The following is a 141,449-nucleotide window of genomic DNA, read 5'->3' as shown; positions in this document are numbered from 1 at the left end:
AATAGCCAGAGAATGGAAAATGGGCAAGTGGACTACGGAGAAGTCTAAATTATGACACGATCTGGTCCATGGGGGCCAAAGGAGGCATTTTTGAAAATTGAGTTATTGTAATTATTACATTCTATATACAATAGGCTATCATTTACTGAAAACACCAAAGGTTTAGCATACTTGGTTGTAAAGTTATGAAGTTTTTTGATGTCTATTTTCTTATGTATTTTATTGTATTTTTCTCCATATTTTGACCTTTATCTCAGTTTCAAATTTGCCGCCTTTGGCCCCCATGGACCAGATCGTGTCACAATTACGACATTCTCATTTACCTCATAACTCAATTGATATTTGCGCTATTCCGCTATTATCAACTTGGCTTAATGACATAATTATGCAATTATGACATTTTCACTTTACCTCGAAACTTAAGTGATACATGTATAGATAATTGCGCTATGCCGCTATTTTCGAAAAGTGCTATTATCGCTATTATTAGCATCTTTTTTAGACTTGGAAGGAAATCACTATGGGAAAATGGCTTTAACACATAATTAATGCGCAATTATGACATTTTCACCTCACAACTCAAGTGATAATTGCGCTATTCCGCTATTATTGCACAATCTCCGACCCAGCAGTTCATACTTTCTTACTTGCCAGCGGGGCTGTTCTATTAGTGGCCCACTTGCAGCATGCTGTTCTCGAAACATTTGCGGGAACATTTGGGCTGCTGCATGTATGTTCTTTAAAAAATCCAATTATCTCCAACCGCATACGAAAATCCAATGATCTGGAAACTTTTAAGTGATCTCAATACATAAAAAGTCCAACCCAGGAGTTCACAGTGTGTTCGGCATTTTGTGCACACGTTCTTCTCAATTTTCAATCAGTTCATATTTTGAACTTTGTCGACCTTTTTTTTATTTTGACTTCGCAATAATATGTAAACATGATCTGGTCACAAGATGAAGCCATTCATGAATATTGTAACGGCGATCCAAGGACCCCGTATTTTTTTAAGCTTTTCTATTTCGTATTTTTAGTTGGTTTGTTTCCACCTTCGCGATTAATTTCCCTGCCAAATTTCAGCTCACCTTTTAATTAAATATCTCATTCAAAGTCCCCTATCCTTTATTTTTCCATTTTAGTAGTATTTTTGCCTTCAGAACTCAAATTAAAACTATATAAATTCTTCCAATGTCCCGCTATGAAGATCGCCATTTTTGTTATGCACACCGCGAGGATACTGCCAGCTGAAACGAAACTCCCAGTAGACCTAAAATATTGAAAAGCTTCCTGCATTATTCCATGATTACCGTCGGCAGCGTTCAGCATATTTTGATTAGTTTATCTTTTATTTCACCCTTTATTTTAGATTTGCATTATGCGTGGTTGCTTTGTAGGCGCGTCGCGGGGACTCAAAACATGCGTACGCGTAGCTATCGCCACAAATCGCGCGACCCAAATTTGCTTGCGCGATTGAGGAAAGAATACGCGGACGGACGGTAATGTTTGGAACATGCAGGAAAAGATTCTAAAACAATTCACTTTTTGCTTTGGGACCAAAGGAGATAGTCGCATTTTATTACATACGGAGAATTCAACTTGGTTTGACCATCGGATCGATAATTTAGGTATGATCGGTTAATTTTTAATTAACCTAAACCCCTTGGTGGAAATTCCCACCAAGGTGGTCATTTTGCTATTTAAAATGGCAAAATGAATTATTTTTATCTTTACCGGTGATCGGATCGTCATCTCGTATTTTTGAAACTGATTTGCTAATTGATAATAATTAACTCAACTTTCGGCTTGATCGTCGCCGGCGATTGGCTGTTTATGATGATCACAATTTTTAAGCTTCCATAAAATACGAGATGAAATGCCATCACCGGTAGTATTATTTTTTATGTCCATTCCTATGCTTAGATTTTGCATCCATGATATATTATTAATGTAAAATAGGTCTTTTAATGAACATGCATGCAATTAACATTGCCGTATTTTTGTGTTAGAAACTCCGTCAGATGACCTTCGGCCAAGTTTGTATTGCATGCATGCTGAAGGTGAAAGCACCTATATTTAATCACTTTAAGGTGATGATTCCCAAAAATTCTTAGTTTCAAAATTATATTCTAAAATGTGCACTTTGGATTCATTCCCATTTTGTAGGACTATGGATTCGCGTTTGGACTTTTATATTTTGGATTCCAACTTTGGATAAATTTAGATTCATTCCCAATTGGTAAATAGATTTCTGATTATCGGCATTAAAAAGTAGGCCTGGATTTTCGGCAAGAAATCACTTTTAATTTGCTGTAAAATTTAGTTCCAAATTTCTGTGAGTACAGAAATTTCTTTGTATATTTTAAACCCTTGGGATTTATGTAAAGGAGTAATTCTTGTATTTTATTGCCACTCTTCTCAGTCACAATTCAAGACTTTCTTAAACAAGAAATTCCCTTAAAAAGGAGCCTGGGTTGAAATCCTGATTAAATATTTATAGGCTCAACTTCTCCATTTATATTTCATGTCACACTCTCATCAATATTTGTATTTACCATTTTTAAATATATTCTCCTTATAATATAACAAATCTACGACAATCAAACTTCAATTTGTATTTCAGTTGTCATTTTATTTTACCATTTCAAAGTCTCAGTCTGAATTATTGTTTATTAATATATGAAATGAATGATGATGATTTTGAGGTCGAAGTTTTCCATCATTTCATTTACCGTTTCATACGTAAATGGTTGATTTTATATGAGAGATTGCGACTTCGACATCCAATCATCATCACGCATGGATGATCTTCCCTGTTCCCAATTTATAGGCCTTTCTTTCATGACGTCCTTATCATTTTATTTGATCATTAGAAATATGTCCTTTTATTTGCTCTTCAGTTTAGATATTAAATAGTCCTTCAGAGTCTTTATTCTCCATCTTCATATTATGATATGTGCAGCGCCTCGTGAGGCTCAAGCGTCATCCTTGCAATGGTGTCAGGAGTGGGATACTTTTTCTCTTTTATTAGGAAAATAACCCTGTCAAGTGATGAATAGCGAAGAGGGAGCACGTTCCCTGAGTTCCGGAAGACTCATCGGCAGCCGAAAAGACCATGCACCTGTAGAAAATGAGAATAAAAGAGACGAATTAGAAAGCGAATTAACAGAGAGTCAAAATAACAGTGACACTCAGGTAATTGGGGCTAATGACTGTGTAATTGAGACTTCGTTCGGATCGTCAAGTGGTTCAGTCAGACCTAGACCCAGACCCCAAGGACTTCCACTTGTTGAAAATCACCCAGAAAATGATAACACCCTTTTTGTTGATGCAAATATGGAAAATGCCGGTGAAAATAAAGAACAAGTTGAAATGCATCAAGTGGTTAGAGAAATTGCCACAGTCCGAGAAAGCATGTCATCCATAATTCATGACATGCATGAAATCAAGGATTCAATTGCACAGCATAAGTTCTCAGTAAAACCACCCACCTATGATGGGACCACCACCTGGTCCGATTTTCTGATCCAATTTGAAATGGCCTGCAAACTCAACGATTGGAATTCTAATGAAAAATTGCTTTGGCTTGGTCATAGTCTTAAGGGGGTAGCCCTAGAAGTCCTTGGTTATGTTAATGAACAAACGCTTCAAAGTTTTGATGACTTGGTAAACGTCCTGACAGCACGATTTGGTGACCAGGGACAAGAAGATTTATTCCGAGTTTTGTTACGCAATCGGGCTCAGCAACCTGGAGAAACGTACCCACAATTGGCCCACGAATTTAGGCGATTGGTGAAACGCGCTCATCCTGCCGCTACGTATAAAATGCAAGAACGCATAGCTCAAGACTACTTCATTGATGCTATTACTTGTGCCAATGTGCGGGAATGGGTGTGTTTTAAGGAACCATCCTCCCTTGATGAAGCAGTGCGAATTGCAATTAAAGTGGAAGCCCCGGAAATTCCCTCAAAATTCATTCCACTACCAAAGCACAGGAGTCCGAGCCATTAACTCCAAATCTCTAGGGAAAACATCAATATTAGAGACCAACAAATTGCAAAAGACTCTGACAGATATCCAATCAGGAGAAAAAAAAAAAAAAAATCAAATGGTCAATAAGAAAAGAATGAGAAATGACCAAGACCAACGAGACAAGATAATTTGCTTCTGGTGTGATCAACCAGGGCACAAGAAGAAATTAATTGTCCTAGATTTGCCGAACAAGTCAGAGAGAAAATGAATATGGGAAATTCCCGAAACCAAGCCTTCAATAATGTCCCAAAGCTTAATCATTATCAGCGCGGTATTATCAGTTGAATTAGAACAGTTTAAATTTGGGCTAGAGTAAAGAAACCATGGAACACAAATAGCCATATATGAAAATCAACTCTGTTGATTTAGAATTAGAAAGATAGAAAATATGGTAGGAAAGAAGTTCACTTGCCCTTTAAATTTTATTCATTTTGTAAACTCCTTCTCAGAAATCCAAAGTGCACAAGCCCCATATACTCATGGATGTCAAAACCAAGTATTTTTTTTGGTCCTGAATCGCACAATGTGTATATTTGCAGTAAAAAGTAATACAAATGGTTCACATAGCTCAGGTTAAAAATATATCCAGAATAGAGGGATAATTTAGGCAGTTAAATTTAAAGGAGACTGCATATGGAAGTCCATTTTAGGCTATTCAGTATTTAAAATAAGGATACGATCCATAGAATGAGGTACAAAAAAAAATATGGATGTATATGGGGTGACTTGTTTTTGTTTGTTTTTTTGTTTATTTGTTTTTGACAATGTGTAGCATAAGCTATCTACCAGCGCTGGCCGCTGGGATATAAAACCGCTAATATTATTACCTGAGGAGTGTCACAGACGGCCGTTGTGGCAGCTCCCCAATGCCTGTAATAATAGGAGGCCAGTGTAATTGAGGCCAGAAAGAAAAATCACCGGGAAGTCAGGTAATACTATTAATGGCTAGGTTGCTGCAAAATGTTGTTAATCGGGTGCGCTATAATGCGAGAATTGTATTCAGAGACAAAAATCTGAAGGACATAGCAGAGCACTATTAAATGTTTTCAAAAATGTGATTAATCGGGTGCGCTATAATGCGAGAATTGTATCCAGAAAAAGTCTGGAGGACATAGCAGAGCACGTATGGTTTTAAAAATATGTTAATTGGATGCGTTATAATGCGAGAATTGTATTCAGACACAAAAATCTGGAGGACATAGCAGAGCACTATTAAATGTTTTTGGAAATGTGATTAATCGGGTGCGCTATAATGCGAGGACTGTATTCAGAAACGAAAAATTTGGAATACATAGCAGAGCACTTATGTTTTTAAAGATATGATTAATTGGGTACGTTATAATGCGAGGATTGTGTTCAGAGACATAGCAGAGTACTCATGATGTTGTCACGTAATTTATTTTTTTAGGTATATATCCAGAAAGCGAAGTATGGATATCTTAGGCCGTCCAGAATGTGGAAGTATGGACACATATTTTTTTAGGTATATATCCAGAAAGCGAAGTATGGATATCTTAGGCCATCCAGAATGTGATAGTATGGACACATATTTTTTAGGTATATATCCAGAAAGCGAAGTATGGATTATTAGGCCGTATTATCCAGGGAATGGATATACATTTTTTTGAGGAATAAATCCAGAGTATGGATTATTAGGCCGTATTATCCAGGGAATGGATATACATTTTTTTTGAGGAATAAATCCAGAGTATGGATTATTAGGCCGTATTATCCAGGGAATGGATATACATTTTTTTTTAGGAAAAATCCAGAGTATGGATTATTAGGCCGTATTATCCAGGGAATGGATATACATTTTTTTTTTAAATTATCCACAGTATGGATGGATGTTTTAGGTTCATTGCCTGTGAATGACAAAGGAAATTCAATTGATAAATATTGTGCATGAGAGATCATTTTATTAGTGGATTATTTCCATGTTTGGACTGTGGACCAAGGGAGAACTTTTGAGTCAAAATTATTGTTTTTATTTGTTTGATAAGAGCTATGTGAATTGTTTAGTATTACGAATTATCTGCAAAGTGCCTTTCATGCCCCTGTCCAAAAAAAAAAATAAATAAATAAAAAAAAATATGTAGCCCTAAACCCTATTTTTATTTCTGTTCTCATGTTGGTATACTTGCTACAAGGCATTACACGGATTGGTTGTAGATCCCTTGATCTCAGGACTGGTTGGTGCGACAGTGTCTTACCTGTGTCCCACATGGTTTCAGAATATGCACCTAGCATTTTTATTAAATGGTGCAAGATTTGACTCAGTCAATTGTCGCCATACAACTGAGTTGCATGAGCTACGGAACAGTTAAATCAATGAATATTTACAGTACTGGAAAGATCAACTGAATTTAAATAGTCAGTCATGCAATTGGTTGCACGAGAAATGGAATAGTTGATGTACAGTACGGTAGCAAAAAAAAAAATATATATATATTTTAAATTTGGACACCAAATAATTTCATAGCGCTTGATTTCAGCAAGGTGGTGATCCAGAGAGCCCAGTTCATGTAGCCCTGCCCTAGCATTTAGTAAGAATGAGGTAAATATTCTACTTACCTCTAGCCCCACATGTGCAGAGCCCTGCTGTGTACCCGAGCAGTATAGGAAGTCACTGTCCCCAGTGGCTAAGTACCCTAAAAAGAGAAAAAAGAGAAGATACTATTTACTGCACATGTTTCATGAAGTGAGAAAGCCCCCCAAAAAAAAAAAAAAAAAAAAATCCTGGCCCTCTCTTTTCTCACCATCCAGGTGAAAAGCCATTCATCGCTTTGGGCCTTGGGCAGTACAAGATTGCAATGACCAAGCACTCATCATGACGATGTTGGCCAATGACATCTCGCCATCCAGCGAAGAACCAGCCACCCATCAAGTGACGACAGATGGCTCTTTTGGTAGTGAGTTGGCAGCAAACTCAAGTCACCAAGTGAAACGCCAGACTACTACCACTACCAGTCACCGACTCGGGAGCGAAGCGACTGTCATCCAACCAGGTCCGGAATAGCCAGTAAAGGACAAACAAGCATCGAGGACAAGTCGTTTGATGACGAATCAACGGCAACTCAAGTTTACAGAGTTAGAGTGAAGCACCATACTACAACCAGTCACTGAATGTCATCCAAGTCCAGAATGACCAGTGGAGGACAAGCAAGCTGCAAAGGACAAGTCGTTAATGGTAACATTTTTTCAGCCTGTGATCAGCAGCAAGCAAAATTCTATCAGCAGCTTACTAGTCACCGACCGCCATCAAAGACAGAGTAGATGAAAGGATCAAGAAATCAAGGCAACTTTGCTGAATACGAGCATTTTTGAATTTTTCGTTTACTTTGATTTCAAAATGCTCCTAAAAATGACAAGTGACTCTGGTTTATTACATTTGATTTTAAAATCCTAATTAATGAGAACTTCAATCATTAATAAAATGTTTTGGTGAGATGTTTTCTTAGAAGCCATTTAATTCAAAGTTCTAAATTATCCAAATTCTTTGTAAATTGCAAAATAGTCAAAATTCAACAACAAGCTGTCTACTGGCCGAAGTTTTATTTCTTGTTTTAAAATTAAATGTTTATTGGAATGTTGTTGTACAAAAATGAGTAATGTTTTTTTATGTGCTAAACAGGTTTCAGAAATTTACGTGGAATTAATTTTAAATTGCATCCTTACCTTCACTATTTCATTGGCACTAGCCCTGCATGGTGCAATCTCAAAATTTAGATGGTGGTAAATTGTTGCATAGCATGTGAATTGTGATGTACCGCACAGTCGAATCTTCATGATCTTGGAATGGATTTAGACGATCACCTTTTTGACTTTTGTAGTCCCACATGTGTTGCAAAATAGATGCAACGTAGTTTGGATGTTGGTTTCCATGCTGCCATGTTCCCGTATTTATGCAAAGTTTATTAATTCACGATAGATTTAATGTTTAATTATTTTGGAAAGCCGGAAATATGTGAAATTGATTAGCGTTGATGTTTACCGTTGCGTTGACATTAATCACATGACGAATTACGAAGTGTTGCTAGATTTTTCTTGCAAACAAGAGATGTCTTAAAAAGGACAACGCAGTGATTAAAGGAAATAGGCCTATGAGCTCCTAAAATATTCAAACGAAATTATCTAGTGCAAGTTTAAGAAATTTTATGTACGCATGTCTTGAAATGTTTGTTTTGGTCAAATTGTAAAAGAAAAATGGGGAAAAGAAAGAGTTTTCTGCGCTAGAAATTTTAGAAATTTTTTTTGTATTCTCAAATGCAGGCAAAAATCAACGAAATTTAAAATATGACGACAAAATGACGTCACTACTTATGGGGCCCGATTCTTCTTTTTATTGTAATCAGCTGTTCATATGTAAACAAAGATCAGCTGATCGTGTCAACACTTTGTATCAACAATGCAAATATCAATATGGTGTTCATCTGAGTTCATTATATTGTCGTAAACATGTTAGAACATGTGCATATGATTATTATTTATGTCTTAATATGTTTTGTAGGACCATACTGAGGAGTTTCGCGGACGAAACAGTTTTTCTGAGCGGGGGGTGTTGTAACGGCGATCCAAGGACCCCGTATTTTTTTAAGCTTTTCTATTTCGTATTTTTAGTTGGTTTGTTTCCACCTTCGCGATTAATTTTCCTGCCAAATTTCAGCTCACCTTTTAATTAAATATCTCATTCAAAGTCCCCTATCCTTTATTTTTCCATTTTAGTAGTATTTTTGCCTTCAGAACTCAAATTAAAACTATATAAATTCTTCCAATGTCCCGCTATGAAGATCGCCATTTTGTTATGCACACCGCGAGGATACTGCCAGCTGAAACGAAACTCCCAGTAGACCTAAAATATTGAAAAGCTTCCTGCATTATTCCATGATTACCGTCGGCAGCGTTCAGCATATTTTGATTAGTTTATCTTTTTATTTCACCCTTTATTTTAGATTTGCTTTTGCGTGGTTGCTTTGTAGGCGCGTCGCGGGGACTCAAAAACATGCGTACGCGTAGCTATCGCCACAAATCGCGCGACCCAAATTTGCTTGCGCGATTGAGGAAAGAATACGCGGACGGACGGTAATGTTTGGAACATGCAGGAAAAGATTCTAGATAAAACAATTCACTTTTTGCTTTGGGACCAAAGGAGATAGTCGCATTTTATTACATACGGAGAATTCAACTTGGTTTGACCATCGGATCGATAATTTAGGTATGATCGGTTAATTTTTAATTAACCTAAACCCCTTGGTGGAAATTCCCACCAAGGTGGTCATTTTGCTATTTAAAATGGCAAAATGAATTATTTTTATCTTTACCGGTGATCGGATCGTCATCTCGTATTTTTGAAACTGATTTGCTAATTGATAATAATTAACTCAACTTTCGGCTTGATCGTCGCCGGCGATTGGCTGTTTATGATGATCACAATTTTTAAGCTTCCATAAAATACGAGATGAAATGCCATCACCGGTAGTATTATTTTTTATGTCCCTTCCTATGCTTAGATTTTGCATCCATGATATATTATTAATGTAAAATAGGTCTTTTAATGAACATGCATGCAATTAACATTGCCGTATTTTTGTGTTAGAAACTCCGTCAGATGACCTTCGGCCAAGTTTGTATTGCATGCATGCTGAAGGTGAAAGCACCTATATTTAATCACTTTAAGGTGATGATTCCCAAAAATTCTTAGTTTCAAAATTATATTCTAAAATGTGCACTTTGGATTCATTCCCATTTTGTAGGACTATGGATTCGCGTTTGGACTTTTATATTTTGGATTCCAACTTTGGATAAATTTAGATTCATTCCCAATTGGTAAATAGATTTCTGATTATCGGCATTAAAAAGTAGGCCTGGATTTTCGGCAAGAAATCACTTTTAATTTGCTGTAAAATTTAGTTCCAAATTTCTGTGAGTACAGAAATTTCTTTGTATATTTTAAACCCTTGGGATTTATGTAAAGGAGTAATTTTGTATTTTATTGCCACTCTTCTCAGTCACAATTCAAGACTTTCTTAAACAAGAAATTCCCTTAAAAAGGAGCCTGGGTTGAAATCCTGATTAAATATTTATAGGCTCAACTTCTCCATTTATATTTCATGTCACACTCTCATCAATATTTGTATTTACCATTTTTAAATATATACGCCTTATATAATATAACAAATCTACGACAATCAAACTTCAATTTGTATTTCAGTTGTCATTTTATTTTACCATTTCAAAGTCTCAGTCTGAATTATTGTTTATTAATATATGAAATGAATGATGATGATTTTGAGGTCGAAGTTTTCCAATCATTTCATTTACCGTTTCATACGTAAATGGTTGATTTTATATGAGAGATTGCGACTTCGACATCCAATCATCATCACGCATGGATGATCTTCCCTGTTCCCAATTTATAGGCCTTTCTTTCATGACGTCCTTATCATTTTATTTGATCATTAGAAATATGTCCTTTTATTTGCTCTTCAGTTTAGATATTAAATAGTCCTTCAGAGTCTTTATTCTCCATCTTCATATTATGATATGTGCAGCGCCCTCGTGAGGCTCGCGTCATCCTTGCAATATCAAGCGTGATTGTAGTCTAGAGTTCAACCAACGCAGCTCAACGCGGTACACAAATGAAATATAGGCATACCGTATGTCCCTTATATTGTTTGGCATATTTTGCTTTGATTTTGTATATAGCTTTTTGTGACCCAAAATACGACGTCCGAGCCGGATTTGCCATTGGGCCAGATACGGAACCAGGGCCACCAAACCTTTAAATTGCCCGGTGCATATTCCTTTTACGCCCGCAAAACACTACGTTTCGGGGATGGAAATATGGTAAAATTGCCAAAGTTATAATGCAGCTACTGTTCGTTTTCCTATACACAATTAATACACAGTGCTCTCACCATTGACGCGTGACCTCTCCAAATAGTGTATGTTAGAAGTATAGGATATTGCCTAGTTAACGTCACTGTGTGAAAAATAACCGGCCAATATTTAAAGTATTCTCTGAAATTCTAGAAAATATAGTTTTGTAACATGTCCTAAATTTTTAGCTAATTTAGGTGTTTGGAAATATTCGCACTTTTGTGTTTTAGGAAGGATATGTAAACGACAGATAACACCAAAAATATGAAGAAATTATTTCCAAACTGTGTTAAGTCAACATGGTCAACAACCATGATGTTTCTCATTTTCAAGAATGCTGGTTAACAATAAGCAGACTATTGTCTCATTTCGTGAACAAAGGCCCACATAGTATATTGTTACCTTGCGTTCGCTTTATAATCGGTTACCCAACTGAAACTATAATACCAGCTCATTGCTCAGGTAAAGCAGAAACGTGTGTATACTGTGGATTTAACCAGAGAAGATCTGATTTAATCAGTTGAGCTGTTTTCAATGAGTGTTATCTTGGTTTAATAGCTTTTAATGGGGTTTAAGTCCTGCAAAGGTCGTGGTGAATTATACTGTAGGCCTAGACATGACTGCATCATGTTACCCGCATTTGGGGCAACTTTGGTACATTACTTTGGACTACTAGGCCCACATTCCATGAAGCAAAAACATCAAAAAAATTGATCTTCGCTGTATACATGGTATATGGGGAAGTTGTTGTTTTTTGTGACGTTTTATCCCTTGCAAAATTAACCATGCACATCTTTGTTCACAAAGATTGATTTTAATTTTTCTGACAAAATGTAAAAATACTCATTTTTGGTCAAAAATACCGTACCAATTAGGCCTATTTCAATTTCGAGGAAATTGGACCTCAGAGACTTATTAGTTTCCAAATAACTTTGATTATTCTTTGATTCGTAGCAAATTGACACCAAATAATAAAATGATTAAAAACAATATGGCTCTTTGGAAAAAAAATTACCAACCGAAGTTACCGTATACCCCGCTGACCGAAGTTACCCCTTACGGACGGTATTGCACTGTTTACCCGCCCGGTGGGGGAACTCGCTAAAAAATGGGTGCCAGGATGTGCGGTCACATTGACCCCCATTTTTCAACTCCCTCTCACCCAATGACCCCCTTTTTTGTTTTCCTGTCACCAAGAGACCCCCTAGCTTTTTTCAAATATTTTGGGAACATTTCTGATAATCTCTCACTGAATGACCCCATTTTTCAAATTGTTCAAAATCAAACTTTGATGAATTTTTGAAAATTTTGTATCGACTTTTATATTTTGACCCAAAATTTTCCCCAGTCTCACTGAATGACCCCCTTTTTTGGTAAGATTTTCCCAAGTCTCAGGGAAAGACCCCCTCAAGTGTTTTGGGCCTTCTCACTGCGAAAGACCCCCCCCCTTTTTTCAGTGTCTATATAGGCTCTCACCGAAATAGGCCCCCAGTAGTTTCGAAGTGCTGTCCGCACATAGCCACTTCTAAAGTCGAGTGCCCCCCCCCCCAGGATCCTCCCAGGGTCGCGATTATTTTTTCGGATAGGCCCTAGGCCTACATCATAATTATTTGTAAATTTTGATTTTTGTCCGTTTTCAAGCTTTTCAGGCCATAGGCCTACCCACATTTTTCCAATGAGACCTCATCAGTAGGTTAGGCCTCTCACTTTGCCCCTCAAATAAAGGATCCAGTTCTAAAGCCTTACAGAACCGGCCCCAATCAGGGAGTGTAATCAATCAATCAATCAATCAATCAATCAATCAATCAATTTATGATACAATGAGTTACAATAAGGATGTATTTTATATTATTCAATCATTCTTTATTAATCACATCATAAAAAAAAAAATATAATGGAAAAAGCAACTATTTTTTATGAAAAACGTAATGCCTCGGTAGGCCTATTATTAGGCCTATTCTCCCAGCTTCTCCCCTCCACCCGGTACCCCCTGGTTTTTTTGGCCCCTGCTTCCCCTATTAGGCCCTGCAAATATCAGTAAAAGTAAAAACATGCTTTTTTTAGCATTTTTTTTTTTTTTTTAACTTGTTTTCTAGAGCTTCTCATTTATTTTTATGATCCGACACACAGACAGACAGACAGACAGACAGACAGACAGACAGACAAACAATTATAATACAGTGAGGGCGTGAATTTAATGATTATGATATCCCACAATTCATTATTCAAAATGGCCGCGCCCTGTAGGTGGAAAGGAAGCTCTTGATTAGTACAGGTTCAAATGTAGAAAATGATTGTTTTCGTTGGTTAATTCCCCCAAACACACCCGTCAATACATTGTAATGTTTGTTGTTCACTAAACGAAGCAATTTTGTGTTTATAAAGATGGCCATGGTTTATAAGAAAGCGTGAAAACTTCGTCCGAGATCCACGGTACGTCATTTTTTTCCTGTGTGTAAACAATTTCATGTAAGCTTAAGAAATTTATAATACTTATAGCTCAAATCTCTTCAAATGCTTTTACACCCCCCAATAGACCGTATGTGGAGTAGTCTAGTGATATAAAATTGGATCGATTGAGCCTATATTTATTGGTCCACCTTAGTCGACTAGCATGCTAGCTACTAGTACTAGTTCGCAACGCAAACTAAAAAACGGGCAAACTAAACAGACATCATTTATCGGTATGACAGTTTCGCTATAGGTGATGCAGAGCTACTACGGTATGGGTTCCCTGTACTAGGTCGAGCTAGTTAAATGAGTTTTAAGAATATTGGACGAGACGTCGTCGTCGACCCGTAGGCGTAGTTGAGTCCATTTTATTTTAAAACTCATAGCGACACCAATAAATACTGCTGGGTGTAAAGCATCCAATTTTATCATTATTATGTTTTGGATCCAATATTTTCACACACTTGGATTCATTAAAACATAATAATGGCATGCTAAGAATTGAACAGATACGGTCGCATGTCATAAGTTGGGTATGCTAAAAGGGTGGAGGGATTACACTTTTCTGCAAATTGCGATACAAATTTGATTGGCTTTCCGTAATCCCATATCCTATAGTAGTGGTTGATACCTCATTTTAAGCCTAATATTATACTCTTTCAGTCTACTGAAGCATATAATTATACATTATTCAGTAAAAAAATTACATCAGTTGAAATGAAAAATGCCAGGGGTGGAGGAGCAGGCGGATGTGGAGCAGGCGGATGCGGGAGTATCATGTGCAATAGGGCCTATGTGAAAATTCACATGTCAGCATGTCAAAACTACTGGTTACTTTTTCAAATCTAGGGAGGGTACTATGATGTATTGACAGCTTTGAGTGTTGAATTTGTACAACTAAAACAATTACTGACTACTTAAGGTGGTACTACACTCCCTGTGACTAATTTTGCATTTTTCTCAAAAAGTAACTACACACTGGTAACAAAAGTTATATGTATATTATAGGGCAAGGAATCCAATTACTTCACTGAAATTTCAGTGATTCAAGACAAGGGGTTCATTATGTTAAGAAATGAGGTACATTCTAGCGGTACCTCTTTTCTTATCATAAATAACGTACCACTTGTCTTGAGTCAATGAAATTCCAGTGTAGTAACTGGATTCCTTACCCCTATAATATACATAACTTTTTTTACCAGTGTGATATTATATTTTGAGAAAAATGCAAAAATAGTCACAAATTGATCAAGGTGTGTAGTACCACCTTAAAGGGTTATATGTTCCATTTTTTCATTTTTAATGAAATCCTAGTTGAATTTCAGTATTTTTAGCAATATGCTAATGTCCAAAAAATGTACATTTCTCTTCTTGATATTCATTTCCTCAATAATAGAATAACCATCTCGCTAATTACTCGTAAAAAGGTCATTGACCTTCACAATGTAATGAACATACGTACAATTATTTTAAATAGTTCATTTGAAGCATTAATGTATTGAGTGCATATCCTCCAAATATGATGACATTCTTGCATAAAATAAAAATTTTACAGTCATTTTTGTAATTGAGGTCCGATTTGAGAAAAATGCATTTGAAAATTGAGATTTACATAGACGCCTGTGTATTAATTAATTAGTAATTAAGCATTATCTCAAAAATTAAGCATGTGTTAAGGTTAAAAATGGTGTTAATTATTGGAGATTGTCAATATATACAACATATCAAAAAATACATTTTTTGTCATTTTTGACCATGTAATGGAAATTGTACCCAACTTATGACATGCGACCATTCATCTAATGTAAATCGTAATGATGTATGTTACTGATACTGACTTATCATGCTCGTTTTGCTCGAGAAGTCTAGCCAAGAATTTGCTCACCGATAGCTTCACATTCTAGGATAGAGACCATTGCATTCAAAATCTAGTCGGATTTGCTGAAGCATGACACTGTGTATTAAGCAATGGAAGTTCAGAAGTAAACACAGCCGATCACGACAGGCGATTGCATCAAAAATGTTGCTAAAATTACACTTCAGCAAAATTTTAGAAGTAAAATAGGCAAATCTTGCTTAAAAGATACAGTTGACTCATCGAAATAACTTTCATTCAAATTTCAACATTAACAAAATAAATAACTTCCGGTACAAAAACTATTGTTTGTAAATTCGAAGCTAGAGTTCTCGAGTAATGCTCATCATAACAGAGTAATTCTCGTCACTCGTCATGTTCGTGGCATGCATGGCATGGCATGCTTCCTTTAGGCCCTTCACAATTAATTCTTAGTTTCCTGTTTCATGGTTGAAAACCAGGGATGAGGCGACTTTTAATTATTAATTATTAATTATCTTTTATTTTCTTTATTTATAATAAGTGGTCGCAACCTACATCAAGCCATTTTGACAAGGAGCATGCATTTAATTATTTTACTAATATGTTTGATTTTATACATAAGTGATGGTACAATTAGGTTCTATGTTTATTCATCATTATAGATGATATGGTCAAAGTGAGAAAGTAGCAAATGGTAGTCACTAAAAGTTATTTTTAAAGAGAAAATCCAAAATATAAATAAAATAATTAAATATTTTGCAATTCTCTACTTTGGACGCGGGCGGGAAACAGGAAACTAAGAATCAATTGTAATTGGCCTTAGCCTGGGCATGCTAGGCTTTATTCATGCTATATCATGATATAGGTACAAAAGGCAAACCTTAAGGCTTATTAAGTTTAACACATTTCATGATTTGCTACTCAGTGGATCAGCCAAATTGGCCCAAACACAATACATATATTTTAAATAGAAAATAAAAAGTAAAGGACTCAATATATAATTTATTTTTGTGATGTGAGAATCGCACATGGACTTTTAGAGGGATTTAATATAAATAGCAGTTCCATATTGAAAAGCTGCTGTATCATTAGTTCCAGGAACTGTAACAAAGAATCTTTATTTTAAAAATAAAAGTTTACATTATGGCATTATTGGAAAGGCCCAGTAAATGTCAGTATGTTAAAGGATAGGACTGGAGGCATGCTGGCAGGTCTACTGTATCATGAGACCATGCACATTCCTGCGTTTGGCTTCAGAGGAGGCGTTGCAAAGTATCTACTCAAAGTCAAAGTTTGTTTTGCAAATGTTGGCTGAACATTTTTAATGAAAGTCAATCTTTGACAAGATGTACATGTACAACTTTGTTACTGAATTTTCAGTTTTTGCTTTCTGTACTCAAGGGCTTTAATTTGAAATAAATGTACATGGTTTGATGACAAATTTGGATTCGCTTTGGCTGACAAAATTGTTATATTTCAAAGCCCACACACACGTTCGTTTTTCTTAGTCAATGTCTTTTAATTTTAATTCATACTTTTTGTGTTTGTTTTTGTTTGTCCAGGTTTCAGGCGACAATGGCATCTCTTCGGCGCAGTTTGACTCGCTCAGCAATCCTTTGCTCCTTCAGGCCATTTCGTCACCTTTGTATTGTCATACTACTCTTTGTTGGTGGGCTCTTATATTACCACTTTTTTCTTCTGACCACACGCAATCATTTAGAGGACCCATCTTACTTAGGTGTAGACAAATGTCCAGCCTGTTATGGTACCAGTCTCTGCGAACAATTTGGAGAAGGTCATTTTGAATTTGAGTCCTATTCACGTCTCAGGTTTTTGGATTTTATCAACGTCAAAAATGTGTACTTTGGGCGATATTTGGACAAGCACCATGTGATACTGAAAAAACTTGCTCACAATACTGAATTAGCCTCTTTTGATAAGGAGCTCTGTTTAGAGGCTACTCAACAAGACACTTGTGAAGTTGCAAGGGATATCTACAAAACCAAATTTTCAGAGGTGCTAAGGACTGAAGTTTTCAATGGTAATCAGGTCGGTGGCCTATCAGACTTGGTGCGATGTCCATCACAGAGACTTTTACAGAAAATATGGAATGGATTCAAGGAGAGACAGTCGAGAGGGTTCATGGCGAGGGATAATAAAATGATGTTGATGACAACACTAGCTATTAACCCAGAACCTATTATATTAACTGTAAGTCATGTTGCCATTTGTCCCAAATTGTGTTTGTACACCTATTGGTTGAAACTGACGTTAAACCGATATTGCTTATTGGTCCAGATTCAGGGAATAGGTCCTGTTTAGAAAATTATGACAACAATGTAAAGAATACTCTTTAGTGCATGTTGTTGATGGAATGACAGAGTTCTGTGGCATATGCTCAGTAGGCTGAAACTGCAAATCGATATGTACATGTATTTAAACATTGAGAGCTTATGTGACTCTGTTTTTGACAGAAGCAGCATAGCCTGAGTCATCCTATTTAGGGAACAAGGGTGATGCAGGGCCTAGATTTTGTCTCCGATTGCGAGAATCAAAATCCATCATAGTTACTGCGCTTACTGTATGATACAAAGAGAGAAGTTGATTCTCGCAACTGAATCTTACAAGAATTATTACGAGAATCGATTCTGTGATTCTTGTCAGGCCCTGTGATGAAGCACTTATTAGCCTGATTGAGGTGCACTAGCCATTTGTTGACCAAATGTTCCAAATGGGACCATGTTCCTATGATAATATGCCACTGGTCGATTATATACAGGTCGATTTTAAATTGACCAGGTAGCATAAATTGATTGTTCATACCTTGTACAAAATATCCAAGTTCAGCAGCAGCTTTGATGTTGGTTACCAATTTACCAATGATATGATATTTTTAATGTTATTGTTTGAAATAATGTTATAATTGTGAATGACTTCAAATGAGAGTGTGCTCTTATGTTGCAGATATTTCCTAAATCTGAAGGCTGGCCTTTTCCTAGATATCGTGGTGCTTGTGGACGTTTTATTGTACAAGAGTATATTGGAAAAGATTTGGCATCGTATTATAAAGCAGATTGGGAGACAAGGTTGGACATTGCATACCAGGTAGGTTTTATTCATGTCATGTACTTGCTATGTACATTTAATTCCAGTCACTTGCAATAATGCTGGTTTCACACTTTCTGCCGCTTAGCGGTGTGATGCTTCATCATGTCGCTTGGACTTTTCTGCATCATGATTCTGAAAGCCAATGTTACTGTACCGCTCTGTGCTCATTGGCCAAAAATTGTACTATGTTCTCATATGTCAGAGTGGCACTGCTCCCGAGTTGACTTGAATTCAACTCCTAGCGATCTACCGCTTTGAGGTGGAGGGTTGGATATATTGGCTTGCCGCTAGTCACTGTTCTGGTGCGACTGCATAGTGAAGCAAAATCATTGTCACAGCAGCAAAGCCGCAAGCGTCAGGAAAGTATGAAAGTTGAAACCCGCATTATATAGAAGGCAGCAGCAGTGCATAATTCCACCACTGACTGTGTTGGTGGCCACCAGGCTTGGCCATACATTCATACTCTCCCTGGAGAAGATATTTCCGAAATCTTCCACAGGGGTAGTATCATAGATTTTAATTGGAAATGGAACATCTCATTTAGGCCGACCACAGGCTAGTGGCCAGGGCTTTGTGGTGGCGAAATTTTGTATTAGTTAAAATATATATGAAGTTAGTGAAGTTTATAGACATCTATTGATGATGATTTCTGTAAGAACTTGTATATGAACATTTGACCTTTGGAAATATTGCTGGAAAATCAGTTTCCATTTTAATTTTTTTTATTTCTTGTTTTAGGTGATGAAAATAGCTGAACAGTTTACATACAATGAGCAAGAATTTGGACTGTACATGACAGATGTTTCTTTTGATAACTTTGCTATCGATGAAGAAGGAAAAGTGTTTGTTGTTGATGCAGAAAATATCATAGTAGTAGACAGAAGACAGATTAAAGAAGGTGAGAAAAAAATGGTAGTAAGCAGTAGTTAACAGAAAATGTTAACAAAATAGAATGTTAAATTTCAGGGGTTGATGATGGGTTAAAGGAAAAAAATTGCTGAATTATAGGCTAATATTTTGTGCATCAGTTATATGTAAGGCATTGTGAAAAATCTTAACATTTTACCTTTGAAACTGATCAGAGGTCTAAAGCTATGGTACTAAAAAAGATTTTGTTTAGATTTTCACGATACCCGACATAACTGATGCAAAGATATTAACCAAATTGTAATGATTGTAACTTTTAAGATTTTATTCTGTGAAATTTGTTCACAACATTTATTTCGCTCTTCAAAAAATCGAACAGACTAAAAAGGACTTGGAAAAAAATTGCTTAATTATAGGCTAATATTTTGTGCATCAGTTATATGTAAGGCATTGTGAAAAATCTTAACATTTTACCTTTGAAACCGATCGGAGGTCTAAAGCTATGGTACTAAAAAAGATTTTGTTTAGATTTTCACGATACCCGACATAACTGATGCAAAGATATTAACCAAATTCGTAATGATTGTAACTTTTTAAGATTTTATTCTGTGAAATTTGTTCACAACGTATATTTCGCTCTTCAAAAAATTGACCAGACTAAAAAGGAATTGCCAATGACAGCAGCGTGAAATCATGCCATGTGCAAATACGGTAGTTGCACGCATGTGAAATGTTCCAGCACAAAGGATGAGAGCGTGCTGAAGTCATTGCACCGCCTAATTCCATAGAATGAATATCAATAATCTTCATGCCTGTATGTGTATATCATCTAATGAGCAATTTGATTGGGACGCACATAAATTATGGTGTGATATGCAGGAGATATGAATAAGCAAAGTTTACATGAATACAAGGTGTCCTATAAAAAGGTTACATATAAAAAATGAACTGCATTTTGCAATGATAAAACAAAACACTGTAATTTTTTCAGATATTATTTACTCATCCCTCTTGTATTTTTCTGCTAAGTTTCAACTCCGTATCTTAAAAGCAACTTAACTTATGAGCACAAGCAGATCTTTGTTTTCACATTTGTTCTAATTGCCTTTTTTCATGGTTGAACTTATTGTGCTAAAGAATCATATATTGACAAATTAAATATTGCATATCTTAGAGCTTTTTGACTCTTGGTGGCAACAAATAAAGGAAGATGATTATTAGAGAGGAACACTTACATAGATTATGTCATGGAAAGAATATTTATATTTGTTAACATTAACTTGGATTATTTTCAAAAATCTATACATGTAACCTTTTTTGGGACACCTGGTATAAGCAATCCAACTTGTCATTGTGTGTTATTTGTATCATGACAGATGCTGCTCCCATGTGGGATCAGAGACACCAGGCTTTCCATGATGAATGTCAAAAACATCCAGGATGTTTGACTTTCTCATCTGAAATACTTTGCAAAAGATATCACAGTGATCACAACTATTATGCAGTCTGCCATGGAATTCTAGGTAAGATGGAATTGAATGCTGGGTGTTTTCCCCTTGTTCCCCTGATGATTTATCATCAAAATAGTTCACATGAGGCCACAAATATATAATTCCAATCTTATGAACAAAAGTCCATCTTCTGTGTATGACTGTATGTGAATGATACGGTGCACAAGTGTGTATGTAATATAGGCAATATACAAATCTATCTCTATAAGTTCAATTAAAAAATTTGTATAATTTTTGTAAAATGTGTGTAAGAGTCCCAACGTCCCTAGTTAGGTGGTCATAATCAGAAAAAACATGTAAGGATTCAATGGGCCAGGACAGAGTCCCAAATAGCAGACAATATCTGTAGGGGTGTGTGAGCTTGTGTGTTGTAGGTAGCAAGCTATACAAGTGTACAAAAATATTTTACAAAATTATATTAAATAATTGAGAGGTTTCCTTTTAAGCAAGATGTTACGACTACAAGAGCACAGATTCTGTAACCTTATCAAAATCCCACTGAATTGGATTGCCATGATGGGGACCAAAACTGCGCTTCCAGAATCATGAGAATATTTTAATGACCGACATCTTTAATCTGTTTGAGGTTTGTGTATATAGCATGGGTTATTATTAGCCAATTACCTTGCATGACAAGCAGATGAAGTCACAAATATTTATGCCAAAAGTCCAAGTTTGCTTTGCATGTGACAAGGCACCTTATTTCCCCTCCAATCTCTCCTAATTTAACATAATGTATTATGATTATAGTAGAATTATGTGCATCTGAACTTTTCATTCTCATAGTTACACTATGTGGAGATAATGCAAAGCAATCTTACGACCATGAGTGGAATGTAGTAGTCAAATTGAAGTGACAATTGCAGGTTGACAATTTTAGTGTGCATTACTGAATCAAAATGTATTTCTTATCGCTATGATTATTTTTTATATCTTTAGGTGCAGATGATGATGACACAATTAGGCAACCAGGGGGTCTCTTACATGACATTCCATCCACATTGAACGAAAAAGAACAACTTGAGACATTACTACTCGAATGTAAGAAACCAAGCAAAGCATATGGTAGGTACGAGATAGCTGCTGAGTTACTCACATTACTTGCCAAACTATCAGGACATGAAACAGATGAGCAAAGGTGATGATATCCTATGGATACAGTTGTAACTATTTGGACAGAAGGAGAGGCCACTTTTCCAGAAATGTTCTGTTTTCAGGAAGTTGTAACCTTGATTTAATATCGGAAAAAGTACACTTTTTTGGATAATTTGCAGGCACTTTCAGATTTTTGACTACGTCAAGTGGCATTTCTGTTTTGTACATGTACTTTCTGCCAAATTTTATGGTACATGTATGTTCCAGTACCGTCCACATTTTTTGTGTATAAAATATTAGGGGTATCATCACTAATTATAATTAAGAGCTCCATTTTAATGTAAATGTCACAAAATATGTCTGTGTGAGTGATACATGTTTTCAGACTACATAAACCTAGTAAGTATATACATGTTTTATCAATTGACTTGGAACAAAAGAATCAAATGTGTCATCTCTACCACACAAATGTTTGTTTTAATGTAGTAATAGTTTAAGATACAAACCACCTTACCTGTTGCCCAATCTAATTGGTACTTTGTAAGTTGAAGCTGCATGTTGCTGTGTGGGCTGAACAAAAATAATGTGATGTGATCAAGCAAAATGAGTTATTTGGTGAGCAAAATCAAAATTCAGTTTTCAATTTTACTGTAGGTGCTGTTTTCAGAGCTTTATTTTTGATGAAAACCCCATCACTAATGGACCTATGGTTCCAGAGATATGTTCATGTATGTGTTGCTCATAACAATTTCATTTCACAACACACTCAATCTCAGTGACAAATAACTTACATTACAGTATTGACCGGCAGCGATACAGTGATTTCCTTTTAGATGGCAGCTCATGAGAAATAGTTAATGAATTTATTTGAGCATAAGTTGGGATGTGTGCATTGACATAAAAATGGAATTTCCAGTCAAACAAAGTTTATCTTAAGAAAGCTAATTATCAATTAAAACCCATTATAACCTCATAATGAATGTGATGAGGTACACTAAAAGTATAAGTTACTTAAGGTCAAGCTCCACTTGTGCCCCAAGATGGGTTCATATCAATTCGCCAGCGAAGTGTTACGTGTAATCCGATTATCACTAATTCACTATATCAACTGGATCACGCTTTTGAGTTCTGCACCATGATCAAAATGATTGCAACACAAAGTCTGTGGCATGTACTACCAATTCCAAAAGGTGCATGATCCAGTTACCAGGGAGTTATGTAACCACTTTGCTGGCGAATATGTAACGGAACAAATATAATTATCAGTGCTTGGCTCAATTTCAGGCATCATTTTGGGATAATAGAATAGCACAATTTGTTTTTCATGCAGAATATGTCCACAATAAAAATGTCTGATTATCATATGCCATAATCTGCATCAAAATCTGCCCTTTCTTTAAGATTGTTCCAGGATCAACAGGTCTTTACAAATATAACGAGCTTTCTACTTTCATTATACAGGGTACCCCTTCAGTGCAAGGCACTGCCATCTTGGGGGGGCCCTGAAACCATGAATCAGGGAATTTTATGACACAAATTACTGTTGTATATAGCATTTCTGCTACACTGTATTTGTTGTTTAATTTAAGACTAATTTGCCATTCCAATCTTGCATTTAACCCAAGGAGGTTATTCTAGGGACTCAATACTACACCATGTTCGCATGTCGCTCTTGAAGGGCAAAATTGTGTACCTCTGGGTTATTATTATTAATCTTGTTTTCAACTGAAGAATAAGTGTTCAATTTCAGGCCTTTAGATGGCGAAAAAAACCCGCTGTTTCTATAGGCCCGACCAATCCAGAAGGCCTGACCGACCCTACTTGAAAGGTCCGTCCACCCATAGAACAGGGGGTTTTTCTTTCATCGCTTTACTGACAGAGGTACACTAATTTGGTCCACATGCATGACAATCCAATATGGATTATGGAAACATGGGCACATCCCTCTACAATTCTACATCGTATCAAATTTTTATTTTCACATGATTTTCATGACATCAAGGCATTAACAGCTGTTATTACGATAATGCTGACAGATTGGCGCCTATAGTTTGATCAGCTCGTAATAGGTGGCAAATGTTAGGCTTTTACCACTACGCCGAAAAGTAGACCCACTTTAAGAGTTCTATTAGTTGACCTGTCTGGTCTATATTTTGTGTGTTAAAGAAAGTAGACAAAGTATAGGACTTGAATTAATAATTTGAATTAATAATTCGTAATGGTTCTGGCGAGATGTCGCAAGAAAATTTTCAAGATAAAATATTTTGATATTAATCCGCGATGTTATAAGGCCTGCCAATTACGAGCTGATCAAAGTATAGATAGCTGTTAACTTTTTCAGCTGGCCTGTTTCACAATTATATTAAAAGCAGTTGCTCAACTATTGAGACCAAATATGTGTTGATTGTAATGTGCAGTGTTATGTAAGCAAACCAGAGTATGTAAAAATAAAAACTTTAGCCTTAAAAGGACAATTGTGTTATATTCATAAATGTACACCAATCTTGTTTTGTTGTGAATTTTGTCGATATTTGTAAATGGTTGTATTATTGAAGCACCTCCTTCCTTGCACAAGTTGCATAGAATTGTTTCAGCCAGGTATGACTTGGTTCATTTCACATGATAAACAGCTGCATGTAGAGTTCAGCCTTGCCAGCTGTATGTAGCTTTATATGAACAAAATACTCTGAAAACGTCAGACGTTTGTGTAGATATTTGTACTCTTCTATGTACATATCGTTCTTTGTCATATCAAATCATTAATGTGTATGTGCCAATACGAAAAGTAAAAAACTTTATGTATGTTTTTTGTGGGTTTAAAACATGTCTAACAAGCACATTTGAGATGCCTTCAACATGGTGTACTTCTGGAGCAACTACTTTACTACCTCTTAACAGGTACTACCTCATAGGGCCAGACATTAATTGTTACCATCATTTATTTCATATGATCTTTGCCATCAATTCCGCTGTTCTCAGAAAAATAAAACAATAAATTAAAGACATTGTCAAATCCGATGGGGCTCAAACCATGTCTATCCCAGCAGGTAGAAGGGTTTTTTTTTTGTATAATACTTAAATCAATACCTTTATGGTATGAACCACTGTTACCACACACACATTCATACTGAGGACACATAGTGGCTTTACTCCAGGAGCACAACATGTTGAAAGAATCTCAAATAATTGTCTTAACATTGTACCCTGTGATATCTGGGTTTGTTAAAAATGCAAATAGAATATATAAATATATATATATATATAGATGAAATGTAGCCATGCAGAATGCATGCAGTGTGAATGTAACACTATATTTTGTGAATATTACACTATATATTGTCTTAAGCGTAGGCTGTACAGGGGGCTGTACACCCTTATTGCACTGATAGCTATCAGCAGCACAATTCATCTTTCACATGCTGGATGTGGGCCCCGGGCTGTATTTTTTGTTGTTGTAAACTAGTTATTCTGATCAGTGATTGTAGAAAATGTACTGACCAAAGTACACAAAATCAGCAAGCACTTCAAGGATCAAAATCTGTCACCACCTTAACAGGTACATGTACTTTTGACATTTTACAATCCTGCTTAGGTCTATAGGAGTGACTGTTTCACACTGCCATAGTTGCCCTCACAGGTAAAAAGGCACTATCTGCTTGGTTGGAGATACTGTGTTTTACGTGGGAGGGCAGACAATGTCTTTGTGTACCTGTTATCCTCTGATCAGCTCATAATAAGCGGGACTCATAACATCGTGGATTCATATAGAATGGCATACACACAACTAAGCGAGCACATACACACGAATTGCGTGTTGCGTGACTGACAGTTGCTTTTATGAATTTACGCAAGTATACGTTTGGGCTTTATTAACTCGCACTGTAGAAACCGAATAATTCGGGCCTATTACGAGCTGATCATAGTATAGACATTTATTTAAGTAAACTTGTGTCCACACTTTTCTGTCATCTGATATGGAACTAAATGTAAAATTTACTTATGTGTTGTTGTCTAGAGTTCCAATATGTTGGGGTATTCCAGTTGAAACCCATACACCCCCTATGGATGACATGGCCTTCTTAATACTCCACACGGAATGTGAAATAAAGTTGCCTAAGTGGGTGAATCCTTTTGAAATCCACTCTCCCTCTGTGGGAGATTAAGGTCATGGATTTCAACTGGAATAGCCCATTGACAAAAATAATAGGTGTTTGAAATTAATAAATTAAATAATCCGGTTTAATAGAAATAGGAAAATCAAAATGCTTGAGAAAATTACAGCATATTTTGAAGCTGATTTGTAGTTCTTATACTAGCTGTGTGTGATTGCCAGGTTTTCAGGAGTAATTCTTTCTGTAGTGACCAATTCATCACAAGTATCTACAGAATATTGTGGACTCTAGGAATGCAAGCCTGTAAATATTGTTACTTATGCAATGCATGGGTGTGGTTGTCTCATTCTTGGACTAGAGCTTGGATTTATATGAGTAAAAATGACAGTATAAACATTAAAGCCATATTGTAACATCTGCTAAGGAGGACGCCCTCAATATAGTTTTAAATTCTGTTTTTTTACCCGATTATAATGTACTTTGAATTAAACTAACATACCCTGCAAAGTCAAGACTTTAAGTGCTGTAGGTTTGTCAAAATATGTGATTTTGAATAAAGTGCAGGAACCGTTGTTTAATTATTACGATGGAAATATAAGTTGAACATGTATATGCGATGTTCATAACACAGTATGTACATGGCATGCGGGATGGCCATACACACAGCAAAGGACTGTGTCGTAGCGCGACCGACGAAATGACACGCATTGGCGATATCAGCACTGATAGTAAATTACAATTTTCTTTGCTTTACCTCAGTTGTTTGGCTTGAAATAAAAAGGGGACATATCTGACGGTAAAACCTAACATTTTTTTTATGGAAATGTCACAATATGACTTTAAGAATATGGCCAAATGTATGTAAACCCCTATTTAAGTGCCTATGGGAGTATGTGCAAGTATTGCATTCATTGTTTATATGCAGATTTAGATATAAATGTATTATTGTGAACATATGTCACATAGAACAGAAATTTGTATTGTAATGTAAATGAACTCACTTTATATTTAAAATAATTTGTGTGGAAGAAAAACTCTTAACAGCTCAAAAACAATAACAGTAAATTCTAATAGTTTTACATTAGAATGAAATTTCATCTGTGTCAGTAGTAAACACAATTTAGTAGTTTAAACCTTTGATCACCAAATATTTGCGTATCAATTTTGGGGTCAAGTGTCTGAAAGGGCGGTGACCCCTAAAACATGGGTTGCCAATCTGCTGATGAAAGTCGTCGAACTGTCCACTTAAAATTCCTGGGACGCATATTTTTATGTTGTGATCAAAGGTTTCAACTACTAATTTAGTTTTACATTTTTGTTTTGTTTTGTTTTGTTCTGTTTATAAAAATACTTTTTTTAAATGAGATAGAATGGCAAAGACTTGATGAATCAAATATGTGGGTCAAATATGGGCAAAAATGCTCATTTTTGGAGAAAATTCAAAAAGACCAAAAATTTAGCAATTATGAGGTGCAAAAGTTTCCTTAATTTCACTGTTAAGACCACCCTTAAGAAATTGAATTCGCTACTTGTGCCAAGTTTGTGATGAATTTTGTAAGAATACTCAAAATATCTGATTAACTTCCTTTTCCTACACATTGACCAAACACTGATATTGAAATTTATTCTCAGTTCGGTGTAAATAAAGGGTTAAAGCCATTGATATTACAGCATCCTACCGTCTTTCATATTTTTATAATTTTTATTAAATTGTAAAATCTGTTCGGTTTGGTGTTGGAATAGGGATTAATCAAGTTATACCAAGATGGAAATCATACAATATTAATATATTTTATTTTAATTAATTTATGTTTTCAAATTGTTGTTTTATAAAATAAATACTGTTTTGTGTATTAGTCAATCAGGTGACTAATAAAATTGAAAAGCACATGATTTGGTTGTCTTGTCTTGATTGAAAAATGTATCACAAAACTCTAAAAATGATAGTTGCTATAAGGAAAGGGTGAATGAAAGAATGACTACAAAGAGAAAATGAATGAAAAGAAAGAATGAACAGATAGAATGAATGAAATGAATGAATGATTGAAAAGTGAATGAATGAAAAGAAAGAATGAACGAAAGGGAAGAACAAAAGGGAAGAACGATTAAAAAGAATGATTGAAAGAAAAATTAAATAAATGGAACGAAATTTGAAAAAAAAAATGATTGAATAAAAAAAAGAATGAAAGAAAAGGAAAAACAATGATTGAAAAGAAAGAATGATTTAAATGAAAGAATGAATGAAAAAGAAAGAACGAAAACGCTACTTGTATTTACACGTGATGAGCTTGTACAGGGAGGAAAGCCTCGGTAACATATTTTCTATTTTGTCCTCGACTTGTGAAACACAACCACAAGTGTCAGGGGGTGTTATGTCATATCTTTACTGTTTCCATCATATTAAAAAAATACCTAGTATTATCATGTACGTCATTTTCTTTTTGTATGATGAATAATTTTTTATGGTAAGGCCTAAAAAATTGTTTGATTGGCGTAACATAAAAAAAATAGGGTAGGTCGGTCGGCATTAAAAAAAAAATTTTACACACATTTTTTAAAATGTGTGTTAAAATTTGAAAAAAAATTACAGCTTAAAAGCTGTAAATTTTTTTTTTGTTTTTTGACGAGTTGTCAGGCATAAGCCTTTATTATACATATTACGAAAACCACATATTATACATAATTATTTAAATCATTAAAAGCTGTAAATTGCGTGAATTATAATTTTGCAAAAATTTAAGAAAAAAAGTCTAGGGTCGGGCCTATTTCTAGGGTCGGTCGGGTTACGCTAATCAAACAAGTTTTTTAGGCCTAAGGGTATAAACTAAACTCTTAAACGATCTACTCATTTTTTAATAGAAACTTGTCAAATTTGACAGGGGGAGATTAATGAATAGCTGCCCTTTGAGGTTTCAATATTTGTGGTCCTGTTGTATAAAATTATGGACAAAATCTATCAATGGTAGCTAAGAGAGAAAAAGCTATAGACACTGATTGATGTTTATTGTAGCACAAAATAAACATTGTTAAAACGTTATGTAAAAGTCCATTTTGAATTATTCAAGGAATAAAAATATATCATTTGAAATCCGAACCTTCGAAAGCAAGTTCTTTGATTAATCATTTCTTTTATGTACTAAAAATTAATTGGAATCTTTTATGTACTACAAATATATAATTATAAATACTTTTATTGCAACACAATCATATGGTCAGAATGGACCACAAAAGATATATTACTTTATCAATTCAATTTTGTGGACACGAACAGAGAAGGAAAACGAACTGAAATCGACTCTAATTTAATTGTAGTTTACCAGTCAATAGATATAATTTTTGTTACTATAAATATGAAAGTATGAATATTACTTAAAAATTTAACAAAACGAATCATTATCATTCATGTTTATAAACATTGGTAACGTTTTTCGACAATTCCACGTGATCAACTCATTTTTATGTCGTGGGTGTGGTCAAAAACTTTTTTCAGTAGGCCATATAGTATAGTAACCCCCACAATGGGGGGCAGTTTGCCGGGCAGTTTGCAGACCTAAATGTGCACGAATTTGGCAAATTGATTTAAGTCTACACGAAAATAGTTCCCTCAACGTACTGCTGATCAAAATAATCAACTCACCACCATCCATGGTCAATGTAATATTGTTGTTCGCTGGCAGAAGTGTAATTGAAATCTTTATCATCAGGGCCTGCAATTTACGTATTATAAAGATCAAGTCTTCTAAATTGGACGGATCGCTATCGGTACGCAGAACGAATGAGTTGACTCGACTAGACAATCCTCGTAAAGTATTATGAAATATGGCCATATATCTAATCTATCTTCTCAGCATCTTCTTAGGAAAAACGCTCTTTGGATTAACAGGTAGGTGTTTATATGTCGTGTCGTTCGTTTTCATTAATTTGATAGAATTTAGATCGATTGCATTTTTTTGTACTTTTTCAGAATAGCACAAGCTATCTCCAGTAGATAGCAAATAAATTAGTGACAAATGGTGTTTCGTACCAGTGTCATGCAGATTGCTTAAAACCGTATTAAATGTACGATCTTTTTAAATTTCGTTAATTTGTTTCAAACTTGGTTCTTTGGCATATTTGGAATCATTTTAAGTTGTTGTGTTTGTCGCAATATCAGCATTAATTCCCCCATAGAGCTCCACAGTCAAGCGGTCAAGATAGCAAATGGGTTTCCTTCATTTTACTCCATTTACAATATCGGATAGCAACGTTTGCACAGTCGGAGACCGGAGAGGTCATCAGACACTCTAAATTGCATTCTGAATACGAGTCTGTCCTGATGATATCAAATAATTTTGATTTTTTTGAAATTATCGATATGATACCAATTAATTTTACGCAAATTACCGTATCAAAAATTGATATTGTTTATATTTTTGATATTTAACACAAATAACAGTCCACGAAGAAAACTTATAAATCTAATGATATGCACTTTAAAAGTGTATGTAGCTGGGAAGAAAAGTCGTCCATCATTGGAAAATGTTGACCCATCCTTGTTGAAGATATACATTTTTTTTTCCAAAAAGACCTTTTTAGGTCTTTGGGGGGAAAATATGTATATCTTCAATACGAAAGGTCAAAATTGTCAAATGATGGACAGCTTTTCATCCCAGCTACATACACTTTTAAGTAGGCCTACGTTATCATTACGTTTACTTCGAGGGCTGTTAAATGTCAAAAATATCAATTTTCTAATAGTTTGCCATAAAATTTGTATTATATCGCGAATTTCAACAACAAAAAAATATCATCGGGACATTTGATGTGTCTGATGAGCTCTCGTGTCCCACAACAATACTGTGCAAACGTTGCTAATCCCATCCGGTCCCTTAAAAAGGACATAAACCCTTTCTGACAATTGGTACTAATATATTTTTTATGATGTAAAAGATGGCAAAAAATAACAAATTGATTGAAATCGTGATGGTGTTAAAAACATTCTACACTCTAGCAGTAAATACTGTTTCAAATTATTTGATTTGCCCGTGGCCTTAACGTTTAAAATTGCAGATTGGTATATATTGTACAATGCGCCCTAGATTAAACACATTACAAGGCTGCGCTGTACTCCTCGTTTAATTCTTTAACAGGTTTTCAATAATGAACAGAAGTGCAGTTTCAATTCGGTTCCAATAATTTATTGCAAATTCAATTGTACACGTATCGCGAATTACCAATAACTTGATTTATTCATATTTACATTTACACAATTACGTCATGTAGTGATTTATTTATAACCCATGTGCACTATTGGCTCAATATTGGGTAAAATGTTGCGTGAAAATGCCCAAACAAAAAGAAAATTCCACCCCAAAAACCAACCCCAAAAGAAAATTTCACCCCTAGTATAACCCCGTCCTCAAATGATCAAATGTGCTGATAAATCGACTAATTTTTAAGTATCTCTCTTATATTTATATGCCTATATATTATATTATATTGAATGTGTCTGTTGGCATATTTCCATGCGTCTTAAAAATGTTAAATGTGCGTTTCTGGGCTCATGACAGGTGTTGCAGCTGGAAGTATTACCCAGCAGTATTTTGCACTCATATATTGAGATGAATAAAGCTGACATACAAGAGGAATGGTATGGGTTATATAAAAGAGATCCCAAGGCTTGATCTAAGGGGTGTAATCTCCGCCCCATGGACACGCCTTGGGAGGGGGAGAACGTCCAAAACTTTCGTTTTGATATATCATGATAAACTTTATTCGAATTAAAAACATAGAAGGATAAGTTTATTAGAGAACAAGGAGCATTTTGTTGTAATCTAGGGAGTCTATCCCTCAGAATCTCATAATTTGAAAAAAGAAGAGAAAAAGTGGCCTCCTCGTTTCCTCAAGAACAATGCTGATATTATTTCGCAGAAGAAGAAAAAAAAAACACCTTTCTCCCTCATGAATTCATGAAAATTCTCCAGACAAGACTGAACCAAAACATATGTAGCTAATCTCAGTTTGACTGATATCTAGTCAACATTTTAATTTGTTTATGTGTCTTTGTCGCATTAAAGGGCATATCTATTGCAAAAACAAGTTTAACTCCAAACTTCTCTAGGGAAAGATCAAATCTTACTGAAGTTTAACTCCATTCGAAGAGAATAATTATTACATTACAAGTTGACACTCGTTGCAACTTTTTATTCGTATATCTCCTGAAAAAAAGAGAAATTGTGTTTGTAAAATGCTGCCTCGTACACAAATGTACGGTCCTAGATCCTTCCCCCGTTCGAAGCAAAATTGATTTCCATGGCAGGAGACTGGTGACGTCACAGTAAATGAAGAGTCATGGATATGAGCTCTTTTGACATTCAGTCATGTGTATAATATGCGACCTTGTAGCACGAGAAATTGAGAAGGTTCGAACAAAAGGCCATTGAAATTGTTTATTTGCATAATAAATACAATATGGATATACATCACGGTAAAATTGGTCTAAAATAATTTTTTTTGTTTAGTCCAAATATTTCTCAACAACTTGATATACATATGAAGTGTAATATCACAATTTACTAATATATAAAGAAGAAACGGCTGATTTTATCCATATGTTTGAAAACCATTAAATTTGTAACACTTGATTAGACTTTTTTCTTAGAACAACAACAGTATACAATGGTATACGTTCTGTGCATTGAGAGCGTTTACAGTCCCTTCTCCATGTTCTCTCAAAGCAGGCACATCTCATTTCATGACGTCAATCTTTTTCTATAGGTCAAATCTGTCTCGTTCGAAGAAACTCACCGCTTAAGTTGGTTTTTGCGGAATATCAATAAACGTCTTATTTTCTCAAAAAAGGAGTCATTTTCATTGTCCTCATAATATTAGCTTGCCAATGATATGATGTTGTCCGAGCAATATAATTATATGACCTTAGTGGTACATTATTTTCCCGATTATTTTCACCCATTGTTAACATACCTTTCACTTCGCAAGATACACATATCATAATTAGATAGGGCATTGTAAACGGACCAAGGAACATGTGCGAGAACATCTTCAGAAATATGCATTGTTTGTAGATTATGTTGTTAGATATGGCTGAATCTAGGTTGCTTTACGAAATAACGGGTCATTGTTTTAAGCTAATTGATCGCAGTCACACTTCAAACAAGTGAAATATGCAATGATAATAATTAAAAGGATTTATAGATAATTATGATTTCAGACCTCAGTAATGCTGCAACGACTTAACTTAAGGTGGTACTACACCCCTTGATAAATTTGTGACTTTTTTTGCATTTTTCTCAAAAACTAATAAAACACTGGTAACAAAAGTTATGTATATTATAGGGGCAAGGAATCCAGTTACTACACTGAAATTTCAGTGACTCAAGACGAGTAGTTATTGATTTATTGATCCAATATTGGTTTCCCTCATTTTTGACTGTAACTCCACAACTGTTGTCTGTGCTGAAATAAAATTTTCAGTGCAGTAGTTGTAGTCCTTGCCCCTATAATATACATATCTTACTTGTCACCAATGCGCTTTAATTTGTGAGAAAAATGCAAAAATAGGCACAAAATTGGCCAGGGGTGTAGTACCACCTTAACACGTGTTCAATGGGAGCCGGCTCTACACCAGTATGAGAGGTGTATTGATTGGCCGGTGGGGCGGGGGGGGGGCAATCTGGCTAAGTATAGTTATTATTAGTCGCTTACATTGCAAGGCGTTGAGAGCACGGAAATGATAATGGAAAACCCGCCTGACCCAGGATTGGTGAAAGAATACTTACCATGAACATGAATTTATTGGAAGTGGAAAAGGCAAACTTTGGATACTTTCAGCTACTTTCGGAGGTTCCATGGTTTAATATATTGCATAGTCTACATTGTCACTCAGTACCAAGGGTCCAGTTCATTGGTTGCGAAATTTTGCAACGTCAGTGCGATTGTTTGATCTAGATGATGTAATTAAGATACGTTGTTTACTTGCTTGTATGGCGTTTAATGTAGACCAATTCTTTTGTACGATTCAGTTGATTTGACCTAAACTTTGGACATGTATGATAACCTCTAACTAATAAATGTCGACATAAACTTGTTGTTTTCTGCTCATGGATATCAATATGGTGTTTAATCTCAATCCTGCTTTCGAGGGATTCCTCGATACTCGTTCTCTGCTGTTATTTGCAGTTGTATTTCTTCTTCTTTTCTGGTGGACTCATACCCCAAGAAACTTGCCTCCTGGGCCAATCAACTGGCCATTTGTAGGAAGTTTCCCAACCTTTGCATGGCAATCCTACACATCTGGGTTTGGTCTCCATAAAATACTGACTTATTTCGGGAACAAATATGGAAAAATCTGTACTTTGAATACGTTTGGAAGTTATATGATTGTTATTTCTGATCACCAGCTCCTGAAAGAAGCACTGAACAATCCAAAAATCAACGATCGGTATGTCACCAACTTAACAGTGAAAGTTTTTGGTGTAAACACCATTACTAATGAACACTTCCATCTTTACCGTCGATTTGCAATGACCACATTTCGTCATTTTGGAGTCGGAAAGCAATCTTTTGAGAAAAAAGTTGCTACTGAAAGTGTGATCCTTAGAAAAGAGATTATTAAGTTGCAAGGTGAAAGCTCTACTCTCCATGGATTTCTCAACAACGCAACAGCAAACGTGATATGTTCCGTAGTATTTGGTCATCGCTATGATTACAATGACGACAGATTTAAACATCTGATGCATATAGCGAATCGTTATAACGACGCCTTAGGTGCAGGAGGATCAGAAAACCTTTTACCTATTTTAGCTTTACTTCCATCCGAAGCGAAACGTGAGATGAATGCTACTGAGGGGCCAATACGAGACTTTATAACCGGCATTGTAGAGGAACATCGTGGGAACTTCGATTCTGAACACATCGATGACTTTGTAGATGCGTACCTTCATGAGCAAGAGCAACAAGGCGATTCAATTACAGATGTGCGTTCGTTTCTTACTGACGATAACATGAGAGGCAATCTAACTACTTTGTTCATCGCAGGTGCCGATACTACATCAATTGTCATTTACTGGGGGATATTGTATCTGCTTACCAATCCAGACATTCAAAGTCGCGTACAGGTAGAGCTCGATTCTGTTGTAGGACGCAATCGCTTTCCCAGAATTTCTGACAAAGTAAATCTTCCTTACACTCGTGCCGTCATTCAAGAGGTGTTTCGAATCGCAAGTCCAGTGCCTCTTGCAGTTCTGCATAAGGTAAACGAAGACACCACAATTGGTCCTTACAATGTGCCGAAGGGTGCAATCGTTGTGCCTAATATTTGGGCCATACATCATGACAGTGAAGTGTGGAAAGACCCAGATGAATTCCGACCTGAGCGATTCATAAACAGTCGTAATAAGGTTCCCGAGGTCATTCCATTCAGTGTTGGTCGTCGAAGTTGTCCAGGTGAAGCTTTGGCGCAGGCCATGGTGTTCATATTCTTTACGCATCTTGTGCACCAATTCACATTTGTAACACCTGAAGGATCTTCGAAACCGTCCATGGAAGGAGAACTTGGAATCGTCTACAAACCAGCGACATTTATGGCGTGTGCCGTCGAACGTGATTTAGACTAAGAAAATGTTAATTGTTATCTTCATTGGCGTGATTAAGAATAAATATACAGGAAAGCCATTATTGTATTCGTCATCACTACATGCGCTCGGCGAATTGTGCAAGCACGTACTTCACGGTGCTATAGGGACGGTTTATAGTAAACAGTTATTCGGCATTATGCGGCAATCACGACGAATACCAGTAAACATTAAGTTGTATCAAGTATGATTATGGCAAAAGTGCTTACATGTTCCAAAATTGGATGCATGCACTGCAAAAACGTCGGTGTTAAAAGTAACACCGAGGGTGTTGATTTTAACACCGGGGTGGTGTTCTGAGAGGTCCACACTTTTCGGTGTTAATGAAACACTGCTAAGTGTCATTTTGACACTACGAAGTGTTATTTTGACACTGTATCCTGGTGTTAATTTGATCCTTTTTCCGGTGTTAATTTCCTTTTCAACACCGCTGGGTGTTGATTTGATCCTTTTGCCTGAATTTCTTATATTCAACACCACTGTGGTGTAAATTCAACACCACTGGGTGTTGATGAAACATATTTAACACTGCGGCGGTGTTCTGAGAGGTCCACACTCTTTGGTGTAGAAGTGACACTGGTACGGGTGTTGAAATTATCATCTTTAATCATTTTTAACATCTTAATCAATGAGCGTGAATTGTTTCTGTTGATTCTGTTGGTTTCCTCCCAAATAATAGATCACTTAGATCTACAAAAAAGTCCATCTAGTGCACATTTAAGATTTTGTATTGACACCACCGTGGTGTTAATCTAACAATCTAACACCGTAAACTAACACCAGAAGCTTCAACACCAGCTCGGTGTTGCATATTCAACACCGGAGGTTTTGCAGTGTGGTTATAATGTATATTACAAATTTTAGAAATTTGTTTCTTCAATGAGAAGTTTGCAATATCAATTTACTCTTTTAGCTTCTTTTTTTATAATTATCTCTGCACACAATATTATACATGTGATGCAAAAGCAAATATGATTGGGCTACTATTAGGGTGGTCACAATGCTAGCTATTGTGTGTACCCCTGCCTACATACACAAATGTATGGTGAAAATGTAACAGATTCTGCGCAGCAGTTGGAAAACTTTTGGGCATTTTGAATTCCATATAATTTGTCTCCTAGTAACTTCTGTGCAAACCCGACTACCTAATTAGATAGAAAATATTCTGCTCGTAATGAAGGTGAATATAGCATTTTGTACGGTCACGCATAAAAAGTTACGCACAAAATAATTTTTTGTCATCAAATAAAACTATTTTCCCAAAGATGTACAATTATGCTATATTCAGTTTTACAATCTAGACCCTCAGAGCAAATTCCTGTGCAAAAATCAGACAATTTGTTTGTGTAGTTTAGGAAATACAGGCCTTTGAAGGTCAAAATTGGCACATAATAGCGCCCTCAATGGTGAAAATCACATATATTTACCTTAAAAATCCTGGCAAAAGAGTTATTTTTGTGATTTCAGCCATTTTAAAAATGTTGTAAAGAAGCAAATATAGCAATTATGACCCTGGATTTTTAATATTTGCGTAAATGAACATTAAATAAACAAAAACAATACATCTCGTGCCTTCTTTGGCTTTATTCCCACAATTATCGCTCCATGAATATGCAAATTTATGACAAAATCAGGATTTTCCTAAAAATGGGGTAAAAATGGCCAATTTTGTGAATCTTTAAAAGGCTGTATCTTCACAACGGATTGTCCGATTGAGTTGATTCAAGAGGTTTTTTAAATCATTTTGCAGCAGGAACAATCCTGACAGAAAAAGTAATTCCAGGGGTGGGTTTGAAATTTTCATGTGACCACCCTACTACTATGTCAAATAAGTTGTTATATAATAACAATAACAGAATATGACATTAACAGACCATCATCAATCAGTTACTAAAGGCGTGATAGCATCCGAAATTATCGAACAAACAATTTGACTTTCATTTACTATTTTCCAGAGACCTGTACAAATGCATTAAGGGGGTACTACACCCATGTGGTAAATTTGTGACTATTTTTGCATTTTTCTCAAAAATAATTACACACTGGTAACAAACGTTATGTATATTATTGGGGCAAGGAATCCAATTACTACACTGAAATTTCAGTGACTCAAGACAGGCGGTTCAGTATATATGATAGGGCACGAGGTACATCCTAGTGGTACCTCATTTCTGGTCATAAATAACAAACCACTTGTCTTGGGTCACTGAAATTCCAGTGTAGTAATTGATTCCTTGCCCTATAATATACATAACTTTTGTTACCACTGTGTTATTAGTTTTGAGAAAATGCAAAAATAGACACACATTTATCGAGGGGTGTAGTAGGCCTACCCCCTTAATGGTGACATATCTGTGAAGAATAGTTATGATGCTGAATTATTTGATTGGAATAAACAATTGTACATATAATTTCGGCCTTCGTGGGCAATGTATGGGCCACCTGATGAGTTAATAAATAAACTAAGGTGGAAATCATTATGACAATAGCAAGATCTCTTGTGTGGTTTTTGTGTTAAAATATTAACTCCACAGAAAAGCTTCTTCAAATATCGCCGCGCAGCTGAGAGGTGTATTGATTGACCAGTCGGGGCAATCTGGCCAAGTCATGAAGTAGTCGCTTTACATACACATATGGTAAGGCAGTGAGAGTACGGAAGTGAGATGGGAAACCCGCCTGACCCAGGATCAGTAAATGAGTACTTTCCATGATTACTGAAGCTTACTGAGAAGTAGTAGGCAAACTATGGATTCATCGGAGGGTCCATGGATTGGGTAGATTAAAATATACACTGCAAAAACGCTGTTTAAAAAGTTGTTTAAAATGGAGCTTAAACAACCCTGTGTAAACAACATAAAAACAGGCTTAAGGGATCTGGAATGAGCGTTTTGAGCGTTTCGACAGTGTTTTTTGGGGGGGGGGGCCTGAGAGCACATCAGACATATCGAATTGCATTCTGAATGCGAAGAATGTCTTTCTGATATCAAATAATTTTCATTTTTTGAAATTCACGATATAATACAAACTTTATGACAAATTATTAAAATTTGATATTTTCCACATTTTTGATATATAACAGTCCTCGACGTAAATTTTATAAATCTAATGATATATTCTTAAAGTGTATGTATGGGAGGAAAAATAGCCGACGATCAATTGAAAATGTTGACCTTTCATATTGAAGATATGGATTTTTTTCACAAAAGACCAATTTTTGTGTGTGTTTTGGGGAAAAAATCCATATCTTCAATACGAAAGGTCAAAATTTATCGTCGGCTTTTCATCCCACCTACATACACTTTAAGTACATATTATCAGATTTATAAAGTTTACTTCGAGTACTGTTAAATATCAAAATATCAATTTTAATCATTTGCCATAAAATGTGTATTACATTGCGAATTTCAAAAATCAAAATTATTTGATATCAGAAGGACATTCTTCGTATTCAGAATGCAATTCGATATGTCTGATGTGCTCTAATGTCCCACAATAAATACTGTCCAAAGGTTCATACCCCACCCCTAAAACAACTTGTTATGTTTGACTGAAGAGGTTCAACAAGTTGATTAATCAGCTATTTAAAGTCCTTTAAAGCGTTTTTCTGCTATCAGTTTCGCTAGAAACCTTCTGGCTTTCTCAAGACGTTGATGATGTTATTGATTCATCTGCTTGGAGCGGGAATCTTGCCCGGATGTTACTGTTTTACCGGAAGTACTCCTGTCTCCAACGTTAGTGTTGAGCAGAGGATCGAAAATGTGCCTTAGAAAGATGTTCCCTCGTGTCTGTTCATGCTGTTGTCTCCTCTTTTTCCGAATCCATACTGATTGCTTGACCCATCTTGCACTACAGTTTTATTCCCTATCAAGGATTAATGAGCTGTCTCAGTCTATTAAATAGTTTGCCCTTGACACGTGGTCAGTAATCGCTTAAGCCACATCTTCGATCATCTACTCAAGACCACCGAAGGAGTACTTCCGGTAACATCCGGTCAAGATTCCCAATCCAAGCAGGTGGATCAATAACATCATCAACGCTTTGAGAAAGACCAGAAGGTTTCTGGCGAAACTGTCAGCAGAAAAACGCAAGTTTTCCTTTGGTCTTTAAATAGCTTACTTGTTATCTTATTTAAGCAAGGTTGACGTAAGTACGAGTCACTTGTTACGAGCCGTACTTGACTCAAGGCCAAAATCACTTTTTACCCGAACTCACACGAATGCACAACATAAATACACTGTTCGTTTAAGCTAACAAAATCTAAGTCTTTAATTGAAAGCAAGTTTCGTTTGGTACATTATAATGACTACAAATGCACATATACATTAATCAAATATAATCACTCTTTATCTATTTTGTACTTAGCCAGCATTCTTCTTCTTGGTGATCATAAAGTTCTTGTAATGTTCTGGACGACTGATGTAATATATCCCTATTCACTTGTCCTGCGACAATCAGCGAAGTCCTTTGTACACTTGCATTGATAACTCCTTGCGTATAAAATCCTTACACGAAAATGGTGTTCTCCAAACACGTTCGTAACTCTTTGCGCAGTTCTCCAAATCACTTTACTCCTTGCGCCGTTCTCCAATATTAAACTCCTTGCGCAGTTCTCCAAATTTAACTCCTTGCGCTGCTTTCTCCAAACTTGGTGCTATTTCCACCTTTCACACAATATCTTCAGGAAGCAGGACTGCGATGCAGTTGTCCCCACTTATTTTGACAGTTGCGTTGAATCAAAATACCAGACTTCAGCAAGTCGACAGAAGAATATATTTCCTTTCTTGGAAGAATAACGTTCTTTGACGTATTCTAGATCTTCTCCGACAACACTGGTAAATAGTAGCACTTTGACTACATAAAATATTTCTGGTTTGTAATTTCCTTTCCTTCAAGGAATTGGACTGTAAGCATAGCCCAGATCAACACTATCAACTGTGACAATAATAAAGGCTATTGCAGCCTGTCAGATCTGCATCCAGATGATAATAATTGTAACAACATTTCATAAAGTCGCCTCTACAATCCGCAGTAGACCCTGATGTCTTACTTTGGTCCATTTTCGTAGCTTTGAAATAACCATATTTCAGGCAAGGCTGAACTTGTAGCACTGTAGGAATCCTCCATGGCTACACTTTGAAATACTCCCTGAGTATCCAGAATAACTGGTTAACATTAAATACTCTCTTTTTGAGAGCTGTAGCTACATCCATTCACATTACAATCATATCGATACAGGTCTGCCTAGAATTATTATTAACATTGTGTTTTATCCCCCCATCTGGGATTTTCCCAATGTTCTAATCATAGACATTAACATTTCACCTTACATCACTTCCTGTGGGTTTTTCCCATGATGTCATCATCTTTCTTTACAGTCTCAGGGATTTCCCCTTGACACAAATAGCCTTGATAAATGATGTTGTTATTGCATTCATCTGGGTTTTCCCTAGTTGTAATAATAAACAAATTATTGCATGATTATAAAGGTAACTTCCCCTATTTCATGCATGATACACAATTATACAGGGTACATCACACACTTGATTTGACCTAAGCTTTGGACTCCCAATAAAACATGTAATAACCTCTATTAACTGTTGAGTCTGTTGACAGAAACTTGTTGTTGTTTGCTACACATGTATATCAATATGGTTGTTAATCTCAGTTCTGCTTTCGAGGTTTTCCTCGATACCCGTTCTCTGCTGTTATCTGCGGTTGCATTTCTTCTTCTTTTCTGGTGGATTAATACCCCGAGAAACTTGCCTCCTGGGCCAGTCAACTGGCCATTTGTTGGAAGCTTCCCAACTTTTGCATGGCAATCCTACATGTCTGGGTTAGGTCTCCATAAAATACTGACATATTTCGGGAACAAATATGGAAAGATCTGTACTTTCAATACGTTTGGAAGTTATATGATTGTTATTTCTGATCATCAGCTTCTAAAAGAGGCACTGAGCAATCCAAAAATCAACGATCGGAACTTCAACAACGTAGTAATAAAATTCTCTGGCGTAAACTTCATTACTAATGAACACTACCATCACTACCGTCGCTTTGCAATCACAACGTTTCGTCATTTTGGAGTTGGAAAACAATCCTTCGAGGAAAAAGTTGCTATTGAAAGTGAACTCCTTCGACAAGAGATTGTTAAGTTGCGAGGTGAAAGTTATGATCTGCATGCATTTCTAAACAACGCAACTGCAAACGTAATATGTTCCGTAGTATTTGGTCATCGCTACGATTACAATGACGACAGATTTAAAAACCTGATGCATTTAGCGAACCGTTTTAACTACGCCTTAGGTGCAGGAGGATCAGAACACCTTCTGCCTATTTTAGCTTTACTTCCATCCGAAGCGAAACGTGAGATGAATGCTACTGAGGGGCCAATACGAGACTTTATAACCGACATTGTAGAGGAACATCGTGGGAACTTCAATTCTGAGCACATCGATGACTTTGTAGATGCGTACCTTCATGAGCAAGAGCAACAAGGCGATTCAATTACAGATGTGCGTTCGTTTCTTACTGACGATAACATGAGAGGCAATCTAACCACCTTGTTCATCGCAGGTGCCGATACCACATCAATTGTCATTTTCTGGGGGATATTATATCTGCTTGCCAATGCAGACATTCAAAGTCACCTACAGGCTGAGCTCGATTCTGTTGTTGGACGCAATCGCTTTCCCGGAATTTCTGACAAAGTCAATCTTCCTTACACTCGTGCCGTCATTCAAGAGGTGTTTCGAATGGCAAGTCCAGTGCCTCTTGCAGTTCTACATAAGGTAAACAAAGATACCACAATTGGCCCAAGGGTGCAATCGTTGTGCCTAATATTTGGGCCATACATCATGATTCTCTACTGTGGAAAGACCCAGACGAATTCCGACCTGAGCGAATCATAAATAGTCGTGATGAAGTTCCCGAGGTCATTCCATTCAGTGTTGGTCGTCGAAGTTGTCCAGGGGAAGCTTTGGCGCAGGCCATGGTGTTCATATTCTTTACGCATCTTGTGCACCAATTCACATTTGTAACACCTGAAGGATCTTCGAAACCGTCCATGGAAGGAGAACTTGGAATCATCTACAAACCAGCGACATTTATGGCGTGTGCCGTACAACGTGATTTAGACTAAGAAAATGTTAATGGTTTTCTTCATTGGCGTGATTAAGAAGATTTTGACGTTGTCTCCGATTTTATCAGCCTCGGTTTTATGTTCATCAAGTCTTTTCCCGAATATTTCTTTATTTCTTTGAGTTGTCAGGGGATAATTCCCCCCGCCACGCACGCCACTATAGTCTGCAAACCTTTCTCGAGTCCGTAATTTAGATGTAGTTTTTTCTCTAAATGTAATAATAAGAAGCATTAAAAGTATACATTTTCAAAAAAGAAATGATGCAAGTAATCCAATCAGCATAACAGTTTACTGCGAAATTTAACATTGTTTGAGAAAGTCTCAAAATTTGATTTTACTTTACAGACCGGGTTACAGACTCGAGGAAGATATACGGACTATAGAGGGAGTCACCTTCCTAGCAACGGCCCGTACATTCATAGGACGGCATCGAACTATAGATTTCAAGGTGCGGTGCTTTTTTCATCTCGTTAGCAAAGTAAAGAAACTGACAGAACTAGCGAGGTTCTGCAAGGGCTCCGTATACTCCGGCGTACTCATATAAATAGAGATTATCCACTTTACTCATGTGTGACTTCTAACAAAAGGCGCTGGTCCCGTAGTATTCCTCATTCAAACCAATTCAATGCACAACCTCGGAGTTACCTGCATGACTTGGGCGGGGTATTTTGAAATAGTCATGGTTGCACATGCAGGTACTTCTTTTGAAAGTCCTAAACAAGGTATAGCAGTCGCTGATAGGATATGCAGCTTATAGAACACGGATAACCTCTATTATGTCTTAAGTTTAGTGAATCGAACCTGTTAAGCCTCCAGCATACTTTCCTGCCGCTTGCCGCAGCGGCAAGCGGCAGGGCGTTTCAACCAATGACAAGCCTTGATTGTGTCCGTTTGTCTGCAATACGCGTGCGCCACGCCGCTCAGCGGCAAGCGGCAGGGTAGTATGAAACCAGCATTAAAGAGAGTAAAAACGCCCTCAATCGAGGTCAGTCCGGCGGAATTGGGGTCAACTACTATGATCCCATCAGGCAGCAGGATTTATTTTTCCAAAAAAGTCTTCTAATTTGATAAGCGGATGTCTTCTTGCTATAGTAATGTCAAACATACGAAAGAAATACATGCCACGCAGCGACGATAATAAGAAGTATATAAAAGTGTACATTTTCAAAAAAGAAATGATGCAAGTAATCCAACTAGCATAACAGTTTCCTGCAAAATTTAACATTGTTTGAGAAAATCTCAACATTTGATTTTACTTTACTGACTCGAGGAAGTTATACGGACTATAGAGGGAGTCAGCTTCCTATAGCGACGGCCCGTACATTCATAGGACGGCATCGAACTATAGATTTCAAGGTGTGGTGCTTTTTTCATCTCGTTTGCAAATAAGCTGACAGAACTAGCGAGGGCTCCGTACCCCGGCGTACTCATATAAATTATATCGTAAGTTTAGTGAATCGAACCTGTTGAAGAGAGTAAAAACGCCCTCAATCGAGGTCAGACGTAGACCGGCGGAATTGGGGTCAACTACTATGATCCCATCAGGCAGCCGCAGTGATTTATTTTTCCAAGAATGTCTTCTAATTTGATAAGCGAATGTCTTCTTGATATAGTAATGTCGAAGTTAGGACCTATTATCAAACATACGAAAGAAATGCATGTCACACAGCGACGATAATAAGAAGTATATAAAAGTATACATTTTCAAAAAGGAAATGATGCAAGTAATCCAACTAGCATAACAGTTTCCTGCAAAATTTAACATTGTTTGAGAAAATCTCAAAATTTGATTTTGCTTTACTGACTCGAGGAAGTTATACGGACTATAGAGTGATTCAGCTTCCTAGCGACGGCCCGTACATTCATAGGACGGCATCGAACCCGGGCATCGAACTATAGATTTCAAGTTGTAGTGCTTTTTTTTCATCTCGTTTACAAAGAAAAGAAACTGACAGAACTGGCAAGGTTCTGCAAAGGCTCCGTACCCCGGCGTACTCATGGTTCTGCGGGTACCAAGTGGCTTTATTACCCACACCAAATGTATACTCTCATATAAAGCACCTCTGCAATCTATACATTTGCTATGATGAACGACGATATTTTGGCTAACCTTGGTAGACTGTCCCACAAACTCGGTTCCGTCCCTTGATATGGAGCAATACATACTACATAACACTCACGTCCTGTGACGCCCGGCTCAGTTTCCTCCACAATCCGCTTCTAAATATTCAAATCTAAAAGCCCCTTCCCCTTCATTAAAAAAAATCGATGACAACAGATGCATACATTACATTGATAAATATGAAATTCTAAATGATGAGCAATTTGGCTTTAGATCTAAACATTGTACCTATATGGCTATCTTGGAATTTATTGACAAAATTAGTGATTCAGTTGAAAACAATGAGACAACTGTTGGGATTTTCTTATACTTGTCAAAAGCCTTTGACACTATCGACCATAGTATTTTATTACATAAATTGGAACATTATGGCTTTTGAGGAAACGTTTTAAAATGGTTTGAAAATTACTTACAAAAGAGAAAACAGTATGTGTATTACAATATTTGTAAATCTCAATATAAAGATATAATATGTGGAGTGCCCCAAGGCTACATCCTAGGCCCATTATTGTTCATTTTGTACGTTAATGATATTATAAATACCTCCACCATTCTAAATTTTGTCTTGTTTGCCGATGATACTACTATAACTTATTCACATAAGGATATTGTGTCTAAATACGATCTTATCAACAATGAATTAAAAGAAGTTAATAACTGGTTTAAGGCAAATAAGCTATCAGTGAATGCAAGCAAGACTATTTATATGGTGCTTGGTCCAAATCACAAAACATCACGCATCTGCTCATTCAAATGTGTATGTATTGCTGTAGTTGTTGTTTTGTTGTATTTTCAATGAATGAAATAAAGATTGATTGATACCCACATACCGCTGCATTGTACAGACCTACTCGTTTTATTGACCGCGAAAATTTACTAGCCCTTCTCTCTCACCGAACCTGTTTGAATTTGATAGGAATATTCTTTTGAAATAATTGTCCAACTATATACTATGACTTCGGTATCAATTACCCTGCTTCATTGTCAATCTAAATTCGGTAGCACAAAGACCAGTCAAGTTGTCACTTTACACACGTGGCTAGCTCTACGTCTTCAAATATCGCCGCGCTGCTGAGAGGTGCATTGATTGGCTGGTCGGGGCAATCTGGCTAAGTTGTCGCTTACATACACAAACGGCAAGGCAGTGAGAGATTGTGCGACGTCAATGTGATTGTTTCATCTTGTTGTATAATTAAATTGTTTTATTTGCTTGCTTGTATGACGTATATGGACGCACCCTTAGACTTCAAGGGGGGGGGTTAGAAAGTTGGGGTCGGGGAAACTTTTTTTTTTATCATGCATGTATACACAGTTAGGTGGGGGAACTTTGTTTTAGCGTTGGTGGGGAAAGGTTGTTTTGCTCATGTAGTGGGGAAAGTTTTTTTTCTTCAAAACTTCCTAGCCGTACGAGTCATTTGGTTTGACCTAAACTTTGGACTCCAAATGAAACATGATACTATATCAAACAAGCTGATAAAATACCAATTGAATAATTTACTACTTTCCAGAGACCTACAAAAAAAAGCATTAAATGTGACACATTTGTTAGGAATATAGACATGATGGTGAATTATTTGATAGAAATAATCAATTGCATATATAATTTCGGCCTTCGTGGGTAATGTATGGGCCAACTGATGAGTAAATAGATAAACTACGATGGAAATCATGACAATAGCGTGCTTTTGTGTTTTGTTTTTTGTTAAAATAAGTCAACTGGCAAAATTATTTTCTCGAGAGTTTTAGCTTTGCTTCACTTGCGTATGTGAAGCTAATATGTGATCAAGCAAAATCAGTCGGAAGTCGAAAAATTGATTTTGAGGAAGTATTTCCTTTTGTTTCCCATTGTTTTGGAAACTCTTTAACTGCTACATACCGTATCTTTTGAACTGGTTGTCCAAAATCAATGGGATTTTCTGCAAAATGTTGCTCTGCAAATGCTGTTTACAATCCTATAAGAATTTTTCTACATACTAGAAAACGTTTTTGATAAGAAGAAAAATCGATACAATACGTCGTATAGCCTTAAGTTGTATCAAGTTAGATTATGTCCCAAAATTGGTTGCATGGTTACAACGCATATTACTAATTTTAGACATTTGTGTCTTCAATGAGAAGTTTTCATCATCAATTTACTTTTTTATAATTATCTTTACACACAATATTCATGAGGAAACGTCTTCCAGCCTTTTTGTTTGATAGACCTCCTCACTTTGTGAGGTGGACTATCAGTGCTGCACCCGATTAGTAAACGGTTTGCCAATAGCTGTTATTTCATGGGTTTGTGAGCATATCCTATTCAAAGCAAACACGACTACAATAGAATACTATTGATGCTTCTCTGCTGATATGCCAACGATAAAGATTCAACAACTTAGGGAGTACAATTATCAGAACAGTTTTCATTCTATTGCGAATAATTCAGAATTGGAAGCATTGACTTGACTGCAAGCGAAGTTTTGTATTATCTAAACTACCGTATTCACTCGATAGTTAGCACATGTGCCTACTATCGAGGGCTTTTGAAAACGTGCAAAAACGAAAAAATTGAACAGCGCCATCCACAAAAGTGACAAAAGTGTAAAGGGTTTTGAGCAAATCATCGATACACATAGCTATATACGAACAATTAAACCTACAAATTTGCATGTTAACTACATTAGCTCAGTTGGTAAAGCGACAGAATTTGAATCAGGCTCGTTATAAACTTTTCTGTTGTTTAATTTTTATTTTGGGGTTTGAGCTTTTCTTGATAAATTTAATCTTTTTTTTGCTTTGTTTTTCATTTTGTTTCTTTATTGTTTCTTATTTGCTTTATTCTGTTTTGTTTTCTTTTTCTTCTTTCTTTTTTGTTCTATTCATACTGGGGTCATGGGCTATTTATTCAACAATGTAGTTGGGTATGCCCTCAATGTTAATGAGGTGGTCATGGTCCTCTTTGCCATTACACGCTACAGAAATTCCATATTTTTCAAAGGCTCTGATTATGGTTCCCTTCTATCAAATGACTATAGACTGAGTTCCGCAGTCTATTTCAAAATACTGACTTCGTTTTACATCAAGAAGGACACAATAGGGTCACTCCATATGAAATCAAGGAGGCGTCCCACCTGACCCCTTCAGATTTGCTTTATATTGTAGTCATATGTTGTACCTGTAAAAATATTAAAAACCTGCAAATTTGAGGTCTATAGCTCTTACGGATTTTCTGTGGCAGCCATTTAAAGTTGGAGTAGGTGGGTCTAAATTTGGACCAAAAAGTTGCCCTTTAAATAAATTTCATCTTTGGGAGTCTGTGCCTTCTTTATAAAAAGAGAGAGAGGTCTGAAACTTTGTATACACACTAATTGCATGCCCAATTTGTCAAAAAATATAAAATAAAAAAAATCTGTAATTGTGCGTTGTGTCACGGGGTCATTAAATATGCAAGAAAAAATGTAATGTTTTGTAAACTGGCAAGTTTAGCCCCCCTAAATTCACATTTTTTGTTAGATTAATTATTTTTTGTTATCACTGATGCTATGTTTAGGATAAATACAATGCATATCCAAAAAATTTAGGTCACAACTCATTTACATTTCGAACAGCGCCCTCACGAAGATGAAATTTATTGCAAATTCAACATTTTCAGCGGGCCCAAAGTCGATGTGGTCCACCTTCAAAATTTATAAAACATCACTTTTATATAACTACTAGTCTTGAATTACAACTTTGGTAAGTCCCAGTAATTGTATAGGTTGACTTCATATAAAATGACAAGCCCAAAGTTGACCATTTTCTTATGATTGCATGTAGTGCAAATGTGCCGAATTCGGAAGGCTTGAAAGTCAAATTGGCCACAATATTAAAAATAAATGATTAGATGAGTAGTTATTGGTCCTATTTACTTTTATTTCCATTTCATTTTCAATATATACAGATTTTCTATGGTAGCCATTTAAAGTTGGTGTAGATGAAAATTAATGCAAATTCACCATTTTCAGGGGGCCCAATGTCGATGTGGTCAACCTACAAAATTTATAAAACATCACTTTTATATGACTACTAGTCTTAACTTACAACTTTGCTCAATCCCAGTAATTTTATAGGTTGACTTCATATAAAACGACAAGCCCAAAGTTGACCATTTTCTTATGATTGCATGTACTGCAAATGTGCCGAATTCGGAAGGTTTAAAAGTCAAAATGGCCACAATATTGAAAATAAATGACTAGATGCGTAGTTATTGGCCCTATTTACTTTTATTTCATTTTATTTTCAATATTGGGGCCAATTTGACTTTCAAGCCTTCCGAATTCGGCACATTTGCACTACATGCAATCATAAGAAAATGGTCAACTTTGGGCTTGTTGTTTTATATGAAGTCAACCTATACAATTACTGGGACTTAGCAAAGTTGGAATTTAAGACTAGTAGTTATATAAAAGTGATGTTTTATAAATTTTGAAAGTGGACCACATCGACTTTGGGCCCTCTGAAAATGTTGAATTTACAATAAATGTCATCTTCGTGAGGGCGCTGTTCGAAATGTAAATGAGTTGTGACCTTAATTTTTGGATATGCATTGTATTTATCCTATATATAGCATCAGTGATAACAAAAAATAATAAAAAAAAAAAAATGTGAATTTAAGGGGTTAAACTTGCCAGTTTACAAAACCTTGCATTTTTTCTTGCATATTTAATGACCCCGTGACACAACGCGCAATTACAGAATTTTTTTATTTTTTATTTTTTGACAAATTGGGCATGCAGTTAGTGTGTATACAAAGTCTCAGACCTCTCTCTCTTTTTATAAAGAAGGCACAGACTCCCAAAGATGAAATTTATTTAAAGGGCAACTTTTGGGTCCAAATTTAGACCCCCCTACTCCAACTTTAAATGGCTGCCACAGAAAATCCGCAAGAGCTACAGACCTCAAATTTGCAGGTGTTTAATATTTTTACAGGTACAACATATGACTAAAATATAAAGCGAATCTGAGGGGGTCAGGTGGGGCGCCTCCTTGATTTCATATGGAGTAACCCAATAACGTGATATGGACATGCTTTTTAACCGCAAAGAAATCTTTTGCATTTTATAATTTTAACCTTATCCATTATACTTTTATAATTTTGTGCAATACGAAAAATAAAAAACAAAGAGCGTGTTAATAGTGAGCCAGATTATGCGGTATTTAGCTGGACTGCCACGCAGTCTATATTTGTTTATGTTTTACTAACCATTGCAAATCTAGACTACGCGGTAGTTTAGCTAAATAACGGAAAGATTGTCTCACTATAAACACGCTCATTGTGTAACATGTAAAATCCCGCTCCGATTCAATTGTGCCTGTTACATTGTGTGCTTTATTGAATCAGGGACCTTGTATAGAGGCCCTGCATGAAATTATCGATTGGCTCCAGACAAAGGATTTGAACCGGTGCCTTCACCGTAGTTATACGCCGTAGAAGTGACGTAGTTAATCGGATTAACTACCATAGCAATAGATGAATACAATTTCGACTATACCGCCCTGCACTACAACGTTCACGTGGTACCGATGCATTGAACCATAGATGTCAAAGAAAGGCTGATCACTCGCACCTGTAAGATACGTATCTTTGAAATGAGCGTTATTGTATTCAATCTATGTTTGCTGACATACACAGTTGATTAGTGCAATCTGTTTGTAGTGCAGGGCGGTCTCTTCAAAAATTGTATTCATCTATTGCTATGGTAGTTAATCCGATTATGACGTCACTTCTACGGCGTATAGCGGAGTGCAGTCCATTTGTCATCAACCTATTTGATCGTAGTGCAAGGTTATGTGTGTGAGACGAACTGTCACGGTAGATTGCAATCATGCTTTTGTTGAATGCATTTGAGTAGTCCGCCATATTTACGGGATGATACGTCACATGCAAGGCTGCGTTCACATAGAAGTATACTATTCGGGTATACGGTGCACGTTTTGCAGGTTCACGCGTATAGCTTAAATCGAGCAAGGCAATTTCATAGTACCGGGTCACATAAGGCTACGATCGCATAGAAGTATACTATTCGGGTATACGATGCACGTTTTGCAGGTGCACGCGTATAGATTAAATCGAGCAAGGTAATTTCATAGTACCGGGTCACATAAGAGCTATTCGAAAAGGCCGTATACCTGCGTATAGCATAGTATAGTGGGAATCGCGCGTGTTCGATTTTAGTGCAGCGTATACTAGACGTTCGCCTTTTGTATCTCTTTCCTTGTTGGAAAGGTATAACGTTGTGGAGATAGGAACATGTACGACCATCCGGGACCTACTCTGCCATGTTTGGCTGAGTAACGCTACGTTGAACACGGTCTTTTGTGCCTATGTAAATTATCCTCTGACAGGTATTGTGTTGAGAAATGACCTCACGACTTTCACGTGCTTAGAATTGTACCATTGACATTTATCAACTTTTGACGTTCGGACAACGATCGGATCTTTCTATATATGCAGATCATATTCGTTAGCCTGATATCTGGCCTTTAAACTTACCAATATTCTTCAGAAACTTGCTCATACATCTTTACGGCATGAAATAGACGACATTTGTGTGATATTGGCAATGTCAAAGGTTACGATAATCTGGACTATTCTACTTTACGGGGAGTCCGAAAATGAACTTTGGCAGGGGCTGAAATGCATTTTTACTAGCGCAATCTCTGTTTGTAACTAAAGCATTTGGAGTTCCAAGACAATCCAGCGTGTATTTTTATTCCAACGGGCGGCCGGCCGGTCGGTCATGCGTGAGTTATTCTCGTTTTATACAGGTGTTTTACGTTTCATGTTAATTTACTATTCCTAGTCCACTACTCCGTCATTTATCCACCCCACAAGTAAAATGGACATGACGACCCCGGGATGTGGCGAGGTCAGATGCGGTTGCATGATGGTATAATTGAAGACCGAATTAAAAAGACTAGTTTGCGTCTGACGTCAGGGCAAAGGCGCGACGTGATTGGTTACTGACCTGCGCAGTACGGCATTTTTGGTCTGGTTGACAGGACGTCGTACGCAAACTAGTCTTTTCAATTCGGTCTTCAATTATAGGGAAGATTGTTGCAAATGGAAAAAGTCACAGTGCCTTCGGCGCATCAGGTCAAGAGGTCAAATGATGCCAATGATGTAAATAACGGAAGAACCGAACAATTCCCTCCAAGTAAATGCAAGCGTTTTCACGGCAAATCAACAGGGATCGTCGAATTGAAGGTAACACAAATGGGTACAATATGATGGTCAATATTGAGGTTCATTTAAATAGGTAGTGAAAGTGTGCATAAATATGAAAAATATGTTTTTTCAAATGGAATTTTACAGCTCTTGCGGTGACCCACGAACACAATGAAAAGGTCAATTTTCATCATTTATTTGTTCTGTTGCGTTCAACCATCTCTAACAATTTTTTCAATGTAAGTGCCTCTGGCCCTAGTGAAAGTAAAAACGGATACTATGGCCAGAGTTCTAGGGCTAGCGTATACCCAGAGAGTTGATATTCTTGAGAGGGCACTCTATTCACGTGGTTTCTTTTCCAACGCTAAAAGATCACGATTTTTGGTGGTTTGCAAATGAAAAGTGTCCGCACTATCGATTGATTACGTAACTGTTATGAATAATATATTAGGTTTTCAATGCAATCGCCTCGACCCATTAATACATATTATCTGTATTATCAAAGTACTTGGAACAGCAATCCGGTGAGTTCACTGAACTACGCCCTAATACTGATGGAGTTTTAATGGCGTTAATCCTCTCCATACACAGATGAACAAATACAATAGATGAAGGTCAACATGAATGACCTCCTATGTGACATGTTATATGTGATGTACAAAAACCTGAATATCAAAAAGATCAGTATTCGTTTGTGCATATGAACTGCACATTTACGTTGCTAAATATTACTCATCATATATAATGACAAATATTGGTATTATGACAATACGGTATATACATTGTATATAAAACGACTAATAGATCCTACTATCATGGCGTCAGGTCAATGTTCATCATATCCCGTATGTTTCTTAAAATTCATTCATATTTGAGACAAATTGCTGTGCCCATTTTATAGGTGCACAGGTAGATCCGTGTTTTTTAATTTTCATTTCCTTTTAATGAAAGAATTAAGGTTTTCCACTGCACGGGGGGCCACAAGGGTGATACTAATTTTAATGCTATATTTTCAAAACGAATACTAGCCTTGATCAAGTCTTTCTCCTTACTTTTTCTCTGTTCATGCTCTTAATATGGTTGAAGAATCCCTCAGATTTTTAGTCAGGTCAGAATTTTTGTGTAGGACGAAAGCCTTGACGGGTTTGTAATTGGATTAAATCTGGCCCTACACAAATGAATGGGAGAGCAAATAATCTGCAACACAGATCAGAAGAAACCAATCACAGGCTTCCCCTGTTTAAGTCACTGCTATTTGGGAATCATAACTTTTAAAAAGGACCAACTTTGAATTTCATTTAAAAAAAAATAATGGTTTTGTTTAGAAATGTTCAACTATAAGAACTATATCCCATTCTTAGGAAATCATATAACCATCATAAAGGAAGTGACATTATTTGTATAAATATTATATATTTCTTTCTACATTTTGTGTATAATTTGCAGTACAACCCTACTAAAATAAATGGACTTTCCCAGATTTTGAAAAATAACTGAAAGCCTCCCATGGTGTATTATGTAATCAATTACCAACTCTACAAGTCCTTGGTGCTGGGCAACATGAGCTAGGGAGGAAGTATACCTTGTGGGCATGGTGTCTAATTTGCTCAAACACTACCCCTGTAGTGCACAGTATGCCTGGGGTAAAGTATGATAAGAAAGTCCACAATCTAGTAATTCCAATATCAAATAGATTTTCACAAATTTATGATGGTAAATAAATATCTTGAAAGAATAGATAACTTCAAAACTTTGGAAAGTAATAGAAATTTTTGGAAGGTGTGGCAAAGCTTCCATGAATTTTACATTCACTAACTATGGACGCCAAAGGACTTGAAACTGGCAACATGAGCTAGGGAGGAAGTATACCTTGTGGGCATGGTGTCTAATTTGCTCAAACACTACCCCTGTAGTGCACAGTATGCCTGGGGTAAAGTATGATAAGAAAGTCCACAATCTAGTAATTCCAATATCAAATAGATTTTCACAAATTTATGATGGTAAATAAATATCTTGAAAGAATAGATAACTTCAAAACTTTGGAAAGTAATAGAAATTTTTGGAAGGTGTGGCAAAGCTTCCATGAATTTTACATTCACTAACTATGGACGCCAAAGGACTTGAAACAAGTCTAAACGAATACGTGTTCCCGATTGGCTCTATAGCGATTTCACAAAAAAGGTATTTCTAGTACAATGCAGCGTCGGACTCTAGCTGAGAGCGTAGCCTAAGTCATTATAGACTCCAAAAGGGGCTCTCCATACACAAATGAACAAACACAAAGGAGGGTAGTCTCCTCCGTGATCAGCTTGATTTCGATGGAGCGAAACCAAATTGGCTGCAGAGGAGACGGGTAATTTTGCCATGCAAATGAGGTGAGTGTCATAGCCCTGGTATACCGTCCAAATTTTAAAAACCTAAACCATATGTGGGCAAATTCATTTTTTTAATAGATGCACTATCTAATTCTGCACATTATGACACCTCATTGAATGCAATGTGACCTCAAGAAGTAAAGTTACAAGCATTTGATAAGACGAAGAAAATGGGTAAACTGACATACTCGCTATTCGCTATACGAAATACGCTCATTCGATCAGGCTGAGTTCACATAGTATACTCCTATATGAACTCAGCCTGATCAATGAGCGTATAGCCGTATACCGTATACTTCTATGTGAACTCAGCCTTATGGAGGGACTGGAAACGGCTTACACCCATTGTACCATGCGAGTTGCTGGTTTACAAATTATCCTCAGTTGAGCAAGCATGAATAATACGTTGAACAATAGACCCTGGTACGAAGCCAAGCACAGTTACAACACAGCGCGTGGCTTGTCTTGTACATTGCGAAATGAGCCTACATGTTTGCCTATAAGGCTGCGTTCACATAGAAGTATACGGTATACGGTATTCGCTATACGAAATACGCTCATACGATCAGGCTGAGTTCATATAGGAGTGTACTATGTGAACTCGGCCTGATCGAATGAGCGTATTTCGTATAGCGAATAGCGAGTATGTCAGTTTACCCATTTTCTTCGTCTTATCATATGCTTGTAACTTTACTTCTTGAGGTCACATTGCATTCAATGAGGTGTCATAATGTGCAGAATTAGATAGTGCATCTATTAAAAAAATTAATTTACCCACATATGGTTTAGGTTTTTAAAATTTGGACGGTATACGCTGCACTAAAATCGCACACGCGCGATTCCCACTATACTATACTGAACGCAGGTATACGGCCTTTTCGAATAGCTCTTATGTGACCCGGTACTATGAAATTACCTTGCTCGAATTAAGCTATACGCGTGCACCTACAAAACGTGCATCGTATACCCGAATAGTATACTTCTATGCGATCGTAGCCTTATGTGACCCGGTACTATGAAATTGCCTTGCTCGATTTAAGCTATACGCGTACACCTGCAAAACGTGCACCGTATACCCGAATAGTATACTTCTATGTGAACGCAGCCTAATGACAGACTCTAGAAATGCCAACATAAATCTTCAAAGAACATCATCTTAAGAATTATTTCAGTATCGAAATCAGTAGGAATACCAAGCTTACGGTGTACACATTCCAGAAAATATAATTTTGTTTGTTCTAGCATTCTGTATCTCCACAAAATTATCACATTTTGTCTTCAAAATCCTATGTAAATGATTTTCCATGCTACACAGAAATTGTGTTCGACAAAGGATAGACATTTTACACAATTTTACATAACTTAAAAAGATATTGGAATATTTTGATGTTTTTTTAAATATTTAGTAGGGCAACATGAGTAAATAATAAAATTCAAACATAGCGCCCTCGGCGCAACTCGCATACAATCGAAGGTCGAAAAGATAATCTGATAACAATAGCTTGACAATAGCTATCAATAATCTGTTTCCAGTCCCTGATTGAATGGCCAAAAATACGCCAACAATGACATAACAGCAAGCCAAAGACGAATTCTGATCAGCAAGTGGGTTGGAGAAGTATGGAAGGACATTACAATGAAGGAAACCAGACATAGACCTACTGTACATATTTCGAGGAGCATAACAAACACCAATAATATTGGTGTCGTATGACCTTTGACATGCATGCATTCTTTTGTCGAGAGTGACATGGTCTTTCAATTCGTGCCGAGTGTCCTTGTCAGACTTGACTATGCATCAGTGGTCATGAAAGGATTCAATACCTCTGCCCCAGTAATCCCAAGCAATTGTCTGACATTGCTCCTCGGAAGATGTATCATACTCCTCAAATGATAGTCATATAACGACCAAAAGATAAATGACTGACTATCATTGAGGACTAAGTTCCGCAGTCTAGGTGAAGCCCCGGGGTGAAGCTGAGTCCTATCAAAATCAAACAGGAAAATATTTCGTGCCTAATTTTAACACCGGGCTTTTTTTCAAATGTAGGCTATATATCCAAGAACTATGTTTTTATTCAACATTTTTTATTCAACATTACTGGAAAAAAAAAGTTTTTTATTTGACCGAGAATTTTCAAAGCAAAAGGCGTATTTCTGAATTGTGCTGAGTTCAACATGTATCGACCGACTTTTAGCACGACTATGCGTAACAATTCGCAAGGGAAATGTTACGTGTAATCCGATTATCACTGGATCACGCTTTTGAGTTCTGCACCACGATCGATATGATCGCAACACAAGGTCTATGGCATTCAACGCCATTTATTGTTCTATTGTGTCCCAGCAGCTATGTCTGCCATTGAGGTGTAGCATGGGTGTAGGAATGCATGAAATTGGATGTAGGGGTGAAATTTTAAAGTTGATCCAATTATTCGCCAGCGAAGTGTTACGTGTAATCCGATTATCACTTTGTCTATTAGACACGAAATGTGCGTATTTATTTGCCTTCAAAAAGGTGCGTGATCCAGTTACCAAGGAGTTATGTAACCACTCCACTTTTAATCCAACTGATCTCTAATTGTTCCTTTGGTAAAAAAAAAAAATAAATAAATAAATAAATAAATAAATAAATAAATAAATAAATAAATAAATAAATAAATAAATAAATAAATAAATAAATAAATAAATAAATAAATAAATAAATAAATAAATAAATAAATAAAAAGCCCACAAAAACCCTTCAAGAATTGTCACATGTAGGCCTATATTCGTAGTTAAAAAAAAGACCTGTAAAACAAACATGGCAGAGAAAAAAAAATCTAAATAGTGAAATACTGAACAGATTTGAACTTCGTCGAGTCTCGAAGTCCGGCGTTTTCCAAACTGAGCTAATGGGGTTCAGACATACATTTGCAGGTTGAATTGTTCGTATATAGGTATGTTTTGAATAAATAACCCATGACCCCAGTATGAATAGAACAAAAAAGAAAGAAAGAAGAAAAAGAAAAGAAAAAACAAAACAAAATAAAGCAAATAAGAAACAAAAAGAACTAACAAAATGAAAAACAAAGATTAAATTTATCAAGAAAAGCTCAAACCCCAAAATAAAAATAAAGCAATGGAAAAGTTTATAACCAGCCTCGAACTCCTGCTCAGTTCGCTCTTCTTAAGATGAGTAAAAGTCTGTCGCTTTACCAACTGAGCTAATGTAGTTAACACACAAATTTATAGGTTTAATTGTCCGTATATAGCTATGTGTATCGATGATTTGCTCAAAACCCTTTACACTTTTGTCACTTTTGTGGATGGCGCTGTTCATTTTTTTTCGTTTTTGCACGTTTTCAAAAGCCCTCGATAGTAGGCACATGTGCTAACTATCGAGTGAATACGGTATGCAAACATTTCATAAAACGTTATTATTGGTTATGGTTTGAAAAGTGTGTTAATACTAAACGAATTTTGTTATTAAAAGGGCATTTCGTGATCCACAGCCTCATCCCCCACTTTTCTCAAAAAAGTTGAGATTTTTATATCACTGGAAGACTCTGGCTACATAATGTATATGTACAAAATATTTCTTGCAGATTAATTCGTTTAGCAAAGATATCGCGAAATTTGAATTTCGTTCTGGTGCACCAGAACGAAATTACAACGTATTGTCTATGGAGCAGTGTAATACACATAATCATGCATAACTCGCAAACGCAAAATCGGAATCAACTGAAATTTTGGGAATATGCTTTTTTCGTGGATATGTACTGAAAAATGTCATAAAAGAAGGATGTTAGGATCACGAAATACACCTTTAAGTGACGTTTCTTGTGTTTAGACTTGCGTGTTTTTTTTTCTATAGGCTCTAGCTATAGGTCAGGCCATGATGATCATAACAATGACGACCGTCATGGATGGTAGGCTTACCCAAACAATGGGGAACCATGCAGGGATATGTAAAATCATGTAAAATCAAGTTTAGACTCACTGCCCCCTAATTTATTTCATTTTATTTTCATACATCAAGATCAACAAGATGATGATGATGATGATGATGATGATGATGATGATAATGATGATAATTATGATGATGATGATGATGATGATGATGATGATGATGATGACCCTTTTAAACATGTAAAATGACAATCTTTCAAATCCTGCGTTCGCATATTAATTTATTTTTAATTGCAATTAAAATATAACAACAGCAAGATAGTGATGACGATGATGTTGTTAATGATGATGATGAGCATCGTCATGACAATGACTGCTGTACAATTGATCATGCAGAAGGTGTGATTTTAACTATTTAGGCCTAGTACATGATTCAAACCCAGAATATAACGGCTGCTTTTTTTTATAATTTCACATCATAATGCGCGGTTTTCTTTTCATGCAAATCCGATGCAAAAAGCATCGCAAAAGCGAGACATAAAGCATGCATATTTGACCCGCAAGTATTACAAAACCGTGACATCATGGTTATAAGAGGAGGTATCCATACAAACTGCAGCAAAACTCTTCATTACTAACATTTAAGAAAAATCGTTGATATGTATATTAATTTCAATAATCTTCCTATACCTTGGTAGCGGTGGCCAGTCGTTGTTAATCCGTGACGAATTCACAGGTTTGCAATATCGTATTTGTTGTTTTATTCCATTTTTAGCGGTACCACCGGTGGACAGTCGTTTTATGATATTTTAATAAAGGCACTTAATTAATGCCCACGTGACCAGATGGGCGCTGACATTACAGCTTCTAGACAGGATGTCTGGAAAAGTGACCTTTGGCACAGTGGGTGGTCTTCATGTGTATTTCAATTGGAAACGGGGGATGCATGTCCAAATTTTCTAGCAAATTTGTCATTTTTTTGCAACTTTGTAGTATTATTGTTATTGTCAATAACTTTTTTTCCGTCTGTGAAAACTTCCAAAATTTAGTTCTTGAAAACAAACTAAAAAACAGAATCCCCCAATGTGTAATTATTTTGTCTTATACATTTTCAGCTATTTTGATGACATTTGTCTGTAAAATTCCTATCTCTTAGCATTGTAGCACATCTACTGATCACCTAGTGGTCTTGTTATGGCGGCGCCCATTGGTCACGTGGGCATTAAATTTAGTGCCTTTTATTAAATAGCCTATGCACACTGGCGGAAGGTGGAAGAGTAGTATGCAGTCATCTGTGTGGGTTTGAAGGGATGGAAGGATGCACGCCATCGGCTGAAACAATACCTTTATTCTCATTATTCTTCAAGACTTCAATCAAAATTAATATATAAAGTCACAAGTATACCAAATTCTAATCACACTAAATTTTGCATTTTAAAGGAATTACCTAGGGCTTAGAATCGATCAATCCAGTTGTTGCTATACACCTGCGATTGGTTCAAAAAGCGAGTACCGCGTTGACACACACGCGCTAAAGTGTGTGATATAGTGTCATATCCCCGGGTCATATCACGCGACTAAGAACCAATAAGATTGCAGGAAGCTTCTTAAAGGGCATTTCGTGATCCACAGCCTCATCCCCACTTTTCTCAAAAAAAGTTGAGATTTTTATATCACTGGAAACCTCTGGCTACATAATGTTTATGTACAAAATATTTCTTGCAGATTAATTCGTTTTGCAAAGATATCGTGAAATTTGAATTTCGTTCTGGTGCACCAGAACGAAATTACAACGCATTGTCTATGGAGCAGTGTAATACACATAATCATGCATAACTCGCAAACGCAAAATCGGAATCAACTGAAATTTTGGGAATAGGCTTTTTCGTGGATATGTACTGAAAAATGGCATAAAAAGAGGATGCTTGGATCACGAAATCCTCCTTTAAGTGTTTAAGAATTTAAGATATGATGCTAAGATTAAAAAAGGAATGTCTAGGGGTGATAATTTATCTTGTTGACTTACATTCACCAAAACTATTTGAAATCAGGCTTTTTGTGATTATTGTGACTTGACTTGCAACTTTTGCCAAATGACTTGACTTGCTTGTGACTTGGACAAAATGACTTGTGACTTAGACTTGAGTTGCAAAAAATGACTTGTTACCATCTCTGGTAGATCCATATCCCAATTCACATATATTTGGACTATTTAATATGCTATTTAGGCATACACGTTTTGGTTATGACTTTTAAAAAGTTATTACAAAAAGTATTTAAAATTTCCTCCAACCGACCCTACCCCATGGAGGGGATCCATACACTATTAAACAATTCTTTCTTTTGGCCTAAGTCCACCAAAATCTACCCTACTTTAAAAATACTAAGGTAAATATTTGACAATATGATCAAAAGTATTTCTTATCAAATTTGACCGTTATATTTGCCTACATCTCAAAATGAGAAAAATAGACATTGGTTTTACATCTGCCTCTATCTTTCTCTCTCAGCCTCTATCTCTCTCTTTCTTGCCCCTTTCTCTATTTACCCCTATGTCAATCATAGCCTTAATTTTTTCTCTCTCTCCTCCTCTCTCGAAGATGAGAGAGAGGTCACACGAAACCCGAAATGTGGGGATATTTGCAGGATTATCAGTCACAAAGTGGGGACACGGAATAAAAGTGTAGAGAGAGAGAAGAGAGGTTTGGTGATAGGAGATTTTTTTTTAAAGTGGGGACCCTAAAAATGACCCCATTATGGGGGGTCGCAAGCACATGTGCCGAGTTTGTGTAGAAAAAGGGGGCGCTCTATCGAGTAGTGGCATCGAAATAATGCTAGGACGTATGGTTAGCGCGTTGTGGGGAAACGATTTTTGGCCATGTCACCACTTCTACGGTTTCGCGGGAGAAAAAGGGAAAAAAAAAAAAAAAAAAAAATGAGGCTATGATGGACATAGAGCAGCTGATAGAGGTAGATAGTGAACCGGAGCAAGAGAGAGATAGCGGCTGAGAGACTGATGAGAGAGCCAAGGCAAGATAGAGAGAGACAGGAATAATAGGCAAGAAGAGAAAGAGAGAGACATGCAAAGAGAAATGGGATAGAATTCAATGATGTAAAACCCGCATTAAAAATTGAAAATCAAATTAGTCTTATCGATATTGAAATCCCCTTTTGTTCAATATCTATTTTTATTCTATATCCAGGCAACGCTACTCCAGATAAGCTTCTAAAAAGATGAATAAATATTTCATATATTCCATTTTATTTCTAAATTCTACCTGGATCATTTATTGTTTGAACGATAAAGCACTTAGTATATGGGAAAATACTGAACAAGTACTAACATGTTTATTAACAGGAATTAAATACAATTTTGTTTTTGTCTGTCAATTTGTTTGTTTGCTAGCTACCAAACTTAAACTCAGACATTGTAGTTTACATGTTATATGAACTACAAATTATATTTTGTGATTTCAAACAAGCCAATCACTCTCGCCCTCCTGTAAAATGTTACAAATTCCTGCAAACTACGGAACCCGAACATGTCGACCGGTCTGATTTTGAGGTAAAGGACATTTGTCAAAACTTATCAAAGCATTGAAACTTTTCATTAAAAAAATCACAATTGTACATTTTCATGACTATATTTCTAATTCATTAAAACCAAGATGTTTTTGTGTATCAAGTACTTTTGAGGGGGATTCCTCTATTGTACATGATGTAATGGTGTAATGCAGAAACAAAAAACACCCAACAAGACGTAAATAAACAAACTCCTCATTAATTTAATTAGTTTTAATTAATTAAAATTGTATTGAATTTACAAATTAAGTCGTAAAATTAATTAATTAATTATTTTAATTAATTAATTACACCCCAAGAAACAAACACGGTATCAAAGGTCATCTAGGGGCTCGCAGTAATGCACAAACAGGAGGAAAAAGGTGGCTAGAATAATGTTTGCTTTGAAAATTAAAATATATTTTAAAACTGTTCCATTCACTGAACACGTATTAGCAGGGTTTGTAATTTTCTGTCTAGGTAGCTTTATGTAAAAGATCTATAATTATTACCTTTATTGTTACCATATATTTTATGCAAGGAAAGAAATTTTAACCTTGAAATTTCATTTCTTTGATTTCCAATCCTGCACCCATTAAGGCCTATACAAATTCGCACATGATTGGAACAAATAAAAACTTGTCAACATAGGAGTAGCTGCCATGAGTAGTATTTAGCTAGCCTGCTTTCTGCTACTAGTATATTAGGAAAAACATGATCCCTTCAAATTCGAAAAAGCATCATTGTGTAATGAACACTGCATATAGCCCAAGTGACAGTAGAGAAAACTATAGCTGCGATGTAAAATATTTTTAGTTTGTCTAAAATTGTCTTCTGCAATTCTATGTAAACTACAGGGTGTCCCAGAAAAAGTTACAGGGCAAATGAATTTGGACGTAAGTTGAGAAATAGACATCAGAATCCTACAATCTAAAATCAGCGTGTAGCCCATTTTATTCTGCATCTTATACGCTAATTTTACTGGAATCGGTTGACTGATTGCGAAGAAATGAGCGATTACATAACGCATGCGTCAATTCCAAGTTTGAAAGAAAGATCATTCAACACAATGCACAGTGGCAGCTTATCCGTTATTCAATCCATGTACTATAATGCAGAGAAGCCTTGTCTTTTTTTGTGTGTGTAAGGTAAGGCTTGAAATGGGTCAAATCAGTCATGCGTGACGGTTGCCATGGAAACGGCGGCCATATTGAATTTTTCAAATATTACTGTGCTGTGTTTACAGCATAACTAGGTTATTGCTTTATATTTTTTTACTTTATTTGTTCGTTTGTTTTATTTATTTATGTCTTGTTTATGTGCTATATGCTCCCATCTTGTAAAAAGAAATCATAGAAAGTTAATTTGCAATTTATGTAAGAAATATGTTCACAAATGTTGCAGTGACCTATCTGCAAAGGAATTCAGAAGCAATGACTATACAAAATATTGGCATTGCTCCAGTTGTAATGAAAATTTGACACTGCCTTTTAATCATTTTACTGATGAACGTGAATTCCAACTTGAATTGTATAGGTGTTTTGAGGACATGTCGGCTGATACTGAATATATGAAATCTCATTTCGATAACATGAAATACAATCCTCTAGATAATAATGATGCATTTGAAGTAAATGATTGTAATAATAACACACAATATTTTTCCACAGACAACTTAAAAGAAACAGCCGGTATAAAAAACAGCAATTTATCTGTCATTACTTTGTAGTAATGTAAGAAGTCTGACTAAAAACTTTGATGTATTAAAAGAATTACTGTCAGAAATTGATGTCAACTTTCAAATAATTGGATTGGTTGAAACTTGGCTGAAAGAAAAGCCTCATGATTACTATCATCTCAGAGGATATAACCTCGAATTGTGTAATAGAAATGACAAGAGAGGCGGTGGTGTATCTATGTATGTTGATGAGAATATTGCTTATAATGTTAGACATGATATTAATGATCTAAATCAGCTGAAGTATACTGAATCGTTGTTTATAGAAATTGAAAAAAGTAATTCGCAAAACATTGTAGTTGGTGTAGTATATAGACCACCTGACCAAAATATTGATGAATTTAATAAATATATTGATGCTGTATTATGTAAAATAACAGGTCAGGAAAATAAGCTCCTATATATAATGGGTGATTTTAATATAAACCTACTCAATGATGATGTTCATAAACCAACTGGTGAATTTGTAGATGTTATAACATCATATTCTTTATACCCTAGTATAACTAAACCGACTCGGATAACTAGAAAATCAGCAACTTTGATTGATAACTTTTTTACCAACAATTATGCAAATCAAACATCTGGCATTATTCTAACTGATATAGGTGACCATCTTCCTATATTCGTGTCAACAAACTTAAGTGTTTATGGTAAAAATACCAATGATGTTGTCATCGAAATTAGGGATATGAGTGTACAAAGCATTGATGCATTTAAAGATAAACTTAGCAAGGTTGACTGGGACAAGGTGTGTGATAATCATGATGCCAATGTATCATACAACATGTTTATTGATAAATTTAAAGAGGTATTTGATGAATGTATACCAAAAAAGGTAGTTAAGAAATCTCATACAAAAAATAGGATGCCTAGGGCACCTTGGATAACATATTCTCTACTAAAATGTATTCGTAGAAAGAACAAGTTGTTCAAAAAACATATCCAAAAACCTACTGATGCGAATGTACATAAATATAAGATGTATCGTAACAAGTTAAACTCCTTATTGAGGAGGGCAAAACAAAATTATTTCAGTTCACAACTGGACAAAGAAAGGTATAATATGAGAAATACGTGGAAAATTCTGAATTCGGTACTCAGATGTCCAAAAAAGACATCTTCTCACAAGTTTGTAAGTGACAATGAAACTTATAATGATCCATCAAAAGTAGCGAACAAATTCAATGAATTCTTTGCCAGCATTGGACCTACACTAGCTGCCTCTATAAAACACCAAGGTACAAATTTTGATGAGTATCTAACTAATAGTTGCAACTCTACTTGTTTTTTCAAACCGACCGACGAAAATGAAATCCTGAAGATTATTAATAACCTAGGTAATAGAAAAAGTCCAGGTTATGATTTAATAAAGTCTGACGTGGTAAAATTGGTTGCCACTGAAATTTTATATCCATTGAAAATCATTTTTAACAAGTCACTAACAGAAGGAATCGTTCCTGATGCTTTGAAAATAGCAAAGGTTGTACCTATATATAAGAAAGACTCCCCACAATCATTTGGTAATTATAGACCAGTATCTGTGTTGCCTTGTTTTTCTAAAATTCTTGAAAGAATTGTTCATGAAAGATGTAGTAACTTTTTAAATGCCAAAGAATTACTGTACAATAGGCAATATGGGTTTCGTCATAAACATTCTACGTATATGGCTGTATTAGACTTGATTAAAGATACAAACAAGGCTATTGATGATAATATGTGTACTGCAAGTATCTTCATGGACCTTTCAAAGGCTTTTGATACTATTGATCATGACATCTTATTACAAAAGTTGTACCATTATGGTTTTCGTGGTGTACCGTATAACTGGTTTGAAAACTATCTGTCAAACCTTAAACAATATGTATCTTTTAATTCTGCAAAATCATCTTATACCAGTGTGAAGTGTGGGGTGCCACAGGGCTCCATCTTGGGGCCATTACTATTTATTATATATATGAATGACATTAGCAGAACATCCAAACTTCTATCGTTTATATTATTTGCAGATGACACAACTGTTTTTCTTTCTGATAATAATATTCAAAGGCTTTGTGACAATATGAATAAAGAGTTGAAGGAGATTGTTAATTATAAATAATAGTTCGTATCTTTGCCACACCAAACCATTGTTCGAAAAGTACAATTTACTTAATATATGCCATCTGTATAATAAAGAACTGGGTATATTTATGTACAAATATCATAAGGGACTATTACCAAGATCATTTGACAACTTGTTCATAAACATGAAGTCTATTCACAATTATAATACCAGAAAAAAAGAGAATTATCGAACTGACATCCATAAAGTCACTGATGTTTAAACACTTGGTCCTAGGCTATGGAATAGTTTGCCAAATGAAATTAAAGAAGCTAAACTGGTAAATGAATTCAAAAATAGTATGTTAAGGTATCTAAAAGAAAACAAATAATGCCTCTTATAATTCATATTATGTTATTCACTGTACTACTTGATACTATACTACTGCTAAAATATTTGTTTGCTTAAAATTGTATTATGTTCAATTAAGATGGGTTCGTAAACCGTTTTATTTTATTTTTATGTTTATGTGTATATTCGTTGTTTTGATTAAATTATAATTATTTGTTAGCTAAAAGGTGGTACATCGTTATCAGGCCTCGGCTTTGTGATGTACCTACCTTCATCAAATCTTGTTAATCCACAATAATTGTATATAATATTGATATAATGTTTGTATGAGATTGATGAAAAATAAAGATTGATTGATTGATTGATTGATTACGCTTGCGCGCAATTTTCCCCTAACTTCCTGAAGTCCAATTTCCATGAAGTTTGGCACAGTTATTCAGACTAAATCAGTCTAACAAACAATGAAGAGATTTTGCAAGAAAAGTGTTGCTAATTACTCAACTGACACTTGCCTCATTCACCTTCAAGATCATATCAGAAAGAAAACTGCTGCTGGCTTCTATACTGGGATGGTTTTATTAGATATCCAGAAGGCATTTGACAGTGTTGACCATAACATCTTGTGTAACAAACTGTCTGCCATGGGTGTTAAGTCCACAGCCTGGTTTGAATCATATCTTTGTGATCGTAAACAAATTGTTCAAATTGATGGGGTTGAGTCTGATCCTCTTGTCATAACATGCGGAGTTCCCCAAGGCAGTATTTTAGGTCCTCTTTTATTCCTATGCTATGTTAATGACATGTCCACTTCTATTAATTGTATTATGTTGCAGTATGCTGATGATAGTGCTTTGATATATTCCGACAAAGATCCAGAGAGAGTCAGTCATGTTCTTCGTGATAACTTGGAGAGCTGCAATAAATGGCTTATAGAAAATAATCTCTCTCTGCACACAGGCAAAACTGAACTGATTCTCTTTGGATCGAAGCGTAAGGTCAATAATGTTTCTGATTTTTCTATCATTCTTAACAATGGTCAAATAATTAAGTCTAAGCATACTGTTGTTTATCTTGGTCTAGAACTTAATCAGTTTCTTGATGGTGAGGAAATTGCAACCAAAATTGTGAAACAAGTTAATTCTCGTTTGAAATTCCTCTACAGACAAGCAAATTTTTTTAATCAAAAAGTGAAGAAAATGGTCTGCTCAGCTCTTGTTTTGTGCCTGTTTGATTATTCTATTTCCTCCTGGTATTGTGCCATTTCTAAATATCATTCGATCAGATTGCAGCGAGCTCAGAACAAAGTTATCAGATTTATTCTGGGCAAAGATCACATGTATCATATTAATAAAGCTGACTTTCAGGATTTAGGCATTTCAAATATCAGGACAAGGGCTGAGCAGCTCCGTTTGAACCATGTTTTTAATATTTTTCATGATGTTTGCCCAAGCTATATGAAAGAAAACTTTGTCAAATTATCTCATCTTCATCGTTATAACACTAGGGGTAGCAATTTTAACTTCCAAGTTCCAAAAATCAAAACAGCAGATTCTGCTTCCTTTTTTTACAATGCAATCCATGATTGGAACAAACTTCCTGAAAATGTCAAATTGTGCAATATAAAATCAAGGTTTAAAAAGATGCTAAAATTATCCTCTTAGACCACATGGTTATATAGTTTTAAATATTGTAATTTAGGTGTTTCATGTTTTAAATAGTTGTAATATATATATTTTTTCATTGTTAGTTATAAGGACACCTTTGGAAATAAGTCGCTGACTTTAAGGGATATCCTTGGCATATTATCGTGTCAATTTTTATGTTTTAATTTGTATTTTATAATAATTATGTTTTTGTATATATGTTCTGTGCAATATGTTATTTGACTCTTACGATGATATGCTTAATAAACTCAAATCAAATCAAATCATTACCTTAACGAGCTCGTTAATTTTGAAATTTGATGTTTTCCCGCCAAAATGTGAAGAAAATTATCCATATTTAACGACCTGAATAATTTTTCAAAAAAATCTCTTCATTGTTTGTTGGAATGAATTATTGTGAATTACTGTGCCAAATTTTTAACAAGATCTGATGACTAGAAGTATTTCAAAAACTACGCGCAAGGGTCAAAAAGCCGAAACTTAACATTTGGCGTAATTTGCATTTAAAGTCTAGAAACACTGAATTTTAAAAATTTGGTAAAACTATTCAAAACAAAATATTTTTTCATTATAGATTTTTGAAAGTCTATTTTATTTTTCATTTGAGCATAATCTAGCAGTTGATGTTGTTGTTGCAAACTGTGCACACAGTAATAAAACAATAATTTGTTTAAAATATTTTGTTTTTCTGATGACTTGCAGTTAATGTAAGATTTCTAAATGTGTGGCTATAGTGTAAATGATGATGACGACGATGATGATGATGATGATGGTGATGATGATGGTGATGATGATGATGGTTTAGATGATGATGATGGTTTAGATGGTGATGATGTTGTTGTTGTTGTTGTTGTTGGTTGTTGTTGATGATGATGATGATGATGATGATGATGATGATGGATAATACAAATGATGTCAGATGATTATTAGAGTCGTGATGGTGACGATGATGGCAGTGATGAGGAATTTAATTTAGTATGAAATTCTCAACCACCCACCCCCTCCCGCACCCACCAGTCAATGTTGTTTTGATACTGAGACAGGCAATTGGTCTAGTATTGGTCTAGTATTTTTGAGTCGGAAAACAATCCTTCGAGGAAAAAGTTGCTATTGAAAGTGAACTCCTTCGACAAGACATTGTTAAGTTGCGAGGTGAAAGTTCTGATCTGCATGCTTTTCTAAACAACGCAACTGCAAACGTAATATGTTCCGTAGTATTTGGTCATCACCACGATTACAATGACGACAGATTTAAAAACCTGATGCATTTAGCGAACCGTTTTAACGACGCTTTAGGTGCAGGAGGATTACAGCACCTTCTGCCTATTTTAGCTTTACTTCCATCCGAAGCGAAACGTGAGATGAATGCTACTGAGGGGCCAATACGACACTTTATAATCGGCATTGTAGAGGAACATCGTGGGAACTTCAATTCTGAGCACATCGATGACTTTGTAGATGCGTACCTTCATGAGCAAGAACAACAAAGCGATTCAATTACTGATTTGCGTTCGTTTCTTACTGACGATAACATGAGAGGTAATCTAACCAACCTGTTCGTTGCAGGTGCCGATACCACATCAACTGTCATTTACTGGGGGATATTGTATCTGCTTGTCAATCCAGACATTCAAAGTCGCCTACAGGCTGAGCTCGACTCTGTTGTTGGACGCAATCGCTTTCCAAGAATTTCTGACACTCGTGCCGTCATTCAAGAGGTGTTTCGAATCGCAAGTCCAGTGCCCCTTGCACTTCTACATATGGTAAACGAAGACACCACAATTGGTCCTTACAATGTGCCAAAGGGTGCAATCGTTGTGCCTAATATTTGGGCCATACATCATGATCCTCAAGTGTGGAAGGACCCAGACGAATTCCGACCTGAGCGATTCATGAACACTCGTGATAAGGTTCCCGAGGTCATTCCATTCAGTGTTGGTCGTCGAAGTTGTCCAGGTGAAGCTTTGGCCAGGCCATGGTGTTCATATTCTTTACGCATCTTGTGCACCAATTCACATTTGTAATACCTGAAGGATCTTCGAAACCGTCCATGAAGGAGAACTTGGAATCGTCTACAAACCAGCAATATTTATGGCGCGTGCCGTAGAACGTGATTTAGACTAAGAAAATGTTAATTGTTTTCTTCATTGGCGTGATTAAGAATAAATATACAGGAAAGCCATCATTGTATTCGTCGCTACTCGCGCTCGGCGACTTACGTAAGACACTTCATGTTGTTATAGGGATGGGACGGTTTATAGTAAACAGTTATTCGGCATTATGCGGTAATCACGACGAATACCAGTAAAACATTAACTTGTATCAAGTTTGATTATGGCAAAAGTGCTTACATGTTCCAAAATTGGATGCATGGTTACAATGCATATTACAAATTTTAGAAATTTGTTTCTTCAATGAGAAGTTTGCATTATCAATTTACTCTTTTTTATAATTATATTTGGACACATTATTATACATGACTGTAATTCAAAAAGCAATAATGTTCGGGTCTTATCAAAGCTGATAAAATACCAGTAACAGAATATGACATTAACAATATACGCTCGTAGTATCCGAAATTGAATAGTTCAAACAAGCAATTTGACTTTCATTTACTACTTTCCAGAGACCTGCACAAAAGCATTAAATGTGACACATTTGGAATATAGACATGATGGTGAATTATTTGATAGAAATAATCAAATGCATATATAATTTCGGCCTTCGTGGGTAATGTATGGGCCAACTGATGAGTAAATAGATAAACTACGATGGAAATCATGACAATAGCGTGCCTTTGTGTTTTGTTTTGTGTTAAAATAAGTCAACTGGCAAATTTTTTTGTCGAGAGTTTTAGCTTTGCTTCACTTGCGTATGTGAAGCTAATGTCATCAAGCAAAATCAGTCGGAAGTCGGAAAATTTATTTTGAGGAAGTATTTCCTTTTGTTTCCCATTGTTTTGGAAACTCTTTAACTGCTCATATCTTTTGAACTGGTTGTCCAAAATCAATGGGATTTTTGCAAAATGTAGCTCTGCAAATGCTGTTTACAATCCTATAAGAACGTTTGGATAAGAAATTTAAGCAATTATAATGTTTTCAAAATAGCAGCAAATAGAAAATAAATACACATGTCTTGACTAAGGACACAATTTATGTAATGTCGTACTCATATATTCATGTTCTTCAATAATGTTGCCATCTATAAATGGAAAATCAAGACACCAACTGTTAAATGTTCGTAGATAGAGAAAATTAAACCATTGTTCAAGTCGGTGTATGTCACACAGTGACATCGCCCCGATATCTTCATGGTAGAAATTGCCATGGTAGGTTGAATCCACAGCCACCCATGATTATTTTATTCGGACCTTATGAGATGCATAATTAGCGAAGTGACCTGACTAAGGCTACTGACAATAGACGGGGTAATTGATTTCTCGCTGTGTGAGCAAGCTTGTATACGACATTGCGGTCAATGGTTTATACTCCCGCACTTTCGCACTAAGGGGCATTCGGTGAGAGCAAAATGTAAAAAATATGGGGTCATTGGGTGAGAGCATGATTTTTGGCATTCGGTGAGAGCAAAATGTAAAAAATATGGGGTCATTGGGTGAGAACATGACTTTTTTTTAATTGAAATTTTTGGGTGAGAGCCGAAACAGCGTCACAAAAACCTCGAAAATCGAATTTCTAGTTCGAAATGGCTTCAAATTTCATTGTTTTTTCAAAATAAGTAACAAAATCAGTAGTAAATGAAAGTTGCTGTTCAAATTGAAATGGTAAGGCTATTAGGGAGACAGATAATCTGGAAAAAGAGGGCGTCTTTGGGTAACAAAGCATGTGTTCGTAAAAAATATGGGGTCTTTGGGTGACAGCGATGCTGAAAAAGGGGGTCTTAACAGCCCTACATACGCGTCACCTCCAAAGTTGGAGTGCCCCCCGGGTTTATACTGTCTCCACTTGAGTGAGTGCCGCTATAGCCTGCTGCGCGCTGTAGTCTATACAGGACCAACGCAATATAAAATTAGAGTTTTGGTCAAATTTTGAGTTCAAAGCGCACGGCCAATTTTCAAAGCGCACGCTAACGACTATCATATCTGTTCAACACGTATTTTCAAGTGTATGAGACCACATCTGGTTTCTTGAGAAAAATTCATTTACGGGAGATATTCATCATTTTCTAACCCAGTATCCGAAGATTTTCGTCTGATATCAAAATCGTGCATAGCAATTCACGTGTATCGATCCCGTGTATTCATTTAAATGTCTCTGCTGCACCAAATAATTATTAGCCAGGCGATGTCGGTGTGTGTCATCAACATTCATCATAAATCATAATAAGCCTTTAAATTATATTTTGTATGCACAAAAAACCAATTTTTCTGAATTTTCCTGATAGGTCAGAGGGCAAAGTGTCCCAAAACTGCACAAACTGTCCCACAATGCATTACAAACTTCCAATTCTGATTTGGCTTATTCATTGTGATCACAGCAATGACAGCATACTGTTGAAAAGGAGAAAATTATAAACCGCCCGTGTCAGAAGAATTCAAATATCACAGATATAGGGGCCTCCTGTGATTCTTGAGTTATGTTGTAAAGGGGGCTGAAACAACAACACTTTTGTAAAACGTACATAACTCATTAATAACAATAAATCAAGCACGTTTTCAAAGTATATGAACTTTTGCAAAACATCAAAGTGTTATTTTTCAATAATACATTGATATAAATAATGAAAATCGATACAATACGTCGTATAGCCTTAAGTTGTATCAAGTTAGATTATGTCCCAAAATTGGTTGCATGGTTACAACGCATATTACAAATTCTAGACATTTGTGTCTTCAATGAGAAATTTTCATCATCAATTTACTTTTTTATAATTATCTTTACACACAATATTATACATGTAATGCAAAGCAAATATGATTGGGCTACTATGTCAAATAAGTTGTTATATAATCACAATAACAGAATACGACATTAATAGACCATTAACAATCAGTTGTAAAAGGCAGGCTATAGCATCGAATAGATCGAACAAACAGTTTGACTTTCATTTAACATTTTCCTGAGGCCTGCACAAATGCATTAATGGTGACAGTATCTGTGAAGAATAGTCATGATGGTGAATTATTTGATTGGAGTAATCAATTGTACATATAATTTCGGCCTTCGTGGGTAATGTATGGGCCAACTGATGAGTTCGTTGATAAACTAAGGTGGATATCATTATGACAATAGCAAGATCTCTTGTGTGTTTTTTGTGTTAAAATATTAACTCCACAGAAAAGCCTCTTCAAATATCGCCGCGCAGCTGAGAGGTGTATTGATTGACCAGTCGTGGCAATCTGGCCAAGTCATGAAGTAGTCGCTTTACATACACATATGGTAAGGCAGTGAGAGTACGGAAGTGAGATGGGAAACCCGCCTGACCCAGGATCAGTAAATGAGTACTTTCCATGATTACTGGGAAGTAGAAGGCAAACTATGGATTCATCGGAGGGTCCATGGATTGGGTAGATTAAAATATACACTGCAAAAACGCTGTTTATAAAGTTGTTTAAAATGGAGCTTAAACAACCCTGTGTAAACAACATAAAAACAGGCTTAAGGGATCTGGAATGAGCGTTTTGAGCGTTTCGACAGTTTTTTTTGGGGGGGGGGGGGACCTGAGAGCACATCAGACATATCGAATTGCATTCTGAATGCGAAGAATGTCTTTCTGATATCAAATAATTTTCATTTTTTGAAATTCACGTTATAATACAAATTTTATGACAAATTATTAAAATTTGATATTTTCCACATTTTTGATATATAACAGTCCTCGACGTAAATTTTATAAATCTAATGATATATTCTTAAAGTGTATGTAGCTGGGAGGAAAAGCCGAGGATCATTGAAAATTTTGACCTTTCATATTGAAGATATGGATTTTTTTCACAAAAGACCAATTTTTTTGTGTGTTTTGGGAAAAAATCCATATCTTCAATACGAAAGGTCAAAATTTTCAATTGATCGTCGGCTTTTCATCCCACCTACATACACTTTAAGTACATATTATCAGATTTATAAAGTTTACTTCGAGTACTGTTAAATATCAAAAATATCAATTTTAATCATTTGCCATAAAATGTGTATTACATTGCGAATTTCAAAAATCAAAATTATTTGATATGAGAAGGACATTCTTCGTATTCAGAATGCAATTCGATATTTCTGATGTGCTCTAATGTCCCACAATAAATACTGTCCAAAGGTTCATACCCCACCCCTTAAACAACTTGTTATGTTTGACTGAAGAGGTCCAACAAGTTGATTGATCAGCTATTTAAAGTCCTTTGTCAAGACCAAACGAAAAACTTGCGTTCTTCTGCTGTCAGTTTCGCTAGAAACCTTCTGGCTTTCTCAAGACGTTGATGATGTTATTGATTCATCTGCTTGGAGCGGGAATCTTGCCCGGATGTTATTGTTTTACCGGAAGTACTCCTAGTCTCCAACGTTAGTGTTGAACAGAGGATCGAAAATGTGCCTTAGTAAGATGTTCCCTCGTGTCTGTTCATGCTGTTGTCACCTCTTTTTCCGAATCCATACTGATTGCTTGACCCATCTTGCACTACAGTTTTCTTCCCTAATCAAGGATTAATGAGCTGTCTCAGTCTATTAAATAGTTTGCCCTTGACACGTGGTCAGTAATCGCTTAAGCCACATCTTCGATCATCTACTCAAGACCACCGAAGGAGTACTTCCGGTAACATCCTTCGGGTCAAGATTCCCAGTCCAAGCAGATGGGTCAATAACATCATCAACGCTTTGAGAAAGACTGGAAGGTTTCTGGCGAAACTGTCAGCAGAAAAACGTAAGTTTTCCTTTGGTCTTTAAATAGCTTACTTGTTATCTTATTTAAGCAAGGGTGACGTAAGTACGAGTCAATTGATTTGACCTAAGCTTTGGACTCCCAATAAAACATGTAATAACCTCTATTAACTGTTGACAGAAACTTGTTGTTGTTTGCTACACATGTATATCAATATGGTTGTTAATCTCAGTTCTGCTTTCGAGGTTTTTCTCGATACCCGTTCTCTGCTGTTATCTGCGGTTGCATTTCTTCTTCTTTTCTGGTGGATTAATACCCCGAGAAACTTGCCTCCTGGGCCAGTCAACTGGCCATTTGTTGGAAGCTTCCCAACTTTTGCATGGCAATCCTACATGTCTGGGTTAGGTCTCCATAAAATACTGACATATTTCGGGAACAAATATGGAAAGATCTGTACTTTGAATACGTTTGGAAGTTATATGATTGTTATTTCTGATCATCAGCTTCTTAAAGAGGCACTGAGCAATCCAAAAATCAACGATCGGAACTTCAACAACGTAGTAATAAAATTCTCTGGCGTAAACTTCATTACTAATGAACACTACCATCACTACCGTCGCTTTGCAATGACAACATTTCGTCATTTTGGAGTCGGAAAACAATCCTTCGAGGAAAAAGTTGCTATTGAAAGTGAACTCCTTCGACAAGAGATTGTTAAGTTGCGAGGTGAAAGTTCTGATCTGCATGCTTTTCTAAACAACGCAACTGCAAACGTAATATGTTCCGTAGTATTTGGTCATCGCTACGATTACAATGACGACCGATTTAAAAACCTGATGCATTTAGCGAACCGTTTTAACGACGCTTTAGGTGCAGGAGGATTAGAGCACCTTCTGCCTATTTTAGCTTTACTTCCATCCGAAGCGAAACGTGAGATGAATGCTACTGAGGGGCCAATACGAGACTTTATAACCGGCTTTGTAGAGGAACATCGTGGGAACTTAAATTCTGAGCACATTGATGACTTTGTAGATGCGTACCTTCATGAGCAAGAACAACAAAGCGATTCAATTACAGATGTGCGTTCGTTTCTTACTGACGATAACATGAGAGGTAATCTAACCAACCTGTTCGTTGCAGGTGCCGATACCACATCAACTGTCATTTACTGGGGGATATTGTATCTGCTTGTCAATCCAGACATTCAAAGTCGTCTACAGGCTGAGCTCGATTCTGTTGTTGGACGCAATCGCTTTCCAAGAATTTCTGACAAAGTAAATCTTCCTTACACTCGTGCCGTCATTCAAGAGGTGTTTCGAATGGCAAGTCCAGTGCCTCTTGCAGTTCTACATAGCGTAAGCGAAGACACCACAATTGGTCTTTACAATGTGCCTAAGGGTGCAACTGTTGTGCCTAATATTTGGGCCATACATCATGATACTCAAGTGTGGAAAGATCCAGACGTATTCCGACCTGAGCGATTCATGAACACTCGTGATAAGGTTCCCGAGGTCATTCCATTCAGTGTTGGTCGTCGAAGTTGTCCAGGCGAAGCTTTGGCGCAAGACATGGTGTTCATATTCTTTACGCATCTTGTGCATCAATTCACATTTGTAACACCTGATGGATCTTCGAAACCGTCCATGGAAGGAGAACTTGGAATCGTCTACAAACCAGCGACATTTATGGCGTGTGCCGTAGAACGTGATTTAGACTAATTAAATGTTAATTGTTTTCTTCATTGGCGTGATTAAGAATAAATATATAGGAAAGCCACCATTGTATTCGTCGCTACTCACGCTCGGCGACTTACATAAGACACTTCATGCTGTTATAGGGATGGGACGGTTTATATTAAACAGTTATTCGGCATTCTGCGGTAATCACGACGAATACCAGTAAACATTAAGTTGTATCAAGTTTGATTGTGGCAAAAGTGCTTACATGTTCCAAAATTGGATGCATGGATATGCATATTATAAATTTTAGAAATTTGTTTCTTCAATGAAAAGTTTGCATTATCAATTTACTCTTTTTTATAATTATATTTGGAAATTTGTTTCTTCAATGAGAAGTTTGCATTATCAATTTACTCTTTTTTATAATTATATTTGGACACATTATTATACATGACTGTAATTCAAAAAGCAATAATGTTCGGGTCATATCAAACAAGCTGATAAGATACCAATTGAATAGTTCAAACAAGCAATTTGACTTTCATTTACTACTTTCCAGAGACCTACACAAAAGCATTAAATGTGACACATTTGTTAGGAATATAGACATGATGGTGAATTATTTGATAGAAATAATCAATTGCATATAATATATATAATGTATGGGCCAACTGATGAGTAAATAGATAAACTACGATGGAAATCATGACAATAGCGTGCCTTTGTGTTTTGTTTTTTGTTAAAATAAGTCAACTGGCAAAATTATTTTCTCGAGAGTTTTAGCTTTGCTTCACTTGCGTATGTGAAGCTAATATGTGATCAAGCAAAATCAGTCGGAAGTCGGAAAATTGATTTTGAGGAAGTATTTCCGTTTGTTTCCAATTGTTTTGGAAACTCTTTAACTGCTCATATCTTTTGAACTGGTTGTCCAAAATCAATGGGATTTTCTGCAAAATGTAGCTCTGCAAATGCTGTTTACAATTTTTCTAGATACTAGAAAACGTTTTGATAAGAAGAAAAATCGATACAATACGTCGTATAACCTTAACTTGTATTATGTCCCAAAATTGGTTGCATGGTTACAACGCATATTACAAATTTTAGACATTTGTATCTTCAATGAGAAGTTTTCATCATCAATTTACTTTTTTATAATTATCTTTACACACAATATTATACATGTAATGCAAAGCAAATATGATTGGGCTACTATGTCAAATAAGTTGTTATATAATCACAATAACAGAATACGACATTAATAGACCATCAACAATCAGTTGTAAAAGGGAGGATATAGCATCCAAAATCGACATGATCGAATAGATCGAACAAACAATTTGACTTTCATTTAACATTTTCCAGAGGCCTGCACAAATGCATTAATGGTGACAGTATCTGTGAAGAATAGTCATAATGGGGAATTATTTGATTGGAGTAATCAATTGTACATATAATTTTGGCCTTCGTGGGCAATGTGTATTCCAACTGATGAGTTAATAGATAAACTACGATGGAAATCATTTTATGACAATAGCAAGGTCTCTTGTGTTTTGTTTTAAAATAAGACAACAGAATTATTTTCTCGAGACGTCTAGCTTTGAATTTGCTCACCGATAGCATCACTTTCGAATGTGAAGCTATAGTCGGTGAACAAGCTCGAAGCTAGATTTTTCGAGTAACAAATGATAGGCTATGTATCTAGGTTGTAGCTAGGCCTGGTTGGAAACATAATATCTTGTCTTGCCAAATGAAACAGCAAAAGTATAATAGCTAGTAACTGGCAATTTAAGTTAAATTCGATATTTTGCAATTTAAGGGAAAATGGGCCAAAAACATGCAATTTACATGTTTTCTTCAACATTTGCAGTCACAAAATTCAACGACTTGGCACAAGTCTAAGCATTCAAAATTTTGAGTATAGATGAGTTTGCTCATAGATTTAATATTTTATGTTAATCCTAATAATTAGTTGGAAAAGATATCAGAAAATGTGTTTTCCAAAAATTAGAATGCATGACCTGAAACTAGTATATAGGAAAACACCATAAAACGCACTTATTTGGCCTTTGTTTCCAACAATTGGGAATTTTCATGTGGCAAAACAGGATAATGTTTTTTTAATCCAAACATTTTTTAAGCGCTACTAGAATCGTGATTAGATCTAAAGTGCAACTGTGCTATTCAGGGATCGTGATTAGATCTAGAGATAACTCAGCGAATAATTAGCATGTCCCAATTGACTGACCAAGGAATATAAGGAAAGATTGATGCAAAGATGATAAAGACTTTATCTGAATAGTACAACCAGCATACAGCAATCTCAAGTCGTGTTCACACAGTCGGATTTAAGTCATCTAATACCGGTAATAAGACACTAATACCGGTTATAAGTCGCTTATTACCGGTAATATACACTTCTAGTGCCCATTTCTATTCATCGTTATGTATTCTTCTCCCGTGCATTATTTTCGCGAACTACCCATAGCGGCCTTCGCCGTTGGCCAAAGCGTTTTTAAAATGCGTTAAAAACAACTTGGTTTTAATACTAATTATTGCGTGTTCTAGGGAAGTCTGATTATCTTTATAAAATAGCAGGGTGGGCGGGTTTTTGCTGAAATATTTTTTATGTTAAAAGTGAAGCATTCTACGTATAAAGGAATATATGAATATTAACTGCACAACATGTAGAACGATTCGTGATGCCCAATTGTGGTACATTTGGTGTTGTTTAGGAGAGGGAGAATTTTATTTCAATTTTATATACGTCAAAATATTTTTTGAATTTACTGAAAATAGACGCTTAAAAAATGATGAAAAATCTATGTAATTTTTCATAGAACCCCGATAAAGATTACTGTATCGTTTTATGATAATCTAATCTTCCATTTTCTAAAAACATCTTGGGGGTTCTATGTGGAAATCTTGAATAAACTGGGGGAAAACCCAACGTCTATACTCCGGGGACTAAAGGCCTACAAGAAAATTGCAGAATTCCTATACATTGCACGGACAGATACCATGCACGATGCAGCCAAAATCGATATTATGTATTGTGTGCAGCACAATACACGTATTGTTGTATTTCTATGCTATACCCGAGAAATGTTGGAGTTGCCTATTGCCAAACCCGCGATTTGGTAGCCCAATTGGGCGACTTTTGAAGATTTTCCCCGCGACTTTTGACAATTTCCTAGTAGAAACCAAAAATTTGAGCGACTTTTCAACATTGGCTCCCGCGACTTCCGATAGTTTCCTGCCCCATAGAAACCAATGGTTTTGGTAAAGAGAAAAAGAATTGGGCGACTTTTCGATTATTTGACCCGCGATTTGGGCTGAAATCTTTTGGCAACCCTGCCTATAACCTTTATATATGTTTAAAATTCAATATGCCTACCAACAACTCATTTGGTCCAATGGATTAGCGCGCTGGATGGAGATTTTGTATGCAGCTGCGGCGTGGGTTCGAGGCCCACCTCTGCCAAACTGAAATTCACTTCTTTTTTTAAATTTCAAATTTGGGAAATATGACTGGGCGAATTTATCTATGACGAAGAGTGGTGTGCGAACTACCCTTCATAGGCCAAATTATATAAACCTGCACGCTAAACAATGCATTATCTAAAACCCGCACGCTCAAATGCTAGAAATTCTAGTATTTGAGCGTGCACGTCTAGAAATACTACTTTCACATAACTATAGTAACTACTATAGTAGAGTTAGGTGGCGCTTTCGACACAGAGGTCACATAACTATATAATTGTCTGTTCGATATATATATACCATCAAAAAAGTACGAATATACATTCTGTGGTATTAAAATGGTATAGTTACAAACGGTGTTCTATTTTGCAAATATCATTGTCATAAATTATGATTAATGACCTCAAATAAATGAAACATCAAATGAGAATAATCGAGCTTCTATTAATTAAAAAGGGCCAAAAATCATAATTATACAAGATGACACCATTGCAAAATATTCAGCATTTTGCAAATGAAATACATGTAGGCCTATATCTAAAATAACATGGCCGGGCCCGGGAAACACACACTAGCGCATAATATCATGATCATGCTTTAGTAGGACGTATGGCGCAATTGATACCATTGATAGCTAACTTATACAGGGATTGGTTTTCTTTACCAGTTAAATGCTACCTAGCTGGTCAATGGCCTGACGGTGTTTTTAAAATGTAAGATATTTTACCTAATATCAAAACTAATATAATGAATGCAGCAATTAATGTTGCCTATTGTTTTAATACACTCAAAGTGTATGACGGATAATGTACTCGTGCAAATGCATTCGTCAATTGCACTTGCCATGGAGTTATTGCATTTAGCTCTCGAGCCTATCGGCTCTCGAGCTAAATGCAATAACTCCACGGCGCGTGCGATTATCTTGACGAATGCATTGCACTCAGTTCATTATCCTTATCATAACTCACTTATATCCGACTGTGTGAACACGACTGTAGATCTGTACCAAAATCAACAATGGCAATATACAAGGTCGATTATCTATGACGCTCCACTGAAACGGCAACAACAATAATCAAGACAACCACAAACTGACTGTCCCAAAAATCTTAACACTTGGATGGTCAATAACTTTAGAAAGACGGGAAAATATTCTACAAAAAACCCACTAACTTATGCAATTTCTTGCATGTAAAAATAACATTTATGACCCATTCTCCATGTTCTTATAACTTTACTAAATGGGACAAAGTTTTAAAAAGGGGAATAGCCACACAGGAAAGATTTTTTAAACTTTGGCCCCTTTTTACGTTTTGAAACGTTTTTGGTAGATCACATTTGTTGGCTTTCTTCTGGAAATAGTTGCATAATATTATGCGATTGCGCTATATACTTGGCTGTAGCCTGTTTTTCACATCAATTTACACCACTGCTTCTGCTTAATGAATTAAATCATCAAGTCCGCTATCGCATGCATTATCATGTACAATGAAGGTCAAGTTTAAGGGCAGAATCAATTATTCCGACCACGTTCCCCATTCTCTACACGCAGCTCAGAATTCCTTTACATATTAAATAGAATTCTTCCAGGTCTCCAGAAATAGTAAATTCATTGCTTGTTCTTGGTGAATGACATCAGTTAAGGGCCTTTTTTCACTTATTACATTACACCATATTGCCTTAGGTCACCATCACTCTAAATACACGAGAATTGATAGTGGGAATATTATATAAACCTACAGTTGATTAACATCGACCCGGTTTTATATGTTGTCACTGACATTATTGTATATGTTACTGGTGACAACTCTCTAGTCCGAATGTTCCCTAGTCCGAAGGCTCCTTAATCCGAAGGTTCGCTAGTCCGAACACGTAATTTACCATTCGCTAGTCCGAATTCTGAAAAAGGTTCGCTTGTCCGAATATCGGGGTCTCTAGTCCGAGAGTTCGCTAGTCCGAATAATAAATAAGGTTCTCTAGTCCGAATATATAAAAAGGCTCGCTAACCCTAATCTTAACCCTAATCCTAACCATAACCCTACTACTAACACTTATTAGTGAACTAGTGAACCTTTGGATAAGCGAACTTGAGTTGGTTTTCGGACAAGCAACACTTCGAACTAGAGAACCTTCGGACTAGCGACCCTTCATAACGTATGTTATGTTAACATGGTTATTGCGCCTTTTTACTAGGAATCAGAGCACAGTAAGGGCAGGAAAATACGTAATACAAAAGTTTGAAAAATTACATTCCTACTATTTGTTTTTAACCATTTTTTGAAGATGGCAAGGGTATGACGCTGTTTTTGATACTCGGTTACCCACAAGCTGGAAAGCGGACATAACTCAGTAACTTGAGTAACAGGGTATGACGCTGTTTTTGATACTCGGTCACCCAGAAGCAGGAAAGCGAACATTACTAACAGGGTATGAAGCTGTTTTTGATACTCGGTTACCCAGAAGCAGGAAAGCGAACATTACTAACAGGGTATGAAGCTGTTTTTGATACTCGGTTACCCAGAAGCAGGAAAGCGAACATTACTAACAGGGTATGAAGCTGTTTTTGATACTCGGTTACCCAGAAGCAGGAAAGCGAACATTACTAACAGGGTATGAAGCTGTTTTTGATACTCAGTCTGTCGATTAACCACAAACTGGAAAGCGAAGGGTTTGGCTCCGTTTTTGATACTCGGTCACTCACAAGCTGGAAAGTGGACATTACCAACAGGGTATGATGCCACTTTTCATACCTGATCACCCACAAGCTGGAAAGCGAACATTATCAATACAACAGGGTATGACGTATGACGACGTTTTTGATAAGCGCGGATTAAGCGGTCGCCCACAATGGAAAGCGATATACCAACAGGATATTTGATTTGATACTCGGTCACCGAGATAGACAGCGAAGTTATGGTTGTCAATGTCTTCGGTTCATGGTTTAGTTTAATACCTCAACTAAAACATTACTGATAGATGGGAGGTATTGCGCAATTGAATCAATCGCCAGTGGTGCTAATTTTGACTACATTTAGATTTCATAAGTTGATCAGGGATGCAAATTGTGCGGGAGCGGGGAGCACCGCTCCTAGGAAATGAGAGTCAAAATTGAGGAAATAATGCCTTGGGAAGAAAAAAGAAAGAGAGGAAAAAGGAGGGAGAGAGAAGAAAAGAAAAGAGAAGAAGAAGAGGGAAAAGAGGAAAGAAAATGAACAATAGTGAGGTACATGTACAAGATAAAAGGGGGAGGGCTGTGAGGAAGTGAAGCTACTGAATGGAAGAGAGGAAATCTTTAAAGACATTGGTTGTGCAAAATTTGGAGCAAAAAAGATGAAGGTGTTGGTGTTAGAATATGGAAATGGGATAATATGAGAAAATTTACAATTCATCACCAAAGGAGGTATTCAATGTAATTTAACAGGAAAAAAAGAAGTTGGATGAAGACAGGTGGAAACAGGGCTCATATCTGAGGAAATTTAGAGAGGCGGCAATCATATCTGAGGAAATTTATAGAGAGGCAGCAATGAGGATTGTATGGGAACAAAAGTCATGAAGGAATTCAGTGTATACTAATGCCACTGAGATGAGGACAAACTGGAAAATATTAGTACGCGTAAATTTAAAAAGAAGAACCATAAAACAAGTTGTGTTCCTCTGACAAAAAATGAAAGAGGAATGAGGCATGAGGGTAAAGGAAAATAAAAGGGGAAAGGAGCCTCTGTCTGACCAAAATTAACCCCAAACTAGTGTAAAATACCAATTTTTTGCGCGCTACGCGCGCACATTGTCTTTGTACTGCCTTTTTTGAAGCTCGAAGACCTAACGTACTGTACAGTCGCTCTAAAATACACGCTATGTTAATATTCTCATCTTTTGAAGTGCATAATAAAGCTATTATATTTTATGCATGGTATGATTGAGGAAATCTTGAGCCTAAAAACTTTGCTCCTGAGGAAGAAATCACAATTTGCACCCCTGAAGTTGATATTGCGTTTGTGAAATAATCATTTCATGTTAATATGGTGTTTATCGGCAAGAGTTTTCCACGCTCAATATTGCAAAGTCAAGAGAAATATTCTTACAATTAAGCTGTTGACCGTTGCGTCGTAAACCATTTTCAAGTATCTGAAGCAGGCTTAAATTCATGCATTTTGAATCCTCACCTCAAATTTAAAAGCGCGCGTAATAAATGCCACACTGTATTTATTTGTTTCTTTCTTTTTATCTTTTTCAGGGGCGTCGAATTCTACCATTTCATATGGTGAACTTGTTTGTGACGAAAACTGGATATATTATGATGGGCATTGTTATCAGGTACCACATATTTCTACGATCAAGTCATAATAATAAAGTCATAATATCATTAATCATATTTCAGTCAATTATTTGGTCACAGCCCGTTGTGTTGAAGGTTTACTATGTCGACCATAACCTTAAAACTCTAACACTAACACAAACTATTACTCTAACCCTAGCCGAAACATAACCGTAGTCGTACCCTTTCTCTATCCCTTACTAGGGCTAATCTTATTTCATATTCGACACTGCGAACCTTATTTTCGACAAAGCGAACCTTCGGCATGTCGATACGGATACCAATTATTTAATTTTATTAAATTGTTATTGCTACTTTTGGAATATTGGCGATGCCATACCAAGATTGGGTGGGGGACATCGGCCGTTTTTATTGTCAAAGGGATTTACCATATTTTCGCTTTGATTGGGGCGTGCCCTATAACCATGATAACGCTTATCGTATAGCGTAAGCATGGTAAGTGCGTAGCTAGTGGTTGTGGTGGCCCATAATATGGTCCAGAAGATGTGCTTTTCGGGCTAAAAAGAGAAATGTACAGGGCAATTTTGGAGGCCCCAAATTTTGTGGGCCTTGGGCCCGGGCGCATCTGGCCCAAAGGTAAATATTCTTGCGAGTAAACTACCTTCCCCACTAGCTACGCTACTGGCCTATAAGATACATATATTTAATAGTTATAGTCGCATAATTTCACGTTATTATTTGCCCGTTTTTTCTTCTTCTAATAAATTCATCAGAAAAGTTCCACAGGACCACGTCTTCCATGGATAGGTGCTCGCATGCGCTGTCTGGAAGAAGCAGCTGATCTTATCAGTATATTAAGTGAAGAAGAATTGACCTTTGCGCTTGATAATTTTCTTCGAGTCGAGTAAGTTAAATGTAAAGATTTCTAACGACTTAATTGTTGTATGGGCAATTGTGATACCAATTAAGAGACAACCCTGATATAATAAAAATTCCTTTAAAAAGGAATGGAGCGCCAATGGGGTTTTGATGTGATGTGCTGAAACAACTTGAAATGTAACGTTTGGATAACATTTACTCTTGAAAACAATTGTAACATTAGCATAGCAAACAAAGAATATGGAGTGGGAGAGATGTAAAATGGTACCGCAAGGGATGCAAGAGGATTGGTTTCAAATACAATGAGTCAATCTCATGCAGGTTACCATTTCGGTTACTATTGTAGGCAATCATGATGGTATAGAAAAAGAAAAGACTTCTAACATACTCTCGTAAAACAGGATTTTCATATATACCAGAACGTACAGAAGGTGTATGGTTGTATGCGGATACGTTTTTAATTGTCATCCACAAATGACGATGTTAAGCACGTTTTTCACTAAAGAAGGAATCAAGCTCTAAAAGCTTTATCTGAAAGGTAACAATTGCAAAATTATATTTGAATTTATAGCAACATGAAATGAGCCGTATGGTGTGCTCTGAATTGGACTTAATTTCAGATTATAAATGGCAAAGTTAAGCCTAATTTTCTGTACTTGCTTTCCATTAAGGAAGGAATCACATTCCAAAAGCTTTTATTTGTAGTGCAATAGTAGTAAAATTTATATTAAATTTTGTAGCTATCGTGCGTCATAAGATGTTCTCTGAACCGGACTTAATTTATTTTAATATAAGGCAAAACACAAGTTTCTTGTACTTGCTTTTCACTATTAAGAAGGATTTAAACTCTAGAGACGTTTTTACTATGATTTGGAGTGTAACTAGTGTAATAAAATTTATATTTGTGGGATGTGTTCTGAACTGGACTTCATTTAAGATAATACAAAGGAAAATTTATGGGTTCCATGAATTGTATCGTGTGCAAATTGCTCAAAATAATTTTTAAAATTAGCCTCTTAAACAATTGTGTACTGTGTGATATATCCCTGCTCCGAAGTTGTAATTAAATTTCAGTAAGATTTTAAAAGATATCAGAATGATACTATAATTTGACGATTATTTTATGGTGCCCATAATGTGTTTGGGGACAGAGGTGGACATTTTGTGGCAATGGAAACTTGAGGTTGAATTTACTGGGTGGACGAAGTAATTGACTAGGTAATTCATTTACCTACCTAATTAACCTTTTATTTACCACCTTGCTATATCGTTCTCCTTTTATTCTCCCCACTTTCCTGGGGGGGCAACCCTGTGTCCGCGCCTGCTCTAAGGTAGCGGTTCCTAAACTTTTTCTATATGCATCGGTCCCAATGAAATGAGATTTTCAAGAAAAGGGATGCTGATGTGTTGATGAAGTGTTGAGTGCGCTCAAAGTGCAAGAAAAATTGACCCTTTACCTGAAAGTGACCTACTAAGCATCTCTACTGCATATTTTAAACACGGATTTTAATTGTAACTGCACGGATATTTAATCTCACTGCACGAACGTGCCAGAGGACACGTTAAAATAGCCCCTAAATGGAAGCGGCGCTGAAAAAATTGCACCGAACTTAAATACCTATATTAAATATCATGTGCTCTTTCCCGACCAAGCTATTACCTTATTCATGGACCATCAGACCGATTAGTCAAAATTTCGTAGGCGGAATTTTTTTTCACACATTGTAATGTACTCTTTTCGTTTTATTTTAATTATCAGGGGTTCTGACAGTTCGTACTGGATTGGGATCAACGATTTCATAGAAGAAGGAGGTCTAGTATTAACACTACATTAATTAAAGGGACAATTAGGGATCGTTCAATATTTACGCCAGCAGGAGTGAAATTTCGGATTCTCCCCTTGTCCCCCCCCCCTTTCTCCATTTAAAACTTAACATTCCCGCTCATGGTTCAAGTACAAAATTCATATTCCCCCTCAAGACCCAAAACAATTCGGATTTCCCCCTTAAAACTCCCACTCTCCATGCGTAAATATTTAACAGTCTCTTAGTAATTTACTAAACCCCACAAATAAATGTGCTGATAAAGTAAGCAAATGGCAAACGTGAAAGCAATTGTAATAGAAATAATAATAGTAAATACTTCTATTCTCGTACAAGTGACGATGTTAAATTCGTAGACAATGGTCAACATATCAACGTCGCTGGGCAGTCGACGCTATACCACTTTAACGCGTTTTGAAATAACTGTTTTAGAACATTGCGTAGTTTTTAACTGATTTCAAAACTGTTTTATAGAATATGGTGCTATGACTTAAGTAAATTGTGAGCGTACACCATAATGAGCCGTAAATTCGGCAAATTGTATAGAGGCCCTGCATGCTTTTATCGATTGGCTCCAAACAAAGGATTTTGCAGTCCATTCAATCAAATGTTGTCATCAACCTATTTGATCGTAGTGCATTTGTTATGTATGTGACACGAACTATCGCGGTAGATTGCAATCTTGCTTTTGTTAAATGCATTTGAGAAGTCCGTCATATTTAGGATATGATATGACACTATGCACAACCTCTATTCTGAATTACAGTGTAAAATGTGCATGAAGCGCCAGTCAAACACCTTTTAACACGGAATATCTCATAGAAGCAGACAGACCGAGGAAAACGAGGGTAGGCAGATTTCTTTCATGCTTTGATGGTTGAGCAAGTGTCCCAAGTTATGCACACTGGTGACATTAAAAAATCTCACGACCCTCTGGTACGAGATACAAGACCCCCTAAAATGACCCCCTGCCTCCCCCTTTCCAACAACAAAAAAGCTAGAAAATGGGTAGTTTCAAGATGATCAAATATATAGAAAACCATTCACAATGAAAAATATATTCTGCAGGTATTAAGTTGACAAATTAATCTTAACGGATATGAAAGAAAAAGTAAAAAATCTATTTGGGGTTGTACCATTTTTTAGGAGGGGTGTTTTCCTATTTTTCACTTTTTGAGAAAAAGTGAAAAATGCGTTTTTTACCCACTTTTTGACGCAAAAAATAAAAACCTTCATACCTTTTAATTTTTTTTATTTTCACATGTAAACTAGTTTCATGCAAGACTAATTAAATAAAGAAATAAAAATCATGGAGAGTATTTTAGTTTATGAGATAGAAGCCCCGGAAGTGGACTACTTTTTCCATATTCTAGAATGCAGATGTTGTAAAGATATTGAATTTAATTGGTTTTTTGAAGTCTTGATTGTGTATTTTTAATTTTAAAAAAATGTTTCTCCTTTATAATGTCTAAGATGACAATCAAAGATATTTTGAAGCCTGGGCTATTCCATTATAATACAGAGGTAACACTCTAGAACATCTTCAAGTTTGCTTATAATGGGCCAATGACATCTAAAAAGCTAGAAAATGAGTATTTTAACGATGATCAAAGATATAGAAAACCATTCACAATAAAAAAATATACTCCGTAGGTATTAAGTTGATATATTACCCTTAACAGATATGAAAGAAAACGTAAAAAATCTAATTGGTTTATTCCATTTTTAGGAGGGGTGTTTTCCTATTTTTCACTTTTTGAAAAAAAAAGTGAAAAATGCGTTTTTTACCCACTTTTTGACACAAAAAATCAAAACCTTCATATCTTTTAATTACTTTTATTTTCACAGGGAAACTAGTTTTATTCCAGACTAATTAAATCAAGAAGTGAAAATCATGGAGAGTATTTCAGTTTATCGGATACAGGCCCCGAAAATGGACTACTTTTTCCTAATGCTAGAATGCAGATGTTGTAAATAAACTCCTCAACAAAAGTTTGGAAAGTTTTTTCAAGCATCTGTATCTCCAATTATTTGTTACATATTCATATCGTGTTGCATATCACTGGATAGCTATAATACTCCCCTTTACAATGACACCTCATTTGAAACAATAACATGTTTCACGGCTGAGTACATGCCTTGTGATTGTAGTGAAGTCTCAAAATGAATTTGCCAAATTGACCATTATTCTGTGCAGCAAGCTGCAATCCCATAACTTCACAATCTGGGACCTAATGCAATCCTCCAAGATGACACCGCTCGCCCCACATAGCCACGGTAGTCAACGACTACCTACAGAATATGGGAGTAGAATCAACATGGCATGCCATCAGGCCAGACCCGGGGACCAGACCTCAACCCGATTGAACACTTGTGGGACCAGCTTGATCGTGCTGTGGGTGCCAAAGAAGCCCATAGGCAACCACATTGAATGACCTGCGATGAATCCTTGTGGAAGAATGGAATTCCATCCCACAGTAACGTGTAACCAGGTCGGTGAGCAGCATGAGGAGATGGCGCCTGACTATTGTGGCTGCCTGTGGTCTTTCCACCCGCTATTGAGGTTAGTGGCTAGCTTTGTTTGAGCACAGAATAATGGCCAATTTGGCAAATTCATTTTGAGACCCCAATACATTCACAAGACGTGCACTCAGCCGTGAACAATGTTGTTGTTTCAAATGGGGTGTCATTGTAAAGGGGAGTATTGTAGCTATCCAGTGATATGCAACACGATATGAATATGTCACAAATAATTGGAGATACAGATGCTTGAAAAAACTTTCCAAACTTTCGTTTTAATAAAAAATAATTAGTTTCTCCTTTATATTGTCTATTATGACAATCAAAGGTATTTTGATGTGTAGGTTAAACCATTATAATACAGAGGTGTCACTCAAGAAAGTTAGCTTATAATGGTCCAATAACATCAATAAAGGTAGAAAATTGGTATTTTCACGATGAACAAAGATATAGAAAACCCTTCTCAATTAAAAATATAATCTGCATGTGTTAAGTTAAATTGCTCTTTAGCAAATGGTAAATTAGTGTTTGAGTGATCATTCTCGCTCGCCACAGCTTGCCCAAGCTCAAATGCTACACTCATAGAAAATTGTTAGAAATTGTTCATTGACATTACTCAGTAAGTTGATGTAAGTCGTTGCGTCAACTTTCCGAGTATTGCCAACGCGTACAATTTTGAGTAACGCTGACTCGATATCATTATGTTGGTCGCACTCATTTGCACTTACTTTATTGAGTTGTTACAACTCAGAAAATGGTGTGCTGTAGTATACAAAATTGTGCACCGATTACAAAAATAAATATTTGAATACTGCTAATTGTGCAGAAAATGATCCAATTACGTGAATTAAGTAACAAAGTACCAAATTGGAATAACTCAAAACAATAAGTACCAGTAACTTAATATGAACGAGTTACATCAACTTACATGTTGAGTTACAATAACTCAACTAATTGGTTCTTTGAACCTTGTTTATTTTCTAAGTTCCCTGAACTTGAATTAAGAAGTTGGCATTACTTAAAAAGTTGACGCAACGACTTACATCAACTTTTTAAGTAATGCCAACAAAGTTGATAAGTTGACGGAACTTTTTGAGCTTTTTCAGCATTTTTTAAGTTCGGATAACTAAAATGAATTTTGTTTTGGCAACTTTTACACTATTTTTGAGTTGTCCAAACTTACTCCTTTTGAATTGCGCTAACAAGGCAAACAAGTCATTTCTATGAGTGTTGTGAGCAATTTTCCACTCACCATAGATACAATTTTATGTGAATGTAGATACCTTTACATACTTTCAACAGCTTCAAACCTATGTAGCATTCCTTATATAACTTATAGTTGAGATTTGGACATAGAATAAAGGACATCAAAAGACATTTTTTGAGCCTTTTGATGCTTATTGTTAGAATCATCATTAACCTTTGTCACGGATGTAATACCGTATGAGAACTTCACTGGCTTGGGGCAATTGGTAATGCAAAGAAGTTGGCATTTCTCAGTGTGGAACGTAACTCCGCATATAAGCATTGTGGCTTATGGAGTTCTTGCAAGGTATCCAGATCGTGTTTTGATTGAACTTTGGTCAGCATTTTGGTAGACCGTTTATGTATTATCCCTTCAATGTTAACCATACGAAACAGTGAAATATGGTGAAAATCATGATAATTAAGTTTTCTACAAATACCCCAGTGACATAATGTTAAATTTTTTTTTTTGAAATCATTACCATCTATAAGGAAGTAGTTTGTGTAAGAAACACATGAAGAAACAGAAATGCTTCATTGTTAAAAATGCACTGAATTAGTGGACATTGTTAGATGCTATGGTATTCTCTGCAATGATATGACTGTATATTTGTGCAAAGTGAACAGCAATAATGGGACAATGCTAAAAATGCACTGAATTGGTGGACATGTAAGTAAGATGCAATGGTTGTCTCAATGGTATGACTGCATATTTGTGCAAACAGCAATAGTGGAATAATGTTTAACAAAAAATAAAATATTTTCCTATAAAAACACACAAATTAAAATTAGGACTAAAATAAGGCATTTTGAACAATAATTTTTTAAAGTCTTTCGTTGTTTATTGTTATAACCATATTTGTTATTAAGTTTGACCAAGTTAATGCAACTCTCCTAATTAGCATCATAAGGTAGAGATATGAGCATTTAGCAGACCGGACAGCTATTATCTGCTCAATATCAGCCATTTTACACAGTGGAATATAGCAAAAACCTTGATACCCCAGTTTTCTACAAACACCCCTTTGAAATAATGGACTAACCCTTGCTAATATCCCATGTTTGTGTCACCGTAGTCATGTGGTATAGAGTGATAAACAAAATGTTGCAGTTTTGAATTGAAGTCATCATCATATGCAGTGATATGGAAGTAGAAGTGTAAGTAACACAAATGCCTCATTTGACTAATTGTTAAAAGTGCCCTAAATTGGTGGACATGTAAGTAAAATACTAAAGAAGTCTCCATGATTTTGAATGCATTTTTGTAAACATCAATAGTGGGGTACTTTATGACAAAAAATAAAAAAATAAAAAAAAAGATATGAAGGTTTTATTTTTTCCATCAAAGATTGGTGAAAATTAGGCATTTTCAACATTTTAAAAATACAAGAATATAGTCTCACCCCTCATGCTGAAAATGGAACATTCCAAACAATTTTAAAGCTTGCTGTGCATTTTCATATTGTGAAAATATGTAATATTACATGACAGAAAAATAAACTGATAAACCATTGTGTTATATTCAAACATGTCTTCTGAAATGTATGCAAAATTCAATATTTTCAAATTTGTCAGGGGTTAACAGAAGCATATTTTAGGGCGGTTTTAGGGGGTCTGGTATCTTGCTCAAGGGGGATATGAGAATTTTCATCACCATTTTCATGAATACTTTAGGGAACCTAATGAAACTTCAAAATATGAGTAAAAAATGCTGACCCCTCTTTTCCTCGATTTTGCTATATTGTACTGTTTTCTGAGATATGTAGTGTTAAACCAATCGATAATCCTATTGTTGAAGACGATAATAAGCTTCTACCTCCCGTGTTCTACCTATGTCTATAGAATTTTTAAATAGCTCTAGTCTTGGTTTGCTTTGGCTAAATCCTGTTCAAGTGGTGGGTTACAGAGCATTGTATTTGGTCTAGGTATGTATAACCAACCTCGTTGACTTGGGGATGATTTGAAATTACAGTTTGATATTTATTGCCAGCAATGTGGAAAAAGAGACACATGTAGAACCGAAAAAAGGGTACCATTTTGTTGAAGGAGCAAAGTTCAACAAACCATAACCCCGCTTCTGGATATCGTTTGAAGTCATATGATATACCATTTTATGATATATATTTTTGAACACGAAATAAAACAAAATTGACCGGGTCGACTTTACGGCTCATTCATGGTGTACGGTCACAATTTATCATCTAAAATGACGTAATAATAAAACTTTTTTTAAACTAATGTTATGTTTCTCGATTGTTAAAAGCTTTTGAATGGAGCGATGGTAGTCCTGTCACCTATACAAAATGGTACGATGGGGAACCAAATAATTTCTTGAATGAAGACTGTACAGAGATTAACATCTGGACAAATGCTTGGAATGATGCTTTCTGTGATGACAGAGAACGCTACTGGATCTGTAAGAAACCATTGGGTAAGCAAACAACGCATTAGGATACAATGAACAGTACCTGTAACATACCACCATTAGCGAGATGTCAACACTGATTCAAGAACATGACTCTGGAAATGGTCACTCCTTTGGAGCGGCATTGTAGCACAATGTTATCTTATGTAACTTATTGACCCACCAGGATCATGTATAGTCTCAGTCCCAGCCAATTTGTGCGCCATGCTTATTAATGCACCATAAAATAATTAATAAATTAATTTATTGTAGTTAACAATTCCGATGTTGACGTGTGTTCACATTAGACCACTGACTTTGGTACAGGTTTTGTTCTTTTACGATGCATAAAAATAAACACAGACGAAACTTGTATTAATTGTAAAATTTGTTTGTTCGCGTGTTAGTCGAAATATGTATACAGCACAAAACAATGCCAAAAGTAATTGTCCTTTTTCTCTCTTTCTTTCTCTCTTTCACCAACAGGTCGAACCATTGAAGACTTAGAACCAATATGTTCTCGAAGCAACGGTAGTGTAACAGAAATAATGGTTTCATTTTACGATAAACCAGTGCATGTATTAGTTAGTCCGAACTATCCACTCGTATATCCGTATGATCTGAGTTGTCTCTGGCTTGTAGAATCTGATCCGGACACAAAAATCCAGGTGGATTTTTTACACACGACATTTCTGTGTTACACAGATACAATATCGGTCGGTAATGGCGATAATCCGGAGAAGAAGAACTCACTCATCGTTGAACGAGGAGGAGAGTTTAAGCTTCACGGTGTTCTCTCCTCCAGTAATAGAGTTTGGATCAAATTAACTGTTTTTGATTGTTACCAAGATTTACGACCAAATCGAGATTACAGGTTATGGGACTCTCTTGTCGATTCTACTGACACAGAATCAGAAGCTTCACAGGACTTTCTATACCTGGGGCCTCATGATAACTCTTATCAAGAAGAGAGCCTTCCCAACAATGTTTCCAGTTTTACAAATGGGACGTTTGAGGAAATGTATCGTGGGTTTGGAGTACGCCTGGAAGTACACCAAGTCTCAAAAGGTAAAGTAGACTTGTTTGACAAATAATGATGCTTTGACAAAATGTGATTTTGCGAACAGTTAACATAAATATACAATACTTAGGGAAAGCTTTACTCATTAATATTAATATCATATTAAAAGGTATATTATTGAAGATAACTTTGACCAAATGAATCTTTTCATATAGATGCAATACTGCCATGCGCGGCAGAAGACTTCCGTTGCGATAATGACGCATGCGTAGACTTGTCTGCTCTCTGTGATGGCAAAGATGATTGCATGGACAATTCAGATGAGCAAATGTGTGGTGAGTTAATATTATAATGGGATGTACGAACCACCGCGGAATAAAACCAGGTTGTCGCCTGTGGACTTGTATATAGAATCAAATCACGTCACCACATATTTTCGGTATGTTGTTTGGGAAAGCTTTACAAGAAATTAGCTTACAGCCTTTCATTAACATGAAGAACTTTATTCCATAAACATACAGTTAATTTCACCGTTTACCACATGTTACTGGACAAATGCGTTGTTCTTTCCAATGTTGCTATAGCATTTTTCACACATTAAATAATTAGATTTGCAATGCACACTATATTTAAATTAAATTGACAAACGTTGATGTAGGTTAACCATACATTTTGCATGGTTGAATTGTTACATTTGGCTTGTTTATCTGTGTCAAATAAAATACTGAAGCTACCGGTCGTATATTGCAACACGGAAAATCAGTGCCTTTAAAAGCACTAAGTCAGTGCTATGTGGAACAAGTTATTCTCAACATTAGTAGTAAATTAAGTGGGTAAAGATTTCCTACCTAAGTTAAAACATGAATTTGTTTTTATTATGTTACATTCGTTGTTCTTAACCCTGCCAGAACACAAGAATACCGTAAGCCAGGGGCGTAGCCAGCTTTTTTGGTCGGGGGGAGGCAGAATAAAATTTCGGGGGCACAGACGAAAAAATTACAGTTGCATCATACAATACATAGAGACAAAAGGCTTTATTGGGAACTTAATCTCAGCTTATCTTGGTTAATTGTATAACCTTGTGTCAGTGCAATGACGTCGTTAGTCATGAGTGACTTTCAATGATTTTGCAGGAAAAGCGTTTCTGTGTTTCATTTTGTTTACTACTTATTTATTAACAATTTAATTATTTAATTAAAATTTAATTAATTGCTTTTTGTCTGCGAGTTATAATAAATTTAAATTAAAAAATATAATTAAATACTTAATACAAACTATTGTATGACCCTGTCAATTATTATTCAAGAGATTATTCCTCCAACTATAGCAGCCCTTTGTCATGTTTGTAAGCTACTTTACGATGTTCATAACTCAGTTTTTATTCGAATTACAAATAGGTGCAAAAGGATTCATTTTAGCACCAACGTGTTCACCGTGGAAGCCACGAAACCTATTCAACATGACAGAGGAATACACCTATATCTTAATCTCACCAAATTTTCCTGATCCTTACACAAATCGATTGGATTGTCTCTGGACCGTTACGGCACAAGAAGGGTTCAGCGTACTTCTTAACTTGAGGAAGTTTAAACTGGAAGATGAACACGATTCTTTGAGTATAGGAGATGGATTAGAACCAGGGTTGAATCTGATTTTGGCGCGCAGTGGTACTACCAAACTTCGTACAGTTTATTCCAGGAGTAACCAAATTTGGATGACGCTTGTGACGAATGATATGAAAGCATTGCGAGGGTTTGTCATCTATTTAGAGCAGTTTAATCAAACAGGTATTGTACATACACAGATTTGCTGTTGAATTATTAAGGTCTATGTTTACAATACTGGCTAATATTTTCGAATTTCGTAAGGAAGAAAACTAAAATAACTTTATCATTCAGTTTCAGGAGCGTAAAGAATGTCTTTGTGGAATTAAATGAAATGTTGAAAATTAAGAGAAGTTTGTGTATCGAAAAACTCAAACATTACCCATTGGAAGCGGTAAACATGGTAAAGGTAAAAAGCAGTAAATGCAGTTTTATTTCCTTGTAGATACTGCATTGTAGTTCGAGAACAGACCAAATGGCAGTATCTGCTATGGTATTTGACTTACATAAGCTATAGACGAATCCAATTTCACGCATTCCTACACCTCAATGGCAGCCATAGCTGGGTCCCCGTCGGCTCCATCTCACCTAAAATGTGAAATGATGCGGCCTTGGAGGGTATTTTAAACTGCATTTTATCACCCGTGTTACACGTATTTTAAGCGGCTTTAATCCACCCAATTGGGCAGTCACAACACTAGTTTGGTGCTGCGGGGACCCAATAATGGCCGACCAAATCCTGACCATGACTTGGCTCGTTGGATTCGTCTATAAGCTATCTGCGTTTATACTTCGGAGGACAGTTTTTCTCAATCACCTTTGTCTTTTAATCCTAATACAGAAACAGGCGTTGTTTGTACGGACTTCGGGTTTACATGCCCGGATGGATTTTGTGTGGAATGGGCTGCTGTGTGTGATGGGATTCATGATTGCTCAGACTGGCAATGGGGCGATGAATTCCTTTGTGGTATAGTATGAGCATGGAGTTACTATAAGAATATTTAATTAAATTTGACAATCTGCAAGTGTATGCCGATATTGAAAATAACACCACTGGTGGCGGTACAATATCACCCAACATAGTTGACACGTCTCCCAAACCAGACATTGTTTTATATTGGCCAGCAGACAAGCAAGTTATTTTCTTTGAATTGTCGGTGCCATTTGAGCCGAACATAGTTAGAGTTCATTGTATCAAAACGATCGATACTCTTCCCTTGTTTCCGACATTACCGACGCTGGGTATGATTGCTCGTTAATTGCTGTCGAAGTCGGCTTTAGAGGTTTAATCGACACTGTTACGAGTCGTGTTTTATATTGGCTAGCAGACAAGCAAGTTATTTTCTTTGAATTGTCGGTGCCATTTGATCAATATAATCACTCTTTATCTATTTAGTACTTAGCCAGCATTCTTCTTCTTGGTGATCATAAAGTTCTTGCAATGTTCTGGACGACTGATGTAATATATCCTTATTCATTTGTCCAGCGAAAATCAGCGAAGTTCAGTGAATGCTTGCGTTTATAAATATCCTTGCGTATGAAATCCTCACACAAAAATGGCGTTGCTTTCTCCAAACTCCTATCTCTTTGCGCTGTTCTCCAAACGCTTAAATCTTTGCGCTGCTTTCTCCACACTTCACTCCTTGCGCTGCTTTCCCCAAACTTAACTCCTTGCGCTGCTTTCTCCAAACTTGGTGCTATTTCCACCTTTCACACAATATCTTCAGGAAGCAGGACTGCGATGCAGTTGTCCCCACTTATTTTGACAGCTGTGTTGTATCAAAAACCATAGATCATCATATTTGGATAATCTATGCATGAACCAGACTTCAGGGAGTCGACAGAAGAATTTATATTCCTTTCTTGGATGAAGTACGTTCTTTGACGTATTCTAGATCTTCTCCGACAACACTGGCAGGTAGTAGTGCATTGACTACTTAAATTAATTCTGGTTCGCAATTTCCTTTCTTTGAAGCAATTGGACTGTAAGCATATTAGCTAGCTAGCCCAGATCAACACTATAAACTGTGAATAATTGTGTTTACATTTTCTTAATCAAGCAGTGGGAAATCCCAAATATTAATAGCCAAATGTGATCTTGGAAATTCCCAAGCCTTAATTATAACATTAACCTTTCACATGACATCATTTCCTGAGGGGAATCCCGTGATGTCATCTTCACTTTACAACCTCAGGGGGGTTTCCAAATATTCCAAATTAGATATGATTCAATTTGTTTTGCTCAATTTAAGAGGGGAATTCCCCAAAAATGTCATCACTCATGCAATTTTGTAAACAAAGATAAATAATCAAATGAAATTACTCAGGGCACATCACAACACCGACAACAAAAATAGGCTGACTCGTTTGTCAAAACATAGACCATTAAATAGTCTATGGTCAAAACAACTAAACATCCCCACCAACTTCGAGGAATTGAAAGATCCAATGTCCAAGTCTATTCTCACGTCATCCTACATGTATTCAATCTTTAATTCCAGACATGAGCCAAAATGGAATGTCCAAAAAGTCATTGAATTGTTTTCTTCCCGCCATAATGTATTTCCTCAATGTATTTCTTATTTGCTGTTTGTAATTGTGCTTTTCCTTGCCTGAGATCGCTATGGATCTTAGTTGTTCTTGGGGTTTGTTTTCTTCTATTGGATAATAAGGATGACTGAGTTAATAAAATTCGTCTCTACTGCTTTATCTTAATTATGTTTTAACTTTTCATATCGTGTTGTAGGTGAACGTACATTAAATTACTGATATACTATTACTTTTTGTCTGTTTTAGAGTGTGAATCGCTTCGGGCCATGACTTTGCCAGGTAAGTTTAATAATGTTTCACTCAATATCGAAGTAAATAAGTACGTGAGCCTCTGGTAACTTGTCTGCATCGATTAACAGCAGTATGTTATGCAAGGAATTCATTACGATGTCATTATGTTATTTCAGAATTTTAAAGCAAATTTTTGATTTCTGTTTTTAGGGTTATGTTTGCGCGCTCTTTTGTAACAATATTTTATATTCGATCATTAAATCATTTCAAAGTGTATTTTTGTTCATCTTCAAAGATGTGTGTCCACTCCCACTCGGAATAGAGGAAGGCATAATTACAGATGAACATCTTTATGCTTCGAGTTCTGCTAGCGAACTTTATGGTGCCAATTTTGGAAGGCTGCATAATGAGTCTTACTGGAGGGCAGCGGATAGTAATGAAATGCAATGGTTTCAGGTAGTGCACCTTTTTTGTGTATCCCTAAAATAAGTTTTGTGAATATGTGAATGCTTGACAAAATTATCATACGATTTTTGAGGAGCAATGCTTTAGGTTTGCAATTGTTTCGCTAGGTATTTTGTGCATCGATTAATAAAGTTTACTTGTTACTGTTAGTAGAAATGGAAGTGATAACGCAAATCATTGGCTGTGTATTTAATGGATTCAATTGTCTTATACATTAGATTTCATTTGACGAGCGTGTCATTGTTAGTGCATTGTTGATACAGGGATCAGGAGACGACGACGACGACAATGGAAGCTTCATCGAAAGCTTTCAAATATCATACAGTACTAGTGGTATCTTCTGGGATACTTACACATCAAGTTTGCTGGAAACAGACGCGGTAAGTTTCGAAAAAGCATTTGATATTAAAGCAATCGTTACTTAAGGATGTTCCAATCCCGGGGGGGGGTCACTCCCATTGTGGCCTGTACACCATCCGCGATAATCAACTTTTGAAAAGCACCCTAAACAAGGATTTAACCCTTGGCTAAAACGACACCCTAAACAGGGATTTCATTCCTAACATCAAATTTCATACCCTAAATTTCATTTCCGCGTATTTAGCAATTGCAATTTTGCTACCCTTTTTTTTTCCAGTTTTTCTTGTTTTTGCCACCCTAAACGCGATATGCGCGTATCGTGCCTACCCACGAAAACGACCCTTTTTACGCGTTTTCATTATCGCGGATGGTGTACAGGCCACAATGGGAGTGACCCCCCCCCCCCGGGGGTCCAATGAAGGTTTTGGGTGTAAAAATAAGTTTTTGCGCACACAAATTCGGGCTAGTTCTTGGAAGTTATATATTTTGTTGTCATTACCGTCTTTCATAAATGCGTTTTATTCTGTAGATATTACGAGCAAACACGGACCCAATATGTCCACAACCTGTGGTGCTAGTACCGCCAATTCAGGCGCGTAAACTGAAGATTCATCCTGTTACATGGCACAACTCAATTGCAATGCGGCTGGAATTGTTGGGCTGTGTCGACAATGGTAGGTCAGGGTAACTAAAAACACGTTGTAAGTGATTACTACAATATGCTTACGACAGTAGCGTAGCCATCGGGGGGGAGGGGGCAGAGTGCCCCATGACGAAAAATGAAAGAAAAAAGTGCCCCTCTGACAAAAAAAAGAGAAAATCAGCAGAGCAAAGGAAAAGAAAAAGGGCAAGGAGCCCTTTTCTACCAAAATTCAGCTACACGCGTACATCATCCCAAAAAAGCCTTTTGTCTCTATATATTTTGTATGATGCAACTGTAATTTTTTTTATTTGTCTGTGCCCACGAAATTTTATTTTGCCTCCCCCCCGACCAAAAAAGCTGGCTACGCCTCTGGCTTACGATATTCTTGCGTTCTGTTGACAATGATCACAACCAAAATACATTATTATAATTGACGTACACATTGGCTCTTCATGCAACAAAATTAAGTTAAAGGCAGAATAATATTTCACAATTTCCAAATGAAATTTATGTTCAGTATATTATTTGAGACAGTCACTGTGAACCACAATGGTCTCATTTCTACGACAACGTTCAATAGCCTAAATCCAACAATATATCATTGACCTCCCATAAGATTTGCGGTTAGACCTGAGATGTCGTCACGCTGATGCGCACATTGGTTATCAAATCACTGCGCATTGTAAGTCGGCGTGACGTCCAATGACGACATCTCAGGTATAAACGCAAAGAATTATGAGATTTACCGAAAAGTTCAATTACAATATTGACATCATCTTCTGGAGTATGAAGTTTTGTACCTTGTGTACTCACAAGCCTATTTGTCTCAGGGTAGGATTCATCGGCTGTTATTGTAGGATAAAATTACTGACCTGACAGATTTAAGCATGTTTGAGATCCTAGTAGGTACGTATTTGCTCAATTTTACTTATATACAGATTGTGACAATATTGCTGGTCTATCGACAAATGCTATTCCTAACGAATTCTTAACAGCATCTAGCTTTTTACACGATATCAACAGCATAACAAGTGCGCGAGTAAGACCGTGGACACCATCTGCAACAGGGTGGATACCAGCTATTGACGACAGAAAACCGTGGCTTGAAGTGGGTTTCGAAAAAGCTTTTGATATTAAAGCAATTGTTACTCAAGGATGTTCCAATGAAGATTTTTGGGTGAAGAGTTTTTCAATACAATACTCAGTTGGAGACGACGATTTGGTAAAGTATATGGATTATGTTTCTGGAAAGTCAACAGTAAGTGGGGACTATATGAAGGCTGAGGGCCCTATCTATACAGGTGTATACACCTGTATAGAGTTGCGTCCCTGAATGATGCTTCTTTGCCTTATATGCTTTGTCTTGGACCATATTGATGCAAAGTGTCCTTGGACCTTAATTGTAAAAACCTTTACGGAGATAATCATATATAATCATTATATAAGTAAAAATTTGTTCTATAAGCAGCAATATCACTCACTTATTATGTTCTGTTTAAGCAGTGTCGCCGTTACCGGAAAGTCTTAGAACTACATTCAGGATTATTACTTGAAAGTTACGAAGGGTACATCCAGGTAAAATTATAATCTCTGATTTCATTAATGTTATTTTGAAGGTGTTTACTGGTAATAGCAATCGTAATGGGTTACTTAGAAACACCTTTGACACTGGATTGACTACAAAGAAGATCAGAATATACCCAGAAACTTGGAATCGTGGAGTTTGTCTCAGGGTAGAATTCATCGGCTGTTATCGTAGTGGTAAGTCAACTTTGTAATGAACATTAATACTGCAGTGGAACAATTAAGAACAGTTCGAAGTATAATATTGAACTTCAAGAAGCCCAGGACTTCATCATAAACGCCTCAGTGGGTGCACCTCATTCAAACCACAACTACAAGCACCTAATATACTACTAATGTTCTCTTATACCAATTATTACAGATGAATCTGTTTGTGGTATAGGACATCCGGCGTGCGACTTAACCAGACAATGTACAATGCCAATGGCCAAGATATCTTCTGTGCGCTACCCCAATGCATACTACCGAAAGGCTACATGTTCCTGGCAGATCTCCGTTGATACTGGATCCTTCATAGAACTAAGATTTCTTGACTTTGATATTGTCTCGCGACACCAATGCTCACTCAGTGCAAGCAGTCTTACGGTATATGATGGCACGTCCGAAAAAGCAGATGTTCTTGGGATGTACTGTAACCAGGCTGAACCACTGAATGAAATAAGAAGCAGTTTCAATAACATGTTTCTTAAGTTTGGATCTGGAACAGACGACCCTGGTAGAGGATTTATAGCCGAATATCAAGCCAAGAGATTTGAATTGAACAACACATTTGGAAATATGTCAGGTACAAGTATTAGTATTATTGATAAAGTTTTTCCAGACATAAGCGTAAATATGAGGTTACAATAAAATGTATGTAATATTCCCGTAATATTTCCTCGCTTTTCAAGGAAAAGTAACACTTGTTTAGTCAAACAAACAGTACCTGTAGTTACCTGTAGTATACCCCATATAACCAGATGCCTCCTGAAGATCCCCTCCTAGTGACTAGATGACCGCACTATGTAATTCATGAAAGTATCAGGCTATAAAACGTGTTTATGTTTATGTAACGTGAAAATGAAGATTTGTTCAAGACCACGGTAACATAATAATAATGGATACTTCCAGCAGATTACTAGAAATCGGTTTGCAATTCCAAGGTTATTTTGCATAACACGGCTGTAAATAGGTCCGCCTTTTTTGTATGGAATACCTCTTTGGAGCTTTTAGTATGAAATAAATGAACTACAATGTTTGTCAGTGTATGAATAAGGCGGACTTCAAAGCATGGGTTAACTAGATTATTATCTCGATATACACTCTAGCTAGGAACATGTATGTCAAGAGAGTACACTACACACTGTTATAGAAGAATATTGTTCTTATTTCAGATTCCCATTGCCCTTCAACGTGGACAGCATTCAATGGCAATTGCTACAGACTTTTCAAGCATGAAGATTTCATCCGATGGACTTCAGCTGAGGAAGTCTGCCTGGGATATGGAGCTCATCTGGCAAGCATACGCGATAATGACGACATGAGATTTATTCACTGGATGCTAATTGAGAATGAAGTCGCTAGACAATCTCAAACGTACATAGGTTAGACCACGGGTTTTAAGGTTAATTTTCAAATAAAAACCATATTTTGATTAACACAACTATTAGTATTAAAGTTAGATTAGGTTATAAATCTTTTCAACTGGACTTACTGTTTTTGTTGACTACAGTATCACGTCATATCATCAGGCCTAGTGATGTGAATTGGCTCTGTGTTATTGACCTGTGACGTCACGGTGGTAGGAGTGACGTCACACTGGAGTCGCCGAGGAGATGGTTGGTTCGTAACTCCGTGACAAGTTGTGGCGTAGTCCTTCTCCGCGATTCAAAGTTGGCTCCTCCCTGCGAACATACGCCACAACTTGTCACAGAGTTACGAACCAACCATCAGGAAAATTTCCAGTTGAAAAGATTGATAATCTAACTTTATTCAACTACCTGGATGATTGAGAATATTCATAGATAAACTCTCAGTATTATTACCAACATGCAAGTGCCGAATTATTGTTCAGTAAATCAACGAGAAACACTTATAAATGTTTGCAGATACTTTTATTATAGTCTTATATTTATGTGTCAGGTCTAACATTATATGAGGACCAGAGTATACACCGCTGGACGGATGGGCGACCACTGAGCTATACTGATTGGCTGGCACCAAATACGTATGTTTATGAATAGGTTGTTCTCATTAAAATGGTTCATTGCAAATAATTATTTAAATATTTTAACAATTCAATGCCGCATTATACAATGTTATTTGAAAACAACATTCAAACTGTTTTCAAACATTTGTCAAGTTTGTGTGTCCCGCATTTCACTCACTAATATCAATTTTTATCATGATAAATTATTAAAAGCGAAGATGAATGGCCACTTCGCCAGCCCGATGGTGGAAAACTTGAAGCTTGTACAGTCATTATATTAGCCAATCTGCATTCCACAAACCACTGGAACGACGTGCCTTGTTCTTCAAATGAAGCTTCGCAGTTCTTTTGCAGCATGCCCGAAACCACTGGTAAATGTTTTTGTTTTTGATTATTCTATAGTTATCTAAATATTTTAAAAAATCATGAGCCTTTTCAAACTGAGTATAGCTAATGTTAACAATCATTATGAAAAATACCGCTGTTTATATGGTTCCAGTGTTACTGTTGCAACGTTTATACCTACAATAATATAAAAAGAGCTACATCAAATCTTAGACTTATATTTATCTTGCCCATATTGCTTTCTTTATGATAGGTAATGATATTGTGGCTTTATCCAGTGTGTCGACAGAGCGAGGTATGTAAATAAATCGTTATCATTTTAAAAATGCAAAAATTGGTCAGCACTTGAATTATTTCACGTAATATCAGTCATTTATTTTAAAACCAAATTGTCAGTATATGATTACAATATACATCTCCACAAAACAAGGAAAACACATTTTAAGGAACAACATTACCATGAATGCGCGACATACTTTAATAATTATTTGTTACCTTGACATATCTTTTTGAATTATCTTCCCCGTAATGACATTTATACAGGTCCCTTGTATTGCCCAGATAACATGTTCAGATGCAAATCAGAAGAATGTATACATAAGACATTTGTCTGTGATGACGCCATGGATTGCATGGATGCAAGTGATGAAATTGGTTGCTTGGTCGCTTCAAATGGTAAATAAATATGTATGTCATAAAATGATTATCGTTAACCACGTCATATCATAATAATGTGTTTACTAAAGCTGCAAAAAGGATTTTTAAAAAGTCAAAAGAGCAGATGGCTTATATATAAGCATTTATAGCCAAACTGCAGATTGATATTGCTATTGTGTATCAGGAAGTGTATGTATGTGGGGTGTACGGGTGTAGATGTGAGCTCAAATTGTGACGTTCAAATGCAGAAATTGTTGAAGGCAGAGGTAACGTATGTGTTATTCTTTCCATATAGGAATTCTACCGCATGATGTTCGTGGTACCTGTTCCCCAGGTAGAGTGCGTTGTGAAACGACTAGCCAATGTATACCAGTCTCATTTGTATGTGATTTCCTTTCTCATTGTGAAGATAAATCAGATGAGCGGAATTGTGGTAGGACATATTTTTGTTTATTTTGCTCTGGCTGAATTTACATCCATTCGATGACGCTGAGCATTGAGCGATTGATTTTTGACCAATGAAGCAGAGCACCTGCAACGTAAAGCGCAATGTCGAAATTCAAACGCTCAAAAGTGGTTTTGAAAGAGCCATAAAGTTGTATGATGTGGTTTGCACTATTTTTTCCATGTTAAAAAAAGAATTATATGCTAGGCATTTCCTCTTTGTCATTTGTGTATTAATTATCATCACCATCATCATCTGTCATCGTCATCAACATCATCAACATCATCATCATCATCATCATCGTCATCGTCGTCGTCGTCGTCGACGACGACGTCGCCGTCATCATCATCATCATCATCATTACTGATTACTAGCAACACGTACATCACCACACCAACAAAAATATAATCAGATCAATCAATTTATTTACTGTAAGTCCTCAGAGAAAATTAATATACAAATATTTAAAAACATGTTTTATTACAACGTATCTAATTGCAATTACAAACACAACTGCTAAATTAAGCTGAAATTAAACTATTAAGGGCTGGGGTATGAACGTTTGGACAGTATTTATTGTGGGACATTAGAGCACATCAGACATATCGAATTGCATTCTGAATACGAAGAATGTCATTCTGATATCAAATAATTTTGATTTTTTGAAATTCGCAATTTAATACACATTTTATGGGAAATCATTAAAATTGATATTTTTGATATTTAACAGTACTTGAAGTAAACTTTATAAATCTGATGATTTATACTTAAAGTGTATGTAGGTGGGATGAAAAGCCGACGATCAATTGAAAATTTTGACCTTTCGTATTGAAGATATGGAATTTTTTTCCCAAAACACCAAAAAAAATTAGGTCTTTTTGGGAAAAAATCCATATCTTCAATATTAAAGGTCAAAATTTTCAATTGACTGTCGGCTTTTCCTCCCTGCTACATACACTTTAAGAATATGTCATTAGATTTATATAATTTACTTCGAGGACTGTTATATATCAAAATTTGAAAAATATCAAATTTTTATAATTTGTCATAAAATTTGTATTATATTGTGATTTTCAAAAATGAAAATTATTTGATATCAGAAAGACATGCTTCGTAATCAGAATGCAATTCGATAGGTCTGAGGTGCTCTCATGTCCCACAAAAAATACTGTCGAAACGCAATAAACGCTCATTTTAGATCCCTTAAAGTCTATTTTGAAAACAAATATTGTTGGCAATGAAAAACGCGGTACAAACCACATTAGATCACGAAATTATTCGACTTTAAGTGAAGCGAGAATTATTTTGGAAAATTCGCATTGTTCATATTGTTCATATCATGACATCACTGTAGTTTCAATGACAACGCTGTTTCTCGCTGACAGTTGGTTTTTGCGGAATATCAATTTTAAAAGACTTATTTTCTCAAAAAACCAGTAATTTTCATTGTCCTCATAATTTTAGTTTTAGTTTAGATTTTAGTTGTCCAATGCTGTGATGTTGTCCGAGCAATATTATATGCCCTTTAAACTTAGTTGCGAAATTTTACCAGGCAGGCTACTTTCAATAAGTAATGAAATGAAAGTCACGTGAAAGCCCCTACTTGAGCAAGAGGTACCCTTTGTTCTCATACAGCCCAATGGTGTGATTGAGTATCCGAAAGCACAAAAGATGTACAGTTATTTACCGCCCTCCTTGTTTCAGGCACATCATTACCCATAACAACGTGAAGTGGCTGCCAGGTATAGGTCCATGTCTATCTAACTGAGTCAACTATTCGCAGTTTATTTTGTTATCACGGTTATAGGCCTATTCAATAAAGTCAAATGGAATTTTTTTATATCACGAATATCCATTTTAAAAGCCAGGGAAGGTGAGGGAGTGAAGGAGGGAGAAGAAAGGCGATCGAGAGGGGAGGGGATCAAGACAAAAATAAAAAGAAAGAAAGAGGGAAGGGAGAAGGAAAATAATGAATGAATTAACTTATAATGATTCTTATAGAAACTAAACGCATTACAGCACTAGGCAGCCATTCGATGATGCCAAAGCCTTTATGTGTTACGTAATTGAAACGCCCAATAAGATGTATTTCACACCTGACAAACACTAATTACCCAATTTTGAAAACTGGACACTGAATGTAAACCCTCATGAATATTGATTGGCAACATTTGCCAATATGTCAGCGCTCTAATCAGACACAATAGAACAATAAACCCTGCAGTGCATTGGTCATTAGCGGTCTGAGTGAACCTTGACAGTTTGATAAACTTATCTGCCCTGCAAATAAAATATATTTGAGTAAAGGTTTTGGTAACGCTTTGTAAAATAAACTGATAATAAATACATTTGGATTTGTAAGATCAATGTACAAAACAATTGAAGCAACCACTGTGCAACCGGACTGAAAATGGCTGAAGGTGGCTCCAGTGTAACACAGCAAGAATATCGCCCAACTAAAGTGATTTTGTGGGCTCTACCAAGGACTCTCAGCACAGTCTTTGCAAAAGTCATAAGCAACATAGAGAACTCTGCCATTTACATCGAGATATTTAAAGACGCCTATTATAATTCAATTCAAATGCCGCAACAGCATTATGTGAATAAGGAAAAAGCTTCAAGATTGACCAATTCTGGACGGTTTCATAATGCAATTCCGGATGAGAAGATCACATTCCCGTGGTTAAAGGATACCTACGAAGGCGACTTTTCGGGAAAGCGTTTGGTATTCTGCAAAGATCTGGCATATTCCGTGTACAATCAATTTCATATGCTTCCTGTCGGTGTACAACATACCTTTCTTATACGAGATCCGTATAAACTATACCCAACAAGAAAGAGGTTGGCTATGCGCTATCTCAATCTCGACCCTGAAAGTACTTCGTTTTCAGACATACCCTACCCATTCAGACACCCCAAATTCATGTACGGCGAAATGTGGGAATTGTACCAATACGTCTGCAAAACATTTGAGCAGAATCCGATGATTATAGATGCCGACGATATGCAACTCAACCCGTCCTCTATTTTCAAACAGTACTGTGATAATATCAATGTCCCTTATTCTGATGATCTTCTCAGCTTGAAGAGTGATGGCAATTTTATGGAAGATTGGCATGGTTCAGAAACGACTTTGTACTCGTCGTTGCTGGTAGATACGGGAGGTTACTATGATAAGGCTGGTGGAAGCAATGGGATTTTGAAAGCTCAGAAAGCACCTGATCGACGCGAGCTTAGTGATGATGTTCTTGAGCAGCTAGATGGTGGGTACAAGTATTATCAGATGCTCTATGAGCACCGCATACGGCCATAAATCCATAATCGGACATTGTTTGTCATTTTAGCGCCTGAAAGAATGACTCCAGATATCTGAAATAATACCAGATTATCTACGAGTGTCGCATACGACTATGAACTGATAAAGTTGGTTATTTCCGTTTCTGAAAGAATGACTATAGATATCAGCGTCTGCAATAATACCAGATACTCCACGAGCGTCACATACGACTATGATCTGATAATGTTTGTCATTTCAACTTCTGGAAGAATGACTATAGATATCAGCGTTTGAAATAATACCAGATTTTCTACGAGCGTCGCATAGGACTATTATCTGATAACACTTACACATGCCTGCTTTGCTGCTATGGAGTGCCCCAGGGATCGGTTCTTGGACCAATTTTCTATGAACATCTACTTGAAAACTATTGACACATGTTATTTAAGTTAAATTCTCAAAATGAAAAAGCTCTGGTTTGGAATCGGATCCAGCATGTTATACATTGACGTTTGGATTACTAATAAAAATAACTTGAAAGATGATAATTCGCTTTTTATTTATATTCGATCACTGTCCATTCTTGTATGCGTAATTTGGCAGTAATATTTGACAACACTTAACTAAATGAAGAGTCTCCTGGCACTCTCATTCATGTGTTTATCACATCAAGACATGGTACTGGAAACGCTCTTTGTGGTTATCAATTTCACTAAGAGTTCACATTTTCATGAGTTCTATAAAAACAGCCGTTTTCATGATTCTGTGGACACACAAAAAAAAACACATGTGAAATTATTAAGATATATTGACCTTTTTTCTTGGTAGTTAAGTTGAAAGGATCATTTTCATCGTATATTTTAGGAGAAATATTATAGAATATTTAGCCGACAATCAATTTTGCCTATACTTTTCTTTATATTTGCAATTTACCAAAACCTCCAATTACACGGAGCTGTTTGACGGTTTGTTTGAGCGCTTTTACAGCGACACGAAAAAAGGTCCGGTTAGGGGAGGAGGGTTACATCTACTCCCTCTTCATTTGGTAGACGAGGGGTAACCATAGGAACTGAATAAATGATTAAATGACTTAAATAAATAATGCATTTAAAAAATTGTTTTCCATGTCTTTGCTTTTTAATTATTAATGACACATTTGTGATATTACGTAAAGCAGAGGCAGAATCTTTCTTCCAATTCATCAACAACAAACACCCACATATCAAATTCACGTGTGAGCCAGAAGCAAACGGACATCTTGCCTTTGATACAAAAATCACTAGGAAACAAAGTGGTTCACTGGACATCACAATTTACCGGAAACCTACACACACCGACCAATATCTTCACTTCAACTCTCATCATCATATCACTCATAAAGCTAATACCGCTGTCACTGATCCCGAAGAAAGGAAAAGGAAATTGAACATATCAAGGGTGCGCTTGGAAATTGTGGGTACCGTCAGTGGGCTTTCGACCTTTCCACCAGTCGAAATAAACACCCCACACAAAATTTCAACCCTCCGGCGCCACCATCTGACCTCCCTCAACCAAGCAATCACCCTACCCTTTCTGGACGGCATCTCGCAAAAACTTCAGCGTATATTCAAAACCTACGGGGTAATCACCAGCTTCAAAACCCACAAGACTCTTCGCAAAATCCTGGTGTCACCTAAGGACCCAGTTCCAATTGAAAAACGATGTGGTTGCATATACCAGATTAACTGCACCAAATGCACAAAATCTTACATCGGACAGTCTGGAAGACAACTGGGACAGAGACTTAAAGAACATAAGTCCACTGCCCCCAGCAGGACACCATCTGCCGTGTCTGAACACAGTACTGATACCAATCACCAAATTGACTGGGATAATGTAAAGGTTTTGAATCGTGAAGACAGAGAATACCCCCGCCTGGTGTGGGAGGCCCTTCAAATCAGAAAACACACTCCATCGCTCAACCGTGATCAAGGACTTGAGCTCCCTTCATTATATATTGCCCTAATCCGATCAATAGAAAGGACATCAAAGGTCGAGAGCAGGACATTCAACTCCATTAGTTCATCATTGGAGGCCTCCTGATGAGGATGTGTGTTGTACACATTGTTACGAGTCGTACTTGACTCAAGGCCAAAATCACCTTTTACCCGAACTCACACAGTTAGCAGCCTGCACAACCGATTCTTTTGTTTGGCAAGGCTCACTCAGTCATTTAATGAGGCAATACAAACGATCGAATTTGGTGTTGAAATGAGCTAAATTTTTAGTTACACCTTTTCGATGTAAAATTAATTTTCTCGGCCAAATGAAAAGCAATCATTTTCATTTTTTCAGTAAATGTCAGGAAAAATTGTAGTGCTTGATACTGTATTTTTTTTTTTTTCAAATTCTAGTGTTAAACTTAGGCGTGAAATTTAGTCATTCAGTGTAAGATTTTCGATTTTTATAGGCTTAAACTCTGTCCGCGAGCCTTTTTTTGGATCAACCTTTTAGCTTTTCAAAGTAAGATAGTTCGCTAATGAAGGATTTTTCCCAACTTTCTAACGCACATCACCGTGAGCGATATATCATAGTTTTGTCAGAATTTGCGTTTTCATTTCACTATTTTAACTGCCGGCTGACCATTTTTCAAAATCAACGAGTGAAATCTAAGGCTAATACTAGTAGGTATGTCACAGTGGCTGCACAATAATTCTGCTACACTGTGCATGCAAGCATAACAGTGAATTGAAAAGGGCGCGCTTCAAATTTGGCCAATTTTAGAAAACATCCATGTCGATAAATGAATTTCTTCATATGCTTCATTTATCCAAATTGTTTAAATTTTTAATATATGGTGTGTGAAGCCTTTCCGAGGCTAACATCGGGTCCTTAAATAAAAATATTGTTTTGTTTAAGAGCTACTGCCTGTTTTTATGGATTTTGAAGATCGCTCATAAATCAGTAAATATAGGCCTATTGAAGTAAAGGAACTACCACCATTTAGCTGAAATACTAATCTTTCTTAGCATGTAAATTAATTCCGTCGACAACGAATGAAACACTTCCCTAAAACTAGTTGAAGCAAAACATTAATCAATGATATTTTTAGGGAGTAATTTTCCAAACCACAATAGCTCTAAGCCATTGTGCGTGTCCAAGGCCATACTATTTTTGTATACGCGGTACAGTAAAATGGCTTTTGCTTTTACCGATTATCCTCCCATGTTAATCCAGATGACAAAATGTTAATTTAAAGTCTCATTGCAACTGAATTTTAATTTTTACTTTTCGGACTTGGCTTTGAGTAATGGTGACACATACCATGTTTACAGTAAAAATGAAAATTATATTCCAGACACCGTCAAAATGTCAAACTTTTTATTTTTTGTATTGTTTTTAAATAATTAACTGCAGTTCATTTATTCAACCTCATAACAGGATCATACTTAAAAATTTATGATGAATGAACAGACGTTCATTAAATATTGAAAAAAAACCTAAAATTACTCATGCCTAATTTGCATAATAATATCATAAATACATAATTAGCTGTAATTACCTAATTTGCATAATTAATTACTTTTTGTGTATTTTTTGTTATCAATTGAAAGAACTTTGTATACATATGTGTGCGAAAAAACCCGCATCTTTATATCATGTACGGTTTTCTACTGGCATCAATTTTGCATATTAATTAGCTGAACTTAGTCATTTGTGGAGATTTAATTTGTCTGCAGATTGGCCGAAATTGCTAAAATAGTATATTTGGTTAATTTATTATAATTATTCAATGATAGATTTTTAATTTTGTTTTCTGTAACGAAGTCAGGAAAGATATGCATTTAACATGTGATATTTAAATTAACGCTGCTTTTTCAAGCAAGCGTCCAAATATACCTTCAAAATCTTAAAATGTGCCAATTTTGTCATTACAGCCATTTGTGGCAGGATTTCATTCCATCTACGAGCATCTTTAAATTGACACTACGTCACAATGCATTGACCGATTTCAATTCTGTTTTTTGATTTTTGATGCTTTAATAAAGCTCAATAATGTAGGAACATTAAATAACATGTTCTGCTGCGATTATTTTTGAGGTGATATGCCTAATACTAGCATTGTGGATCGATATCCCTGGGTTTAATAGGAATACCGGCATGGCTACAGTGTTGCTAGAACTTCAATATAGCAAAGAAATTCCCAGGCCTATAGCGCTCCTACTGATCATGTTTAACCAGAACACTCAATTGGGGATTTGGGCTACCAAATCGCTGGTCGGGCAATTTGCTTTCAATGGAAAATTGACCTGGATAAACAACAAAGGAAATATCGACTATTTCTGTTGGTTGCTCTCGAGATAAAAGTACTGAGTTAGACATTTTCGGAGTACGAAGGGAAAAAAGGGTAAAATAAAAACGGAAATTCTAACAAAACTATAATATATAGACCCACACGATGTGCTTTACAGAGGTGGGAAATATCTTTCTTTAGCAAACTATATTAGTTTGAGACGCTAAAAATGAATTCCGTAAAAAGCTCGCGTGCGAACTGAAGGCCTATAAAAATCAAAAATATCACACTAAAAGACACAATTTGATGCTTAATTTTAACACCAGGATTTGTAAAAAAAATTTATATCCAAGCACCAAGTTTTTAACTGACATTACTGAAGAAAAAAAAATTGCTTTATATTTGACCGAGAAAATTAATTTCATAGCAAAAAGGTGTATCTCTGAATTGTGCTGATTTTAACATGTATCGATCGACTTTCAGCGCGACTAAGCATTTCTAAAGAATCGGTTGTCCAGGCTGCTAACTGCACACGAATACACAACACAAATACACTGTTTGGTTAAGCTAACAAAATCTAAGTCTTTAATTGAAAGTAATATATGATTGGTACAATATACAACAAAAATGCACATACAAAAATAATCACACAATCACAATAATGTTTTAACTTATTAGTACTTAGCCAGCAGTCTTCTTCTTGAAGATAACAAAGTTCTTGCAATGTTCTGGACGGCTGATATATATCCTTAATCACTTGTCATAGGGCCTGCACTTTGGCTCGACATTTGAAAGGGGCGTGAATTCATTTTTGGATACGCCCCTATTATAATTAGGTAATACTCATTCCCTATGAGCGTGTTTATAGTGAGCCAGATTATGCGGTATTTAGCTGGACTGCCACGCAGTCTATATTTGTTTATGTTTTACTAACCATTGCAAATCTAGACTACGCGGTAGTTTAGCTAAATAACGGAAAGATTGTCTCACTATAAACACGCTCTATGTATATATACATGTACCACATGTAGTAAATCTGTCTGCTTTGTCTGCATTGTGCCGTTCTTAAGCACATAGTTTTAACTAACACATAGAGCGTGTTTATAGTGAGCCAGATTATGCGGTATTTAGCTGGACTGCCACGCAGTCTATATTTGTTTATGTTTTACTAACCATTGCAAATCTAGACTACGCGGTAGTTTAGCTAAATAACGGAAAGATTGTCTCACTATAAACACGCTCTAATAGTTTTAAAAACACGATTTCATCAAACATTATAACAATAGCTCTTTTACAGTGTGCAATCATCCCGGGCAATAATTGGGCAATAATAGAGGATGTGCGTGAAATTATTGATTGGCTCCATACAAAGGATTTGAACCGGTGTCCTTCACCGTAATCATGGCGCAATGCAGTGCATTCAATCAAACGTTGTCGTCAACCTGTTTGATCGTATAGTGCATTTGTTATGTGTGTGAGACGAGCTGTCGCGGTAGATTGCAATAGCTTGTAATCATGGTTTTGTTGAATGAATTTGAGTACTCCGCCATATTTACAGTATGATACGTCATAATCTAGGTGATTATTTGCATTGGATGTCTTGAATACGCTGGCGAAGTTGTGTAATAATCGGATTAATGCTATAACAGTAGGTAAATACAAGTTTTGAATATATCGCGTTGCAAAGCCCCATTCAGTGATCCCAGCGAAAGTGGGAAAAAAAATCAAATTGTTACTTTCATAAATTTTTTTAATGAAAAAAATTGGCAAAAAACCCAAGAAAACGGCAGTATCGACGAAGTTGAAGCCCCATTCAAATACATGTAGCTATATACTGTCAGTATATAAATTACAGATTCACGTAAATGCATTATTTTTGTCTTAAATAGGCCTACTCGGCTTTCGGCTGAATCACTAGCAGAAGATACCAAATTGATGTTTTATGACCTTTGGTCAGGGTTCAATTCACGCCGAGTGTCCGTGACAGGTTTGACTCTGCTTCAGTGGTCATGAAAGAATTCAAAAGATAACCTCTGCCCCAACAATCCCAAGCAATTGTCTGAAACTGCTCTTCGGATGATGTATCATAAGAACTCAGTCGTCAAATGATGATAGTCATATAATGACCAAAAGATTATTACTGACTATATCATTGAAGACTGAGTTCCGCAGTCTAGTACAAAATCTGAATTTTGATGATTTTTACGATCGTCTGGATGAAAAAACCACTGAATGGGCCATTAGTACCCTCCTCTCCTTACCCTGGCAATATGAATAAAAGAAAAATAAAGAAAAAAATTAAATAAAACAAGAAAAAAAAAGTCAAAGAAAAGAAACAATAAAAGAAAAACAAATATGAAAAGTTCGAACAATATTGGGTTTATAAAATTAATGTGACCGTGATAATTTGTTGGCAATTTTCCTATGGGATTTTTAAAATTTTGCAATCGATTGGGGTGCGGGCACGTGCCCCCCCATGCCCCTATGACGCTACGTCAATGCCCAGAACAAAATATAAATTTCTGACATGATCGTGCTCTGGGTCTGAACTGTTTCCGTTTGAAATCTTGATGGCAAATTGGACAAAAGAAGCACATGGTTCTACTTGACCTCCTGAAACTTCCGGGCATTCCGGGGAGGGGTAAATCAAGGTCACATGGGGGTCAAATTTTCAGAGTGCTCCAACTATGCCAAGTAATATATCAAAATACTCGTATGGTCATGAGGATTCCAAAAATGTATAGTTTGTTATGCGTCAGACCTTTCTACAGTACAACAGCAACTTTGTGACCTCTTTTGTTCGACAGAAAATGTATACGGGTTGGTGAACACGGGTTACGTAACACAATGTTGAAATTTTAGCCGGCAAACGCTTTTTATCAAAATAGCTCCAGAAATGGAAGACACGGGTCGTATATTGCTCCATTTATGTACCCTGACCACAGATAAGATATCAAACATTTGTGTAAAGCAACAAATAACGTGTAAAAGTTGAATTAAATGGGAAAAAAGAAGCTTGAACATGTCCAAAGTAGCTCGGAAAATGAGAAAAATTGCATGTCACGAACACAAAAATGTTCATATCATCCAGCAAGAAAAAGCGTCGGAATCAAAAATGGGTGTCATGTTATAGAATAACTAAAGTTAGCTTGCCTGAAAATTTCATCACTTTAGGTTGGGGTAGGCCTATATTTCTAGTCGCATATTGAACATGTTGAAATGTTTATCTTTGTGCGTGACTACTGTCACGCCATATATTGTACGGGCGATGTTTTTCCTGCAATGAAACTTTCATTGTCAATTGTCCATTGTTGGTTATTTAGCTTGAAAATAATACTCCCAACGTTCAAACAATTTTAAAAGTCAGCATAAAGGTTTGTGTTACAATATTTGGACAGTGTTAATTCATTCCAGAAATAGAATACACGAGTGGGAATAACATTGCTATTATTGTCACCGAATTAATCATATCTCTGGTATGGCTTAGTGGTAAATACATGTATTTGGAAGTTCGATCTTGGTTCGAACCCCGCAAGCACCTCTCTTTGATTTTCGATTTGATTTTAACTCATATTTTTAAATCCTGGTTTTCATATTTTTATTAAAGCCATAATATACGATTTCGGGCAAATTTGAAGTTTTGTTATTCCAAAAATTATAACAATATTTATAATATTAGTAAATAACTGTCAGGAAGGTTTTCACGTTACATTTGAAGCAGAAGTAGCGAGATAAAAATGAAAAGAAAACACTTAATATCTTGACCGCTTAACTGTGGTGTTCTATGGGGGACTAGTCTTAATAAGACATCAAAGTTAGTTGCTCTATCTGGACAACGAACTTGGCTGATTCCAATTAGGTGTAATCCGAGGTGTAAGTTGGACATTGTGTAAAAATTACAAATATGCCAAAATATTAGGTTTGAAATTCGTGCATCTCATGATTTAATATGTATGCATAAAAGCTCATAAAATATGTTGCCGATAGGGGAGGGGTTTAGTCCAATTAAAAATCGTGAAAATCTGTGTTGACGTTCCTTTATTTGATAGGCCTATATATATTCTTGAACTTTTAAAAATTACTTAAGTTTGACATGCTTTATTTGATTATTTCATATTGAAAGCTACTGAACTTAAATGCGTTTTTTTGTAAAAAAGATATGAACTCGAATGTACGATTAGGCTTAAACATACGTTTCTGTGTCATCCACATCTCTCATACCACATTATTAAAATATTATTTTGTAATATTAATATTGGTATCTCAATTGTAAATTATTTGGCATTACATTGTTACTAATTACAAAATGTTTTTTCTATATCATGTTATTTATATGTATGTGTGTTGAGATGAAAATAAAACTGAACTGAACTAAACTGAAATAAATCATGAAAAAAGTGGGCCTTCAAGCTGACATTCATTAGGCCTATATTATTAAAGACAAAAGGGAGAGGAAAAAAGAAAAGAAAAAACGAACTGAAAAATTCCACATAATCGATAAAATAACACGGGAATCGAACTCACAACCTTCCGCACTGCACACCTTCGCTCTGTCCACAAGCCATCGCAACTTGTTCGGGCAAAGGGTATTCTTTTGCTATCTTATTTCTCGTTCAACATGTTCAAGGATCTCACTCAACAACAATCTTTTCAAAACTGCTTGTACTTCAAAAACGTTAAATGAGATGATACTACCTTCTTTGACGACTACAATATTTTGTTACACAATAGAGTATTTTGCATAACAATAGACGTTTTTAATTGCTATATTAATCAATATAACATGTATAATAGACAGCGCCGGCTGGGATCCATTTCGTGAAGCATCGTGACACTTGCAACGTGCGCTTACGACACGAGGACTCAAAGAACGCAACTTTTCAACCTACGACTAGGTTATTCCACCGCTCATTTTCGCTGAAATTTTAATACAAGCTGTGGTTAATTAATGTTCATCATAACAGAAGAGCATTAGACCGGCGTTTCCTCAAAGCTGTAGATATGACCATTTTTGTTATCGTGACATGCATTTTCTCTAATTTTTTAGGCTACTTCGCGCACCAAAAGCATTCATTTTTTCCACAATAATTCAACTTTTACACGTTATTCTTTGCCTTATACTAATGTTTCATATCTTATCTATGGGCTCAATATGGAAATGAAGGGAGAAACGACTCGTGTATTCCATTTTTTTGATGTTTTCTGAAAAACCGTATTTGCCACCTGATTTTCAACATTGCGTTACGTAACAGCAGAGGTCACGCCGGTAAAAATTACCGGAAGTGAGCTAAGTTGCTATCGTACTGAATAGGGCGCTTGCACGGAAGATCATAAGTTCAAATCATCCTCCAGATAAGACATATGCAAATGCATGGAGTACAATACCAATCACCTGCATTAGCATATCTTATGGAGCTTGTCTGGAGGATGATTTGAACTAATGACCATTCGTGCAAGCACTCTATTTGACATAACTTTAGAAATATTTGAATAGGGCAACATGAGTAAATAATAAGAAAACAAACATCACGCCCTCGATGCAACTCGCATGTAATCGAAGGCCATAAAAGATAACCTGATAACAATAGCTTGACAATAGCTATCTATAATCCGTTTCGAGTCTCTTCATACACAGTCCCTGGTCAAATGCATACTGTGTGTATATTTGTTCCCGGGTATAGTCAATGCAGTCAAGCAAACATGTATTACATTTTGAAAAGGCTATAGTGTATCACAGGCATGTATTGAATGGCCAGTCATACAGGAATTAATCAACTTGCAGTGACTGGTTGTTCCTTTGTTACCACATGTCAGTCTTCTATTGGTTTTTGACCATCGTATCACAGTGATGGCCAATCACAGGCGAAGTAATCAAATATCAGTGACTGTTGCCTTTGTTACCACATGTCAGTCATCTTGTGATTATTGGACCATGTAAACCTGCAAAAAACGAGCCAAAGTGCAGGCCCTATGCCTGCGAAAATCAGCGAAGTCCATTGTACAGTTGCATTTATAAATCCTTGCATATGAACTCCTCACACGAAAATGGTGCTGCTTTCTCCCAAAATACTTAACTCCTTGCGTCGTTCTCCAAACACGTTTATAACTCCTTGCGCAGTTCTCCAAATACTAAACTCCTTGCGCAGTACTCTTACTTTGAATCAGTTATCAGCATGACGACGAAAATCACAATAAATCCCTCCTTTTTGTGATGTCTCCACACTATCTTCTCCGTTCAGCGGCGCGGCTAAATATTTAAATATAACACCGTCGCTATAATTCCAAGGCTGATTCAATATTCAACTGTAAATATTTTGCTGCATTAAAGCCATGTTATAACATTTTCAAACAAAAAAGATTAGCATTTATTTGCCATAAAATGTTAGCTTTTACTATCAGATATATCCCTTTTATTTTTGAGCCGAACAACTACGGCAAAGCAAAGAAAATTGGAATTTACTACCAGCGCACATGTCGCCAATACGTACCACTCCTTCGGTCATGTTGTGGTACGACCCTTTGTTGTGTATATCACCGTCCCGCACGCCGTGTACGTACTGTGTGTTATGAACATCGTGTATGCGTTCGACTCATAATTCCATCGTAATAATATTAAGCGCCGGTTCCGGCGTTTTATTCAAAATCTCGGATTTTGACAAAACTACAGCACCTAGAGTCTTGATTTTTGCAGGGTATATTGGTTTAATAAAGTACAATTTAATCGTGTAAAAAAGGAATTTAAAAAATCAGTGAGGGCGTCTTCCTCAGCAAATGTTATAATATGGCTTTAAATACACGCACAGCTTACTGCTTCATAATAATCAAATGTCTGTGTAATAAACATGTTGACATTTGCTTTTATAGCAACCAAAACCCACATCTATTAATAGCCACTCTGTCATATTACAACACTTCCTGTGGGTAATGCCCAAATCTTGTCCATTTCACAATCCGAGGGATTTTCCCAGATTATTAATAAAGAGAATCTTCTAGAGATGAAGAGGGGTTTCCCCAAACGATCTAAAATTAGATGTAATTCGATTTGTTTTGATCACTTGATGAATGAAAGGGAATCCCCCTAAAACATGCTATAACACACAAACTCTTGCATGATTACTTGTCTCATTTTTCTCATGACATACTTTCAACTTGTAAACAAAGTTAAATAATTAAATTAAATTAAATTACTGAGGGTACATCACAACATCGAAATATTGAGGTAACTATCTCAATATATGTTTGTGTTGAATGACACTTTAAATCTACTTTGCTTGATTATCTACCAACACGTATGAGCATAGACAGTAAATAACTTGTTATTCATTTGACTTCTATCTTGCATCTTACCATCTCTATCATTTTATATTGTGTTGCTACCTTTTCTATATGTTTGTAGATTATTTGCCATGTACAGAAGAAGAGTTTACTTGTCTAAATGGGCAATGTATTGACAGCAAAGGGCACTGTAATATCGTTGTGAGTTGTCTTGATGGCTCGGACGAGATTGATTGTGGTAAGTAAACTGAAGAGTGGAAAATCCCTTTTACCACAACTTATCGTATAGGTAGTGACGTGATTTCGTGAAGTTGCAAACTTGCAGTTTAATTTGGATTACATCCCTTCAGACATACTTCCTTCAACAATGATGCCATGTTCGTTTACTATGGTTTCAAATTGTTTATAACATGTAGTATGTATATATGTCTACGTCTCTAGGGAATCTGTGACTTTGTTTATAATTTGATCGTATAGACTTGGCAAGAGGTTGGTTAAAATAGCTTCAAACATATTTTAATTTTGGGCGTTTCAGATTCAGATACCTCTGCCATTGGATTTCAATGCTACGATGGTACCTGGCTGCCCGAATACGCTTATTGTGACGGACAGAGAGACTGCAGTGGTAAAAATTGGGAAGATGAACCACAACTATGTCGTAAGGAAATTTAAAAAAAGGAATCATGAATTGCCATTATTAAAAGCTTAAGAAGGAGAATACTATACGATTCTGTCTTTGACAAAGAGCTTCACAGTAACATTTGAACCTGTAAAAGAGGCATATCTTAAAACATTTTAGTATCAGCCAAAAACATATTGATAGAAAATATCTAACCCGATATCAATATTGCTACAACAGGTAATGTGACTTGTTCTGATACCGAAGAAATAAATTGTATAAATGGTGCATGCGCACCCATTTCGCAAAGATGCATCTATGGTATTGACGAAGTTGGTTATCCATTGGGTTGCAGGGACGCCACACATCTTCTGGACTGTGGTATGTTTTTTATTTCGGTATTTTAAAGATTACAATTTTATTAATTGAGATCATAAAACCTACCAAGTGTACTGTCCATTTTCTTTCAAAATGAAAGTATCTTGCCCGGTATCTTGCCACTCTTCATAGAAGTTCTTACTTATACTAGTACATGGTTTATATTATTCAGTCAAAAACAATTAAAAATCTAAAATATCACCAACATCCCGCATAGATGTTTGGGTGGTAAGATGTTGGGGGGGGGGGGGGTCACTGACTGCGCTATTATCTGTGACATTTTGTACTGATAAAAAGGTCAAGTCTGATTTCATGCAATTCCTGCTCCTCTTAATTTTAATTGTAGATGATGTTACGTGCCCGAACACGACCTTAAAATGCCCTGGTTCGTACTGTATAGAGCTTCGATTTAGATGTAATGGAATCTTGGATTGCCCAAATGGTGAAGACGAAGCGGGATGTGGTGAGTCAATTACTGTAGCCTTATTTTAAAAGCAAACTTGGGTAAATTTTGCCTGAACTTGGGTACATTTAAACCAAGTAAACCAATTGAATTTTAAGGGCAAACAAGTTTAAATGCACCAAAAGGATTCGGAGCACTTTTTTAAAAGAATAAGAAAAGAGAATTTCTGCACAAGTGTTTCGAGCACATTTTTAATATTAAGCTTTAGATAACACAATTATAAGATATAACATTCTGCTGGAAATACACTTTGTGTCAAATATATAAAACCCTTTCGATATATTTTGAGTTCCATGAGGTCCCATGAATTTTTGCATAAACAAAATTGAAAATTGGAGAGGAGCAATGGTTTTTTGGCGTGTTGAGATGGAAGTAAGAATTTCTTTTTCAAAGGTCGAGAGGATTGTGCGTAAATAACCATTTTCTCACCATTTTACTTTCTTTCAAGAAAACTATACATGTCCCGGGAATTATCGTTGTCATAACCATCGATACTGTGTATCTCCGAGGGAAGTATGTGATGGCGTTAAGCACTGCCCCCAAGGAGACGACGAACTATTTTGTGGTAGGTAATGATGATAAGAAACGACACAAGATAGGTTTCTGTTTTCTAAATAAAGTAAAAAAATTGCTGGGCTTTGTGATGTGTAAAGACAAATCTAAATTTCAACTTTAAAAAAGCAGTAAAGAATTTGAGTGCTATTACATTAGTGTTTTTGAAGTGATTTCTTGATTCTACATTTATATTTCAGATTTGACTTGCCTTGATGGCTGTACATGTGTCGGGTATTACTTTTTATGTCACGGAATAATATGGTCCTCACAACGTTTTAATATACTTCCGGGTCATACACGAGAACTGTAAGTATCAAGATAATTTACGATAAAGCAAATAGAAACACGAGCTGTTGGCAGGTTTTTTTTAATCATCATAATTGCTTAATAACCTGTTTATCAATGAAAATTAAGTTTTACTGGCTCTATAATTATAGTAATTATGTTTGGTAGTATAAAATGATTGATGTATATTGTAAATTGCAGTTGAAGAATGTTTTCATCAAATTCCATGTATTTACCGTACAATCTGTTATGATTGATGTTTGACGTTGGGATTGAATCGTTGTATTTCAAGTTCTTATTGTCTTATGCGTTTTGCAGATATTTGAATGAGGTTCTCTTTGCTGATGATGATAATTATTTAATAGATGCTCAGGATATATTGTACCGACACCTGAAAACATTGAAGATGCTCCTTATTCTGTAAGTAATCACACCAAAAATGAAGATACTGGACTGGTTCGAATGTTTTGCTAACTCGGCTAACTGATTATCATAGTTTTTCGTATAATTACTCCTTATTCTACATTAATCTGAACATATTGTGGACTACAGTTTCTTCGTCTCTGCATTCAAACGGATTTCCGTCTTTCCGCCATTGGGCATAGCTATAGAATACCCATATCACCTCCCAACACACAGGGTTAGGGTTAGAGTTAGGGTTAGGGTTAGGTTAGGATTAGGGTTAGGCACCCTGAGCGGGGTATTCTATAGTTATTCCTGCCATTGTAAACACTGGAATAGGCGCATGATGTCACCACCACAAGTGACACCTTCCATCAAATTTATTAGCCTAATCTTAATATTTTAGCAAAGAACACTTCTATCCAGTACGTCATGTGAAATCGACAGGATATTGGTCATTGGATCAATGGTCAACTTACGGAATTCTTTTTTCAGCAAAGTTGCAATACATTTGTGTGGTGTGTGTACTGTAGGTATATTAAAGGTGGGTAACCTGATTGACAATCTCATCCCCCCACTTTACCTCATCAAAATTCTGATTTTGGTATCAGATGAAAGCTCATATTTTTCTCATAAACATATTGAAATTTGGCGAAGAAATCATCAAAAAACTGCCGAATTAGTCTCAAATATGGTATACCATACCATATTTGAGACTAATTCAGCAGTTTTTTTGATGATTTCTTCGGAAATACACTGAGTTGGAACTTCTAATTTCAATATGTTTATGAGAAAAATAGGGTCTTTCACTTGAAATCAATATATTACATGATCATGATGATTCCATTAGGAATTAGTCACATTTACAAAAAAACATTTACATGTTCTTTTTGCATGAGCGCTTGAAAGGGATGACATTTTATGTTATACGCAAGTTTTAAAGAATTTGATTTTCCAAATATATCAGGTTACCTTCCTTTAAAAGCTAGACAATACTTCAATAAACTTCTCTTTATTTTTGTCAAGTATTCTTATTGTAGAATTAAGTTTCTTGCTTACTAAAATACGAATGCAATTTTACAAACGAGCTTTTCATAATTACTTTTACAGTATGAACATATTCTCCTTATTTTATGGATTTAAAATATTTAATCAAATTTACCTAAATTATGCTGAATAATATTTTTGTTTTTGTTTTGTGTGTTGTGTTTACATTATAGCGATCTTAGTTCAAATGGAATAACTGGAATTAAACCAGGAACATTTAATCGCAATTCAAATATGAAAATGTTGTAAGTACTGTTTACTGGGTTTTTTTTTAACAATGCCTGTTGCGTTAGTACCTTTTGTATTCAATGATTTTAATTAATCTCTCCGCCAATTAAATTTGTTATACTCTATACGAAACATTATCTTTCAATTTCATATCACGCCTATTAATAACAGGATTCTAAGCAACAATTCAATAGAGGTTCTGTACAATGGCACGTTTGATGGTCTACGTTCTCTTTTGCATCTGTAAGTAAATATCCAAGAATTTTTTTTAAAGAAATACTTCAAAAATATTAAAGAAATCGTGGAAAATCATCTACTGTGTCTCTGTGGGAACTAGATTTTGCACCACAAAAGTGTATACTAGTGTGAAACAACCCAGCAAACACAGAAATGTTCTTAAAACGTTAATTTATTCAAATCGTTTTATTAACATTTAAAAATCGGGTTATATAAAGAACATGAATACGTTTTTAAAACGTAAGTGTCAGTGTAAGTGTAAGGATACTCTTTTGGCGCATAGTATCAAAAGCATTTGAAAGGTCGAACAATTATTGTGCATCTTTTTTACCGCAAACGATGTACTTTTATTATTACAGCGAACTTTCTGGCAATCTGCTGATGACTATTGAGGTTGGGGCATTCTCAAATCTGAAGAACCTCTTATTTTTGTAAGTAATACCAATATCTATTTAAAATTATAGATCAACTTAATAAGTTCATTCAATTATTCATTTTTAATATCATTGTATAGAGTTCTTTTCATTTTCATCATCATCATCATCATCATCATCATCATCATCATCATCCATTATTATTATTATTATTATTATTATTATTATTATTATTATTATTATTATTATTATTATTATTATTATTATTATTATCATTATTATTATCAATTGTTTGTTTTTGTTTTTTGCAGGAGCATCAAAGACAATGACATAAAAGACCCCAAGAAGGAGATATTTGACCCTTTGAAAAGTCTCGACACTCTGTGAGTGCATTATTGAATAATGTAACAGCAAAAGACATAGTGAACACAGATGTAAAGCAAACGATTTTAACGAATTCTCTCAAAATAAATGGATACAAACGGATACGATAAGAGTCATCTCATATATTTTGTATTTTAAGACATGTAGTGCTATCATGTGCACTCGTAGAAAGAAACGATAAATGAAATAACTTTAATTTGCATTAGTAAAACAAGTATAATGGTTTGTAATCAACATCCCAGCAAACACAAAACGTTTCGACATCATTCGCAAAAGGTTATAAAAGGTTGTCAGAAAACGTTTAAATGTCGGGTTATATAAAGGGTATATTAAGAGTATAAAACGTTTTCATAATCTTAAAAAACATTTTTTGATAATCTACTGCTCAGCAAACAAAAATGTTTTACAGAAAACGTTCAAATGTCGGGTTATATAAAGGGTATAAAAACATTTTAATAACATTCCAAAAACATTCTTGAAAACTTGATACAAAACATTCTAAATAAAATGTTATTTTGGGGTTGAAAAAATATTTTGCGAAAAATGTTTGCCCAAAATATTTTCAATAACGTTTTAAAAACGTTTTCATGACCTTTATATAACCCGACATTTAAATGTTATTAAAAGGTTTTGAAAAAAACATTTTAAGAACATTTCTGTGTTTGCTGGGTTCAAATATTTTAACATAATGTTATTTAAGTATTGACACAATATTTGGCAAAAATGTTTGCAAAAATAGTTTACAATAACATTTTTTGAAACCATTTAAAAATATTGTTGTAGTGTGTTTTCATACAAAACGTTTTAAAACGTTATCATGACCTTTATATAACCCGACATTTTAATGTTATTAAAACGTTTTTACCTAAACCAAAAGCCAAAATATAACTTATTTAAAATGTTTTTAAAACGTTTTTGTGTTTGCTGGGATACCGTGTTTACGAATGATACACTTTCCAGTTTTGAGCAGTCTTTTACTTTTAGCCGCATCATAATTTAACTTGTAATATAAATATTTACGTTCAAACAATCAATATAATTATAATAATCATGATATTATTATTTTCACAAGTAATAAATGCATAATTTACTTTTTGAAACAGGTTCTCTGAGCACTATTTGTTCTGTTGTTTGGTGCGAGATCTGGATAATGTACAAACATGCCTTCCTGAGCCTGACGAATTTTCTTCCTGTGAAGATCTAATGAGGAATCCCGTGCTTCGAGTATTTATGTGGATCCTTGGTCTCAGTGCCATCTTTGGGAACGCCTTCGTAATTTTCTGGAGAATCGTTCCTCAAAAAAGGAAAAACAGAAAACCGCTTCTGTTCAGTCCATTCTAGTGCTGAATCTAGCAATCGCTGATGGATTTATGGGAGTTTATATGATTACTATAGCGTCCGCTGACATGTTTTACAGGGACATTTACATTATTTATGCAGAAGAATGGAAATCCAGTTTTGTCTGCAAAATGGCGGGATTTCTGTCGGTACTTTCCAGCGAAGCTTCTGTATTCTTCTTGACCGTAATAAGTTTAGATCGTGGCCTTTCTATCGTAATGCCATTTAGCCAGATAAAATTGAGCCACAGGAAGCTGAAAGTTATCGTTCCGGTGGTATGGTGCGTAACATTCTTGTTAAGTCTCCTGCCAGCTGTATTTGTATCCTACTTCGGAGAGGCTTTCTATGGTCGGTCCAGTGTCTGTCTTGCGTTACCATTAACAACTGATAAACCACGTGGCTGGGAATTCTCCGTCGCCATTTTCTTGGGTGTGAACTTACTTGCTTTCTTGATAATGATGATTTGCTATTTGGGAATATACATTTCCGTAAAAATATCATCAAAAAGAGTGAGATCCATTGGAAAAGGCCGGTCCGAACAAATAGAATTAGCAACACGTATGGCATTCTTAATTGGAACAGATTTTTGTTGCTGGGCTCCAATAATCATAATGGGTCTTGTATCGCTTAGTGAAATACACACTGTATCACCCGACGTTTATGTTTGGACTGCTGTATTCATACTACCCCTTAATTCTTCTTTAAATCCGTATTTATATACTATTTTGACGAGAGAAATTGCCAAAAGGAGAAATAAGTCGGGCAGTCAGAGCAACTCTGGCGATCATAACTCAAAGAAAGCCAAGACGCATTCGGTGGCAGTCATTTCAGGCACAGAAGGTAAGAGATGTTGTCTTTAGTATACGAGTCGACGACAATAGCTTCCTTGATAGCTCAGTTGGTTAGAGCATAGATACTTGGGAATCACAGCTTCAAATCCTGCAGATCAAGGAGCAAAATGTTTCTTCCATGGCTGAATAAAGAATAAATTGAAAGTTAGTCAGATCCATCATTGGGTAGATTTTCTTAGTAAATTTACATTTGTGATTCTTCTACTTATGTCGATAATATTTTTTTGTTACAGAATATGCCCTTGTGAGTTCTGCTGTGAACGAACTTCTTATCAATCGAATAATGCCGGCAATGTACTGGCAAAATATTGATGCAGATATGTTGTTTAAACTTAACGGAAGACATCTTACAAGTGAAGATATTGATGGCATTGTAACGGATATAAGAAAAGCTTTAGATTACTTACATAAGATGAATGTAACTCATGGAGCTGTTGATGAGACTAATGTTATTTTGTACAAGGTAAGAAATCGAAAATTATGGAATTAAATTGCCTGCCGGTCGATTGTTTTCTTATGTTTTGTTTAAATGAATCCCCAGTAATGAAGACTATAATTGGCCAAGTAACAGTTTATGGCTCTTTCATGACCGCATATCACAGACATTGGCCACATGACTAAAATTATATTGAGAGATGACGGTTTCAGACGGGTAACATAGTTACCTAACCTTGTATGCCACACTCTATAGTTCACTTACCATGCTTACCAAGCTGAATAACATTTCACTGTTAAATAATTATTGATATACTGCCCTCTGGTTCTCCAAAACGTACTTAATACCTATTATGCAAAAATCACAGTAACAGGAAACAAAATGAAATCAGGATAAACCAAGTCAAAGATGAAAAAGACAAAAGTTCTGTTCTGTACATTTGTTAGTTCTATGTTGAAACAAAGTGTATTAACGCGTCAATAAGATGGATGGCATGTCGATCGGCCAATACAATTCGCTGCAAGAAATATACATAATCGGAGAGCAAACACGTTTAATATTGTGAGTGTGTGTAAAAATACACACTTTGATACATCCGATACTTTTGTCTTGGTGAAACTGGCGATAAAATCTGTTTCGTTATTTTTTTTTCTGAATCAGTAACAAATCCAGTACATATGGTAATTAGTCAAGAAGCAAGAGATATCGTAATCCCATGCAGATTTTGTGGCTAGGAAATCCAGAATCAGCTTTAATATCATAAACTGATCTCAAAGTATAGGAAAAACTTTGGTGGCAAAATTGCATCTTGCTCAGAAAAGAGTTGAGGTCATACAGGGGTCAAATTTCTAAATTGCTCAGACCTTATTATAACCATGCCACAGTATTGATCTGATAATAACGGTTCGGGAAAAGTATGGTATGACCTGTCTGAGATGCATGGTTCTCGAAAAGGTCAAAGGCCGTATGTTAGGCTCTACAGGGGTCAATACCTAAAAACGCTCCGATTTTACCAAAGATAGTATCTAATAATGATTTTTGATACCAATTAAAATAAAGAATAGATTGTATCATATATGATGTCTCGTTATATAGGTAATCGGTGAAATGATATGGCCTTTGACCCTTTGCTTTTAACTGGAGAACTAAACGCCTCATCAGATAGGTCAATCTATGGCCTACCCTTTTATGAATCGTTGTGTGGTTTAAACTTAATAATAAATGTAAAGATCACATACAACCACTTTATATGTGCTTTGCAAGTGGACTAAATGGAGACCATTTTTAACCACGGTGTTTGATGGGATCATTTATTAAATTTTCTAACAAAACATTTAACTTTCAATTTTAGACCTGGACAACACCAAAAACTACCATACTGCCTTTTTGCAGTATTTATTTCTACAAATTGCATATTTGTGTGAAAATTGAGGGCGCTATTTATATACTGCGCCAAATAAGATCCTTACACTTGGAAAAATAATCATGATTTCAAAACTGAACCATATTGGGGGAATTTTGTTTTTTTAATAGATGCGCTATCTAATCCTGCACATTTTGACACACATTGAATCCAATGTGACCTCAAGAAGTAAAGTTACAAGCAATTGAATAGATGAAGGTCCAGTAAAAGTGACAAACTGTCCTATACAAGGCGCAAAAAGATTCCAACAAGCGCAACAAAGAGATAACACAGTTTCTTCAATGAAGCGTTGTTTAAAGCAGTTTTTATTTCAGTTTTTACTTCTCTGTACTTTTCATAACTTTCATTTTATTTGTCATCTCTTTTGTTTCAGTTTTCTTTTGTTACTTTTGTTTTAAATGAAAGGCATGCACGAATTAGCCATTCACCACTCTCAAACCAGATGTCTAGTCCGTGGAGTTTTGAATAAGCCAGTTTGTCACTTTTAAAACTGGACCAATCAACCCGCCAATCAAATGCTTGTAACTTTAGTTCTTGAAGTCACATTGGATTCAATGGGGTGTCATAAAGTTCCGGATTAGATTTACTCAAATATGGTTCAGTTTTGAAATTGTGATTATTTTTCCAAGTGTAAGGATACTTTTCTGGCGCAGTATATATATTTTAAGTTTAATTTAGGTAAATAATATGAGTTATTCATTTCAAAATGTTTTAGAAATTTTCCTTGCTATTTGTTACTAATTTTTCTGATGTTTAAACGTGATTATACAAGTGTCTACACCTCGTAAAGATGCAAACAAGATTTAAGATGAATAGCAACTTTGAATACATTTCTACATGCCATCAAACAACCGTGAACTATTTGAGGTATTTTAACTGCCTGGTGTGAATTGGTTTGTGGCGAATTGACTTAGGAATAATTTAAGGCGTGAAGTAACTTCGCGTGCTGATTTCTCCGTATTATGTTTTTCACCAACTAGTAAAAATGAGATTCCGAGGGGTCCAAAATTGTCACTTTTTACCAATTTGAGATTCTCAAGGTCAAAGTTTATATATTTGTTGGACCATTTTGTCACTGTTTAAAAGTTCAGTTTTAAAAAGCCGAAAAAATAAAATGACAGGCCAATTGAAGCCATTTTTTTTTACTGTTATTGTATAAATTGTTGGTTTAAACATCAAGTGCTGGGCGTGAAAATGGACAGTTGTTATATACGCAGGGGATGCCTCAGAAGTTTGGAAATTTTGCATGCAAAATGAAGGTCCAATTGAAGCCATTTGGTTCATCATTTTTACATTATATATCATTGCCTTTTAAAACAAAAAAGGGCCCGAACTCAATTTGCAAAATTTTAACTGTTACACTGACACATCAATAGAACTCAATAATTGGCAATAGCCTAGTTTGTTGTGTTACCTTGGTACCGAGTCATTCTAGGTGGTCCAAACTATTCTTTATTAAAGTTGTTATCACAGAAAGAGCTGGAGAACAGTGGCGTAACTACGGAGGGGGGGGGGGGCAGAGGGGGCAACGTGCCCTGGGCGCTACCCTTAGGGGGCGCCAAAATGACCAATTCGATTCTGCGCCCCTCCAAGCGATAAAAGTCAAAATTTTCGGCACAAAATCAATTGAAAGAACATTTTAACACCGATATTCAACTTCTAGTAACCAAAATTAATTAGTGGTAGGCCTTATTTGTCCAAAATTTCGGGCGCTCCGCGCGCAATTGTTTGGAGAATTGCCCGCGTCTAAGATATTCTCGGGGGTGTAAATTTAGTTTCTTGCCCCGTTTCTTTTTTCTTTTCGTTTCAAAAACGAATGCCGAATTCGGTTTTTTTTAAGATTGACAAAATTTTAAGTTTTAATCAAAATATCATTTTCGATTGTTCAAAAGTACAAAGTATACAATTGTAGTTGATTTACACATACACAAGTACAAATATCAACTGTTTATATCTAAATAATGCGAATATCGAATCGATTAAATTTTCTTCAAAATATGACACAGAATTTCATGATTTTAAAACAAAAAACTTTAAAAAAAAGGAAATAAAAATTTGTCGTTTCAGCTGACATGGACGCGCTAAAAAAAACGAACGCGCGCGGGTCTTTTTTACGGCGAAAAACTATGAATTTGCATTTATTTAGCCTGTCGAGAGGAATAACTTGGCATAGAGTTGGACAAAATAAGACCAGTTTTAAATTTTACACCCCGCAATCTCATATTGTGTAAGTTTGTTCCATCCACAGAACAATAATCAATAAAGAAATACACTTTAACTGGTAAAACCAGTCTACCTTGCTCTGCCGCCGGACTAATATGGATATTGTACAAGAAACTCTCATTCTCATTTTCTCATTCCCGACATCAGTCTTATCACATACTTCTATCAATATTTATATATATTCTCGTGAAATATATTACATTATTGGACTGTGCTGCCTTCTTTATTAGATACCATTTTAGTGGTTTTTGTGGGGAAATGACCTACATAATAAAAATAACCTACATACACACGATTTGCAAGAAAATTGCTTGATGAAAATCAATTACAACGTGAATACTAGAAATCTCATCTATTCTTGGTAGATTGTTTGAAATAATAGAAGAAACTTGGGGCATTGTGTCTATGAATCACAATTTGTGGCAGCTCTTTCAGTAGCTGAATATTTACAATCATTTAGCTTTTAGCTTAAAAGTTGAAAAAGTAATTAATGCGCAACTAAGTGCAGCATCCGTGTTCCAGAAAAATATGAAGGCGAAAATGAAACCGATCAGGGGTCAGCTTTCTTTTCCTAATTATATTCTTTTTAAGTAACAATAATTATGTCCTTTGTGTGTGTGTTTCCATTTTGTTTTCAGACATCTACAGGCTCCATCCGGGCTCTATTAATGATGCCTGAAATGATGGCTGATACCAGTGTTGCTGACGGGAATGGTGCCATACTGAATACTAAGCAGATTGACATTGAGATGACTACCAAGAAGGGCGATATTGAACAGCTGGTATCTTTGATTGATAGATTTCAAACCTCATCAAGTGTTTGATTGAAATTGAGATGTTCTCTGATTGAAACAATTATATCGTTCTGAAATTAACAGAATGACGTATATCGATTCGTCTCTTTGTATTCATGTTACGCATATAACATACGCATAGTGTAATGAACCGGAGGAGGGCAGCATATCAATTATTTAACGGTGATTGAACTTCGGAAGTGAGGAAAGGAGAGTGGTATACATGTTAGGTGCAACACGGCGCCTGGTTGCCTGTTGCTAATTCAAGTGAATCCAAGCGTAACATGAATTTATCAAAGAGGCGAATCGATATTCGTCATTCTGCCAAAATCATAAGGATGATCAGCCATAATGTCCAGTGCTGATATGCTGCCTGCCAAGTAAAGTTCGTTGAATGTTTTGCTTGCATATAAATGTGGTACACGAAACAAGTAGCCCTAGCTATAATGCATGCACACCAAATCTACGATAATAAAGAAACGTTTAAAATTATTCAACAACACTCATAGTTTTGTCCGAATAATTTCATAGTAACCATAAATATACGATACTTTTAGTCAGGGAAACAAAGATGGGTCGTTATTGCTCAAAATTGTAGAAGGCAAATTACATCAGGCTCACATGTGTGATAAACACGGGAATGGTGCCATAAACACGGGAATGGTGCCACAAACACGGGAATGGTGCCATCACAGGAAACACTATGAAGGACAAACATTTCGTGTCCAAGTGGTACATTCATTGCAGCAGAAAACGTTTCGTCCCCAAATTAACTTACCGCCTATGATGTCATGAATAATGATGATGATAATTTCTCAAGCGTTTTTTGAGATGCTTAGTAATTTTGAATTAATGGTCGGCATTCCGCGGAATACAATAGAATTAAGATTTTAAGAAACACTCGTATGAAAACGTTTACATGACATTCGGATTTCATAACACATTAAGTCCACATTTATTATTTACGCTTGTCAGTGCAATATCATGTGTATAAAAAGATAAAACCTATTACCAAGGAACTAAGCACGAACTGGCACTGTGTACCTCATACTGATGTAATATTCAATCTATATTTTAATGTTACCGACAAGTAATATCTTAATGTGTCTTTAACCCAACATAATATTATTGGTAATCTATACAAGACATACGGATGTATTTGTAAGTTGAGAAACACGCACATCTGACACATTAAATACGTACGATCGATATTGACATTTACGCTTTTATAGATGTTTGACTAGTCCAGTCAAATTATATTTGAAAGCCTTAATGTACGATTTCCGTCAAAATTTAATTTTGTTATTCTTTATTCAAAATGTTGAAATAATATTAGTAATAACTGACGGGAAGGGTTGCTGTCCATTTGAAGCTGAAATAACAAGGTAAAGTGGTTATTTTGACCATTTACCATGCAGTTCTATGCCCGGTCTATGGGAGGACATATTATCATAATTTTTAAATTATGATAATATGTCGAACTTTGCTCTGTTGACCTACAAACACAGCAAATTTAGCTGATTCCATTTAAGTGCAAGTTGGGACATGTGTAAACATTACAAATATGCAAAAAAAATCAGGTTTGAAAAAAATGAACCAATTTCATATTATAAGATCGTACATTATGGCTTTAACCTGCAACAGAAACCATGTTGGTGTTATTATACGTCGAAAATATATTACAGATTAATACGAGTATATTAAATGCATATGGAGGGTGGAAGACGTAAAAGAAGAGTGTAAGGGTTTATACAGTAGACCACTTGACATGTGACGTCATTGCCCGGCAGTATGCACACACATTATGGCACTTTCCATTGTTCTTTGCCCTGCAGTGTGCGTGCGCATCGTAGATTGCTCAGGGCATGTGTATTTTAAATCTCCCACCACATTCCATATTGTGCAAGAAAGCCATTGAACAGTGAAGCGGTTCGTTGGAGCATATCGAAAGACCAATCCCTCGCCTTTGTTGATAAACATTGATGTCAACCAACATGTAGTCACAAGTTTCAAAAAAGGTATAGTTTGCCATATCTACAATCAATAGTTTTCATTCAGCAGGCTGAAAAGTGTCAAGGTCATCCTCAGGAAATTGTTTCATCATGCTCCAATTTTGTCGAAACTCATTCCAAATTATTACTCTGATCATATTGAACAATATTATGTTAATTTACTCTATATACCTATAGCACTTCAGTGAACACCTTTAAGGGCAAAACTTTACAGCCCCCTAATATAGGGGCGCTTGAGTGGCTTCAAGTCGGATTTTGAAAGTTGCACTTAGCTCCTATTCAAGCCAAATGCGTTCGTCGGTACACCCCACACACTCCCCCCCCCCACACACACACCCACACAAAATCAAGACAAAGGACACCGATGTGCTCTGTTTACTTAACCATGAACTTTACTTTATTTTACTCCTTCGACTTCCAACTTCAACACTTGCTACCCTTTACTTATCTCATAAACTCTTTCTGCTGACATCTCAATACTTGGTGTGCCCACCATTACTGTCTATCAATAGTCATTTATTGGTCACAGTACAACGCATTTGGCTTGAATAGGAGCTAAGTGCAACTTTCAAACTCCGACTTGAAGCCACTCAAGCGCCCATAACTCGACCAAATGATATCGTAGAGCAACAAAAGGGGTATCAAAATGCGCAGGAGAAAGCTGCGCTTTATATACTGAATATTCTTATACACTGAAATAACTGCAACTTGACCACATAAATTTGTAGTGTATAATTCAACATATGATTTCCCATTTTTTTTACGGTTTTCTGCGTATAGTATATCACAGTATATGAGCCAGAATATAAAGTGCTTTTTACGGAAATGTACTTATTTATTTCAATTTACTTTCTTAACATTTTTGCAAACTCTATGTGTTGTTTTAATATGTTTCCAAAATCAGAACTGGTAATATTAATTTTTTGTTTTAAAGGAAGCATTTTTGACAATTGCTATTTCCTCAAACATGGTATAACTGAATATTACAACCACTGCTCTTTGGTAAAAAGCTTTTAACAGCACACAATAGACAATAGACCAAATATTTCAAATGTGTAGCAGGTGTCCTACTTATGCTGTTTATATAAATCGCCATGTGTTGAGAATAAATGTGAAATTCTGTTCGCAAGTTTTTATTATTGTTTAAAATCTAGGGCAACCCCTAACCCCTTTTTTAATATTGGAGACTTCGACCAAGTCGAAGCGATTGGCGAGTTTTAGGTGACGTTAAATGTTATTCGCTATTTGAAGTTATTTTGAAGTATTTTGTTATAAAGTAATAACTTCATAATATTTAACGCAATTAAAACAATTGAGTCATTTGTCGAAACAATCACTTTAAATAGGAACAAATGAAGTAATATTAAACGGTATTTAACATTGTTTTCAGCAACGTCAAAATAGTCACAACTAGAGGGAACGTTCTAATTGGTAATAAGCGATGTCGGCATTACAAATTCTTGATGCATTTAGACGGTTTGGTTTCGGCATGCATTGATTTAGTACAGCCATAGACTTTTAAATAAGGAGATTATATACGCCAGTATAAAAAATTCTATTGTAGCTGAACTCTGACCTATCGAGAATTATGTGTATGTGAACTTATACAATATTGTTTAAATTAAAAGATTTACTGAAATTAAAAAAAAATTAATCGCGTAAATTAATTATTCAAAATATTTTCAATGATAACAGTTAACATTACTTGTAAATATAAACGAATAATTAATAATTATTTCAAGCAATTTTCCCGATATGTCAGAGTTCAATTGTACTAAAGCTGTCTCATAATGCATTATGAATGACGACATCAATTATTTTTAAATCATGATGTTTGTAATGGAATGAGAAATAGTTTTAAATTAAAACAATGGCAATTGGGCATTTTGGGGGTATATGAAACAGTAGAGAGCGATGTTCATCAAGAAACACCTCACTTTGATATAGGCCATATATTCGTTCACAGAATTTGTTAAAACTTTCATTTTATTCAGCAAAACCATGCACCGTTTGTCGTTACCTTAAGCAATCTTACACTTAATGCGTCCATAACAATCACTTACTGTAAGCGTCGTTACAGTGGTATAAGCGAGAGCTTTCCATTGATTAAATTCGCGTGAGCTATAATTTTTGGCCGGGATAGATAGGTAGGCTGTATCCACTTCACTTAACGAAACAGCATCGTATGACATGGCGAAACATTCTGGTTGTAGTTAAGTCAGTACATTGTAGTCTTTCACTTATCGGGTAGCCGGGATTGGGTATATCAACAAAAGGAGGATGTGGATGCTGGAGCTGAGATATCTTCTAGTGGCAGTCAGTATTGGATGTTACACTCTGGTTCGTGGAGAAGGCAAGTATACATTCTTATCTTTGAGTCCATGTACAAACAGTCATTTTGCCGAATAGTTGGGTTATAATTTTCTTTCCATCATTCATAACCAGATTTCATTTGAATCAATATTATTTTAAAACTTTTTTTGGCAGTAATGAGTAACAAAACGCTCAAAATAGCTCAAAATCCTGGAAGAATGGCACGAACGTGTCCCGGGGACGTGTTTATGGTTTTTGGGTGTTTTCGTTTTTCAGAAATATGTACTGGGTGCGGTCGAGGAGCTAGCCTTGTGTTTTGTACCTATCACCCGCCGCCAGGAATTTTGTAGAACGTCGCTGAAAAATTATTTTTGTTAATATATTGCATTTAAATGAAGCTTTATGAATAATAAAGTAGCTACGTAAGCTCTTCAAACCTTTCCGATGATACTTTGAGCTACTTTGGATATAGATAATAATACACCTATATCATAAAATATTGGGAAATTTATTCATTGTCATTCTTGTATAACGATATAAATTGTCGAGACATGCAAAAAAAAAAGTAGATCACTGGGTGAAAAGGGTCGACTATTCCGAAAAGTCCATGTCTGTCTGTAATATGAATGGATGATAGGAAAGAGTGCACATTTACCTAACCCCTTAAAGTAGACGACATAAATTACCGAAATTTAGGCTGGCGCACAACCCAATGCGTCGGCATGGGATTCGAACCCACGAACCTTTTACTATAGTCTGACGCCTTGTCCATTTAGGCTACCAAAATGAGCTTAAGGGGACTTATTTTGGCGCGCGCAGTAACTAATAAAACCCGAATAATTTTTGTTTGCCAATTACAAGCCGAACAAAGTATAGTAGTAACAGTAGTCCGTGGGTTCGAATCCCATGCCAGTGCATTCCTTCATTTTTCAGTTGGGTTGTGCGCCCACCGGGAGTTCGTTTATATGTTTTCTAGTTTAATTGTAACACTTTCATTCATTCATTCCTGTAAAGTACACTAAGCCAAAAAAGAAACTTATAATTTTTCACAAGGTCATATCTTACAATCCTGTCCATCAAAATGAACCAAAATTGCACACAGGATTACTTCAATACTCTACTCTAAACACCTGTCAGTAACCAAGCAGTTGTCCAACTGACAAAACAGCAAAATGCACTGATATAGAACAACCAATAATTGGCACCCAGCACAACCTAGCTAGCTAGCTAATATGCTTACAGTCCAATTCCTTCAAAGAAAGGAAATTGCAAACCAGAAATATATTTTGTAGTTAATGTACTACATGTACTGCCTGCCAGAGTTGTCGGAGAAGATCTACAATACGTCAAAGAGCGTACTTCTTCCAAGAAAGGAATATATATTCTTCTGCCGACTTGCTGAAGTCTGGTTGATGCATAGATTATCTGAATATGATGATCTATGGTTTTTGATACAACACAGCTATCAAAATAAGTGGGGATAACTGCATCGCAGTCCTGCTTCCTGAAGATATTGTGTGAAAGGTGGAAATAGCAGCACTTTTGGAGAAAGCAGCGCAAGGAAGGAGTTAAGTTTGGAGAAAGCAGCGCAAGGAGTTAATTTTGGAGAAAACAGCGCAAGGAGATTTGTGTGAGGATTTTATTCGCAAGTTAAGGATATTTATCAATGCAAGTGTACAAAGGACTTCGCTGATTTCCGCAGGGCAAGAGAATAAGGATATACATCAGCCGTCCAGAACATTGCAAGAACTCTTTATGGTCACCAAGAAGAAGAATGCTGGCTAAGTACTAAATAGTTAAAGAGTGATTATATTTGATTATTGCATATGTGCATTTGTTGTCATATATTGTACCAATCATAACGTGCTTTCAATTAAAGACTTAGATTTTGTTAGCTTAATCAAACAGTGTGTTTGTGTTGTGCATTCGTGTGAGTTCGGGTAAAAGGTGATTTTGGCCTTGAGTCAAGTACGACTCGTAACACCTGATGTTTAAGTTCAACATAACTCAAGAACCACGGGATATACAAAAGTATATCTCTGATATTTGAATTCTTCTACACACTCGCTAATTTTTGCAAAAACTCACTAGCATTCGCAAGATTCTGTGAACTACCAAATCGCAACAGTTTAGAATAGTTGCTAACCTTAATCATGTGCTTGTGGGGTCTATGTAAACATTGGATTTTGACATTACTGTAGAAAGATTTGGCAATTGATAGTATCAGTTGTGGCTTTAAATGTCGAATATTTACTCAGATATTTATCAATTTTCTTTTAAATATCATGTTGAACAATTTAAAATTACTATAGGAACGAATGTGTTTCATTTTGTTGCAGAATGACTTTGCCTTTTGACTTACAATTGACTAAACAAGTCGGTAATAGGAAATTCGTTCCAACTTCCACATTCATAGGAGTAAATTTATTTTTGTACATCAGGTGTTATAATCATTTGAAGAGCAGTTCTATTGCTTAGTTAGGAAGAAATCAATATTACTTTATTTAATAATGTTTCCTACCTCGGGCGATGGTCGACTGACTGACCAAATGCTTTTTAACCTTTTTCCAAACTTTATTTGGAAACCATTACACTGACATGTAGTAAATGAAGCGATGCGTAACATCTGGCGATTGGATAGAGCGTTGTACCTGCAATCAATAATCACCCTACTACGTACTTTGACCCAGCCTTCATTTTATATGTCACATCTTGTCTTTATAAGATTGTTTTTACGTTCGCTATTTGCACATTGAATTGGCATATGGTTCTTGTATGTAATGCGCTTTATAAAAGTGTTTTATTATTATTATATTTATATTTATGCTTATTCCAAAATTGCCAAAATGTTAATTTTGATCAATGTTCTAGCTTGCTTACATTATATTGCAGAGCTTGCAATCTGTTGTCACTGTAAAAAAAGATGTGACAAAATGTGAAATTGGAACAAATTCGCACGAAACGCGCCTAAATTTGCTTGTTTTAAAGCTGAAATTGTCAACTATGAGATTAATTTCGTCAAAATAGCATGCACACAGACGTTTCTCATCTTTTTTTTCCAATTTCTCTTCTCTTTTTTTTTTTTTTTTTTTTTGATTCCCGGGGCGCGCGACCGTTTAAAAGGGCTGTATACAGGCGGTTGTACTGTACAAACATGTAATATTGTAAGACCAATCTAGCATAATTTTTTTATGAGGTGTTTGCCTTTCGTCTCTTTCGTCAATGTAGATGGAATTCTTCTCATGTTTTAAAAAGTCTATGTTGCGCTTTATTTCCAATAAACCTTACATTAACATCTTATGATTGTTATTGTAAAAAGAATGTAGACATAACTTCAAAAATATATAACGACTACAATACGATCCTTTAGACGCACTATATGAGTGGCCAAAGCCCGCTGCATACTTGTAATTGGACATAGAATATTCAATGCAACATGTCTTCGTTATTCAATTTTTTCTCTTCTTCTTCCTTATTAGGCTTCATTATGTATGAGTATTATCGCACTACGTACAGACAAGCTGTACTTATTTTTTACTCTGAAACCTAGAGTAGATAAGTGTATTTTTGAAGTACAGTCAACAGTACCAGGATGATCCCCTGCTCTTTTCGAATAGCCTGTGACGTTCTTAACGTACACACTGCATTACTGTTAGAAATAGTTGTACACGGGACCGACGGTTTAAAATGCCCTCCGAAGCACTAAGCAAAAATAGTGAAGTGCCTTGCTCATACGGACCCAAAGAGCCAGCCGAGTTCAAGCGGACCTACTCAGATTTCGAACCCGGGACCCTGCGATTCACAGTCTAGCGCCTTAAGGGGGTATAATACCCTGATTTTCATCAGTACCCCTCTTCTTTTTTTTCTTGCAAATTTATGAAGTACATTTATATGTTCATCATCTCATGTCCTGAAAAATATCTCTACCTACAAAGTGTTTTTAAACCATTTTCATTGTTGCCCTATATACTTTTTTGTTTACCTGTTACTATGGGATTATAGTAACTCAGTATGTGTGCATCACTCATAACAAAACATAATTTATTATATCTAAGTAGTACTTGAATAGAATAAATTATATCCTTTGTTATACCATCTTCAGACTGTGATCAACTAGGCATGCTATATCTCTTCCTCAATGAATGGTATAGCAAATTTAATACTATATAGCCTCTATCATGTGTTGTTTGGAAAAGAGATTTCTATAAGGTTATAGGTCATCATAGGTCAGGTTATAATCACCTGGTTGGGGTCAAATTTAGGCATCCATTTTGAAATACATGTGATATATCAACATAGCTGTAATGAATAGCTGTAATGAGGCATCAATTTTGATATTTGGTCTAGTTTGTCTTTTTACTGGATATATAATGCTATGGACAGAATAACATTTCTTGGGAATTGATGTAAATGGTGAGTACAATTTAGATTGTCTAGTTGAAATGGATTGGACAAACCAATCCATTTTTGGTACCAAAATCACAAAAATGAAGCTTACGAAAAACTACCTAATCTGATGGTATAGGTGAAGAGAAATGCAATTTTTTCAACATAACTGTAGTTTGGTTGTGGAAACTTTTTACCTATGGCTTAATTAGGTTTCAGTGAAATAATGTCGCTAGTTAAAAAATAAAAAATATAGCTTAACATTGAAAATAGAAGCATTTTAACCAGTTCGTTTGTTGATAGGTGTGGAGCACTAAAAATCACCAAGTTCATGAAGTCATCAAGAACCACTTATTCCCATTTTACATATCAACATTATTTCTCTAATGCGTTAGCAACATGTATCCAAAATTTTAACAAAATCCGTTTATAGTAAGCTTTCCAAAATGAAGTGAATTTAAAACATCGGTGATGTACCACCTTTTGGCTTCTACCTGTAAAAGCATGTAAGCTACATTGATACCGATGCCACCAATAGAACGGAGAAGATTTGCCCCTTCGTTTTGCATACTACTTTGTCCAATTTTATTTTCTCATTTCTTCACAAAATGCAAAAATGTAAAAAAAATGCAATGGGTGTAGTACCCTCTTAACCGCTCGACCACGCTCCTCTCATTCTATTTCAACTCATGTTTTAACTTCTAACGAATGTTTGATGACGTAATATCGATGATATATTTCCACCAGACATTTGATACCAAATGCAATTGATTTTCCGTCGTCAAAAATTCGTTAGAAAATAAAATGAATTGAAATAGATAAAATTGAAAAAGTAACGAATACTTGTTGAACGAATATAACGTCGAATATTTTGAGTACATATAGCCCTTAAAGGCCCAATTTAATATATCTCATCATTTATTGAGCGCTATATCAAAATATTACCACAGCGTTGTACAATAGCAAATAACATGTTAAAAACACAATAATATCAAATTATACACCAAAAAATATCACTTAGGCCTACATGTACAACAATAGACTCATGATTAAAATGC

The 141,449-nt window shown here is 35.9% G+C and overlaps 4 protein-coding genes and 4 long non-coding RNA genes across 8 annotated transcripts; all 8 read left to right on the top strand.

The window, feature by feature from the left end:
- Nucleotides 1-13,136: 13,136 nt before the first annotated feature.
- LOC140155621 (divergent protein kinase domain 2A-like) lies at nt 13,137-25,568 on the top strand. The gene is made up of 6 exons (XM_072178534.1): nt 13,137-13,344; nt 16,762-17,410; nt 18,164-18,304; nt 19,046-19,205; nt 20,551-20,697; nt 21,625-25,568. Exons 2-6 carry the CDS (start codon nt 16,775-16,777, stop codon nt 21,825-21,827), a joined length of 1,287 nt encoding a protein of 428 aa, XP_072034635.1. The 5' UTR covers nt 13,137-13,344; nt 16,762-16,774; the 3' UTR covers nt 21,828-25,568.
- An 8,435-nt stretch (nt 25,569-34,003) lies between these two features.
- LOC140154615 (cytochrome P450 2J4-like) lies at nt 34,004-35,506 on the top strand. Its single transcript, XM_072177182.1, has one exon. It carries the CDS (start codon nt 34,004-34,006, stop codon nt 35,504-35,506), a length of 1,503 nt encoding a protein of 500 aa, XP_072033283.1.
- A 5,843-nt stretch (nt 35,507-41,349) lies between these two features.
- Nucleotides 41,350-42,432, top strand: LOC140154614 (cytochrome P450 2J4-like). Its single transcript, XM_072177181.1, has one exon. The coding sequence runs from the start codon at nt 41,350-41,352 to the stop codon at nt 42,430-42,432; it is 1,083 nt and encodes a 360-aa protein (XP_072033282.1).
- Nucleotides 42,433-74,811: 32,379 nt separating this feature from the next.
- LOC140154612 (cytochrome P450 2J4-like) lies at nt 74,812-76,137 on the top strand. The gene has a single exon (XM_072177180.1). The coding sequence runs from the start codon at nt 74,812-74,814 to the stop codon at nt 76,135-76,137; it is 1,326 nt and encodes a 441-aa protein (XP_072033281.1).
- A 20,080-nt stretch (nt 76,138-96,217) lies between these two features.
- Nucleotides 96,218-98,559, top strand: LOC140154284 (uncharacterized). The gene is made up of 3 exons (XR_011859294.1): nt 96,218-96,317; nt 98,147-98,179; nt 98,427-98,559. It is a non-coding gene; the product is annotated as an uncharacterized lncRNA (long non-coding RNA).
- A 4,009-nt stretch (nt 98,560-102,568) lies between these two features.
- LOC140154283 (uncharacterized) lies at nt 102,569-103,736 on the top strand. Its single transcript, XR_011859293.1, has 3 exons — nt 102,569-102,766; nt 103,305-103,389; nt 103,585-103,736. It is a non-coding gene; the product is annotated as an uncharacterized lncRNA (long non-coding RNA).
- Nucleotides 103,737-104,269: 533 nt separating this feature from the next.
- On the top strand, nt 104,270-119,860 carry LOC140154282 (uncharacterized). The gene is made up of 3 exons (XR_011859292.1): nt 104,270-104,391; nt 104,669-104,806; nt 119,765-119,860. It is a non-coding gene; the product is annotated as an uncharacterized lncRNA (long non-coding RNA).
- Nucleotides 119,861-124,216: 4,356 nt separating this feature from the next.
- Nucleotides 124,217-127,261, top strand: LOC140154281 (uncharacterized). Its single transcript, XR_011859291.1, has 4 exons — nt 124,217-124,288; nt 124,543-124,614; nt 125,719-126,793; nt 127,038-127,261. It is a non-coding gene; the product is annotated as an uncharacterized lncRNA (long non-coding RNA).
- The last annotated feature ends 14,188 nt before the right edge of the window (nt 127,262-141,449 follow it).

The sequence above is a fragment of the Amphiura filiformis genome, chromosome 6 (genome assembly GCF_039555335.1).
Source record: "Amphiura filiformis chromosome 6, Afil_fr2py, whole genome shotgun sequence".
NCBI classification, from domain to species: Eukaryota; Metazoa; Echinodermata; class Ophiuroidea; order Amphilepidida; family Amphiuridae; genus Amphiura; species Amphiura filiformis.
Note: the sequence above shows the minus strand (reverse complement) of the source record. Positions and strands in the feature narration are given on the sequence as shown.

What these genes read in the sequence shown, in the direction of transcription:
- LOC140154614 (XM_072177181.1), top strand. Translation starts at nt 41,350, where the DNA reads ATGTCTGGGTTAGGTCTCCATAAAATACTGACATATTTCGGGAACAAA.
- LOC140155621 (XM_072178534.1), top strand. Translation starts at nt 16,775, where the DNA reads ATGGCATCTCTTCGGCGCAGTTTGACTCGCTCAGCAATCCTTTGCTCC. An exon ending in CAGAACCTATTATATTAACT is followed by an intron (nt 17,411 to 18,163) that starts GTAAGTCATGTT and finishes CTTATGTTGCAG; the next exon opens with ATATTTCCTAAATCTGAAGG. An exon ending in AGTCTGCCATGGAATTCTAG is followed by an intron (nt 20,698 to 21,624) that starts GTAAGATGGAAT and finishes TTATATCTTTAG; the next exon opens with GTGCAGATGATGATGACACA.
- LOC140154612 (XM_072177180.1), top strand. Translation starts at nt 74,812, where the DNA reads ATGTCTGGGTTAGGTCTCCATAAAATACTGACATATTTCGGGAACAAA.
- LOC140154615 (XM_072177182.1), top strand. Translation starts at nt 34,004, where the DNA reads ATGGTGTTTAATCTCAATCCTGCTTTCGAGGGATTCCTCGATACTCGT.